The sequence below is a fragment of the Chionomys nivalis genome, chromosome 4 (genome assembly GCF_950005125.1).
Source record: "Chionomys nivalis chromosome 4, mChiNiv1.1, whole genome shotgun sequence".
Taxonomy (NCBI): domain Eukaryota; kingdom Metazoa; phylum Chordata; class Mammalia; order Rodentia; family Cricetidae; genus Chionomys; species Chionomys nivalis.
In genome coordinates, this window is record NC_080089.1 from 95,758,819 (window position 1) to 95,902,702 (window position 143,884).

Consider the following 143,884-nt stretch of genomic DNA (forward strand, 5'->3'; position numbering starts at 1 on the left):
GCACTGTGGCATGCAAGCATGTACTCAGATATAAGAGAAATAAAAAGTTTAAAACTTTTTTATTTTTAAATTCCACATAATTTAGATTCCACATCATTTCCTTTCTGACCATTGGAATATTACAGTTTCGAGTAACAAAAGATAAAAATAAAAACATTGCAGATTAAATCTACCAATACGTACAGCGTGAACACATTTAATTACCGCAGTAAGTCCTGACGTCACCTCTTCAGCCTAGAACTCATTAAGAAGCAGTCACTGAGAGACCTCTGGGATCTCCCTGTTATCCACAATGAGTGTGTGGATGATCCCTTCTCTTCTCTTCCCGCTGCTCACGGCTTTTATGTAACAATCGTGCTTCCCAATACTGAAGTGGGTTTCAGTGCCATCGTCCACAAACTCGCCCTAGGACAGCAAGGGAGGAAGCATCAGTATCCAGAAATTGCTCTGTTGGAGCAGCAACAACATCTAAAATCACCAGTGGTAGAATGAAATAATAATGTGTTGGTAAAACTTAAGCATCGCAGATTTAGAGTTTAAAGCTTGTGTTTACAAAACTTTATGATTCTGTTATAAATCAAGAGTATTTCTTTCTTCTTATTCACTAATTGTTTTGGGTTTTGAAACAAGTCCTTACTCTGTAGCCACGTTTAGGTTAAGCCAGAACTCAGTGGCCTTAATCTCCTGATGCTCTTGCCTCCACTTAATTCTACCGTGACGGTGACCGTGATAGAAGTGCTCTTGTGCCCACTTGACAGATGAGAAAACAGAGGTAGATGGCTTGAAAGTGCACTCTGTAAGGAGACTACTCTCAACCAGTTCAAAATCCTGCTTCCTTTGGGGTATTAGGTTGTTTTTTTTAAAAAAAAATACACACTTAGTAATGAAAACCGAACACCACTATCAAGCACCTGAAATATGTCTACTTAGCAATGAGATCCACACCATAAGTTTAAAATATATACCTGATCTGAAACCCAGTGGGAACCTATACATGTACATAGCTCACTAATAATTTCTTTTGTTGATTACATGTTAGATTATAATTCCTTCCTTTTGTTTTATTGAACTAGAATCTTATTCTGTAGCCCAGGCTGACTTCTAATTTAAGTATACAATCCATGCCGCCCTGGAACTCATGGTAACTGTCCTGTCTCAGTGCTCCGGTGCTCCCACAGGCAAATGCTGGGTTTGCAGATAGGAGTCTCCATCCTCGGCTTAATAGTCTTGTTACTTTGATTTAAATTAAACATTAAATTAGCTTTAATTTTTTTAGCATGCCTGCTGAAATGTTAAAATCACGCATGAGACTTAATAATACTCATGGTTCACATTCTATCTCTGCTCAACAGCACCAATCTCCAGAAAGGAGATAGAAACAGTAGAGAGAGGGGAAGAAGAGCCTTAGAGTCGTCGTTCTCAACCTGTGGGTCACGACCCCGTGAGGGGAGGGAGGGTGTTGCCTAAGACCATTGGAAAACACAGAGATTTACATTATGATTATGATAGCAGTAGCAAAATTACGGTTAGGGAGTAGCAACAAAAAAACAATTTTATAGTTAGGGGTCAGCACAACTTGAGGAACTGCATTAAAGGGCTGAAGCATCAGGAAGGTTGAGAGGCCTTAGAGGACAGATCAAGGAAATCATGATCAAAGCCTTCACACTAGGGAGCTCACCTAACATGCTTAACACACTGGGTCTAGTCCCAGCACCGGAAACTCAGACAAACAAAATACACACGCACCCTCCTCCACCCCTGTCCGCACCCCTTGACTGTGAGCATCCCGGAGACCAAGTAGACAGAGAGCTAGAAGGGAAGGGAGATGCACTGAATACTGACCCAGGCACACCTTTGGGTGCAGAGATCCTCACCCCATTAACACTGATGCTTGGACAAGGGTTAACCCCACAATCCCAGTAAGCTGCTTCTTGACAAGCATCATGTGGGTGATACTATTTAGGGGTAGAAATGCGAGGGAGAAAGAAACCTTCAGGGAGGGAGCCCGAGCTCTTGCTTGCAGGTATGTACAGCCAGGGGCGGGGTGGGGGTGGGAGCTGCTGGGCTAGCTCACTGTCCACTCGGCTCTGCAGCTGAGTTATAGTTATAAGAAGGGGACAACCGGATTACAAAGGACTGTTTTTCACACTGGTTTCCTGTCTGTTACTAAGGAACGGAGACATAGCGGGTGAAGGTGATTTTTTACCTTATTTCAAACCACTTTTCCCTCAGGGGTAGGCGTGGAACCCTGAAGCTTACACAGGTTAGGTGAGTGTTCTACAACACTCAATGTCAAATACTCGACAACATTTCCAGTCCTTAAAAACATGTCACTAATGCCATAGAACAGCCTTTTCAGTTGTACTCGAGAACTCCTTGAGAGTGGAGGAAATGTGATTGCAATGTGCTGAGTATCTAGAGACTTCCGGGGGTGGCATGAAGAAGAAGGACCATTAGGTCAGTGTGGTTAGCCCACAGCAGGTACCTGACCACACGCATGGTAATGACCGCTCTTCTACAGGGGTCATATGGGCCTGGAGAACCCCCTGGACCTCTGCATGAACAAGACTTCTCTCAGCAGGTTTATTCCGAGGACGGCCTTACATTCTGGAGATAAAGCCCGAGAGACCCGGTTACGTCTGCCAGGCTTAACAAGTGAAAACACGCCTTTAATCCCAGGAGAGGCAGGTGAATCTCTGTGAGTTCAAGGCCAGCCTAGTTTATAGAGCAAGTTCCAGGACAGGCTCCAAAGCTACACAGAGAAACTCTGTCTTAAACTGCCCCCACCCCTGACTAAAACAAACAAAGAATGAAAACACCTTTGCTACTGCTGATTTCAACCTCCTCAGACCGACAGTTACGAGATCGAGTAGATTTGAGGCGGTCAACTGAGTAGTTCCCTCCTAAACAACCTTTTCTCTCAGCACCTTCACCCCCTTCCCTACTCCTGGAGTGGGAGCAACTAGACCCTGTAACGGGAGAAGGTGAGCAGAACAGAGAGCTAGTCCTTTGCAGCACTGCTCTACAGATTCTGCTCATCTTCTGGCATTTGTGACAAGGCCCTTTATTGTTTACCTCCATATTGTCTGACACTGTGCACACCACTACGTTTTAAAAAACAAACAAACAAATAAAACCCCTCACTTTTGGAAGAGTGCAGCGGCTTTGAGGATATAGGCGAAGCCTTCCTACCCAAGTGTGATCTTCGGTCAGCAGCACTGGCAGGGCAAAGGGCGGGAAGCTAGAATTCTCGTATCATCAGTGCCCAGGGGACTGCTGCACGTGATTTCTAGGGGAACAAACCCCCGAGGACAGCAGCTCGTGGGGGAGGAACTTTTTAATGTGAACACTTCTCGGGATAAAAGCCTAACCAGGAGAGACGAGGTGACGTGTGTGGCTGTGCCAGCTCAGCCTGCAGGCTGTCTCCAGGTTCTCACTGCCCCAGGAACTGCCTGGCAAAGATTTTCAGAACTTAGAGTGAAAGACAATTCCTACACTTTTTGGTTTTACTAAGATTACCTTGGTTAATTATAGAATCACCAGAACTAGAACTTGGTGGTGGCGGTTCACACTTGCAACACCAATGTTGAGTAGGCTGAGGCGAGGGGATTGAGTTTGAGGCTAGCCTAGGCTACATAGGAAAAAAGAGTCCTAAAATAAGGAAATGCAGTAAGATTTGGTCATTTATCCACACGCACTAGGAATAATTAAAAACTGACTTACCGCTGATTCTATTATTTTACCATTGCACCACACATCCATAGTGTTTTTCTCTGTAAAAGGAACAACATTGAAATATTATAATTCTATATTCAAAGTTAACCTTTTGTATTTATTTTAATTTGTATGTGTAAGGGTGTTTTGCTTGCATATATGTCCTGAATTCTAGGCAAGCACTCTATCAAATGAACTATATTTCCAGGGCACCCTCTCCTCTCCTCCCCTTCCCTGTCCTCTCCTCTCCCCTCCCCTCTCCCCTCCCCTCTCCTTTCCTCTCCCATCTCCTCTCCTCCCCTCCCCTCTCCTCTCCTCTCCCCTCTTTTTTTCTTCTCTCCCCTCCTCTTATTCTTATTCTGAAGTATAGGGTGTCCTGGAGCTCACTATGTAGATCAAACTGACCTCTAACTTGCAACCAATACTTCTGTTTCAACTTCTTGAGTAGTATGATTATAGGCATGAACTACCTTTCTTGGTTTGATAGACTTTTTTCATTAAATAATATTTTTTTTAAAAAAAGCTGCTTTGTTGAGCCGGGCGGTGGTGGCGCACGCCTTTAATCCCAGTACTCGGGAGGCAGAGGCAGGCGGATCTCTGTGAGTTCGAGGCCAGCCTGGTCTACAAGAGCTAGTTCCAGGACAGGAATCAAAAAAGCTACAGAGAAACCCTGTCTCGAAAATCCAAAAAAAAAAAAAAAAAAAAAAAAAAAGCTGCTTTGTTAATCCCAGCACTTGGGAGGTAGACCGGTTTGAATCTCTTAAATCTCTATGACTTTGAAGCCAGTCTGGACTACACAGTGGGACTCTGCCTCAAAGGGGTAGAGGTGGGGTGGTGGGGTACTGAAGAGAAGTTAGGAACACTTGCTGCTATTGTAGAGGATCCAGGTTTCTTTCCCAGCACCCACATGGTGGCTATAACTCTAGTCTCAGTTATGGTGTCCTCTTCTGGTCTCAACAGGCACTAGGCATGCAAGTAGCGCACATACATAAATGTAGACACTCACACATACACATAAAATAAAAACAAATAAACTTTTTAAAAAGTCACTTTGTTCAGCCAGGTAGTGGGGGTGCACACCTTTGATCCCAACATTTAGGAGGCTGAGGCAGGCGGATCTTTGTGAGTTTGAGGCCAGCCTGGTCTACAAAGTGAGTTCCAGGACAGTTAGAGCTACACAGAGAAACCTTGTCTCAAAAAAACAAAACAAAACAAACAATGAACAAAGAGCTACTTTGTTCAAAACTGCAACAACGATATCTAATACTTTGTATGCTAATCTAGAAGTTTTTAAGAATGAGTAAATGAAAGCTATTTGCTAGCCTTCAGTTTAACAATGGAATGGAAAGGCATGGATATCTGTATCCTCAGTGCCTAGTACTGGTAGACTAACTGCTATTTTCGAGATAGTTAACAGATATGATCTAAATAGATGAACTAACATGATCATAGTAAATTTGATTTAGTGATGGGAACAGAAGTAGGAAGACTAGAAGTGAGGAGGCTAGTTTTAAAAATCCTACTGGGTAGGAGAGATGGATCAGCGGGTAAAACAGTCACCATGCAAGCATGGGAACTTGAGTTGGAATCCCTGGAACCCACATAAAGCTCCAATGGGTGTTTTGGGTCTTTATTCTCCATCCTCCTATGGGGAGATGGGATTCAGAGCCAGGAGAATCCCCTAACTTGTGTGCTAGCTAGCCTGCTGTATCAGTAGTAACCAATAAAGAGACCTTGTCTCAAGCAAGATGGAAGGCCAGGACCAACACCCAAGGCTGTCCTCTGGCCTCTACGTGGTACCCTAGAGCACTCACACCCAATGTGCGCATGTACATATATTACATATGCATCATGTACACCATATAGATGACACATATACATTTGTCCTAGTTAATGTCAGCTGCCAACTTGACATGCCTATAGTCATCTGAGGGAGCCTCAATTTCCTAGATCGGACTGGTCTGTGGCCATGTCTGTGACGGACTGTCTTGAGTTAGGATGGATGTGGAAGAAGAAGCTGAGGAAAGCAAGCCTGCAGGCAGTGCTTCTCCATGGTTCATGCCTCCGGGTTCCTGACTTGAGTTCCTGGCATGACTTTTGTCAAGATGGACTATAAAATGCAAGCTAAAAGAAACCACCCTTTCTTCCTCATGTGGCTTTGGGTCACAGTTTTGATCACAACAGAAGAGGAAATAGGACAACATTTTTAAAAAAATCTTTATCTGGAATTGATAGCTTTCTTCTCTCTCTCTCTCTCTCTCTCTCTCTCTCTCTCTTTCTGTTTTTTTGAGACAAGGTTTCTCTCTGTAACAGCTCTAACAGTCCTGGAACTCACTCTCTAGACCAGGTTGGCCTCGAACTCACAGAGATCCACCTGCCTCTGCCTCCCAAGTGCTGGGATTAAAGGCATGTGCCACCACCGCCTGCCTAAAATCTTATCTTACTAATAAACCTTACATTTCTAACTTTTAAAACCTTTTTGCCTTTTGATTTTGTTTCTCAAAACGGACCCTGGGGGTGTCCTGGAACTCTCTATGTAGACCAAGCTGGTTTTGAGCTCAGAGATCCTCTTGCCTCTGCCTCCCAAGTGCTGGGATTAAAGGTGTGCGCCACCAGGCTTGGCTGTAACCCTTTTTTTTAATTTAATTTTTTCATTAAATGTATGCATTTGTTTTTGAGTATCTGCACAGGAGTGTAAGTGCCCTAGGAAGCCAGATGAGGATGGCCAGTTCCTACCTCTAGAGGTACAGGTGGTTTTGAGCCACTAGACGTGGGTGCTGGGATCTGAGCTCTGAGAGAAAAGTGTGTGCTCTTAACTGCTGGCCCATCTCTCCCAGTTCCTCCTGTTCTGTGTCAGTGTCCACTTTACTGCTGCCTCCACCTTTTAGCCTTGAGATGGTTCACAATTTTATAATATGATAGTACTGAAACTAACTCTTGTCCACAGAAATACAAATAAATCTCACCCTCTCTGTTGACACCAAATAGTTTCCCATCTATCTGCAAACCCATTTCAGCATTCCTGAGCACCCAAGTATGTATGAACACATGTAACTGCATGTGAACATATATATGTATTACTGCCTATGTGTATATGTTTGATTTTGTTCATTTTTTCTGTTCCCCCCCCCCCCCAGTTTTCTTGTCTTGGGGGGAATGATTTTGCTTTTGCTTTCATCTTAAAACTGAGGCTCAGACCTAGGGCCTGGCACATGCTTGGCAGGTGCTGTACCACCGCCCCACATCTCCAGCTCTGTGTTTTGTTTAGAAATTCGTCTCCGACCTGTCCCTTGACATCTTTCCTTGTTAAATAACGAGAGAAATAAAAATCTTCACATTTATGTAAAAATAAATTATTCTCCTGTCAAACAAAACAAAACCTTGAGTGTTGATTAAATATTGGATGATGACTTGCTGCCATAGAAGCATGAGAAAAAGGCGGCGCCTGTAATGTTTCTCCTATTCAAATCTCTCACTTAACTCTGCGGAAGGAAGGATTGGATAGTCACTATAAAAATCTAATATTGTCTGTGCGGGTCTAAGCTAAACGGGGTGACAGAGCTGAGAGGGAGAAGGGGGACACAATCTCCTATCCCTAAGCAGGAAGTAATTTCCAACTGACAACTGCTGGCAAAGAAAGAAAATCAGTTTTCTCCCAATGACGTTTCACTGGCTCTGTAAACCACACTTATCAGTAGGCCCCATACCCAGCAGTGACCAACACAAAACACACTCAGTGATGTTCTTATAGATTTGTTTTCTTATATCGCTTTGTCTGGGTTTTTGAAAAAATCTTATAGGTCTTTTGCTTGTATATTAGGGCTTCCAATTTTGTGTTTTTATTGATTTTTATTTATTTTATTTTATTTTTTTGTTTGTGTGTCTCTGTGTGCATGTGTTTCTTGTGATTTTTTTTCCAGTTTTTAAATTCTGCTTTGTTTGCTTTTTTAAAATTTACTTGCTTTTTTCTAAAGAGATTTAAAAAGCATGGCATTGGATGAGTGGGGAGGTGGGGAGGATCTGAGAGAAGATTGAGGAGGAGAAACCATTTATCAGAATATATTGCAGAATGTATTTTATGAACTTTCAATTAAAAAAAATTCAGGGGCTGGAGAGATGGCTCAGAGGTTAAGAGCAGTGGCTATTTTTCTAGAGGTCCTGTGTTCAATTTCCAGCCACACATGGTGACTTGCAACCATCTGTAATGAGATCTGGTGCCCTCTTCTGGCCTGCAGTGATACATGCAGGCAGAATGCTGTACACATAATGAAAAAAATAAATCTAAAAAAAAAAATTCTGTAAAAACAGGCCTGACTCACCCAAAACAATTCTAAAGTTCTCGCCATCCAAGTGCAGTGCCCAGGTGTTCGTGGTCTTTGCTCTGTTTTCCACATACTTCTTGAAGCTTTTCCCCTCAATTTCCAGAATATATTTCAAAACATAAGTTTTGACAGGAAGTATACATATGGTGGCTTTGATTTTTCTAGCTCCAATGCAGAAGGTTTCTTTGCCCACTAAACTGAACATCCACTCTTTTCTTATCTCTTCCTAGATGACAAAATAAAATAGGTTAAAATGTACACACAGAGGGAAGTTTAACTTTTTCTTCACACATTTTATTGTCTATATTTTTCATTCATCACTTTCAAACATGAAACTCAAAGCATGAGAAAGAATGGGGATAAAAAGAATCTGACTCTCTTCACAGCGTAAAGGAATATGACAGAATATGACAGAATTTCTGAAAGGCTGAGTAATCTTTGAAATGTTAGCTAAAAGAGTGCACGATCCAATAATTCATGAGGTATAAAGGACTCATTGAGGTGTGATTAAGGATAATATTCAGGATAAAACTCATAAAGTTGAATAAACCTCAGATCCAAAAGTAAAAGAGCTATGCTACATCAAAATGATGACATATTAAAAGGGACACGTAGGTCACCCAAGGGCCACCTACAGGTTAATTTTATGTGTCTGTTTGGCTAAACTAAGGATGTTAGTGTTTGTCTGAGTGCATGCTGTAGTCTGGGTAAAACTGAAGGGAAGTTCTGTTCCTAACATAGCATGTCCTGGAAACTTGGTTCCCAGTGTAGCACCATAAAGAGGTGGTGACACTTATGTAGGATTCCAGGGAAACTTTAATATATAACATGTAAGAAATAATAAAAACTTCAAGGTGCTTGAGGTGGGTGGAAAATATAAGAATTAGGAAGTATAGCCTTGCCAGTTGGTGGTGGCGCCTGCCTTTAATCCCAGCACTCAGGAGGCAGAGGCACGCAGATCTCTGTGAGTTCGAGGCCAGCCTGGTCTACAGAGTGAGTTCCAGGACAGGCTCCAAAGCTACACAGAGAAACCCTGTCTCAAAATACAGAATAGCACAAAACAAAGCAAAAAAAGGACATGTGGCCTGGTTTGAGGAAGTGTGGTGTGGGATTCCCCCTTTGTATGCTGTGATTACCATTAATGAATAAAGAAGCTGCTTTGTACCTATAGCAGGAAAGAATTTAGCTAGGCAGGGAAAACTAAACTGAATGCTAGGAGGAAGAAGGCAGAGTCAGAGAGAAGTCAGGGAGCTGCCACCAGAGACAGATACCCTGAAACTTTGCTGGTAGGCTGCGACCTCGTGGTGATGCACAGATGAATGGAGAAGGGTTAAATTAAGATCTAAGTGTTAGCCAATAAGAAGCTAGAGTTAATGGGTCAAGCAGTAGTTTAAACAATATAGTTTCTGTGTGATTATTTCTGGTCTGAGCAGCCAGGCGGCTCGGAAACAAACAAGTGGTCTCTTTACTACAGAAGTGTGTCACTGGGGGTGGGCTTTGAGGTTTCAAAAGCTCATGGCAGGCCCAGAGGCTCACTCTTTCATCCTGCTGCCTGTGGATCAGCTGAGAACTCTCCGCTGCTTCTCCAGCACCATTCCTGCCATGTCTACCGCCATGCTTTCTGCCATGTTGATAATGGACTAAACCTCTGAAATTGTAAGCAAGCCCTAGCAAAACACTTTCTTTTATAAGAGTTGCCTCGGTCATGATGACTCTTCAAAGCAATAAAACACTAGGAAATGATCAAAACGCAATGTTGTTTGTACTTTATGAATTCATAATATCAAAGTTTTTTAAAAAAAATAACTTTTCTGTGTGTGGTGGCACATAACTTTAATTCCAGCACTTGGGAGGCAGATGAAGGTAGAATCTCTGTGAGTTCAAGGCCAGCCTGTGTACACAGTGGGTTCTAGGACAGCCGGTGCTACTTAGACCCTGTCTGAAAAGAAAAGATCATTTTAAGTTTAAATACCAGATTTCATATTCTTGTATCCTTCTGTAACTACCACTGGATTGCTTTATATAGAAAAATAAATAGAAAAACATAACCATTGTCAGAAAAAAGCCCTGATTTCATATATGAAGAAGCTACACCAATAAAACCAAGCTTCAGGGCTGAAGAGATGACTCCATGTTAAGAGTACTTACTGCTCTTCCAGAGGACCCAGGTTCAATACCCAGCACCCAGATGGCAGCTCACAACTGTCTGTAACTGCAGGCTCAAGGGATCTGATACTCTATTCTGTCCTCAGAGGATTCCAGACACATATGTGGTGTGCCTGCATTCAGACAGGCAAAACATCCTTACCCAGTAAAACAAACAAGCAAGCAAACAAACAAACAAATAAATAAACAGAAGCTTAAGAAAACAAGGTGATGCTGGGCGGTGGTGGTGCACGCCTTTAATCCCAGCACTTGGGAGGCAGAGGCAGGTGAATCTCTGTGAGTTCGAGACCAGCCTGGTCTACAAGAGCTAGTTTCAGGACAGGCTCCAAAGCCACAGAGAAACCCTGTCTCAAAAAACCAAAAAAAAAAAAAAAAAAAAAAAAAAAAAAAAAAAAAAAAAAGAAAGAAAGAAAGAAAGAAAGAAAGAAAGAAAACAAGGTGATGTAATCTTGCATGCTTTTAATCCCAGCACTGGGGAGTGAGAGACAAGAGGTTCTCTATGAGGTCTCAATCAGTCCTGTCTATACAGCAAGTTATTAGGAGATCCACAGGAAGACCGCATCTTAAAGAAAGAGGGAGAGAGGGAGGAGTATGAGCTGCTCTGTAGCATATCTTACAGTCTCATGTTTTCCTACCTTTCCATCCACATATACGACTCGTTTTCCTGATGTGGTCCCATGTTCAAACTCAATCTTGTGGATTCCATCACTTAAAATAACGTCCCAAATAGCTACAACATCTGACATTTTCCCTGGGCTATAAAGAGGGCAAAGGAAATAAAAATGAAGTCATTAAAATGGGCTAAAACAGGAACCAATTAATTCCCTCGAGATGAAAATTACAGATTTCTTTTTTCTTTTCCTTCATTTCCTCTTTCTTCCTTTCTTCCTTCCTTTTTTCTTTCTTTCTCCCTCTCTTCCTTTCTTTCCTTATCCCCCCTTCTTTCCTCCCCCCCTTTCTGCCAGACTGCTGTGTATTCCAGGCTGGCTTCAACTTACTATGCAAGTCTGAGGATCAAAGTTTGACCCCTAGGGCCAACGCAAGTGTGGAAGGAGAGAGACGACGCCACAAAGTTGACCTCTGACCTCCACACATACTTCATAGTACACACCCCAACACACATGTTTACACATTACTAAAAAACAAACAAAAAAAAAAACCCAAGAAAACTCAACAAAAAAACCAAGTCTGTGGTTTTATGGGCTGTGCAGTGGCTGTGCTCTTTAGTTGTTCAAAGTCTTGTACTTTCCCTACAAATGTCAGCCTTCAGCTTTTCAGGTTATTGTTTATTTGAACCTATTTTCAAACAATACTGTCCTAGGCAGGCATGGTGGCACATACCTGCAATCCAAGCATTTGGCAGGTAGAGGCAGGAGGATGTCAGGAGTTCAAGGTCATCTTCTGAGGCCACTGGAGACCCTGTCTAAATCAAACCAAACCAAACCACAATATAACACCAAGATGCTGCTCCAACCAGTAGATTCACTGAAAAGTGACAGTGTGTTTTGATGATGACAGAGGTACTGGCTCGTGGCAAGGAAGACCTAAAATCCTGCGCAGAGTGATACCCCTGAGGCTGTCGCTTGGCACCTGGCATGGCCTACCTACCATGCATGAGAGTGATGAATGATCCCAGCCCAGCGCCAGGGTTCTGGCTCCGGTTGAGTGGGATCTGCAAACCCCGAGACGGGAAGAGTGCTAGGTTGTCTCATTGTCCCCTGTCTAGTGCATATCTCGGTGTTCTGTTTGTTATTTCTGTAGTCAGATACACAGCTACTCTGGAATGAACAGCTAAGGGGCCTGTGGGAACCTACCTGACTCACAGGCCACAGAGTTCACGGGGACCACAAGTGGCTTCTGGTACAGGAAGGAAAGACCTGTGTTATCCCCAGTACACCAGTTTTAATGGTAGGAACAACAACGAGTCCAACTGTAAACTACCCTTACAGCTGGCAGGTGCCAACAGTGTAGGACCAGAAGGAAGCTGTCAATTGTCTTTTTCAATTATCCAGTAGGAAGCCTACAAACCCCAGGGATCCTTCTGTCTCTGCTGGACTCAGAGCTAGGGTTAAAAGCACATGCTGGATGCCTGGTCTCTTCCCTGGGGGTGGGGATCTGAACTTTGGTCCTCATGATTGTGCAGCAAGTGTTCTTAGTGGATGGGACATCTCTCCACCCTTACTATTACAAAGGAGGACATATAGGTACAGATAAGAATAGTGAGTGACTTTAATCCCTGACTCTCATCAGTAGAGATATCTTCCAGACTAAAGAGCAGGAAGCTTCAGAGTTAAAATGCACCATAGATATAAAGAGGATTTTTAGAAACATCTATAGATTATTTAACATCTGTGGAATACATTTTCTTCTCAGTAGTGCATAGAATTTCTTTAAAATACCATTTTTAGGCCACAAATCTTAACAAATACAATAAAATTGAAGTGATTTCTTTTTTATCGTACCAGATCCCAATGGAATAAAACTAGGAATAAGTGGCAAGGCACCTGCAGAAGCTGTAGCCATGCGCAGAGAAGGAGCAATATACACTCTTTTGGGAGACAAGGTCTTACTCTGTAGCCTAGGCTGCCCTAGAATTTACCATGTAGAGGCCAGGCGATGGTGGCGCATGCCTTTAATCCCAGCACTCGGGAGGCAGAGGCAGGCGGATCTCTGTGAGTTCGAGACCAGCCTGGTCTACAGAGCTAGTTCCGGAACAGGCTCCAAAGCCACAGAGAAACCCTGTCTCAAAAAACCAAAAAAAAAAAAAAAAAAAAAAAAGAATTTACCATGTAACAATCCTTCTGACTCAGTCTCTACATGCTCAGATTACTGGCATGAGCTAACACTTCTGACTGCCACAAGTACAGTCTTGAATATATAGGGCGTCATTGATGAACTCAAGAAAGAAGACATATGTCTTAACCAACAATAAATGCTGGTTACGGAACTGTTATTGGGGATGTTAGGAAATGCAGCCACCATGGAAATCAGCATGCAGGTGTCTCAAAAACAAAACCAAACAACCTGTAGTGGCATTTCATTTGTATTTTAATAAATAAAGCTTGCCTGAAGATCAGAGAGTAAAACAGCTCCACTGGTCAGCTTTACAGACCAGGCAGTAGTGACACACCTTTAATACCAATAGCCACACTAGTTGCCATAGATACTGGGTGGTGCATGCCTTTAATCCCAGTGGTGCACACCTTTAATCCCAGCCCTAGAGAGAATTATAAAATGAGAGGAGACAGCTCTCAGACACAGCCTCATTCTGAGATTCCTGGAGGCAAGATCACCATTTTTAGACTAAGGTAGAGGTAAGAGCCAGTGGCTGGCTGTTTTGCTTTTCTGACCTTCAGGTTGAACCCCAATTTCTATCTCTGAGTTTTTATTAATCATGCTTCAACAACCCACAAAGACTATGTAGCTATAGGACTAACTAAATACCAGAAAGAATCTAACTCAGCATGCGCTTGACATATCTGTACACTTATGTTTATTTGGGCACTCTGTACAATAGTTAATACATAGAATAAAGCTTAGTGCCCATCAACATGTAAATGGATAAAGAAAATGAAGTCTGTATTAATAGTGGAGTATTATTTATCCACAAAAAATGCAAAAAGAGGTTGTTACTGGACAACTGACAGAACTGAAAATCAACATGCTGAGGCAGAGAAACCACACCCAGAAAGACAGATGTTACATGTTCAGTCTAAAACAAACAAACAAAAACCCAAAGCAAAATACACCAAAAACCAAGACATGAGAGCAGAAACTATTTGGGAAAAGGAAGGCGACCAGCAAATGTGTTAATGGGTGGGGACCTAGGGGCTGTTGGGAGAGATGGTCAAAGCATTAATGTCCACTGCTAGAGCCTTTTGAATAGGGTCACTCATAAAACTGCAGGGAGGCAAGTTGCCTGGCCCCAGGGTCAGATACTTCTGAGGTGTGGACATGGCCACCATATGGATGGCTTCAAGCTGTCCTCTGCCCTGCTGTCTGGGCTGTGGCCTCACCTGTGCAATTGTGGCCTTCGCAAAGCAGCATGTCCGGTCTGACTTATTAGACCACACAGTCTTGTTCCTGCAGCAAGCTTGGGGACCGGAAGATCTGGAAGCATGTGTGTGGAACAGTACAGGCGGGTCCCTGCCGCCCTGCTTCTTAACCCTACCGGTGAGGTTGTCTGCTCTGATGCTTTGTTCCCTTCACAAGCTTTCCTCAGTCTGTATCCCAGACATCACCAAGTCCCGCCCCGTGAGCAAAGCCCAACAACAAACGTTGCTAAGAGCCATCTTCACAGGGTGCCTGGCTCTGTTGCCGGGGTGAAACTGATGGGCAAAACCCCAGGACCGGTGCTGCACCGAAGCCCGAGGAAGGTAAATATACTAGTGACATTGGCTTTCAAAAACCAATTTCTGGCATCCCTTTCCTTTTCTCCCTACGTGATACTGGAGATGGGGCTGATGTTCGATGTCTCATAAATCGCCTGAATTGGTCTTGAACTCATTCTGTAACCCAGACAGACCTCAAGCCTGCAACTCCCCAGAGTTCAACCTTTATTTTTTTTAAAAACCCAGACTCCTTAAGGTGGATATTGTGCCCCCATCTCTGTGTGAACTAGCCCTTGCCTTCTCTTTATTCCCATCCTTAAGGATGCAGGCAGGTTGCTTGGTGCTAGACATGTTCCCTCCTCCCCACGGCATCTTTTCATTCCTTCCCGAAACTCTCACTGTGTCAGTTGTTTTTCTCATGTCTTTTGTTTATTTTATTTTTTTAATTTTTAAAATTGAGTCTTGCTATATAATCCATTCTGATTTGGAACTCACTTTAACCCAGGCTGGCTCAGATTCTCCCCAGTGCTAGGATTACATCTGAATGAAGAATAGGCTTGGATAGTATTAGAACTCAAGACATACCACCCCCAAAATATTACTATAGGAGAACAGGACATTCTGAAGATGCTTTTGTATATTTTGAGCTAATGTTTGAATGTCTGTTAATTTTTTTAAAAATCCTAACTAGCATGATAGGCACCTTCCAAAAGTAACGAGTGGTCCCCACACAAGGAGGCCCAACAACGCAACAGAGACGTTTGAAGGGATGGAGGGCTTCCAAGGGCCTAGCATATTTGAGGGCTGTGATCATCTTAATGCTGGTGTCCTTTCAAAATTTGTATGTTGAAACTTGACTTCCAACAGAAGTCTTAAGAAGTGTGGCCTTGCCGGGCGGTGGTGGCGCACGCCTTTAATCCCAGCACTCGGGAGGCAGAGGCAGGCGGATCTCTGTGAGTTCGAGACCAGCCTGGTCTACAAGAGCTAGTTCCAGGACAGGCTCCAAAACCACAGAGAAACCTTGTCTCGAAAAACCAAAAAAAAAAAAAAAAAAAAAAAAAAAAAAAAAAAAAAGAAGTGTGGCCTTTAGGAGGTGGTTATGTCCTGTGGGCGCTGCCTTCCTGAATGGGATCAATATCTTATATTATAAAAGTGATGTGACAGGTTCCGTTTGCCTCTTCCACTGGTCCTGTTCTGCCCGGCTCAAAATATGCCCATTGCTGAGATGAGCTTTGTCAAAGAGAGATGATTCTAGAGGTGTATGAGGATGAGAGGGCAAGTTTTGCGCCTGCCTCCTCAAGTGTATTAGTGACAAAGGGACACAAACAGCTCACAGGAGGGACAGTTGATTTTGGCTCAGGGTTCCAGGGGTGCCAGGGTACCATGGCGGGGTCGGTGTAGTGGATGGAGCACCTTACACCTTGGTTCCCATGAAGTAGAGCAGGCAGCTCACATAATGACGGACTGGAGGCAGAGAAAAGAGGGTATAGGAAGAGGCCAGAGCAAGGCAGCATCCAAGGACATGCTCCTAGTGACTTAAATCCTCCAGCGAGGCTCCATTTCTTACTTTTCATCCCCTACTGATAAAACCATGTTAGAGTGTGATTCGTCAAAGGATTATTCCATTTATTAGGTCAGAGTCCTCAATATCTACTCTGGAAATATCATTACACTGAGAATTGCTTCACTAATTCCCGAGGCATTTCTCAGTTCAGTCAAGCTGACAGTGAAGATTATAACCAACACAGAGACGACAGGGTGTAGAATATTTAGAATTTTTTACGGACTGGGGCATGGAGAAAAGAGATTAAAAACTAGGAAGTAATAGGTGGTTTAGGCTTTCATGATCAAACTTCAACAACTACTATGACACAAATGTCAGCTCTGAAATTGGTGGCTTTTAAAACCAGTTAAAAGCAAGCATCTAGGAATACATGAAGCAGGTTAAGTTGAGAGGATTTAGGCTGGAATTAAGAGCAGGGAGAATGGGTTAAGTGTGAAGAATGTGTTCAGGTTTTCTTTGGATTCATATGGATGAAGGAAGAAGGCATTGTGTTTGAAATAGGCAAAATAAACCCTCCCTAGGCTCTCAATCTTCTGGCACCTTGATCTTGGACTTCTCAGCCAGAAAAGAAAGCAACAAATGTCTGTGATTTAGAGATGATCTAGTCAAAGATACTTTGTTATAGGAGCCAGAATGGGTCCCATCTTACAGTTTATTTCTGCAGCAGATGATAACATTCCAGCATTGGGACTGATATGGTAGATAAAGTTTCGAGGGGCTGAGCAAGTTCAGTCTGGGAGAGAAGACAGTGGACGGGAGGAAGCAACCTATTGATTAGGTTAATAGATCTCGAAAGTGATATGCCTGAAATCCTCAGCAAATTGTGCTACCGAGATTCTGCCGGGAGAGCAACTGCTTTGCTCCTGACCTTGCATCAAAAGTTCCCTAAACAGGGAGACTTCACTGTAGCCCTTTCTTGGTCATTTGTTTTTATTTGTACATCAAAGTTTATAATAAAAGATTCACGAAAAAATGAAGAAGGTGGTGTAGAGTTGAAGTTTTCAGAGTTTGGACAAAGTTGGTTGATTTCCCCCATCCCAATACTTAATGGTCCCCTTCTGAATTCCTTTTCTTCTTCTTCTTCTTCTTCTTCTTCTTCTTCTTCTTCTTCTTCTTCTTCTTCTTCTTCTTCTTCTTCTTCTTCTTCTTCTTCTTCTTCTTCTCCTTCTCCTTCTCCTTCTCCTTCTCCTTCTCCTTCTCCTTCTCCTTCTCCTTCTCCTCCTCTTCTACTTCTTCTTTGTTTTTTTGGGTTTTTTTTGTTTTTTGTTTTTCGAGACAGGGTTTTTCTGTAGCTTTGGAGCCTTTCCTGGAACTAGCTCTTGTAGACCAGGCTGGCCTCGAACTCACAGAGATCCGCCTGCCTCTGTCTCCCCAGTGCTGGGATTAAAGGCGTGCGCCACCACCGCCTGGCCTGAATTCCTTTTTATCAAGTCCTTAATTCTGAGAAACAACTCTGAGCTGGGAGGACCAGGAAACCCCAGTGGGCTCACACCTCACAGCGTGTGAAGAATAACATTTTTTTCATAAAATCCAAGGATTCTTGCCATCTTTTGTAAGACTAATAAAATAACCCATGAAGTTCTTGCTGTGTGCCTCGAATTCTCACAGCTGCGCAGCGATCATGTTTATTCTGTTTTTCATGGGGACCCAAAAGCTCTTCAGAAGGTATGGGCTTTACATTTGGAGTTAGGCACATAGGGTTTGGAATGTCTGTGCTAAGAGAACATATTTTCAGAAAAATATTGTGTTTGAACAAAAACTTGGGCTTAATGTTTGGGGTTCATCCTCTGAGGTACACTGAAATCTGTCTGGAATTGGACAAGGTGACCTGTGATTCCTCAGCTGGCTGTTTCCTCTCCCCATAGTTTCTGGTATACTGGACTCGAAGAGTCGTTTGGGCGAGGTTTTATATCTGTTCCACCGAGGCAGGACACCCACAGGAAGAACAGCCATGTATCACCTGCCAGGACTATGTGGTAGGAAATCATGTCTGAACAAAGCACCTTGAAAGGTCTTGAATTTAAACACAAAACATTCTTGTTGGGGATGAGTGAGCTTTTGGCTTTGTTCTGGGTCTCAGATTGCCTCCTTGCTTCTCGGGAGGTACCCAAGGGCTACTCAGCTTCAGAAGCTGCCTCTTACCAACATGTGCACGGAACTACTGCCTTAAGAGAGCGGCTGGAAATACTTCCATCACAATATGACATATTTGTGTGCAGCCTCCTTTTGAAATGGGTGGGCTGATTTTTCCAAATACAGTTTTTAAAAGGGATGGAGACTGAAATTAAAGGAAAATAACTGTACCGCATGCCCAGATATTTTAATTTTTTTTTCTGTCACCCTCCCAATATTGGCTCTGGACTCAAGGAATATTGGCTACCACCACTTTGGAAACCGCTTACAATTATGGTGCCCCCCCCCTTTCCTTTCTGGAACTCAGGCTTATGCCACCTGGCATCTCCCAAGCAATTACAGTCCAAGCAAAATACTGTTCAGAAGGCATGGTGTGTCTGCAGATCTGTCTCAATAAAACAAAAAACGAAACCAGATACGTTTCTGAGGGGAAAGGAAGTATGTGGCTCTGGTTGCTCCTCATAGGTAGCTGGAAACTCATTTTAGTGTGAATTTATCATGTTTACAACAGCACAGACTAAAAGCAATTGGACCCTTTGAAACGTATTGAATTGCAGAATTAACCAACCTTAAAGTCTACGTCCTCTGGGATTTCTTGTTTGTGAACCAATCAATTGCTGTATTGCTTAAAACAGTTTGAATTAGGTTTTCTCTCACTGGCATCAGAACTAATGATAACCCAGGGATGCTCTACCTATGGGTGCAATTAGAGCAGATGTACTCAGAAGGATGGCAAAGTCACCCTATTGCTCTGGAAAAGGCAAACAGTGTGCCCGTGTTAGGGAGTGGAAAATGAAAATCTGCCAGCTCCTGTTAGTGTGAATACCCAGATATAGAAACTGATGGGGAAGGAGTAGGCGGGGATAGAGGGAGGTGTTTTTGCAGGGAATACAGTTCAGATTCACAGTGGTTCCACCTGGCTTGAGAGCAGTATTCTCTAAGCGCCCTTGAATCTCCTGGTGAGAGTCACCTTAGTTGGTGCATCAGATCCACGGAAACCCTGATGGGGCTTCTATTTTCACAGACCTTTTGGAAAGGCCTGTTGTCAACAGCGACACCATGTGGTAACAAGATGCAAGAACAATGACGGTATATTGCCTGAAACTTGAAGTCTTCAGGTTTGTGGAAGGTGGATTTTCTCTTAAATATTTTGGATTTCTTAACCCTTATTAGTTTTTGAAAAAAGTGGAGAGGGAGTCTAGTTTTATTTTTTCTTTGGAACAAGGCCTCTTCGAGCTCCCGGTGACCTTGGCTTTTGCTATTTGTGTACTTTTGATATCTGGCCTCTTCCTCCTAAATTCTTGGATTACAAGCACGTGCCACCACGCCTGTCTTAGGCGGTGTTGAGGATGAACAACGGCTTCGTGCCTGCCAGCCTTCCACCAACTAAGCTACGTCCGCAGTTCCTGTTCCCTACCAGCTTTAGAATTATATCTCAGTGGGCACGTCTCCCTCCTGGCTATACATTACACTCACCTGGGGGAACCTTACAAACTCTGGACACGTGGGCCTCCTCGCTCCAGAGATTTTTATTTAATTAACCTGGAGGCCTGCAGATCAAGTTTTCAAAGCTTTTCAGCCTTTCAAATGTGGAGCATGGGGTTGCGCCTCCCCTGGCCCTCTGGTTCCTCTCTGTAACTGCAAACCCTTTCCTAAACAGGCTGGCTTATCAGTGTCTAACAGGAGTCCACCTCCCTAACTAGACTGAGCATCTTCAGTCGGGCAGCTCAGTACTTCATAGACATTTTAAAATGTTCAAGAAGATGAAATGTTATCAAGAAACGCTGATTGGGGTCCCCCAAATGCCAGTCTATATATAGTGCTCTTCGACAGGTGTAGAGAGTCGAGAGCGCACAGATAATCCCCGGTAAAGGCTCGCAGATCTGGCAGTGAGCGCAAGCATCCAGTGATGGCGAGGCAGCCCGGGCCTCACTTTCATTTGCGACCGCAAAGTGTATTTCTAGCTTCTCACGAATCAAAGAGACTCCTTCACACTGGTGACAAAGCGTCTACCCGACCGAGCGTCCGGGGAGTGTCAGAAAGCCCACTAAGGACCCCGCCGCCGCAAGCCTGTGTGGGTGGGAAGCCCCGCCTCCATGCGCGGAGCCAATCACAGAGCGCGGCGCGGACCCCGCCTCCCCGGCGCGCCAGGTGGCTCTCCCGCCCCGCGGGGAGGCCATCGACGACTTGGGCTCGATTGGTCAGCCTGGCTGCGCTAACGGACGCGGAGGCGGGGCCCAGGCCGCCGGGTGGGCGCGCTGCAAGCTGCGGGCGACTGCGGAGGTGAGTGGCTGTCGCGGGGTCCCCTCTCAAGAACACGCCCCAAGGTGTCCTCTCCGGAGTCCCGACCGTCTCCCTGACCAGCCAGGGCCCCCAGGGCTGCTAGGTGCGGGCTGGGAGTCGCGCGTGCAGCGGTGAACGTGGACCACCCTACGGGAGCCCGCCTGACACTCCGCGCGGCTCGCTTCCCATTCCGCTCTCCACCCCCCGAGCCCCGGCTCCTCTCCGAGTGAACAAGGTGAGCCACCCGGTAGAGGAGGCAGGACCTGGAGCTTAGAATTGTACAGGCGCCGGCTGTGTTTGGGGTTAGTTGTGGGTCCTCAGGACTGAGTTCGCTCCAGCTCGCTTTGCCGCGCTGTCTAGTGACTACGATTTGGAGTAAAGTGCGAGATCGCGGAGTCAGGGTAGATGTGGACCCCTCCCTCCTGTCAGACTCATTACAAATTCAGGGGGAACTTCGCTTTTATGTAGAGTCCACATTGATTAATGTGAAAAAATACCACAAAGCCTAATCAAGGTTCCCATTGCCTTCAACCAATTAATAAAGTTTGTGTGTTCACGCAACAGCTGGGGCGTAGAGAACGGAGGATAACCTCAGGTGTGGGTCCTTGCCTTCCACCTTGTTTGGAACAAAGTCTTTTGTTTTTCTGCATCCTATCCGGGGGCTAGCGAGGAGAGCGACAGCATCCTCCTTCCATCTGCCCACGGGAGTGCTGGGATTTCAGAATTCTCGATTTCTGTGGATTCTGGAGATTGTGTCTCCAGTTTTCTAGCGGCAAGTGTCTATACCCACTGAGCCATCTTTATTTATAATCATACCTTTCAGCGCTGCAGGCGTTGCTTTCAACCTTCTGCATCGCATGGACTTTTGTTTTTAGTCTGTTGTCAAATACACATGCTCCCCCATCTTCCCTTGGGAAAGATATTTGATGAGACTCCGTGCGCTGTGTTGATGAGGCAGGGTAGGAAGGAGTTTTCCTGAGTTTTTTTTCTCAGCCCAGGACAGGCCAATTTTGGCCTTTCTCGTCATCCGGGATGGAATGATCTGAGATGATCTCCAGTCCTAACTCCCTTTTTAATTTCAGAACAGTAAACAGCAAGTTGCAATATTATTGGGAGTTGTTTTATCTTTAATTTTTATTTTTTTATGCACAATCGCGTGAAGCTCAGGCTGAGGATGACCTTGAGTTCCTGACCCTCCTACCTTCAAAATGCTGGGATCGCTGCCAAACCCTGTCTCCGAAAAACAAAAAACAAACAAACAAAAAAAATTAAATAAATAACAAAAAAACTAGCTTTCTAGACCAGACTGGCCTTGAACTCACAATGATCTGCCTGCCTGCCTCTGCCTCCCGAATGCTGGGATTAAAAATGTCTGATACCGTGCCTGACTTCTGGCTTCTTTTTTCCCCTTGAGAGAAGGTCTTACTTTGTAACGTAGGCTCTCTGGAACTCATGATTCTCCTTTCTGAGACCCCAAAGTTGGGGATTATGGCATGTATTTTTTTTCCCTTTTTAACACTTGGCTTTATTTGCTACATACTAAACAATTTCTATTCTTTACCCCTACTCCAGCAGTCTGAAGTGTTAGTGACACTCCTTAATGCTGTAGCTTCTACCTTAGTCCTAGGATGAATTTGTTTTCTTCCTGAGATTTCAGGGTTCCAAACCTATGATCTGTTAATAGCCTGAGCTGGGGAAAAGACTGCTGCAAACTATTGGCACATTTGAGCCGGGTGGTGGTGGCGCACGCCTTCAATCCCAGCACTCGGGAGGCAGAGGAGAGGCACCAAAGCTACAGAGAAACCCTGTCTCAAAAAACAAAAACAAACAAACAAAAAAAAAATATTGGCATATTTGCATTAATAGGTAATACTTTCAAGACTTTGGTTAATTTGTTTTATTAATTTGAAATGTGCTCTTGAGAAAGCTTACAGATTTCACTATGACTCTTGGAAGAACAGGTTCAGAACTCAGAATGTTGGGGGATGCTTGATCACAGGTGTAGACAAGTGCTGAACTTCCTGCTATTACCTGAGAGTTCATAATACACTTGCAAGTAAGAATGACTACCCTTGAAGCCACCAATCAGAATGATAGATTTGGATATCCAGCACATGTTTCAACAAAGCAACAGGAGAAAGGATAAGAGAAAAGGAAAGGGGAGGTCTTTTGATGAAGAGCTTTGGAGCGTTCTTGTTACTGCAGTTTTTTAGGCTTTGGTTCCATGGTTATCTGTTCCATGAATACCTGCCTTGTTAATAACGCAAGACCATTTTTAGTGACAGGCTGAACATTTAAAGTCTTTGGCTTGTATCTTTTTGAAACCTAGATCAAGATCCAGTTTCAGGCATGAGACTCATTGGGTAATCATTTGAGATCAACTTGGCTGACCAGGTGTAAAGTGCAAGAGGACTCACAATGGCTGAGGTATGTCCAACGTAATGGATGACTCTAGACTGTTCCCAATTTAGGGAGATAGCAAACAAGATTTATTGTGCTAGATGATAAGTTATGTTTTTCTTCCTTTTGAGTACCTGATAATTCTGTCAAGTAATATTGATAGTTTAACCTCAGTAAGAAAACTGAAGTTCCACAAAGTTAGCCAACTCTGCCCTGCTGTGATGAGCTGGCACCACTTAGTGCTCTTTGCGTATTTAGTTTTCTGATCCTTGCAATACTTCCATGAGCTAAGTCCTCCTCCTCCTCCTCCTCTACAAAGAAATCAAAGCACAGAGGGATTGTTTTCCCCTGTTGTGTGTTGGACTCCCCAGGCCGTCTGGTTGTGTGCTTTTGGTTGGTCTTGCCTTAACTTTTTTTTTCTGTAATGATTTGGCAAACCTGTCTCAAGTGGCTGACTGGGAGCTCTTTTGCTTATACAGAAATCTTGGATCCCTTAGTGTTGACATCCCTGAATTTGAGCCCTGGATTCTAAACCTTGAGGACTAGAAGCTTAGGGCCCCAAGCTTTCAAAGCCTTGTAAAGCCAGCAGCGAGCAGCTCCAGTCACAGCTCTGGAGCTGTGGCTCTTTAACCTGTGCTCTTGAACACTCCTCGTACCTGGGACTTGCAGTTCTCATAGCCGCGGCTCCTGCCTTCAGTTAGTCAGTGTCTCTCAACTTTTAGTACACACCACTGTCTTTTGTGGCTTAACATCTTGCTCTTTCTGCCTTTGGGTGCTCTCTGGAGCTCTTCAGCTGCTTTCTTGTGTGATGTTCTGGTCACGTCCTTGGCTTGCAGTGGCTCAGTGGAATTTTTCACTGACTCTTTTGTCTTACTTAGCTCTTGGTGGCTTTCAGAAACTTTTCAACTGTTTCTGCCAGAGCTAGAAGCTTGGGAATTTTGTCTCATCTTTGTGTAACCAGTTTAATCAGGTCTTCCTGTGATTAAAGTCTACAAGTAGGCAAGAGATCGTTTGAGAGAAGACTTTATTGAGCTTAATATTGCAACATGGGGCAATGTTAGTTCATAGGAGGGAAGCCTCCTGACTGACTAAAATGGTTTGTTTATGTAGCTGGAAGACAGGCCTGCCTTGTTTGGATCTGGACTGTAATTTTACCAATTTTGGTGATTAGTGCTATTAACTTGGCAGAATCTAGACTCACCTGGGAAACTGGCTCTGGGCATGCCTGTGGGGAATTATCTTAATTACATTAATTGTGGCGACAAGCCCACCTGAGCAGGGTGGTGTCACTCCCTGAATAGAATACCGCATCCTACAAGCGGAGAAAGGGAGCGGAGTAGCATGCTTATACTCAGTCCTGTTTTCTGACTGTGGGTTTGGTGGATCAGCTGCTTTAAGCTTCTGCTGCCTTTGCCTTGCTGCCATAATGGATTATACCTTGAACTGTGGGTTAAAATAACCCTCATCTCTCTTAGTGATTTTTTTGAGAAAGGGTCTCACTGTGTGTCCTTAGCTGACCTGGAACTTGCTAAGCAGACCAGGCTGGCCTCAGACTCAGAGAACTCTGCCTGCCTGTGTCTCCTAAGTGCTGAGATGAAAGGTGCACACTATCATGCCCATCAACAAGTCGCTTTTAAAAGTATATCACAGGTGTTACACATCCCAGGACTTGGGGCAGGCCATGGCTACATAGTAAGACTGTCTCAAAAGACACAAAACAAAAACTGTTTACAAATCAGATGAAGGTATTTACTTGTTTATTGTATTGCGTGCCCACATGTTTATGCTACTGCACTTGTGGACATCAGAGGACAACCTGATTGGACAAGTTGGTTCTTTCCTTCTGCCTTATGTGTCCTGGGTTCATGGAGTCAGGTGTTAGGCTTGGCCTCAAGTGCCTTAACTCACTGAGCCATCTTGCTGGCCCCTAAGTTGCCTTTGTCAGAGTTTTTATCAAAGCACCAGGAAAAGAAACTAAGAGACCAATCATACCCCACAGCTGCTGCCTAATTCTAGGTCCGTTGATCACAAACCTAGCTGCACCGACCGTAATCCTCTACTAGGAACCATTCATAAACCATCTGTCGTACCAACCACAGCTTCTTTGCAGACTCTGGGGAGGTGCTCCCTCCTCCATCCTGAGTGAGAAGAGCAGCAGAGTGGTGAGAGTCATCAAGAGTTAGACTAGCTTTTCTTGCCTGGAATGCAGTCTTGAATAGCCTTCTGAAGCTGGGTGATTTTTAGGAAGACCTCCAGAAACAGGGGTTGACACTTTAACAGCATACTGCCATGGTCTTTGCACTGAAATAGTTTCCTCAGAGTGATAATAACTTGACTGCCCTGATGATAGTTCAGGTTGACTTCAAAGAAGTTGATTTATTAGGAGTAATTCCCTACTCAAGGTAGCTAGGCACAAAGAGTGACAACGGTCAGTTAAGAGGTGGAGTGGTGCCAGGCGGTGGTGGTGCACGCCTTTAATCCCAGCACTCGGGAGGCAGAGGCAGGCGGATCTCTGTGAGTTCGAGACCAGCCTGGTCTACAAGAGCTAGTTCCAGGACAGGTTCCACAACCACAGAGAAACCCTGTCTCGAAAAACCAAAAAAAAAAAAAAAAAAAAAAAGAGGTGGAGTGGTTCCTTGCTAACTAAAGGAAAAATTAAAGGATGTTTATAATAAAGACCTATCATTAGATTAACTTTTTTTCCTTTTTTTTTTTTCCAAGATGGTTTCTATGTATATCCTTGGCTGTACTAGAACTAGCTCTGTAGGCCAGGCTCCACTGTGGGATATTTGATCACACTGTGAAACCCGAGATTGTTTTAATAAAATCAACCTTGAATTAGAGGGTGGAGCAAGCAAATAGTTGACAGACATCAGCCATGGTGAATATGCAGGAGGCAGAAAGATGGATAGAGAGATGCATAGGAAGTATGCGTAGGGAAGGTCAACTGGTTGCTTCTCAGCCTCTCTGAGCTAGCAGGTTTTCACGCCAACATCTGACTCCCAAGTCTTTATTGGTAAATAAAACAGAGACTTAGTTAAAAACTACATTTCATGGCAGACTGGTGCAGGGCCTCGGCCACAGATGGAAGTTAAAATATCAGTGGATTCAGATGCAGACACCAAATTGACAGAAAAACACCACTCTACCTCCAGAGTGCTGGGATAAAGGTATGTACCACCACTGCCTGGCAAACTTTATTTTTTGTTTTTCAAGACAGGGTCCCACGTAGTCCCTGGTGGCCTTGAACTCACGATGTAGTGAGGATGAACTCTGAGCTCAAAGAGGGTGTTGGATTCCTTGGAGCTGCAATTACAGGCAGCTGTGAGAAGTCTAACATGGGTGCTGTGAACCAATCTCAGGTCCTCTGGAAGAACAAGTGCTCTTGACTACTGAACCATCTTTTTAGCCCCAGCAATGTAGTTCTTAACTGAACACACTGAGTAATGGGCCAACCCCTATGTGAATATCTATAGGTCCCTCTGTCTAAAATACCCAAGGTCCTTTTGTATGAGGAAGGTGTTGCTTTGACAGTGATTCCCATAATCCTTTTGCCTGTTGTAGGTAATAACTTTTTTTCCTTTTATGTCTTGGCTATATTTATTTTGGCTTTGCTCTAAAAAAGATGTGAACTCATTGTATTTGGTTACAGAAAGATTTTTATTAATTAGAATAAAATGGTTCTTGTCCTCATGTCAAGGATGCTGTCTTAGGGCTTCTATTGCTATGAAGAGACACCATATCCTTGGTAACTCTTTTAAAGGAAAACATTTAATTGGGGTGGCTGACTTACAGTTCAGAGGTTCAGTTTATTCTCATCATGTGGGACATGGCAGAGTGCAGGAGATATAAATAATGGAACATAATGAGGAAATCCTGGACCAAAGCACGACCAAAAACCTCCTGGGCAAACTCCAAACTCTGCATCTCCATATCTGATGTCAAAATGCTCTTCAGATCTTTAACTCCTTTCAGCACACTTTTTTCTCTTGGACTGGTTCTCCTCCCTGTTAGCAACTATCTTCAGCAGATACTCCATAGCCCTCTTCTTCTATCCTTGACTCTAGAGCCACCTGGTCAAATCTGCCAAGTTCTGCTGTTTAGTGGTGCTGAAACATGGCTTCCTCATTCAATTACATCTTCACCGGCTTTGTCTTTTACTACCAAGCTTGGCTCCTGAAACTCGCTCTGTAGACCAGACTGGCCTCAAACACAGAGATCTGACAGCCTTTGCATTCTGAGTGCTTGGATTAAAGGTGTGCCCCACCACACCCAGCTCTAAGCTTTTCTTTTATTCCTTTTCACACATTGGAAACTTGGCTAGGTGGGATCTTGCCCTGTGGTCACCACTCCCATTATTCCATTTCTTTCTCTTATTTTTAAAGGAATTTTTAAAATTTATTTATTTTGTGTTCATTGGTGTTTTGCCTGCATGTATGTGTGAGGGTGTCAGATCTTGGAGTTACAGACTGTTATTAGCTGCCATGTGGGTGCTAGGAATTGAACCTGGATCTTCTGGATATGCAGCCATTTCCCTTAACTGCTGAGCCATCTCTTCAGCCCCTTTTCTATTTCTTAGTCTGTTTATCTCCTTGAACATAGAATTTAGCTCGATTCTACTTCCTGGTGCCCCCTTTCTCAATTTGTACATTTTGTATTTTTATTTGCTCCTTTTCATCATAAATCTTTATCAGAGTTAACACTAATAACCACATGATAAAGTCTATATAGGCTGTTTGGAGATGTCCTCTGCTAACAGAATTAATCCCAAACTCTTCATTTTAGCCTCAGGCAGGCTCTTCAGACAAGGGCAAAAAGCAGCCACATTCTTCACCAAAATATTATAAAAGTGATTTCTAGGCCACATATTAATTTTTTAATATAACCTCTTTAGCCAGGCCCCCACAGTTCATGCCTTCCATGCTCCTAGTAATATGGCCCATTAAGCAATGCTTAAAGGATTCCACTACTTCCCTAACCCAAAGTACCAAAGTCTAAATTCCTCCAAACAAAATTATAGCAATACCCCAGTCTGTTGTACCAACTTCTGTCTTTGTTAGGGTTTCTGTTGCTGTGAAGAGACATCACGACCACAGCAACTCTTGTAAAGGAAAGCATTTAATTGCTTACAGTTCAGATGTTCAGCTTATTATTGTCATGGTGGGACTTGGCAGAGTACAAACAGACATGGTGCTGAGATGGAGCTGAGAGTCTTAAATCTTGTAGGCAACAGGAAGTGGTCTGAGGGATTGGGCATTGCTTTGGGGCCTATATGAGACTTCAAAGCCACAGTGACACACTTTCTCCAACAAGGCCACACCCACTCCAACAAAGCCACACCTTCTAATAGTGCCAGTCCCTGTGAGTTTATGGAGGCCATTACTTTTGGGCTACCACAGATGCTTATTAACTGAATGATTTAAAACTGAAAGTAGTCTACATTTTTAAGAGGTAGAAAACTAGTATCCACTCGACTCTCTGGTCATCCTCTTTATTTTTTTTTTAAATATTTATTTATTATGTATACAATGGTCTATCTGTGTGTATGCCGAAGGCCAGAAGAGGGCACTAGACCCCATTACAGATGGTTGTGAGCCACCATGTGGTTGCTGGGAATTGAACTCAGGACCTTTGGAAGAGCAGGCAATGCTCTTAACCACTGAGCCATCTCTCCAGCCCCTGGTCATCCTCTTTAATTTATCTTCATTTACTTCTGTCGAGCGCCTGGATGTTCTCTTCAGGATATCTTGAGAGACTGAACAATCTAGAAGAGGGAAGTCAGGGTCTAGATTAATAGAGAGCCTGTTTCTTGGTTCACACTTTCCCTGAGAGTTAAGCTCTTATAAATCACAACTTTAAGCTGGAATGGCTTTTGTATTTAGTATTCATTTAGTATTCCTCACCTCTTGAGTTTTATTAAATGTCTATAGAAGAAAAGTAGCTTCTGGTTTTCTCTTTTAAAGATAGGATCTTTTGTTGCCCAAAACTGGCTTCGACTTTACTATGAGGTTGACCCTGAATTCTGTTTCTTTGGCCTGTCCCTCATGAGTGCTGGGACTATAGGCTTTTACCATGCTACAGCCCAGCCCACTTAGGCAGTGCTGGGGTCACAACCCAGGACTTGGTCTGTGCTGGGTTCTCCGGTGGAGGAAGCCCTGAGTGAGTGTGTGTTTTGACATGAGCAAAGCCTGTTGACTGAATGGCCATGGGACATGGGTGCCTCTGTTAGCCATGTGGGCCAGGCTAAAGGGGATGGCAAAGCTTTCCTCAGATGTTAGGAGTTTAATGCCTGGTTATGAAAGACTGTGTAGTGAGTAGTAACTGGAGTGTCCTCCACATATCCTTAGGTTGAAACCACTTACCTACAGCTACCCTTCCCCTGTGCTGTACCTAATAAATGCTCCGAGGTTCCAGGTTGTGGCGGTAGTACTAGGGAACCCCACCAGATCCTAGCTTCACTGAATTCATATCTATGTGTCTGTCCTTTATTTCCTCATTGCCCCAGCCAGGTTTCCAAGACTCAAGTCTTGAGTTGAGGTCAAGGCAAAGCTAGCTACATTTCTAGCCCACTTCTTTTTTTTTTTTTTTTTTTTTTTTGGTTTTTCGAGACAGGGTTTCTCTGTAGCTTTGGTGCCCGCCCTGGAACTAGCTCTTGTAGACCAGGCTGGCCTCGAACTCACAGAGATCCGCCTGCCTCTGCCTCCCAAGTGCTGGGATTAAAGGTGTGCACCACCACCGCCCGGTCTCAGAAGTTTTAAGGTAAGCAAATTCCAGATTCTATGATGCTAATGAATATGATTTTTTTGCCACTAGAAAATTTTATCTCTGTATCAAAGAAATCGAGGAATCCCCCGCTCCGGCCGAAATGGCAGTCTTATATTGCAAGAGTGATGATAAAGTAGACTATGAACTTGTTGTTTGTTTTTATTTTTTTGTGGGCCAAACAGAAACTCTTCTTCCCAGTTTCTGATCTACTAAGAAATGAAGGCTGCCTAACAAAGGGATCCTGGTCCCTCCTTGTAACCCAGTGAATGTTAGCAGTTCAGGAGCCTCACAGCCCTTTCAAAATATCTTGGACTGGGCATGGTGGCACAGGGCTGTAATCCCACACTCAGAGGCAGATTCTTTCGGAGTTTAAGGCCAGCCTGGTCAAATTCCACGTAGTGAGGACAACATACAGAAACCTTGTCATGGCCGGGCGGTGGTGGCGCACGCCTTTAATCCCAGCACTCGGGAGGCAGAGGCAGGCGGATCTCTGTGAGTTCGAGACCAGCCTGGTCTACAAGAGCTAGTTCCGGGACAGGCTCCAAAACCACAGAGAAACTCTGTCTCGAAAAACCAAAAAAAAAAAAAAAAAAAAAGAAACCTTGTCATTCTTGTATGTATGTATGTTATTTCTCTCATTCGGTATATCAAAAACTAAAATGCTATATTTCAGAGAACAATATAAGATAGGATTTATTAAGCCGGGCGGTGGTGGCGCACGCCTTTAATCCCAGCACTCGGGAGGCAGAGGCAGGCGGATCTCTGTGAGTTCGAGACCAGCCTGGTCTACAAAAGCTAGTTCCAGGACAGGCTCCAAAGCCACAGAGAAACCCTGTCTCGAAAAACCAAAAAAAAAAAAAAAAAAAAAAAAAAGATAGGATTTATTCAACTAAATCTACTATGAGCATGTTATCTATGAAGTAAAAATTTTGATATTTGCTCTGTAAAAATAGTGGATTTTTCTTCTTTTTTTTCTTTTTGTTTTTTTTTTTGTTTGTTTGTTTGTTTTTTTGTTTTGAGACAGGGCTTTTCTGAATAGCCCTAGCTGTCCTGGAACTCACTTTGTAGACCAGGCTGGCCTCAAACTCAAAGGTCCACCTGCCTCTGCTTCCCAAGTTCTGGGATTAAAGTTTTACACCACAACCACCTGGCTGTGGATTCTTTTAAATAGGATTTTGGGGGCAAAAGTATTAAAAGACATTTTAAATATATATTGTTTGCTTTGTGGCAGGTCTCTATGTAGCCCTAGTTGTTCTGGAACTCACTGTGTGGATCAGGAAGGCCTTAAACTCATAGATCCCCTTGCCTCTGCCTCCTAAGTGTTGGGATTAAAAGTATGGCACCACACCTAGTAAATATAGAGTGTAAGCCTGAGCATTAATTAAGAAGAAGAGAGGCACTCAGGAGAAAGTAAGACACACCTGAGCACATGGTTGTGAGTTTGTCTAAGAGAGTGTGGCCCTACATATAATTCCTTTAACTTTGTGTTTAAGAATGACTTTGAAGTTCTGCTCCTCCGGCCTCCCCCTCCTGAGTCCTTGGATTATAGGAGGGCACCACCACACTAATTTTATACAGATTTGGAGACTGAGACCAGCATTGCATGATAGAGAGGCACTCTACCGGTTGAACTACATCCCCAGACTTCTTTAACGTCTAGTGCACTTTTTCTTTTTTCACTTAGGGAACTCAAATTTTTTTATCACCGATCTTTACTTTGGATTCTACAAAAGAAACGATGCCTCCAGCAGCCCCTGAAGCCCAGGACTCCAATCAGTTATTAAACAGACTCCTGATTGAAAAACAAGTAAGCTTAAAATAGTTTAGGTCACTGTTGCTCAAAGTATATGCCAAAAGAATGCTAGGTGTACACATAGAAAATTCTGACATGTTTTTTTGCATTCATTTATTTTTTGTATATGGTATGTATAGATCAGAGGAAACCTTGCAGGAGTTAAGATTTTCTTTTTCTACCTTGTGAGCCTCAGGACCTAACTTGGTCTGTCAGGCTTGGTAAACTCACTGAACTTCTTGTTGGCCTGAAATTCTGACTTTAAAGATTGGTTGGTGGGACTGTGAGATGGCTCAGTGGTTAAGAGGGTGTGCTGTTCTTCTATAGGGCCTGAGTTCAAGTCCTGACACCCACACCATGCAGCTGCCAACTACTTGTAAGCTCGGCTCCAGGGAGTTCAACCCTCTTCTGGCCTCTTCCGGCCTCTTCCGGCCTCTGCACTCAGTTGAACATACAGCCCTCACTCTACCCCATCCCCAAACAATACAAAAGTACATATAGTTAAAAATGAATCTTTTAAAAAATTGAATAAATTACTGAAGAATTCTAGATTAAAGACTGTCAAGTATCTTTATTTCTTTAGTGTCCTCAATTTTATCAGTCTCCAGAAAGATTTGACATGTGGTCCCTGTGGAGGCCAGAGGCATCAGATCCCATCTAGAGCTGGAGTTACAGGCAGGTGACACACCTTGACATGGGTGCTGGATACAGAACTCAGGTCTTCTTTAAGAGCAGAACAATATGTGCTCTTCACCACTGAACTGTCTCTCCAGGTCCCTATTTTCAGTAGGTATAAACTGTTACTTTATTCTTAGACACAGACTAGAGCTTGGAAGATGGCTTAGTAGTAAGGTTGTTGGTTGTATAAGCATGAGGACCTGCATTTAAAACCCCAGAAACCTGCTCAGTCTGGTCATGGTATGGCATAGTCATATTTTTCTTTGGGCTGCCAGCTCACAAATAGTGACATGGAGACTTATTATTAATTATGAAAGCTTGACCTTAGCTTAGGCTTGTCATACTAGTTCTTCTAGCTTAAATCAACCCATTTCTTTTAATCTGTGTTCTGTCATGCGGCTTGTTATCTCTTCGTACTGCCCATGCTGCCTCCTCCTTGTCTGGCTGGTAACAACCTCTTCTTCCCAGAGTTCTCTCTCTGCCTGAAAGTCCTTCCTATACCTCCTGCCTAGGTCTTGGCTGTTCAGTTTTTTAAAAATATTTTAATATTAGACAAAAAGGGGAAATGTACTGATATTTCATTTGAATTTTAATAAATAAAGGTTACCTGAAGGTCAGAGAATAAAACAGCCGCACTGGTCAGCCTTACAGACCAGGCAGTGGTAGCACACACCTTTAATCCCAGTAGCCACGCTAGTTTGCCATAGAAACTGGGTGGTAGTGGTGCATGCCTTTAATCCCAGCCCTAGAGAGGAATATAAGACAGGAGGAGACAGCTCTTAGTCTCAGTCTCATTCTGAGATTCCTGGAGGCAGAATCACGATTTCAAACTGAGGTAGAGGTAAGAGCCAGTGTCTGGCTGTTTTACTTTTCTGACCTTCACGTTGAACCCCAATTTCTGTCTCTGGGTTTTTATTAATCATATTACAGAGACCCACCTGCCTCTGCCTCCTGAGTGCTGGGATTAAAGGTAGGTGCCACCAAGCCTGGCTAAAAAAGATGAAATTCTTAAAAAATTGAACTTGAATAGAAATGAAACAACCTAAAAACCTTAAAGGTGGAACTGGAGAAATGGTGCAGTGGTTATGAGTGCTTACTGCTCTTGGAGAGGGCCCTGATGGAATGCCCAGCATCTATATCAGGTTGCTCACAACTGCCTGGCACTCCAGTTTCAGGGATCCAGTGCTGTCTTGGCTCTTCACCCATGTGGTTTACATAAAACTTATTCAGGCACACACATACATAAAGTAAAAATAATAATCAAGTCTTTAAGAAAAACCTTTAGCCAGGCAGTGGTGTCGCAGAGGCAGGTGGATCTCTGTGAGTTCAAGGGCAGCCTGGTCTACAAAGTGAGTTCCAGGACAGTGAGTGCAGTTACACAGAGATGCCCTGTCTTGAAAAATCTAATCAAAACAAAGCAAAACAAACAAACCCCAAACTTTAAAGATGTATAAGTAAAACCAGGCTTTAAAAAAAAAGTTGTTACCCATATGGTGCTCAAGAGCTGTCTGTAACTCCAGATCCAGGGGAATCAACACCCTCTTCTGGCCTCTTCTGACTTCAGGTATCAGGCACAGATATACATGGAGGCAAAACACCCATACACATACCAAAAAAAGAAGATATCTTTGTTAAAATAATAAAACTCCATATTGTATTGGCACTGAGTAGATTTTGGGTACCTGGCCAGTGGGCAAAAAGCAAACAATTAAGATCTTCAGTTCCAGGCTCTTTTGTTGTTCCTGGAATTTCCTATTCATCTTGTTGGGCATCTAAGTCAGATGATGATAGAGATGATAAACCAGTATTTGCTCTGCTCTGCCTTGCTCAGCCTCAGGAGCGGACAGTCTCTGCTGTCCTGACAGCTCCTTTTGTCTCCGTGCTATTGTGCTGTTGTGGTTCAGAGTCGTTTGGGCCTCTTGCCAATTGAAGTTGCTGTGTGTGATACCCATGTTGAGGTGACTGTTGACAGTAGGTCTTGTCTCTTGGATTTTCCTTGTCTTTGTTGTCTTCTTCTCCATGCTATCTATGGTGAAGAGAGCCCCCATAGAATCATGGTCTATGACCCCAGACATAGTCTTACTGGTTTGTCTTGCTCTCCTTAACCCGAAGTGTTAACAACCTCCCTCACTTTTCCTTGCACAGGAGGGTTTGGAATACTGTAGTTGACACCCATAGGATCTTGTGTAATGATGTGGGACCCTTTACCTGGGGTAGGGCCTGAGTTGTTGGGCTTTCGAATACCTTCTTTTTTCCCCTCAAATCTCACTGTTCTGGTAATTGCATGGAGGATCCCCATGAGATGGATATTATCTATAATGGTTACTTCCTGTCTTGAACTGGAACTCCACAGGGCCTGTGACACCTTCTGCATCCACCACCCTTTTCTTTAACAATATCAAACCTGAGTTTCTACTTCCAACATTTCTTGAAAGGTTCTTTTTGGGATGATTCTTCTTACTGGCAGTCTGTTGATGAAACTATATCCATGTCTTACAGTGAGCTGATTTACCATCTCTTACTGCTGCATGCACAGCTGCTTATGGTGCCCAGCTTGGTGTCTGAGGGTGTAGAGGTAGAGGCAGCTGCAGGGTTTCTCTGTCTTGCTATTCAGGGTTGAGGTATGGTGATTGGGGCAGGCTCTGGCAGCTGTGATTTCTTTGAGGGAATGATGGTCAGGAGACTAGAGGCCTACGTGTGGCTACTCAGGGGTCTCCCTGGACTGCTATTACTGATTGTAATGGTTGGTCAGTCAGAAGAGGATGTATATGAAATACCCAGGGCTTGAGGGCGTTGAATGACTGTATGCTGTATTCACAAATGCCTTCTTTGCCTGCTCTGGGATTTGGGGATGGAACTTTCAGAAGCAAGCAAAGTGACTTCCTGAGGTGGCTCAGGCTTGTCTGAACTCATGGTAAGCAAGATGATTTCTAGGAACTATCCATGAAGTTTCTAACTATTACAGTCCAGCGAAGTACAGAACATTAAGGGCAGGCTATGGGAGAAGAGAAGGCAGCACCAGCAGTGGCTCCTTGCTTGTTCAGTGGGCAAGGACTGCGGGGGTGGGGGAGCAGGCTTAACTGAGCCCCTTCTGTCAAGTCACGAAAGGATTACTTAGATATTAAATTGTAGTGGAAACAAGATGGACTAAAAAGCCAATGTTATTCTATGTTGGTGGAGATGGGAAGAGAGAAGGGGTCCCCTGAAGCAGAAAGGGCACAGCTAGGAACAGTTCTGTGACTGAGACCCAGCTGGTGACCCATGTTCCATTTTTACTTTCTGAGTCTTTGTTTTCTTCCCTTTGGTATTTGATAACAGATTTCACCAGCTGTCTACCTTTTGTCCCTACTTTTCTCGTTTGTCTTTTTCTTGAGCTTCAGCCTCTGCTTGTATGTGTCTTTGGCATCTTTGTCTTTCTTTTAATGTCCAGCTTAGCAAGCGGTTTCATGTTTGTATGCTGTGCATTTGAACAGGTCCAGATCATCCTCTACATCTGTAGGCTTTCCTCCATAACTGCTGCCTCTTGACAATGCCTTCTCTTCTGTCTGAATGACATCCAGGGCTCCCCTAGCCACTTGTCATCTTTGTCCACAGCTTCAAAAGCCTTCTGTGCACCAGCAGCAGCATCTCGACTTTAGTCAGGGTGTACCAGTACTATACAGCTGCTGAAACCTCTCTTTTATCTCTTAGTCTGCTACTTCAGGAATAGCTGGAAAATCTCAAATGGGTCCACATTAAAGAGAAACCTGCTCAACAGGGCAATCTTTCAGTTTGTTTTGGTCGTAGAACTTCTTTCTATTTGTTTAGCCTTACTGTAGAAGATCATACAAGCCTCCTCTGCTACCTGCCCAGAACCCCACCCCTTTGCAAGCTACCATATCTCTGAAGCTGCCATTTCCCAAGTTCAGCCTCTACATGACCCTTGGTTTTCTTTTCTCATCGTTGTTAAAAGGATACTTGTTTCAGAGTGATTAGTTTTATTTAGTTTTCAGTTGTGTCCTTTGAGTATGACCTGACCTTATTCAGTTAGACTTATGTTTCACTAAAATCACAAACTTTCTGTTGTTTTTGTTTTAATTTGCCCATTAAAACTTACATGTGAATATTTTGTATAATGCAATAATTAAGTCATTTGCATACTTCTGTTGCTGATTTTAATAATAACAATAAATCTTTTAAAATTATAATTTGATCTAATCACAGCTTTATGCCTATCGTACTTGAAATGGTCCCATAAAATTTTATATTAAACCTAAGCATGATGTACATCTTTCATTTTAACACTTGGGAAGCAGAGGCAGTCATAGCTCTTTAAGTTCAAGACTGGCCTGCTCTATATTGCTGGTTCTAGTCCACCTAAGGTTACATAGTGAGACCCTGTCTGAAAAAATTATGAGACCATTTGAGCTCTTGCTGGTCTTCCACAGGACCCTAGTTTAGTTCACAGCATCCATGTCATGTGGCTCACAATCACCTCAGACTCCAGGGGCTGACACTTTCTTCTGGTTTCTGCTGTACCTGAACTTAACATGCTGACATATACATACAGTCAAGCAAGTGCATACATCTAAAAATCAAGTCTTTTGGAAGAAAGGTTCTTTTCTGAAAACATAGGAAGGTATATAAAAAGTTTTTCTTCATATCTTAAGTTGTCCTTTTTTCTGTACTGTGATTGTAGCAGGAGGAAACAGAATGGGAAAGCATAAATGGGCTGTTGATGACACACGGCTTCAAACCTTTGTGTCTAGTCAAGAGAACCGACCTCAAAGGTAACTAGATCCTGCTCTTGCTCTGTTAGGTACAAAACTTTATTTTTCTTGGAAAAATGTTTATCTTAAAGTGGTTTTACCTTCTCTCTGCTTTTACCGTTTCTATATTAATATATATATGTATATATTAAAATGTAGATCTCATCGTTTTTGACAAACAATCATCACAAAGAATGAGGCAGAATTTGAAAATGTTGATGGAAGAAACAACACGTCAGCAGAACATGATCCGGGAGCTCATAGAGACGAACCAGCAGCTTAAGTAAGATGGTGGGAGTGTCCCTGGGCTTGTCTGCGTACACTCCAAACATAACTCCCCTGAAGAGGATCCTGAAATTTCATTGCTCTTATTTTTTTTTAGATTAATTTTACTTCTTACGTGTATGAGTGTTTTTGTCAACAGTGTATATAACTGTACCATGTGGGTGCCTGAACCCACAAGTTCAGAAGGTGGGGTGGGGGGAGAATCAGATCCCTGGAACTGTAGTTATAAACAACTATGAACCACCATGTGGGTGTTGGGAACTGAACCTGGGTCCTCTGAAAGAGCAGATAATGCTCTTAGCTGCTGAATCATCTCTCCAGCCCCCTGAAATTTCATTTTTATTAAATGTAAAACATAAAAATATTTTTACAAGTAAGTGAGCAAAAATTAAGTAGATGACTTTCAGTAGCACTTAGCATTGATATGTAATGTTACCCTCTTCTATTACTTTCTCTTATGAGGAAGACGAGATTGGGTGTGTCGGGCATGGCTACAGACTGTTATAAGATAGAAGTGTTGAGGCTGGAGTACAGTTTAGTGCTAATTATGCTATTTTTTGATTCTCAGCACCAAAGCAAAGTAAAAAAATGTTAAGAATGTGGAGACATTTTGGAAAGTAATCTGTTATATAGCATGTACGATCTGATTTAACACTGAGGGAAGGAATTGTGTCTCTTAATTAGAAGTGAACTTCATCTAGAACAGAACCGAGCGGCACACCAGGAACAGCGAGCCAATGACCTGGAGCAGATTATGGACAGTGTGAAATCCAAAATTGGTGAATTAGAAGATGAGTCCCTAAACAGGGTTTGCCAGCAACAAAATAGAATAAAAGATCTTCAAAAGGAGCACAAACTGTTACAGGTATTGTATTGACTTAGATATTTTCTTATTTGACAGTTAATACTGAAAGTTCTTTATAGTCCCAGGTCATTTCCATGTTTCTTCATGTCTGTGGCAAAGGTCAAGGAATCCAAATGCTTGAGGTTAGATTGTTAGAGGAAACAATTTACATTAGCATAGGGTGGTAATGTTGATAGGTGATCTTTTCTACTCAGCACATCAATTTGAGATTCATCTATGAGGCTGCATGTTATAGTTTGATGAGTATTTCTAAAAGATGCATTGTGTGTGTGTGTGTCTGTGAATATATGCCACATATGTATGGTGCCTTTGGAGACCAGAGAGAGTGTTAGGGCCCCTGGAATTGGAGTTAGAGAAGCTTGTGAGCTGCTGGATGTGGATCCTGGGAACTAATTCACATCCTCTGGATGAACAGGAAGTGCTCTTAACTACCGAGCCCTTCAGCATCTCATACTGCACTATTCATAGCTCATTGTGCCTGCACAGGGATTTTCCTACATTTGCAATGTCTAGCAATCTACTTTATAGCAACCATAGCTCCATGTTTAGAGACATAGTGTCCTGTATATAGGTAACAATGCCAGAATAGATATCTCATATTGCCCTGTAATGAACTCAGATTTTGTTGTAAATGCCTCATAATCTCTATGTACATCCCATAATGAATATTGTATAAGACCTAGTTATCTACAAAGAAATCCTAGTACAATGAATATTTTATAATGTCATAATACCCAGCATACAACTCTGTTGCCCTGTACACAGTTCACAGTGCCTTCATATAGCTCATAATGCTCTGTCTGGAGTTTATGGTATTCTTTTTTTTTTTTTAAGAGTTTATTATTTATTTATTTATTATGAATACAACATTCCTTCCATGTATGCTTGAATGCCAGAAGAGGGCACCAGATCTCATTATAGATGGCTGTGAGCCACCATGTGGTTGCTGGGAATTGAACTCGGGACCTCTGGAAGAGCAGTCAGTGCTCTTAACCTCTGAGCCATCTCTCCAGCCTGAGTTTATGGTATTCTATATAGATTTCATAGTGTACCTGTATGTGGGGCATTTTCTTAATTATGATTATGTAGGAGGCCTAATCTCGTTGTTTGTGAGGCCACCCTTGGGCTCATTATCCTGGGTAAGAAAACCAAATTGAGCCAGCCATGGGGAGCAAACTAGTAAGCAGAAACTCTCCATGGCCTCAGCATCAATTCCTGCCTCCAGGTTGCTGCCCTGTTTGATTTCCTGTCCTGACTCCCTTCAGTGATAGATTATGATGTAGGAATAAGTCAAATAAACCCTTACCTCTCCAAGTTGTTTTTGGTCATGGTGTTTCATCACACCAGTAGTTACCCTAACAAAGACAATAGAGCTTACTGGAAGCCTGTATAGATCTCGTAATTCAGCTGATGGAGTTTGGAGTACTCTATATAAAGTGCATAGTGCCATGTAGAACTTATAGTGCACTTCTGTTGATTGTATCATGTGCCCCAGGTTGAGCTCATACTACAACTGCAGGAAGTTTGGAGTACACCTTTCTTAGTGTCCATGCTGCATATTTAGAGGTCGTAGGACTTGTGGAGAGCTCCTGGAGTTCTCTGTGGAATTCATAGTTGACTTGAGTAGAACATCCAGTTCAGACTTCATCTTGTACATAAAGAATTTTTAGTTTTTTTGTTTGTTTTGCTTTGGTTTCAGTTTTTTGAGACAGGGTTTCTGTGTAACTTTTGAGCCTGTCCTGAAACTTGCTCTGTAGACCATGCTGGCCTTGAATTCTTAGAGATCCACCTGACTCTGCCTCTCAGATGCTGGATTAAAGGCATGCACCACCACTGTCTGGCAGTATTCTTTTTATAGTCCTTATTAAAGATTATTATAGACCTCATAGGACTCTGCATAGAGCTAGGACAGATTGTTCAGATCTCATAGTGCCTTGTGTTTTTCTCATAGTGAACTTGTCTAGAGCGCCGTGCCATGATAGTGACTTGTGTAGAATTCAGTGTATCTCCACTGAGTTCCTAACACACATGAATAGAGCTCATAAAGCATCTATTTAGACTTCATAATCCCAAGTACATATCTTACAGTGCACATACACCCATTCCTCCCTCTGTGTGAGTTGTATTGAATTCATAGTGTATCTGTATAGCTTATAATTTCCTTTATAAAGCTCATAGTGTACCTCTGTATAGCTCAAGGTGCTCTTGATTAAAGGATATGTAGTTGGAGGCTGCTTGTTTGTTTCCCAGCTGCCTAGATTCCTGAAATAACCACATAGAAACTGTATTAATTAAATCACTGCTTGGCCCATTAGCTCAAGCTTTTTATTGACTAGCTCTTACATATTAATTTAACCCATCTCTATTAATCTGTGTATCACCATGAGGCTGTGGCTTGCTGGGTAAAGCTCCAGCATCTGTCTCTAGTGGGGCTACATGGCTTCTCCCTGCCCCTGCCTTCTTTCTCCCAGCATTCAGTTTAGTTTTCCCTGCCTAATTCTTCTCTATCATATAACAGGCCCAAAACAGCTTCTTTATTAACTAGTGGTATTCACAGCATACAGAGGGGAATCCCACATCACACATTTAAATCTGTTTAAATAAAAAGGTTTTAATTTTAACATAGTAAAATTACATATACAAAATAGATATCAAGCAAAAATTACAGTTCCTACATTTATATCTACTTTATCTCTTATCATAACTAAGGAAAACTATAATTATAACTATTCTTCAGCTCCATCAAAGACTCCAGAAGGATATAATATTACCTAAGTAAACAGGAAGTACATTGTAAGCAACTTCCAAAACTCTAGAATTGACAGAGACATCTTGCTGATAGGACAGTCGCCCAAAGTTCTACTGTACATCTTCAGCCTACAGCCTACAGGCCCATAGCATCCAGCTGACTTTTCCATGAAGCATAAAATTTCAAAGACATTTTCGCCTATATTGGCAGTTTGCCAGTCACTTTCTTCTGTGTCCTGCAGAATGTCTGGCAGTCTCTTTCATGAAGCAGGAACCCCAAAGGACCATCTCACCTTTAGGCAAGTTCAGCAGTCATTTCTCTGTGGGTCCTGCATGTCCAGTTCATACAGCATAGCATCATGCAGTCCAGGCAAGAGCAGTTTCTTGCCCAAATAGCTAGCAAACTCCTTAAGGAGCCTCTTCGATGCCCATCTTCCTCTTGAAGTAATTGGTGCTGCCAGGAGCAGATGTTTCTCATTGTCATGAAAAGTCCTAACTTCTTAAGCCATTTTAAATGCCATATTCTGAGGGTCTCTGTAAGATCTGAAGACTATCTATCTAACTAAAATATGCCTCTATCTAGAAAACCTAACTAAAATGACTACAAACTTGACTATTATAGATGATTATCTATTAACCTGTATTTCTTAATTATGCATTATATTATAAATGAGCTGCACAAACACAATACCTTAATCAAGAACAGAAATACATATACACAGTATAACAAAATTGACCTTACATTTGTATCAATAGACCAAAATCCATACCAATGTAAAGTATCCATCTTTATAGCATATTCCCCTTTAAATGTAAACAAACATTTATAAACAATCATTTAGGGAATTTGGGTTTAGTTCTTGCCAAACTGCTTCCTGCTTTTTGTTGGGCAAAATATTTTTGGGGATGTTCACGGCAACCTTTCAGGGGATCTTGGTCCATAAAATCATTTTAGTCTGGAAGGATTCCACAGGTTCTCATCCTCTGTAGAAACAAAAGCAGAACCTTTTTCCAAAGCAAAAGTCCTTAGACCCAAATTTTGAAATCAAGGTACTTTTGAAGTATGTATGTTACTTAGCTCCTTTACAGTCAAAAAATTTAAAGAAAACACAATAATATACATTATCTATTTTTTCCATCTTTATGTGGCTTATTTGTTTTTACTCTATTACTTTTTAATATTTATTTTATTATCTTTACTCCTTAGTCTATGACTGTCTGTACTCTATCTCTTTAAAAACTTTGTTTTGTTTTTTTTTAAACCATGTATTTCTTTTTATAACTGTTTATATTCTTTTTCTTCTCTCTCCCCAGCCTATGTACATTTATCCAACACTGTGACTCGTTTAGAGTTTTTTTTTTTTTTTATGTCTGAATCTGTCCTATGGTGTATCTGTAATTCTTTTCTTTCCAGGAGCATTTCTTAAAATGCCAAGTGCTTCTAAGACTGCTTTGCCTTTTGGCTCTGCCTAGTCCATCATGGCAGTACAGAGGTCTGTTAAGCAGAAGCCATGCTCACAACCCCATTTTCAGGCACACAGCAGGTCAATGTTTCCATTAAGCAAGTTGTAGCACTCTGCTCACAAACCCCTTTAAATACTTGGCCTCCTGAAAGAGCCGGAGTTCGTGCTGGCAGCACAGCCCAGGAAGCCACTGTTTTGAAACTGTGCAGTTTTTACTGCTGCCACTGAGTCAGGAAACCTTCCCTTGAAAGAATTATCCCCACTGGAGAAAATGCTTGTGTGTGTGTGTGTGTGTGTGTGTGTGTGTGTGTGTGTGTGTGTCTGTCTGTCTGTCTAGAATTCCTTTCCAAGCCTCCCTCAGGTTTTACGTGGATTTAGTCAGTCCCATGCTGGTACACCAATTTGTAGCAGGAGGCCACTCATTTGTTTCCCAGCTGCCCAGACTCCCGAAATAACCACACAGAAACTGTATTAATTAAATCACTGCTTGGCCCATTAGCTCAAGCGTCTTATTGGCTAGTGCTTACATATTAACTTAACCCATCTCTATTAATCTGTGTATCGCCACAAGGCTATGGCTTACCAGGCAAAGTTCATCTGTCTCCAGCAGGGCTACATGGCTTCTCCTTGCCTCCCATAAGGACATATGGAGTATCCTTTATGGACTCCAGCTGCTTTAACAGGGCTCTCATGGTCTATTTTTATAGAGCTCATAGTGCTCATGATTTTAGAGCTCATATGGAAGGAAGTAGTGTAGATCATAATGCACCTTCATGTAAACTTACATTGGTCTGTATAGACTTCACAGTCTGCTCTATAGAACTCATAGTGCACTTATATGCAGCACACAGTGCTGACAGAAATCTCATATTGCATGTATTTTCATCCCATGGGGCACTTTATAGAGGTAATAATACCTTTCATAAAATTCATGATGTTTTACACATAAATTACAGTGCCCTGGGCACATTTAGGGCACATGCTGCTAGGCTTAGAGCTCACAGTGTCCTATACAAAGCTCATGTCTCATATGGAGTTATAATGCTCATGAATAGAGATCCTTTTCCACCTGTTGAAAGCTCATGTTGGAAATTTATTGAATCCATGATGTCCTGTATAGAAATTATAGTGCTTATTATTGATCTCAGTGCCCCATATAGAGGTTTAAGTGGCCTGTCTAGATACCATTTTTTTTCTTTATGTGGTTATATTGCCTTGTACTATATGTAATAAAGCTATGTGAGCAGTTAATACTGAATTCTATGCAGAGCATAGGTTACCCGGCCTGTGAGCCTCCGGGAATTCTTCTGTCTGTTTCCCATTTTGCCATACGAATGGCGGAAGTGTTGGTGAGTGCTGCTGCACCTGGCTCCGTGCAGGCTTGGGGACCCAAAATGCAGGCAGATGCATTGTTTACCCACTGAGCTTCTCCTCAGCCATATAATGAAAACTAAAACCCTGAGAAGAGAAACTGAAGAACACACTAGATGATGGAAGGAACACAGTTTATGGGTTGTCAGGACTAGAATGTGGCTCTATTACCAGAAGCAATTTCTTTATCACCATCAAATTCTAATGACAGTCTTCACAGATTTGAATAAACAGTCCTAATATGCATATAGTAGCACAAAAGACCCTTGATAGTAAAAGCAATTCTGATTAGAAAATAATAATGCTGACGAGATAGTAAAAGCAATTCTGACTGCAAAATAATAATGCTGACAATTTGTTTTCAAGTTATAGTTACAAAACTATAGTAACAAAAACAGTTCGATACTGTCACAAAAGTATGTGTACCAATGGAATAGAATAGACAACCCAGAAATACAAACTTATCATATATCCAATTGAATTTTGAGCAAAGATCGCAGTTACATACATTGGAGAAAGAGATAGCATCTTTAACATAGTACAGGACAACATGATATCCATATGTAGAAGAATGAAACTAGATCCTCATCTCTTACCCCATACAAGTCAATTCAAAAATGAATCAAAGATTTTAATAATCTAAATTGAAACTGTTAGAAAAAAGAACCCTCTTAAAAGTATAGACACAGGCAGAAGCTTTCTGAAAAGGACTCCAAAAGTTCAGGAAATAGAAGCAAGACTCAGCAGATAGGATTGTGCGGATTTTAAAAGCTTCTGCATGGGAAGGGAACCAACAGGGTGAAGAGATAACCAATAGAAGGGAAGAAAACTTGCTAGCTGTGAATTACTATTTGGAATATATAGGGACTCAGGAAGGAATGATGTCACATGTCTTTAATCCCAGCATTCAGGAGGCAGAGGCAGGAGGATCTCTGTGAGTTCCAGGCTAGCCAAGGCTGCATAGTGAGATCCTGTCTCAAAAAAGCAACACAAAACACAAGCCCAAACAGTCTAAATCAGTTGATAAATAGGCTAATTAATGAGCAGACTATTCTATAAATATTGAAATACCAGTGACCCATAAATACACAAATAATGATCAACACCCTTAGCAAACAGGGAAATGCAAATTAAAACTACATTGCGATTCTGTCTCACCCTAGTCACAATGCCTATCATTAGGACAAAAAGTAACAACAAATGATGATGATGATTTTAGAAAAAAGAGAACCCTTACTGAAGGGAGTATGTTCGTTCAGCCACTATAGAAATCAGTGTGGAGGTTTTCTCAAAAAACTGAAACTAGCACTATCTTATGACAAAGTTATACTCTTCCTGGGTATAGACTCCAAAGATGTGTGCGCATGCATGCACGTGTATGCACACACGAATGCATCTTGAAAGTTGTAGCCAGACTGGGAGAATAAAGAACAGTGGGGAAGAGGAAAAATAAAGATAGAGAGGTGCACATGGTCAAAATACATGGGATCCAAAAATATTCTTGTGAATCTTCTCACTGTGTGTAATAAAAAAAAATCAACCTTAATGTTTGCTTCTAGATTTTAACTGGCACCCTCATCACTTAGCTGTAGAGGTCTGGTTTCATGGAGACCAAGGCAAAGGATGGATTACTGCATATTTCATGTTCACTAGGAGATGGGATGTTATCAGCAACTAAGACTATTTTCCCTTGAGCATTAAGTTTCAATAAATTTGACATTTTATACAGATGACCATGTTCTTAGCTGTGAATGTTATGTTCTGTCTTTTTTTATAAATCTAAGACGCATACTGGTTATGGACCTATTTTGAATTTATAGTCTCCCCTATTGCCTGGATGTTCAAACTGACTACCTTATTTGTAATCCGTAAATCATTTAAAAAATAATAATTTTCCATTGTAGTTCTTTCTTTCTCTCTCTGGTTTTTGAGACAGGATTTCTCTGTAATATTTCTGGCTGTCTTAGAACTCACTCTGTAGACCAGGCTGGTCTTGAGTTCATAGAGATCCACCTGCCTCTGCCTCCCAAGTGCTGGGATTAAAGTTGTGCCCTACCACCATCCAGCTGTTCTGTGGTTCTTTTAAAATATTTTAATATATAATTCTTTTTCTGATTATTATTTTTATCTCAGTTTAAATATAAGGTAGGCGGCATGGTAATACATACCTGTTGACTCCAGAAATTAGGTGGCTAATAAAATAGGATTGCAAGCTGGAAGCCAGCTTGGACTATGAAGAAACCTGGTCTCATAAAATCATTGAAATAAAAATTTATATTGGCTTTATAGAGATTTTTAAATCCTTATTATGAAATCTTGAATGCATGTAGTTGTCATAGTTTCCTCATTTTATAGGTTTTCACATTTGTGAGTTATTAATATTCCTTTCATCAGTTTTTTAACAGCCTTGATGAGATTATTGAATGAAGTAGCTCAGTGGAGATGGTGACACAGTATTGATAGAATGTATGTCCTACGTGAATAAATATAATTATAGATTTACAATCTTCTTACAGATGAGATGCCAGCATTATAAGAAAAAAAGAATGGAACAAGAAGAGACCATTGCTTCTTTGCAAAAGAATATCTACAGATTAACTAAAGAGGAAGAAGAGCGTGTTGTTACTCAAAACAGAGTGTTTGCCCATCTCTGCAAGAGAGTTCCTCATACAGTCTTGGATAAACAGTAATGCCTAGTACATAGGATGATAATGGAACTAGGTTGATTATTTTTCAGCTGATTTTATTTTGACAGTGGTTATCTTTTGATGGAGAAGTCCTTTTTTGTTTTGTTTTGTTTTGTTTCATTTTTTGTATTTTTTTCGAGACAGGGTTTCTCTGTAGTTTGGGGGCCTGTCCTGGAACTAGCTCTTGTAGACCAGGCTGGCCTCGAGTGCTGAGATTAAAGGCATGCACCACCACTACCAGAAACCCTGTCTTGAAAAACTATACACATATATGTGTATGTATATATATATGACTTAGTGTTATACTTGTTTCTGGCAAGAATGATTGAAAAATTTTAAGTTTGCTAGACAGTCTGTACTTACTTTTTAAAAGATTTTATTTTCAATAATGTGTTTATGGGCTTGTGAGTGCAGATACTGCCAGAGGCATTAAAAGCCTCTGGAGCTGGAGTTATAGAGGGTGCTGGGAACTGAACTTGGGTCCTCTGCAACAGCAGTATACACCTTATTTATTTATTTATTTATTTATTTATTTATTTAGTTAGTTAGTTAGTTAGTTAGTTAGTTAGTTTTTTAGGATTGGAGAGATGGCTCAGAGGTTGGGAGTACTTACTGTTCTTGCAGAGATCCTGGTTTCTATTTCTAGCACCCAAATGGTAGATCACAACCATCTAGCTCCAGGGGACCAGGTGCCCTCTTCTGGCCTCCTTCGGCACTTGAACACAAATTGTGTACACACACAAACACGTACATCTTTTGTTTTGTTTTTGAGACAGGGTTTCTCTGTTGTAACCTTTACTGTCCTGGAACTCACTCTGGAGACCAGACTGGCCTCAAATTCACATAGATTCATCTGCCTCTGCCTCCCAAGTGTTGGGATTATAGTCATGTGCCACCACTACCCGGCTAATCTTAAAATTTTTTCCATGTATGAGTATTTTGCCTATATGCATGTGTATGTAGTGATGTGAGTCTGGTGCTTGTGGAGGCCATCAGAAAGTGATGTCCTGGGATGGAGTTGTAAAAGAGCAGCCATTGCTCTTCACCACTGAGCAATCTCTCCAGCCCTGCAGTGCGTTCTCTTAACTGCTAAACAATCTCTCTATCTCTAGTCAGGGCTTCCTTTTGTCATAATAACTTGAAATTATGTGAAAGAATAGCAGATATTACATTTTGAAAATAATTGAATATATTTTTTGTTTTCCAGATTGCTTTGTCTAATTGATTACTATGAATCTAAACTTCGAAAACTCCGTACACAAAGGTATAAATAATATAATTTTAAAGTAATTCATGATGAATATTATCCAGGAACAAGTTAAGTTTCTATAGCTTTTGAGACTTTATATTCTGGAAGTCTATATATCATTATGAAATTCTTTTTCAAATATAATATTTTATCCTTCAAGAATTTCATGTATGCATACTGTCTTACGGTTTCTGTTGCTGTGAAGAGACACCATGACCATGGTAACTCTTTTTGGTTTTTCGAGACAGGGTTTCTCTGTGGTTTTGGAGCCTGTCCTGGAACTAGCTCTTGTAGACCAGGCTGGTCTCGAACTCACAGAGATCCGCCTGCCTCTGCCTCCCAAGTGCTGGGATTAAAGGCGTGCACCACCACCGCCCGGCTCGGATAGCCACAAGTTTGAAGCCAGCCTGGGCTACATAGTGAATCCTCAACTGGCTTGAGTAAAAGTGAGACCCTGTCCTGGGAAGAATGTGTGTTAATGCCTATGTAAGTAAGTGTCAGGCATGGTGGTGTGTACTATAATTGTGAGGCAGGTGGGACAATGCCTGAGGCAAAAGGAGAGAGCAGTAAAAAGGAGAAGAACGGTTTTGCAGATAGACTGCAGAGTTTTCAAAGACAGATGAGAAAGGATTTTTAAGTTAGATGAATACACTAGCAGGAAGAGTGGATGTAGTCAGGAATGTTACGTGACTGAAGACGTCCGAAGCACAGGGTAGGTGGAGTATGCTCCGTACTCTGTATTGTTACCCATTTACATGCTACACTTTTTCTTGATGATTTCTATGGATTGAAAGTACTAGAAGGAATAAACAGTATGCACATAGTATATGTTTTTAAAGACCAGGAATGTTCTGTTTATGTTTTGTTTGTTCATTCAACAAGTATTTTTCATCCCCTTTGTGTCCCATGACAAAGTTTTCTGGTCTTCATGCATTCTAGGTAAAAGAGTTAGTAAAAAGAATGCCCTAAGGTTAGGTGGTCCTGTGCTATGATACTATTCACTATAGAGCAAGTAGGAAATTGGGATATTTAATTCATATCCCAATATGAATTAAATAATTTAAATTATTAAGCCCTAATTAGATTGACTTAATCTTTGCTAGCTGAATGTTTTCTCTAGGGATGTATTTCCGTAAGATGCAGTGTGTTGTCTTCTCACAGGCAGTGTAAAGAGGACGACAGTCAGGCAGAAGAGGAAAAAGATTACAGAAGCCTGGACGCCTCACCAAGTTACAAAGGCCTTCTGATGGTATGGGGATCAGAGAACTAATCAATGCCTTTCTATAAAGCAAAGCAACCCCCTAGCAGAGTTACTTATTTTACTGTGAAATGCATTGCAGTCGTTACAGAATCAACTCAAGGAATCAAAATCCAAGATTGATGTACTGTTAGGTGAAAAGCTGAGTCTCCAAAAAGATCTGGAAAACAGGTGAGAGAAACTTAATTTTTCTTTAGCTTTTAGGCTGTTAAACGAATCATTCTTGCCCTCTTACTCTAGAACTTAATCCAAGTGCTTGACATGCTGTACTCCTTCTGGTTGGTTGTGTTTCATTTTGAATGATGAAAAGAATAAGACTCCTTAGGCAAGCAATGGAAATGAGAAAATAACAATCCATGCTGAGGATAAACTGGGTAAGAACTTTGAGGAGATTCAGAGCTTTCTTGTGTTTGTGTGTTTATATGTGTGGGCACAAATGTGTGTGCAGTGGAGTGTGCACATCTGTGCTCATACATGTGGAAACTAGAGGTCAGCCTCAGATGTCATTCCTTGGGATCTGTCCACCTTGTTTATGAGACAGGATCTCTCCTTGAGACCTGCCTGAAGCATGCCAATTAGGGTGCCTGGCCAGTGAGCCCAAGGGATCGGCCTGCCTTCAGCACCCCTTTCCCAGTGCTAGGATAGGAAGTATGCACCCCCCATGTCTTTTTAGGTTCCTGGATTTGAACTCTGGTCTTCATATTTGCATGCCAAGCACTTTACCAGACTTAGATGTCTCCCCAAGCCCAGGTTCAGTCTTTGTTTTGTTTTTCTTTTAAAATTTACTTTAGTGAGAGTTGGAGAGTTTGCCCCTTTGGAAAACTGCCTGCTGTGCAAGCATGTGAGGACTCGAGTTCAGATCTCCAGCACTCATGTGAAAAGCCAAGCCAGTTGTAGCAGTGTGTATCGTTACTTGCAGCGTTGGAAGAAGGTGTGAAGACAGGCAGATTCCTGGAGCTCTGTGGCTGGCCAGCCAGCCTAGACAGTGATGAGCTCTAAGTCCAGTGAGAGAACCTATGACAAAAATAAGATAGCTGCGTGTTTGGGAAGAATGATCTATACATTTAGGATAGTAGTTATCTGTGATACGAGAGAGTCTTAGCTAGTGTTTCTATTACTTTATTAAAATACGTGACCAAAAGCAACTTTGGGAGGAAAGGGTTAGTTTAATTTTACAATTTATAGTCCATCATCCAGTAAAGTCAGGGCAAAAACTTTGATAGTACTGAACTGAAGTAGAGGCCATGGAGCTTTGTACTTACTCATTTGTTCCTCGTGGCTTGCTTAGACTTTTCTTATACCATCCAAGACGTTAGGCCCAGATATGGGCTGGGCCCTCCCACATCAATCATTAATCAAGACAGTACTCCAAAGTGTTGCCTACAGGCCAGTCTTATTGAGGCATTTTCTGATTTAAGGTTCCATCTTCTCAGATATATCTAGGTTTGTGTCAAATTTGACAAAAACCGTCCATTACGGAGGATGATGTATTTACTGTAAACAAGTTACATAATAGCACAGAAGCAAATAAAGATGTTAAATAAGAAATTATACAAGATAGATCAAAATGCCTAGTAAACTCCTAAGAATCAAGGATTTTAAATAGGGGTTGGGGAGATGGCTCAGCAGATAAGGCCGCTGGCTGCTTTCCAGAGACCAGTGTTTGATTCTTAGGCCCACACGGGCGCACAGCCATCTGTCCTCTAGTTCCGGGGTCCAGTGCTGCCTTCTGACATCTGCAGACAACACACACACGCAGGCAGAATGCCCATACACATAGAACTTAATTTAAAAATAATTTTAATGTTTATTAATAATATAACAAGATATATTTTTGTTTGCTAAGTAATTTTGTTCTTTACAATAAATTTAATGTATTCATCTTGATTTTTTTTACAGACCCACAGAACATGAATTAAGACTTTATAAACAACAAGTGAAGAAACTGGAAAAAGCCCTTAAGAAAAGCATCAAGTAATTACATTTTGTCAAAGTTATAGCTTATAGCTGCGTCCTGTATTTTATTATTTGTTTTTTATATCTATCAGCTGTTGTGTATTATAATACAGCCTTGGCATGGAGTTGCCAAGTTGCTGAGAGATGTGACATTACAACTATTTTTGGGCCAGACATGGTAACAGAAACCTATAAATCCTGGCACTGTGGAGGCTGGGCAGAAGGATCACTACTAAGAAGCTAGCCTGGGCTATATAGCAAAGCTCTGTCTCAAAAAACAATAGTATAGAATAAAGATGGATGTTTCTGATTCTAACAGCTTAAAAGCAATTTGGATTTGGCTTTATTTTTATTTTATATATTCTTGAGAATTTCATGCATTCAGATAATTATATGCATCATTCCTCCTCTATAACTCCCTTCTCCTTAACGTACCCCCCCCCAATTAACTTTATGCTTTAAAAAGAATAACCCTCTATGCTACCCATATGTGCATGGGTTTGGTTTGTCCACTGAAGCCTGGGGATCTTGTTGGTGTCTACATCCTCAAAAGGAATTATTCTCTCTCCCAGAAACTTAACCACCAGTAACAGTAAGAGTGGGGCCTGGATGTCCTCCAGCCTGTCTATGCTGGACTCTTGTCTGGCTTTATTTTATCACTACAGTGCTGTGAGTCCATGACTATGATTGCCTCATCCCGAGTACAGTATTTCAGAACACCCTCCATCATTGGCTGGCTTTCTCGTTCTTTCTGCCTTGACCCTGGCATGGGGGTGTGTAATAGGACTGAGAACTAGTCTCTTATTCTCAGCACTTTGACCAGTTACTTTTCTCTTCGCTGACTACTGTCCACTGCCAAAAGCAACTTTGATCAAAGCTGAGAGCATCTCAGGTTTATAGATATAAACATAGATGTTTAGATAGCATTTTGAAAGCAATATCATTTATCAAAATAACAATGACAGGTTCTATCCTAAGGCCTGTGACTCCTGACTCATGGACATTTTTGTTTTGTTTGTTTTCCAAGACAGGGTTTCTTTGTGTAACAACTCTAGCTGTCCTGGAACTAGCTCTGTAGATCAGGCTGACTTTGAACTCACAGAGATCTACCTGCCTCTGCCTCCTGAGTGGTGGGATTAAAGGTATGCTCTACCACCACCCAGCTGAGTCATGGACTTTCGACAAGGATTAAAGTACCAGACATGAAGTTCCCTCTTGTGGAACAGGCCTCAGATCCAACCAGAAGGCTGTTGGACTAACAGGCTTATCTTGCCTGGTAGGTCAGTGCTGCAGCATTCAGGGTCCAGCACTGCTTAGACTGTTGATGTCTTTTCTCTTTCAGAAGCCTACATAGCCCCTCTGGCACTATGAAAGCTAGCCAGCATTAGGAGGTTTCTTGGTTGGTTTGAGATCTATTTCTGTATGTCCTGCAGCCAAAGTGTATTGTGTCTTTAACAGTAGCATTTATAGGGTTGTATCAAATAGTTTGTGGGTGGCCAGGGGCTATGAGAATAGCCTGTGTTGTTTTGGAGGCCTCTGGGGCCTCCCTGACTTTTCATTCCTAGAAAGTATCCTATGTCTTACACCCATGTATTCCAGGAGTGGCATTGTCCACCCATGCAGGGTATTTTCAATAAAAATATTTTTAACTTGTAACTTCAAACCAGCTAGTGGGCTTCCATAAGACGTTTACATACAGATTTAGTTAACTTGTTCTCTCTTTAACCCCACCCCATCCTCACATGACCCCTTAACACTCAGTAATTCCTCTTCTTTTATTTCACATATAATTCATCTCTCCCTCCAATTCTAAAAGCTGGGTTGTAAGATAGTAGGCTTCCATGTGGGTTTTCATGTAATCTTTCCTTTCTACCTCCTTCCTTCTCCCATAATGTGTGCCCCTCCCTGATTAAGCCTGTATGTTCCCATTATTCCACCTCTCGACTTTTGTTTTACCTGTGATCTGCTGTCCCCTTTCCTTTAGTGTGTTACCTTCATAAAGCACCTTTCTGTTCTGATTTCTACTTATGTTCCAAGCTGAATACACAAAAGATTTGAAGATAGAAACTGCATATGAGACAGTGCATATAACGTTGGTCTTTCTGGGCCTGGAGTTGGCTTTATATTCATCTCAAATAAATTCATCTCTCAAATAAAGAGTAGGAAGAAAAAACATTTTAATGTAAAATTATCTCTAGAAATCGAAGAAGTGCAAAAGAAACAATGAAACTGCAGATAGCAGATCCTATATTTTATTTTAGCTAGTCACAATCTGAAAATTTTTATGTTAATTTTTGTGCTAAAGATTGAATTTAGGTCTTGACCATTCTAGGGTAAGAGCTGTTCCACTGAGTGTGTCCCCAGGGTTGAGCATGCTAGGGTTAGTGCTATTCCACTGAGTGTCTCACCAGCACGATCTAAAAGTTTTAGTGAGTTTTGTTACTTAAAAACTAAAAGTGTCAAAAAACACGCAGTGAGTCAGTCCTATCTACCACCTTTAACTCCTTCCCCTGTTTTGAGATGTGAGGTCTCGGGGGTATTTTTAAAATGATGATTTCAAGTATTGATGCTACTTCCTTAAGATTATCTATGTGTATTCTTTGATTCAAAAGACTAGAACTTGAGAAAATAATTTGTGGAGCTTTGGAATGGATTATTTTGAAAACTGTTAGTGTATGCATTATGTGTGTGTGTTCACTTGTGTTATTAGTGTATATTGTTTCAGTTTTCAGTGGTAGTGGCTCTTTTCTCCTCCCCATGGTATCACTATCATAATGGAAAGACAAACAAGGACAAGGGGGGGATTCATTGGGTATCTACTTACATTAAGGTTGGGAAGAAAAATTGAACTAAGAAGTCTAGGGAAAAGTTTGGAAAAGTTGCATTTATTCAGTGAATAACCTCCTGTTGGTGGGCAATCTGATTCCCAGTAGTACTTCCTAGTATCTATGTGGCATTCTGACACTGGGGTTGCAATGATAAGCCAAATAGAAAAGGTCCCTGACCTCATCAAGATGGCATGAAGGGAGGAGGATCATGAAAGAATGATAAGACAATTTCAATATAGCATAAATATAATCATAAGGGATAAGGACTAGTGGGATGGTTCAGTGGGTAAAAGCACCACAAACCTTGTTATGGTGTGTAGTGGTCGAGTTCTCTTCTCACCAATTAAATAAAAGGCAGTAAAGGATTCACAGTATAGCAGAGCTAATGTTTTAATCAAAGCAAAAGTAGCAGGTGAGAACAGACTCTTGGAAAGGAGGGGCCCTGGAGTCTGGAGTCTACAGGTTATCTTTGGACAGTGTTTTCTTTATATTGAGTCAATTAGCACCTCCATTACTAGCTTTACCGGAGGTCTCTGACAACATAACAGCTCAGGGATTGGGTGATAGGCTTCCATTAGTTGGGGGTCTGGATCCATGAAGTATCGAGACATTGTCCACGAGCCTTATACTCTCTGCACAGAAGTGCCTTTTCTCTGATGTGAGGTGTGCTGCAATAGAAAAGTTGATTTTTGCTTGTGGCCCTTCCTCTACTATATCCAACACCTATTTTAGAATATGCCAATTTGACATTATCTAGGGCTCCTCCCCCCTCAGTATCTGCCTAACAACTCTTACTTTCTTTCATTACTCCCTCTCAGGAGATAACTCCAACTGTCATCAGGGGATTGGGTCCATGATTGGTCAGTGGCTCTTTGCTGCTTCCTGCTGACTGGACGGGTGGAGTTATAAAACAGCAGTCAGGGTCCCTCCAGAGGGGGTCTGTCTAGGAGCCCATAGCAGGAAGTTCAATGCGGTGGATTGATTGGCCTGTGGTTGTAGTTCCTGGTGGTGATAGCTTTCTTTCGTTGTCCTGTGTTCCTGGTACTCGTGGTGGCATCTAAAACAGATATTAAATAAAATTAAGAGCATGATAATGAAGGTGGTGAAGAACAGTGTCCATTGCATCTCAGGTAATGGCATTGAAGAGGAAAACATACATACTAGCCAGCCACAGTCCTTGGAGTGGTTGGTTATTAGGTGTTCACTAACTCCAGGATGTCATTTCCACCCTTGTCCACTGTTAAGCGGATCTTGTAGAGTGTTCTATTGTCTTCTCTGAGAAATTTGATTACTTTATTATTTGTCAAATCTAATTGAATCTTAGGCCATTGTTGCGCTCGTGATTTTAATGTCATGGGTGTATTTTGTTTTAGCTCTAGGGATGATGCTTCTTGCATATCAAGGTTATCATAGGTCTTGTTAGTAGATCTGCTTTATTTCTTTAGTATTGCGCCAAATTCCAGTGTGTGCTTTGTTTTCTTATAGGAGAAGTCTGATAGTGTGACAGTTTCATTATGTATTCCCTCCCGCAAAATGTTCCCTTTCCCATATACCAAACACTATTCCTCCTTGGAATTGAGACTAAGGGCCAGACATGGGAATAATCAGAATTCTATTTCCTTTGGGGACATAGCCAGATACCACCTTTTTGTTCACACTCAAGAGAGAGAAGTAAAGTTCCACAGAGACTCATTTTAGAGGATTGCCCACCTTTGTCCAGTGGGCATTATGCGACTATCCTCTTCAATTTCCCCTAGCCCAGTTAATTGTAAATAGGATACTTTGTTGAGTTATTTAATCTAGGAACCTGGGCAGTTAGAGTACAGTGACTCATGTTGCATTTATTAGTTATTATTTTCCAGAGCCTCAGTTCCCCATTGTTTTTCCATAAGTTTTTGGTGTATGCTTCTGCATTAAGGATGGTTTGCTATTGTCCACAGTTAATTTGATTTCATCTGCATCAGCATAGTTAATAGTCCCTGCTGAGTTAGAGTGTAGGCCCTTTCCCAGTTTTGGTTTGGGAGTGTAATTTTGTAAGGCCTGCTTAGTATAAGTTAGCCAATCTTTTGGGCTAAAGTTTTCATTTGGGCGTGTCTCCCATTCTCCAGTTTCCTCCTGAAATAAGAACTCTACCTGTGTCCTATTCTGGAGAGTCTTTTTCTAGAGAATCTCTTTCGTCTGTTGTGGCCCATTCAACTTGTTTCATGAGTCCAGTGTCTAGTTTACCAAAAAGATCTCTCTTGGGTTGTGAGCCACTGGGAGTATTGGCTCCATTGAAGTGCAGTAGCTTGAGTACAGTTAGGGTAATGGGTATGGACCCAAAAATCTCAAAATGTCCCAGGAAGGGGTAACCTATTAGAAGTGACTCCCGGGTAGACTGAAATCTGAGTTTTCCATGAACGTTCCCAGAACCTTCCAGGCCTAAAGATGGTATTAATACTCATTGGGATGTTACTCCCACAAGTTGAGACTTTTGTGTCACTGAGGATTCAATAATCTACCCACAGCTACAGGGTAGGAAATTTGGTGGGCAATGAGTGGCAGAACAATGGACCTTACATATTTTTGCCCAGTCCTTGGTGGGCTTCTTAGATGCCTCTGGAGGAATGTTAATGGCAACACAATAGTGAGACTGCTGTATAATAAGGATTGCCCCCATTTCTCCCATAGCAGAAGAGAAAGATCCAGATATTTTATTTTGGTCTGTGTTAAAGGGATTCCCAAAAGGTACTGCTTTATCAATTGGAGTTCCAGATATGCAGTAAAGGATCCCTGAAAAATGCTCCCCTTTATAAAGATCTACAGTAGTTCCCTTCTATTCCAAAAGTTGGGGCAGTCCTGTATTTGATTCCAATCAGATAATGTAGGAACTTCCAGTTCTGGAGGGTGATGAAAGCCCTGTGTTCTTCCAGGTCTGTGAACTTGGTTCAAAAATTTTGCGTTCCTGGGTAGGACATTGGAGTGTGAGGAGGCTGGGTGCTAGAGTAGTTAAAGAAAAGTCATCTGGAAGCACAACAGTGATTTTAGGGTCACACTGACTATGGGAAAGTGACTCCACAGCCTGCAGTAGGCACAACACGACAAGCCACAGCAACATCGGTACCTACACATGCCGCTGCTGCTGCTTTACACTCAGATGAACTTACCTTTTGTTGAAAGGTGGTTGTTTGAAGAGCAGCTTAAGGTTCCCCAGTGGCTCACAAGAGTAACTGGAATGAGCTGGTCTTGGTCTTAGGATCCACTGATAGCTTAGGTGTATCAGGAGAAGTAGTCTCAGGCTTGAGACTACTGTGATGGATCCATCCTGTTGACGCCACTGTAGGCGAGGATAGAATAACAGGATATGGGCGCTCTCATAGTGGGTGACCAAGACATCCCTTCTCATCAGGAGTTTTAACTAAGTCCCCAGGGTAGAAGAAGGGGAATCTATTGTTTCCCTTGACAGAACCCAGCTTGAAGTTCTTGACAGTATTTTCTGGAATTTTGCTCATTGGATAACATGAAAAATTAGCTTGGCTGTTTCTGGGAATGGCCTGCCATGTAGTGCCTCAAAAAGGGCTAGACCCTGATAGTCTAGTTAGGGATGTTTTTAAATCCGTTAAAGCTAGGGGCAATTTTGTCTAAGGAGATCTGGTTTCCAGAATGAGCTTCTTTAAATAAATGCCTCTTTTTGTTGTTGTTGTTGTCGTTGTTGTTTTGAGACAGGGTTTCTCTGTGCAGCCTTTTGGAGCCTGTCCTGGAACTAACTCTTGTAGCCCAGGCTGGCCTCGAACTCACAGAGATCCGCCTGCCTCTGCCTCCTGAGTGCTAGGATTAAAGGTGTGCGCTACCTCTTTTAGTTCTTTATCCTCTCCAGCTTGCCTGACAATTGAAGACACTAAGTACAATGTAGGTGAAGCTGAATTCTTCAAGTTTTAAGTTAGGCTTTCAGTGACTTCTGCCCTAAAGACGGATTTGTTGTCACATGGAGGAATTCAGAAGGCTCAAATCAAGGATTATTTCTGTAAGTAAAATCTTAACCATGTCCGGTGCCCTTTGTATTTGGCATGGAAAAGTTTATCCAGCCTATGAAGGCATTCACTAAAACTAAAGGGACTTAGAATTAGCTCCTCCCCACATTTCACTGAAGTAAAATTGCCAGTCCTCTCCTAGATAGAGTCCTTGGCTTTGGGTCCCTGGGGACTGAAGGTGCCTGTTTGAAGGATTCATCTTTTGGCATATTTCACATCCTTGTGCCACCTATTGGATTACCTCCTAGAGACTTGGCCTAAATGCCTTCCGGCTAGTAGACTGTTTTCCTTCCTAAGTGATAACATCCGCTGAAGGGATTTTCAAACTCTCTGTCTAAGAGATTTTGGTTATAGCAACTGGTCAGCAGGAGTGCCATCATCTTTAGTCAAAATGGCAGCAAAGGCTATTTCCTCATTGGAATATTTTCATCTTCTAGGAGCTAGTAGGGCTTCCCCCAAAGAACAGGGCATTCCCCATGACTCAGTGTAGCTCTCGGCTTCTGAATCTGCCCCCCCCCATTCCCTTTAGCTATACCGTTCTCTCTTATTTGATGCCTAGAAGAGTAGTTTAAAGATAGGTACCAGGAAGGGCAAAAGAATTGCACCAGGAAGCAAACATAAGGCTCTCTCTTGAGAATGTCTGATGGGGCTTTCTTCTGTCTTCGGTAGTCCCCCTTTCCATATTGCTGTGTGGACCTGAAGAATAGAAAAGTACTTGGAGTCTGTATACATACTGACTCTTTTCCTTGTGTTAATTTAATGCTTTGGTAAGAGCTATCAATTCAGCAAGCTTAGCATCAAAGTTCTGGGACAGTCACTCCGAGTAAGGGTATCAAAACCAGTAGCTATTGTATGCCCTGTGTTACTGCCCCCTAATGCGGTCTGTTTTTATTGCATAGAGTTGCAAGTCTGGTCAGGTGAGCGGTCTGGGAGCTGGTGCTCCAGTTAAGGCCTCTTTTCTTTGGAAAAGCCCACTGGATTCAGAGGTCTGGTTAGTCTGAGTGTAGCCATGGCTTTGAGTTTTCTTGAAACTCTTTGAAAGAGGGACATGGCCAATTCACCATATCTTGGGATCTAAATCATATAATATCCTGTGACTCCTAGGAAGGCCCTCAATTATTTTAGAGTCTTGGGGAATGGGAAGGCCAGGATAGGTCAGATTTGTTCTAGCCCCAGGACTCAGGTTGCTTCTGCTAGGATATGACCAGGATAAGCTACTCTTTCTAATATACTTGTGCCTTTACCATGCCACCTTTCAGCAAGAAGGTTAAAGAGAGGTTCTGAAGCCCAAGAGATAATCTCCTTGGAGAACCTGTAAAGATCATCTATATATTGGAATAGTGTGCTCCAGTATGGGCCTATTCCATTAAGTCTTAGAAGAGGGCTGACCCAAAAAGTGTGGGACATCCTGAAACCTTTGCAGGAGTGTAGTCCATGCGGCCTGTCCAGCCCTCAGAGGAGGGTCCTCAAAGGCAGAGGGAGGTCGGCTACTGGTATGCATGGGAATGCAAATAAAGCATCTTCACTAATACGGAATTGTGAGTGGTACCAGGAGGAATCTGAATCAGCCTAATACAAGGATCAGGAATTACTGAGTAAAGAGGAGCAACTGCCCCATTGGTGAGTCTAAGACCTTGAGCTAATCTCCACTTGTTGGATTACCTTTCTTACTTTCAAGATAGGGGTATTATATGGATTTGATCATCGAATTAATGATCCGTGTTTATTTGATATTTTAATTATAGCGATGAGACCATCCCTAACTTCTAGTGTTAAAGGATGTTGTGTCTGATGTGTAAGATGGAAAGGATCCTTAAAATGAATGACCATAGGGATGATGGTCCTCGCCTTCCCTATTAATCCTCATTTGTCCATGTTGTTGAACAATTTGGATTCTATTAGCACCAGACAGTACTGTTGTCTTGGGGAAAGAAGTTTTACTTTGAGTTTGGTAAGGAGATCTCTTTTCGAAAGAGTAGCAGGAGTTTGGGGGATTGCCAAAAAGAAGTGACAGAAATAGAGATCTCACCATTAACAAGCAAGAAGCTGGGTAAAGGGGCTGGAGAGATGGCTCAGTGCTTAAGAGTACTGACTGCTCTTCCAGAGGACCCAGGTTCAATTCCCAGTACCCACATGGCAGCTCACAACTGTCTGAAGATCCAGTTGCAGGGGATCTGACACCTTCACATAAAATAAAGTTAAATAAACCATAAAAAATATTTTTTAAAAAAAGAAGCTAGGTAAATAATGCTTAAGGCGCTGGCTTGATAAGCCCCAAATGATAGCCTTTTGTGGGGGGTTCAGAGACAGGGGAGAATGGGCGGACTAAGAATTGGGTTTCTGTGTTGGTGAGGAAATTGATTTGACTTTCCTCCATTGTAAAAACTTCTCAGGACTGTCAAGCTGGATTGATCCTCATTGATGGGAGGGCATCTACTAGTGATCATCCTTACAAAGAGGGCAGGGTCCTGGGGAAGGTATTTGTCTCTGAGAGCATTCTCACCTGAAATCGCCTTCCTGCCTGCATAAGAAATACATTCCTAACAATCCTAATTGTGTTTCTTGAGGATTCAGCTGCCTAGCTAACTAACAGCAGTTTCCCATGGTGTCTATCCTTTTCTCTCCTCTTGGTCCTAGTTATAAAAAAAAAAAAAAAATCAGTGTAGTAGTTTGTATCAAATTATCCAATGACTTGCCTGGTTCAATCACCAATTTTTGGAGTTATATATATATATGGCTAATCAAGTCAGGCACTTATCATTTGGATCATCTCTGCCCATGACCCTGGTTCTATATTAATATAGAGCCTCTTGAAATCTTTGGAGGAGCATCATGTGAGTCTCCTATCCTGACTTAATGTAGTCAGTTGGGCATAGTTTAAGGGCTTAGTTGCTGACTTTCTGAGAGCTAGTAGTACCCTTAAATCCATTCATTCCTCTGATCCTCTGGATTGAATTTAGGATTGGATTAGAGCTGCATCATTACCAGTGGGAAAGTTGAGGGGTGTTATTCCTTCACTGGAGGTGTGAAAGTCATTTCCAGTGGGGCTGTCCCACTCAGCTCTAGAAGTGGTGGAGCTTGTTCTAGCAACAGCATGCAGAATCATTCATAAAGTTGGCTTACTCTTCAAAGGTGTGGACAGGCTGAACTGGGCCATCAATAAAGCTCCTAGGTCTCTGTTAGTTCTGCCAGAGAAAGGGAGCCATGCACATAGGTTGTCCCAGAGTCCCTTCTGGAGATCCGCCTAATTGAAAACATCTCTTGTGGAAGAAAGATGTACTGTGTGCTGTGGCTGGCCACCGGGGGGGGGGGGGCAGCATTTCCCCACTGGGGAGGAGTCTGGGGAGGGGTCTGCCCCTTCTGACAGGCTGCAGATTGGGATGAGCAACCAGAAGATTTGAAGGGATGGAAACAATTGTGTTGTGCAGTTAATGAATTTGGGGATTTGGATACTTTGTGGGAGGTTCCTTGCCTTTTTTTTTTTTTTTTTTTTTTTTTTTTGGTTTTTCAAGACAGGGTTTCTCTGTAGCTTTGGTGCCTGTCCTGGAACTAGCTCTTGTAGACCAGGCTGGCCTCGAACTCCTAGAGATCTGCCTGTCTCTGCCTCACAAGTGCTGGGATTAAAGGCGTGCGCCACCACCGCCTGGCTCCTCTAGCTCCTTTTTGAACTAGAACACATCTCAGCCAAAGTCTAAGAGTACAGTTTACACAGTTGGACCAATTCAGGGTGATCCTTCAAATAAAAATGTACAATTGAACATATGGGATCTCAGTCTATTTTCCCTTTTGCTTGCAAAGCAGATTGAGTGGGGTAATGATATTGCAGTTTAAACTGCTTCTGGAGGTCAGGATTCCCAGTATCTTAGTGAGTATTCTAGCTAGGCCTGGACAGGAGAAAAAGAACCTTTTGCTTAAGACTCTGAGGGTCAATCATACCCAGTTTTTTTAGGAAACCCAGCAGGGGAGAATTTGATGTGATCTTGGATAGCGTCAAATCTGTCTGAAAGCAATAACAAAATGGGAGCATTCCTCTGAGAGTCATCTCTCTTCTTACTCTGTCTTGTGCCCAGAGGGATGCCTCTGGTCCGGAGAGCCCTCATGTTTTTAGACATTACTTCTAACTTGTGATGTATTGGAAGGAACTTTTCCAGGGACAGAATGGCTTATATTTTACATACATGCATATTTAATATTTGCATATGTGTGTAAACATACATGTAAGCAAAAGACGTAAAGTTTAGAAAGGCTAGCTGGTTCATTGCTTAATTATTTTAATCTGCTATCTAAGAAAGATTTTTTTTTTACTATTATCTTGACTTTTTTTTCCTCCTTTAGATTACGAGAGCTTATTGTTCAAAAAAAGACTGATGACCTGGGGAGAAAAGACGAGCCCAGCAAAGACAGCCATCATCAGGCTCTAATTGACCAGAGATACTTTCAGGTACTGAATAGCTGATGAAAAGACTGGTGTTTGTTATGATCCTTGATTTTATTTTTTCATTTATTTTTATTTTTTTAATTTATTTATTTATTAAAGATTTCTGCCTTCTCCCCGCCACCGCCTCCCATTTCCCTCCCCGTCCCCCGATCAAGTCTCCCTCCCTCGTCAGCCCTAAGAGCAATCAGGGTTCCCTGCCCTGTGGGAAGTCCAAGGACCACCCACCTCCATCCAGGTCTAGTAAGGTGAGCATCCAAACTGCCTAGGCTCCCACAAAGCCAGTACGTGCAGTAGGATCAAAAACCCATTGCCATTGTTCTTGAGTTCTCAGTAGTCCTCATTGTCCGCTATGTTCAGCGAGTCCGGTTTTATCCCATGCTTTTTCAGACCCAGGCCAGCTGGCCTTGGTGAGTTCCTGATAGAACATCCCCATTGTTTCAGTGTGTGGGTGCACCCCTCGCGGTCCTGAGTTCCTTGCTTATGCTCTCTCTCCTTCTGCTCCTGATTTGGACCTTGAGATTTCAGTCCGGTGGATCCTTGATTTTAATTGCAGTGCAGTACAGTTTGCTATCACTTGGTAAGGAATGTTTGTACAGACAGCTCTTGGTATCTTTGAGGATGTGGTTCCTTGATACTCATGGATGCCTGTAGCACCTGCCTGTACACCATGGGATGGTTCGCGAGTCAGGCAAGGGACTGGAGATTGAAACACACACACACATACACACACAGAGAGATAGAGACAGAGACAGAGAGAAAAAGAGACATGGGTCATCCTTGAACCAAAATGCCCCCTTTATTGTGTTTCAGGGCAGCTTATATAGGGCTCTCCTTGACAGAGAGAGAGAGAGAGAGAGAGAGAGAGAGAGAGAGAGAGAGAGAGAGAGAGAGAGAGAGAGCGCGCCATATATGGCCACGCCCTAGCTCTCAGGATTTTTCAGCTGCCAGCCCACCAGAAACCACTCCCCTGCCATCAGGAACTCATGAGGGTCTCATGCCAGAGCAGCTGCAAGCATAGGAAAGCAAGTTGTTTACTCCAGAAGGCAAGGGGTCATAGAAAATTCAGGGTCTGAGGGTCTGCAGTCTCCAACAGATGCCTAAATCTGCAAAATCCCTTATAGAATGGAATTGTGTTGTGGTGAATGTGTGTTTGAATATGTGGCCTTCAGCCATTTAGAAAAGTTTTGTAACCTATAGGAGGTGGAGCCTGTCGGTGTCACTGGGATCAGGCCTTGAGGCTGGATAGCTTGGCCCCATTTCTTGTTCACTCTTTACTTCCTGAGTGTGAATGCAGTGTCGCCTGCCAGTCTCCAGCTCTTGCCACCATGCCTTCCCTGCCTGCTGCCATGTCTTTCCATGGACTGTGCGCCTCTGAAGCTGTGAGCCGAAATGAAACCCTTTCTCCCATAAGTTGCTCTTCTCAAGGTATTTCATCACAACAGCAGAAGACTAAGACACAGAGTATTTTCCTATAGCCCACCCACATCCTCTCTGTAATAACTACTATTATAATAATTATAACAGTACAGTATAAACACTATAACAATATTAAGATTTTTTATTCTTTACCAATGTAAACCATTTGCCCTTCTTTTTGTTGTTGTTTTATGATTTTTTGTTGTTATTTTGTTTTGTCTGTTTTTTGAGTCAGGGTTTTTCTGTGTTGCTTTGGAGCCAGTCCTGGAACCAGTTCTTATAGACCAGGCTGGCCTTGAATTGACAGAGGTCTTCCTGCCTCTGCCTCCCAGTGCTGGGATTAAAGGTGTGCTCCACCACCATCCGCTTGTGCCGCCCAGCTGCTGTTTGCCCTTTTATTATTCCATTTGTTGATGCTGGTATTATTATATAACTAAATCTTCAAATCTTTGCATAGCTTTGATTTGGTTTAAATTATCTATGTGATGTAAAAAGAAACCTTACTGGTTTTATAGACTGTTTATTGAATATATAAGCAATTGAGTCTAATAGTTTTTTGAATGAAGTGGACTTGCACTTAAACATTTTTTGGTTCCCCGTAAGTTTTTATCTGACAGTTTGAGACAAACTCTCTCTCTCTGAAGTTCTGGGCTGTCCTGAAACTTGCTAATGTAGACCAGGCAGGCCTCAAATTCACAGAGATCCATCTGCCTCAGTCTTCCAAATGCTGGGATTAAAGGTGTGCACCACTATACTTGGCCATAGGCTTTAAAATTTGAATTTAATTGCTAACATTTTAAACACTAAGAGGCTCTATTTTAAAAGTCATTTTAATTTCTCATGTCAGTTATCAGAGCAGCATTACCTGTTTCCCTCGTCAGGTCTGAGCACGTGCCCTTTGATCAGCTACAGCTCTCACCTGTCCTTGTTTTCTGCAGTCATGTGCAGTCCCAGACAACTTTTCTTTCTAATTTGTTGATTTTTGTCATCTACCATTTTATGTTTATGCATACATTCTTTTCTAGATTCTGCAGTCTGTCCCATTCCGTTACTATTCCAAGCTCTTCTGGAGATTTCCAGTAGGTTTTTATACCATTTAAATGAATTTAAAATTCTTTGCTTAATACTCTGGTTTCTCTTAAGATCGTATAAATCTTTCGCCTTTTACTAAAATTCTTTGCTTAGATATATTTGAGCACATTTGCTCTTCTGGATGAACATTTATTAAAATAAAATCCCATTAGGATGAATTGAAATATGATCGATTTTATTAATATTTGGAGAAATGATAATTTACAATTTTAAATCATCCTATTCAGAAACATATCTCTAATTTTGGGGGGGGTCTTTTATAGTTTCCCATAAAGTTCTGTATATTTTAAATTTAGTTCAGATGTCTTTCTTGTCAGGTTTATTTTCCTGACATGCTACCCTCCCCTTTTTTTGTCCTTTAAAAAAATTTCCTAGATGAATTAATTAACTTAATTTTCCTTTTCTCTGATTACTTTTGTAATGCTTTAAACAGCAGCAACACAGGGAGTTTATCAGTGTCTATGAACTCTCTGAATGAATGACAGAGAATCACTGCTTCTCTTTTAAAAATTCTTACTCTGCAGGAGTTAAGTCACTTTATGTTTCCCCATTGTTGCTATATTTTTTTACTGCCAATCATCAAAAAGTCAGTTAATTCATACAGGATAATATATATTGCCATCAGTAAAAATTCTGATAGGGGAATTAATTCTTTCATTAAAATAATTAGTTTATATATAGCTGAAATAAAATATTGACCATATGTTTATATGAAAACTAAAAGTCTTCTAAATAACTTCTGAAGTCATATTACCAGGAGACCCATTAGTTGCAGCTTGAAGTATGCACAGGACAGAAATTCAAGATCAAAATGCTGATCTCATCTTCATACTCTGTGTGTGTGTGTGTGTTGCACACATGTGCATTCATGCATGCATGGGAGCCAGGTGTACATGTGGAGGTTAGTGAACAGCTTGTGGGTGGGCCATGTGGGTCCTGGGATGGAACTCAGCTTGCTGGTAAGCATGTCATTTCATTAGCCCTCATCCTCATACTTAATGACTATTTCTTAAATACGGTAGACTTGATGTTAATAAGTGGGAAATGACTTTTATTATGTATGTTTTGTTTCTTAAATACCATAAAGGGCACATTTGCTTATGAAAGGGTGGAGACAGGAGGGCAGGAGTACCTAAACACAGGGCATCTTACAGAACCTGGAGCCTCATTAAAACTCTTTCTAAAAGGCTCTGAAATTACTTGAAGAGGTAAAAGAAGGGAGAAAACAACCAAGGCTGAGAGAATGATCTATCTTACCTGTCTTTGGGTGATGACTAATGGAGTACTCATCACATCTAGAGAGAGTCAAATAGTATATATATATTAAGCTTTAGTTCAAATATCAGTGATATTGTCAGTTTTCTTCAGTGTGATAGTGGCACTAGATTGTGTAGACTACCAGCTTTAAGGGATGCGTGCTTTACTATTTGAGGGTAAATAAGGTTGATAGCTGCATTTCCTTCCATTGGTTCTGAACCTGCTGACAGAGTGAGCCCCGCTAGTGAAGTGTTCAGTTTCTGGATCTAGGTAGTGATTATGTCAGCTTGACTGGGCTATCCACTGCCCAGATACTGGTTAAACAGGATGCCTGTGAGTGAATTGGTAGACAAATAGATTGTCCTCCTATGGTAGGTAGATCTCATCTAATCACTTACAGAACAAAAAGGTCAGGGGGAAATTCTATGCATGCTTTCAACATGGTTTTTTGTTTGGTTTTGGTTAGTTCTCCTATCTTTAGATTTGAGCCAAAATATCAGATTTCTAGGGCTTTGGGACTACTATTCTGGGTCTCCTCTCAAATTGGTAACTGATAGTCATGGGGTTCCATTAATTGCATTATCCAGTTCATTATATTAATTTTTTTTAATATGGTGATCTCTTTCTCGTATGTGTGTGCTGCATTTGAGTCTTCGAGTGATTACACAAGGCCCACTATATATACACACAAATACATTTACTGTTGGTGGTATTTCTTTGGCAAAGCCTAAACACTGTTTAACACACACACTGAAGGTTTTGTCTGTTTAAGATGTTGGTGATTGTTTTATTTTATTTTGAGGTAAGGTCTCATTGTATAGTCCTGACTGGTTTGGAACTTGCTAGCCAAGCTAGACTTGGACCCCCAAAGAACCTCTTGCCTCTATCTCTGGAGTACTATGATTAAAGGGATGTGCCACCGTACCTGGCTTATTTTAAATGTTTTATAATGAAAAGAAGGGCAATTTAAAACAATCTATTCAAACCTCAGCCAAAAAGTATTCTAGCTCAGACCTGACCTGTTCTACAGCATGGCCAAGGGGTATGTTGTCTTTGCTCCATTGTTTCTTCTGGTCCCCTGCTAAGTTTGACTTTTCTGGAGTGGCAGTGAAGGGTAGACAGTGGATGAGGAGAGAGTGAGGATGGTTTCTCTCTTTCTGGTATAGCTATATTTCAGTGCTGGTGCCCTTGGTGGGGCTGACGTCCAAATATAGCCTCTGCTTTTCTTTCATGGAGTGTGTGTGCGTGCGTGCGTGCACACACACGTGCTCTCGTGTGTGCATGTGCATGTTTTCTCCTTTCTCAAGCTGGGACGTTTAACAACACAGCATTTATTTTGTGGGCAGTGCATTTTACTACTGACGTCTTATGAGGAAGTACCCTTAGGAGCTGTACTGATATGGTCCTCCTGCCATAGATGGTTGTTTTTTTAATTTTCATGAGAGTAAAGCTTATCTCCCTCTCAATGTTCCTAGTTGGCCTGAGCCTATTCTTACCCTTTCACAAGATAGAAGGGCAGGTTTCTCTTGCTGCCCCTTTCTTCTCCATTGTGATGTTCACATATGGCTCAGTTCATCTTTGCTATGTGGCAGACATCTTCTAAAACTTAGTGATACCCTTTAATAGTATCATGCTTGGACAGTAGATAGGTCTGCTAATATTGGCCATACGGTGATGGTGAGTCATTAGAGCTCTTCTTGTGGCAGTTGAGTGAATTTCTGTCTCTGTGATGGGGATGAATGGGCCTGAGTAGCTCTGCCTGGACTTGGCCATGTGGCGGCAGCAGAGTGTAAACAGTGATGTAGACTACTTAAGAACCTTTTCCCCCTTTGGCTGGGCATAATAGTGCACGCTCAAGAGAAATAGGCAGGTGGCGAATCTCTTTGAGTTCGAGGTCACCCAGAGCTGTTATAGAAAAAGACCCTGTCTTGTGGGGGGGGGGGAGGAAATAATTTTAAAAGACCCAAACTGGCAAGACATTCATTTTAGTAAATTCTGTGGATATAAGCAAGACCCAAGATTAGCCCAGATTTAAAGGGTAAAAAGTCTCTACATTTTGATGGGAGAAACTGCAAGTCATGATGCAAGCCTGCAATAAAGCAAGGACAAGAAATGGCTGCACTCATTTTTAAATACAGCCTGAAAGTGTGTGTGCATATATCTAAACATGGTGTGAAGGGCATGAACGTGCCCTGTGATCTTCTGAGCATCAACTGCCTGTATCTTTCAGGTCACACACTACCTTCCTGACCTTTGGTGTCAGGGAAGAGGACTATCTCCCTGCTTTGATTCATAACTTGGAGAAGAATGTGATTTTTTTCTTTTGGTTTTGTTTGGTTTTTTGGTTTTTTGAGACAGGGTTTCTCTGTAACCTTTTAGAGCCTGTCCTGGAACTTGCTCTGAAGACAAGGCTGGCCTCAAACTCAGACCTGTCTGTCTCTGCCTCCCAAGTGCTGGGATTAAAGGTATGCGCCACCACCGCCCAGCAATTTTTTTCAATTATTTGATAGTAGTACATGAGTTTATAATAGAAGCGAAATGTCAAAACACAGAGCCTCAGAAGTTGGGTTCTGAGAGCACCTGTTTGCTCTAGCTACCTCATGGGCAGACGAGAACAGCAGTGTTTCTGCTTCGCTCTAGAAACCCTGTGCAGACACTCTCAGAATCCGATCTCAGGTATTTATAGTGTTTGTTAAGAATTATTGGTGGCTGGAGTGATGGCTCACAACCAAAAATATAAGAATTATTGGATTGGCTGGCCAGGACTTCTCTATAGAATGTGTGGGGCTTAATGAGTAAACTATTTAAAATTCCAACTGAAATTGTGAAACAAGTAGAGAGCCCCCCTTAATACCATCCTTAGCTCAACTATGAGGAGACAGAAATAGGAGTCATTGCGACTTAGATAAGGATGTCTAGATGGTTATTATTCGGTGTGGATTATAGTAGATGGTAACTGCTTTCAAACCTAAATTATTAAAAATTTATTCAGTTTTCCTTAGAATTTGTACATCTATGCTAATGAGACCACATTACCCCAATATTTTAGAAACATCTGGAAATGGTGTCGTGTTGGCACCTGATGAATCCTTTCCCTACCTCATGGCGTCTGATTCAGACATTTTAACCACAGATACTGTCCATGGTTGCAGGTGCTGTGCAGCATCAATTCCATTATTCATAATCCTCGAGCTCCAGTGATTATTTATAAACAGAGCAAGGGAGGAGCCCAAAACTTCAATAAAGATATTGTTCAAGATTGTGGATTTGAACATCTCGTTCCTGTAATAGAAATGTGGGCAGATGAACTGACATCCTTAAAGGTACGCAGTTGAATATTCTTCACACGTTTTGAAAATCTGTTGGACTTGGCTTTTCTTGTTCTTTAATTATAAAGCTAATGATACTTTTCTAAAATTGGAGTATTACTGCTTACATATTTTGTTCCATTTTGTCTTTGAGACCAAGTCTAACTGTGTAGTCCTGGGTGGATCGGAACTCTCTCGAGATAGAGGCTGGATTTGAACACATAGATATCCACCTGGTTCTGCCTCCTGAGTCCTGCAATTAAAGGCATGTGTTACCATGCCCAGCCTTCATGTTTCCAATTCAGTAAATTTGTTGCTATTGTTAAGCTTGCCTCCTCTAAAGTTCTACCACAGCAAATGTGTAGACTTCACCTCACTGAGAATCAGCAGTGAACCCACCTTTGTAGTCTAAGCTCTTGCCTGTTCTGCCCTGTCCCTCCTGCTGATGTCTTGCTGAGCATGTCCTGACCTTTGCACATGCTCAGATGCCGTGTGATAGCCTTAGTTTCTTCTTAGCTGGGATTGCTTGTTCTGTCTTCACATTTTATTTTTCTTTCTCAGAACTGACTTTATTTCTGTGTTTGTCTAATTGCTAGAGAAGGTGATAGTCAGCAAGCAACTGGGAAATGAACTGTACTTTCATTTGATTTATAGATCATTGTATATTCTTTATTGTGTAACTTGAGTTCATTACATTTTTCTTGATTGGTTTATTGAGAAGTGATTTGCTCTAAAGTTAACAGTATTGCATTTCTGTGCCTTTTGAACTTTAGATTTTTTTCAGTAATTAATATCATCCAGAATTCTGCTATAGTTAGTGAAAGATATGATTCAGTGACAGTATTTGTCAGCATTTTGTCCTAATACCCGAAGAACCTTGTAAAGAGCGAGTGACTTCTTAGGAACAAAAAGTTTTCTTTGTTCTTATATGCTTCAAAGATCTTCATGTACATGGGTGCTCAATTAATATCCAAATTGTTCAGAATAACTATAGTCCCAGACAACTAGAGGTGCTTTTTATTTGCTTTGTTTTGGTCTTATTTAAAAAAATAAATAAATTCTTTATTATACACACACATATATATTTTAGTTTCTTAAGACAGGGTTTCTTTGTATAACCACCATGACTGTCCTGGAACTCACTTTGTAGATCAGGCTGGCCTCGAACTCACAGAGATCCTCCTGCCTCTGCCTCCCAAGAGCTGGAATTAAAGGTGTGTGCCATCACTGCCTGGTATTTTTGTTTTTGTTTGAGACAAGGTCTCTATTATGCAGTCCTGGGTATCCTGAAACTCCTATATAGACCAGGCTGTCCTAAAACTCACAGAGATTCACTTACCTCTGCCTTCCGAGTGCTGGGATTAAAGGTGTGCACCACCATCACCCAGCTTGATGGTTTTGTTGTTGTTTTTTAATTTATAAAATCTTATCTGTCTAAAACTCATGAAATAATCTTGTCAGTCAGCCTACATTTTATTTCCTTTTTTTTTTTTTAGAACTTGAACAAAGCTACATAATATATAAAGATTTTTGTTTGAACGACAGTGCTGGGTTAATAATTTTATATGTCTGAGTTTCTCTAGTTTGTTTCTCAGAAAAGGCTGAAATAGAGATTGACTTGTGGAATCTGTCATTCCCCGCTCACTGCTTGGCAGAGAGCTCTCTGTAGGAGGTAGCAGTGCTAACTACTGTTCTCCTTTTCAGGAAAGTTAGATTAGAAATAGCCCTCGTCTTTCCAGCTGAAGGGAAGGACTAGATGAGAAAGGTGACAAAGGCAAGAACCACATTAATAGGCACAGTTGTTTTTCTACGTGTCAGATAACAGGGACCGTGTTGCAAAAATGTGAACATAAAATTCAGACTAATTGGAGAGGTGAAATAATGCTAAAACACGACATTTTAAATAATGATGGCATATGTTGCTAGGAAAAACTGAGTGCCATAAAGATGGACAGCTGCGGTGAGGGGAATGAGATGTGTGACTTGTCCTCCGGGGTCTGGTAGGAGAGGTCACTCTCGTCACAGCGTCCAGGAAAGGCTTACAAGAGTGCTGACTTCTTGTCACTGTGTAGTTTTCTGACTAGGAGGAGGCAAGAAATTAGCTTTATACTTAAGGACGTTGTAAGGACAGCCAGGCCATGGTGGCACACACCTTTAATCCCAGCTCTCGGGAGGCAGAGGCAGGTGGATCTCTGTGAATTTGAGGCCAGCCTGGTCTACAAGACCTAGTTCCAGGACAGGCTCCAAAGCTACAGAGAAACCCTGTCTTGAAAAAAAATTATTGTAAGGACACCTGAGGCCATTGACTAGAATTAGCATCTTCTGCCATTGAAGTAGCTCATGGTCTTTAGGAATGCTTCTATTATTTATAATACAGGTTCAGAATCCAGCTTGGAGAGCACATGAATTCCTTTGGTGTCTCACATGGGGAGTTTTTTATAATGTAGAACTTTCTAGTTTTGGGCAGACATCTTCCCAGTTAATATTTTTTCCTTAGGTCTGATTCCTGACTTAAAAGAGAATGATGGGTTTGAGAGATGAATGGAAAAGAGAAATGTAGCAATACATACTATTACTACATGTTTGCCTATTTATTTTTGAGACAGGCCTCATTATACAAGTCTGGCTGACCTGGAATGTACCTTGTAGATCAGGCTGACCTTAAATTCACAGAGGTCCACTTGCTTCTGCCTCCTAATGCTGAGATTAAAGGCATGTGCCACTAAGCCTGGTTTTATTATATGTTTTATTTTCAATGAACATACAATTATACACGTGTGAGGGATAGTGATATATGAGTAGGATCCCTGTTAAGAACATCAGTAATTCTCAGCCATGCACGCTTTACTTAACCTGCTGTGGTATAGAACATCCTAGATTATTTCTCTTATCCAGCTCACCCTGACTGCTAACCATCCTGTCTCCATTCCTTCTTACTCAAACTCTTCTCAGGCTTTGGGAACCACTATGTCTAACCTTTGAAACTTTTACCTATAAGTCAGAATATGTGGTATTTGTGTCTGTTTTGTTTCACCTAATGTAATGTCTTCCAGTTCTGTTCATGTTGCAGGAAACGACAGATGTCATACTTTTTATGGCTGATAGCATCATATACATGTGCATGTTTGTATCACACATACACACACTATTTCTTTTTAGCCAATCATCTATCATTAGATGCCTAAATTGATCTCATACATTGGCAATTCTGAGTAGTGCTTCAGTAAACACATGAGCGCTGGCATCTTTTAAACATACTTCAGTTTCATTTTATTTGGATACATATCCAGATGTAAGATTGTTAGGTTATGTGGCAGTTTTCTTTAGTTTTTTTAGGACAATCAAATTTTTTGAGAACCATCAAATTTTGCTAGTAAAGGTGAGTATTTTGATATGTACATTTTATCTCAAAGGTGCTGCAGAAATATTTAAATCCTAGGCTAGGGATGTGGCTCAGGGGTGATGTATTTGCCTTGTGTTTATGAGGGAAGCCTAGGCTATCTCCAGCACTGATAAAAAACAATCTAAAAAACAATAGAACTATTTAAAGAACATTATTGCTTAAAGCATCTAGACTTCTTTTAAATTGGCAATGATATTAAAATATACTGATAATGATTATATAGCTATGTATTTTTAGACCACCTTATTACTATTGTTAGTGTTAAAGTACAAACTATTTTATAACCAATAATGTATGTAGTTTCTTTTGTTGTAAAGGATTTGTATAAGTCCTTAAAAATACTGTCTGCAGCACTGGTACCTTGGCATAATTTAAAGAAACCGGATGAAAATGAAGGTGTCAAAGTAGAAGATCTGTTGTTTATGGTAGATGCCATGTTGGAAGAGGTTGAAAACAAGAAGGAGGTAAAACTTGATACTTACATAACTTTCCATTTTAAAGTTTTTTTTAATTAAATTTTTAATATTATTTCAAATTGTAAACTATCTTTTCACCTTCTTCTTATAGAGCCCCAACATGCCAAACTTTCAAACTTTGCAAGCTATTGTTTCTCACTTCCAAAAGCTATTTGATGTGCAGTCTTTAAATGGAGTCTATCCCCGGATGAATGAAGTGTATACCAGGCTTGGAGAAATGAACAACGCGGTGAGAAACCTCCAGGAGCTCTTAGAACTAGGTGATGACCCTTGTCATTTTTGTCACTGATTTAAGAACTATTCTTAATACATTAACAAAAAATACGTGTGGGGTTTTTGTTTTGTTTTGCTTTAACAGTGTTACCTTGCTCTCACTGTAGCCAAAGCTGACCTCCAACTCCTGATCTTTGTCCTTCACCTCTTCAGAGCTCCGGTTGCTGATTCTATATTTGCACCACCACACCCCACAAAAGTCCTTTTAATTAAAAAGCAAAACAACAACAAAACCACAAAAAGGAAAAATAGGGATAGAAATATAGCCTAGTTGGTAGAATGCTTGCCTAGCATGCATGAACTCTGGGTTTGATTCTCAATACTGCATAATCAGGGCATGGTGGTGCACATAGAGAATCCTTGTACTCAGTAGATGGAGGCAGGAGGATTAGAAGTTCAAGGTCAGGGGCTGGAGAAATGGCCCTTCAGTTAAGAACACTTGCTGTGAAATTATAAGGACTGGAGTTTGCATCCCATCACCCCTATAACAAGCCAGACATCTCCAAATTTCTGTAACTCCAGCTACAAGGAATCCAACACCCTTTTCTTGTTTCCAAGTGTGTAAAAGGACTTGCATACACATACATACATGCATACACACATTCAGATCTTTTTGTTTGTTTTTCAACAACCACCATGTGAAACCACCCTAGAACAGGCTGGCCTCGAACTCAGATCCACCTGCCTTCTGCCACCACCACCTGGCAAATCTTTTTTAAAAATTCAAGACCCTGGCTTAAAACAACCACCCCAGACAGGGTTGGAAAATGGCTCAGTAGTCAAGAACACATTCTCTGCAATCATGAGTCCCAAGGTGGACATGCTCTGAGGAGAATGGGGACAGAATTGTTGAGGCCCACTGGCTTCTAGCCTAGCTAAGAAAGTGTGAACTCCAGGCTCAAAGAGGTAGTATGTCTTAAAGAAATAGGCAAAGGGTGATAGAGGAAGACACCCAATGCTTTCTTCTGGCCTCTGTGTTTTCCGAGGTACACACCCCCATATACTTTCACAGACACACAAACATGTAAGCTAATATAAATAAATATTAATCCTTTTCCCCACCAAAATAAAATTAGTAACTGAAGCAGGAAATGTTAGACGAGTGTAATGATTTTGGAAATTCTTTTTTTTTAATATTTTATGTTTTCCTTTCTCTTTTGCAGACAGTTCATCCTCATTGTGTGTGCTAGTCAGCACAGTTGGAAAATTGTGTAAGATAATTAATGAGGATGTGAATGAGCAGATTAAGCAAGTCTTAGGACCTGAAGACCTACAAAGGTATTTGTTAGAAATGTATCCAAAATGCTTCAAGTGCTGAGAAGTAAAGACTTCCAAAGCTTTATAAGTTACTTATCAGGAGTGACAGTGTCGGTGTCCTGAAATTCTGTGTAGACCAGGGTGGCCTTGAATGCCAAGAGCTCTGCCTGTCTCTGCCTCCAGAGTGCTGGGATCAAAAGTGTGTGTCACCATGCCTTTCAAAAATAACTTCATAGGGCTGGAGAGATGGCTCAGAGGTTAAGAGCACTGACTGCTCTTCCAGAGGTCCTGAGTTCAATTCCCAGCAACCACATGGTGGCTTCACAACCATCTGTAATAAGATCTGGTGCCCTCTTCTGGTGTGTGGGAAGCAGAATGTTGTACACATAATTAATAAATAAATTTAAAAAAAAAATAACTTCATAGCCCTAAAGAATCATATACCCTTGGATATGGAAAAAAATGTCACATGTACTCAAGATAAAAATTGTCAGGGCTTATAAACTCACATAGGGCAGCTGGAGACTCTAGCAGAAACTCACTCCCAAGGGAAGTTACAGAGAGAAATTAAAGTCTTTATAATAAGCTCCTGAATTGGACTATAACCTATACTCTTTCTAGGACACTACCAAACTACTGAGTCATTACTAATCACGTACTTTTTTGTTTAGAAGATAAATATTAAGGATTTTTAAAAGATTAGGCACCACTAATATAAAACCTAATATATATATTATGGGGCTAAGGCAGATGTGTAGCTCAGTGGTAGAGCTTGTGTTTACGAGGCATGTAACTCTGGTTCTCTCTCCAGCAACCCCCACTCCAATAAATAATCCCCCCCTGACAATGAGGCCTTCAACAACTTTCAGCAAACTATGGAACACACACACACACCAACCCCTCACATCATCCATATATTCTGCAAGTTTTCCTGGAAGAACCTGGCAGTGGAGTCTTCTCATATTTAATGTTTTTCCCTTTTGGTTTCTCCCCTCTTTTCCACTGTTTTTCTGATGACTGGTACTTAACGTTTAATAGCATACTGGGTAGAGAAGCCTGTTTTTAGCAAATATTCTAAATAAGATGCTTTAAAAAAATAAAAGGAAAATGTTATAAGGGTGAATTGAGATCTTAAAAGGAAAGGATTGCTGTAGTTGATCATCACATTTATATTCAATTTAGCAAGTTAGTTTCTTCTCACTCTGAAAGTGTTTTGTCTGCAACTACCTGTTAACAATCAAATGCAAAAACCTGAAGTTGGAAGCTTTTTTAAACTGTGTATTTTTTAAATAGCATTATCAACAAATTGGAAGAACATGAGGAATTTTTTCCAGCATTTCAAGCTTTTACTAACGATCTTCTTGAAATCTTAGGTAAGATCTGTTGATGGTGGATGAATCTCTTAAGATGTCAGTGGGTTTGAGAGAAGGGTGTTCCTTAGACACTGGGCTCCTGGTTACTTTAGGTGTTTGGTGGGAAGTGTAAAAAGTCGTAACTACTTTTCAGAATTAATCCTTACTAATTAGGATTAATTCTCAGAACAGAAAAAGAGCTATAAAGAGATAGCAACTATTTCTTTTCTCTTTAAATATTTATGTGTATGACCGTTTGCCTGTATGTATGTATGGGCAGATGCCTGTGGAGGCCAGAGGAGGTGGTCAGATCCCCTGGAACTAGAGTTACAGACAGTTATGTCTTATTAGTTCAGGGAACTGAACTCAGGTCCTCTTACAAGAGCAGCAGGTACTTTTAACTGCTAAGCTTTCTCTCCAGCCCTGTGAGACTATCTTGTTTTGGGGCCTTCTCGATAGAAATGGCTTATTCTGTGAGACTCTTGGCTCTGTCATTGTGACCCTACTATTAGAGATGTGTCGGGGTAAGGAAAGTACTTGCTTTGTCAGTGAGCAGGAGCTGTAGAATGTGAATTCTGGCTAAGGCTCACTGAAATTTGATGCCTTAGAAGAAAAATCAGACTCAGAAGGAAGCCTCTGAAGAACCTGAACTGCTTTGTCTGAAAATGCAGACCAGAACCAGCCATGTCCCTGAGGGGTTTTGTTGTTGTTGTTCTGGGGGTACCACACACCTCTTACTGAACAGATCTCCCAAAAGAAGGGCTGAGAGCACTCCACTCTGAGACTAAAAGGATCAAGAAGGAACACTGTGTTCCTTAAGAGGAAATCAATTCCCAAATCCTTAAGTGGAGACCCAGAAAAGAGATGCATTGTCTGGCTAGGACGCATATTGGGACCCATGTTGGTTGTACAGATTTAAGAGGTACCAAGGTATCATAAGTGCAGCCAGCTGGATGTGTTACCAAGGTTTTGCTGATGATAAAATCAATGCCATAGTCAAAGGGAAAATTGCAGATGCTCTATGAAACACCTGTGCGAGGCAGTGGTCACCTACAGCTAGCTAATCTTGGAGAAGACGCCATGTGTGTGAGAGCACTGACTGCTATTGCTGCCCTAGGGTTTGAAGACTTTCTTATTTTTATGAGCTTTTCACTAGAAAAATTACTCTCTTTATAATTTGTATTTTTTCTATTACAGAAATTGATGACTTGGATGCCATTGTACCTGCAGTAAAGAAATTAAAAGTACTTTCATACTGAAAACAAATTAAATCATTTTTACTGTGTAAATTGTATTCTTAACATTTTAACTATTTTAAAGAACTGATCCTGAGACAAGATTCTAAAATGTTATCAGCTCTCAGAATTCATCCTCTTGCCATTGGGTCATTCTCAATCCATATAAGTTTTAGTTTTTGATTATTTAATAGAAAGTAGCTGCTAAGTTATTAAAATAGTACAATAACTTTAGATCCCTTATCACTTCCTAAGTAATGCTTGAGTGTTTTAAAGTGTAATGGTTATTTTAAGGTAGAGATTGTGCATAGCAAAAGAGACTCAGGGATATTTGTAAATTATAGATACTTGTATTTAAGTTCAAGGCTTTAATGACTTTTTGGTCAGAGAAAAAAGAATGTCAATTGCTTTCTAAGCCCAAGCAAAGGGAAGCCACTGCCTTCCAGGCAAGGGCTAATGCGCATATTCTATTAAGATACCTTTCAAAGCAGAAAGGTAGTGTCTTTGTATTAAGGTAGGAAGTTAATCATGAGTGAAATAGATGATTAGGTAGAATACTTTTCAGAAAAAAAAATGTGTATTTATTTGCAATATTGATGTAATGTACTTTTATAAAGAAATCACAAATAAAATTTTTGTAAAGACTTTCCAGATGTAAGTGTTCCTAGTGGCAATATGTATTGCTCATAAATAATGAGTCATGTTATTTCTTTGGCCATCGATTCCTCCTTACTGCATTTTAGGTAAGAGTCCTGTTCTCACTGATTTCTGCTTATTCTCTATACTCTATATTCAGTATGATGGGGGGGGGGGGCAGTGTTTGACATCCATGAACACAAGCTACTCTAGGCTACCCCATATCCTTCTTTAAAGATGCCATTCCTACAGTATGAATTATTGTCATAAAGTGTTTCTAGGAAACAGCATGGTAGTATGGAGAGTGCCAAAAAACAGGCATGTTCTTTCTTACTTTAAAATTCTTTGCTTTCTTAACCTGTAGTTAAATTTTTAAATGCTAACCCAGTGGTTCACAACCTTCCAAATACTGTGACCCTTTCAAACTGTTCTTCATGTTGTGGTAATCCCAACCATAAAATTATTTTCATTGCTACTTTGCAACTGTAATTTTGCTCATAATATAACTATCTGTGTTTTCTGATGGTCTTAAGCAAACCCTGTGAAAAAGGTTGTTAAACCCCCAAAGGAGTCGTTGAGAAACCACTGTAACTAGCCTATAGAATGTTTAGGTGTGTTCGTTAGAAAAAGCATTTGGTTATTCATTTTGAATTGGTAAAATTACTCTTAAGAAATTTTTGTGAGGAAGTTTGGAAGTCTTTTTAATGATTTTAAAGGATTTGCTTTCATTATTTTTTAAAAGCGTGTGTGTGTTTGTGTGTGTATGCGTGCACTTGCACATATCATGTGCTGAGTGCAGGTGCTCTCGGAGTCCAGAAAAAAAATGCTGGATCCCCTGGAGCTGGAGTTACAACCGGGTGCGAACAGCCCCATGTAGGTACTAGGAACTGAACTCTGGTTCTCTGCAAGGGCACTATATGCTCTTAACCACCGAGCCATTTCTCTAACCCAAAGGTTGGAAGTCTTGATAATGTGTGTAATGTGTATATGTGCGTATGCCCATGTTTGAGGTGGGTTGTCCTGTATTCCAGGCTGGCTTTGAACCTGCTATAGCCAAGGCTAACTTTGAACTCCTGAACCTATTTCCACCCCCCCCCCCCAAGTGCTAATATTATAAGCATGTATCACCACACCTGGCCTTAACAATATTTGGGAATAAAAGAAGAAATAAAATTAAAAGATCATAATAGGCAGCTAGAGAGATGGCTCAGCAGTAAGAGTGCTTATTCTTGGGTGGTGGTGGTGGCACACGCCTTTAATCCCAGCACTCGAAAAAGAGGCAGGTGGATCTCTGTGAGTTTGAGGCCAGCCTGGTCTACATAGTGAGTTCCAGGACAGCCAGAACTGTTTACACAGAGAAACCATCTCAGAAAAACAGAAAACAAACAAATAAAAAGTACTTATTCTTGCAGAGGATCCCAGGTGCCCAGCATCCATGTTAGGTGACTCATAACTGCCTCTGCCACCAGCCCTAAGGAGATCTGGTGCCTCCTGCCTCAGGCCTCCATGGGCATCTGTATTTATATAATAAAAGAAAATTAATTATATTAATCTAAATTTTGATGACTAGTTTTAATCTCATGTTAGTTCTTAGTTTAAAACAGAAGTTTTTAAATCCTTTTCCAGAGGTCAGAAGGATTTTGGAGGTGTCTCAGGGCCATTAAGGACAGTCACACTAATGCAAATAGTTTAGGCCCTTGTTATTATGTCTACCTTTATTCAATTTTAATTATTTAAACCTATAAAGTACTACAGTTGTTCCTGGTTTATATATGAAATTTGAAATTTATGCCCTGAAAAGCATGCATGGGCAGCCCATACATGGTGGTTCTGTTGAACTTGTCCATATTGGGTTTCATGGTCTAAGTTGATGAGGACAACTGACCAGGTCTCTTCCTCTGGTTTATATATAGAACTATCTAAATATAAGCATTCAAAACACACATTTTTAAAAAACAATTTTGATGTATAATTAACATAAAAATTATACAAGTATGTAAAATTTGGTAAGTTCTGGTGTATATCTGTCTGTAATGCCACGGTGGTTTGAACGAGAGCATCTGCCATAGGCTTAGCTATTTGAACACTGGGTCCCCAGTTGGTGTCACTGTTTGGGGAGGTTGTGAGGTGGCGTCTTACTGGAGGAAGTACATCACTAGCAGGCTATGGTATTTATGATCTTGTTCTGCTTCCCGTTCATTCTCTTGTTTGTATTTACATTTTATGTTGTGAACTTGACATTGCTTCTTGTCACCGTGACTGGTGCTGGCTGCTGTGCCTCCCCACCATGATCGACTCCTATTCTGCTAGAACCGTAAGCCCAAATAAACTTTCTTCTGTAAGTCACTGTGGTCATGTGTTTTTTTTTTTTAATTTAATGATATATTTATTATCAGAAATGTATTTTTCTTAATACAAATGATAATGCATAAAATGATTGTGAGTTTGGGTTTTTTGAAACAGGGTCTCATCTCCTGTAGTACACACAGCCTTTCTTTACACTATACTATGTGCCTGATAATAACATTGAACTTCTAGTACTTCTGCCTTCACCACCCATGTCTTGGGACTATAGGTGTGAGAACCTAAAAATCTTGCCTGTTCATTTTTTATTTTTATAAAAACTAGGGATTATTTTGGCTCACTTCTTTTTTTTTTTGATTTTTTTTTATTCTTTTTTACTTAAAATTTCCAACTGCTCCCCGTTTCCCATTTCCCTCCCCCTCCTCCCACATATTGCCCCCTCCCCCCGCTCCCCTCCCCCTATCCCCACTCCACTTCTCCTCCCCCTAGTCCACTCCCCCTCCCTCTCGATACTGAAGAGCAGTCCAAATTCCCTGCTCTACATGAAGGTGGTCATGTGTTTTATCACAGCAACAGAGTATGGTCTTTTGCTATTGAGCCTTTAGAATTTGCTCAGACTTTGTGATTTGAGATGATTTAAATATATTCCATATACTATTTTAAAAATTGAATTGCAAAAAAGAATCACTATTATGGGTACATTTTGCTATTGTGTTATTGAGAACTATTGTCCTACCATTTTTGTCTGCTTGATTTGTCAGTTTCTAGGAGATACTAAAATCTCTATAAATTTGCCAAATTTTATTCTATGTATCTTGAACCCATTTTCTAAGTGCATATAAATATAATTGATATATTTCTTAATATCCCTCTTTATTGCTATTCATGTTCACTGCCTTGAATGTTATTTTGTTCTTTTTGTTTTCATCTATTATATTATTATTATTACAGTTTTGTTTTGGAACTCACTATGCAGCCCTCACTGACTTGGAACAGATGGAGGTGCATCTGCAAGGTGTGTACAACCCTGTCTGGCTTTGTTGATTTTTAGTTTGTATTATGTAACTGTGTATGCACACACATATGCCACAACATGTATGTGGAGGTCAGAGGATAATTTTCTGTCAGTTTTGGGTTCTGGGGACTGAACTCAGCCTTGAAACTGAGCCATCTCACAGTCTGGTTTTATCTTTATGACAACTAATTATTTTATTGTACTAACTTTTAAAATATGTATACGTTATAAATATCAAGTATAATTTAAATGATTATAAAGTTAACACCCATGTAACAACCAAGAAATAGAGCACATAGATGGCTACCCCACACCTCCTAAGTTGCTGGAGGTCACTGTCATCCTGACTTTTATGCCAGTCACTTCCTTAGTATTTTAAAGAATTGGGGATTTTTCATGAGCATGCCTGAACCAATATATGTACCTCTTTTTATAAACATGGAATTATAGTATCCGTGCTATTTTAATGTTCCTTTTGTTCACTGTTATGATTGTGCTGTGCACCCATGTATGCTAGGCCTAAGCCATCCGCTTTCATTGCTGTAGAGTATTTGCCTTTCTGTTGTGCTGAGGATTGGTGTCTGAGTGATTTCTAGGTCTCGGCTATAATGAACAACGTGCTGTCAGCACATGTCCTTATGCACATATGCAATATATATCTAGCATATATAGCTCAAACCGAAAATGCTGGATCTCAGCAGCAATTGTTTCTATGTACATAGAAAAAAATTCAGTATCTACTCTGAACTCTATACAGTTCCACAATTAGGGTACATGTGTTCTTGTTCTTGTGGGTGTGAAGAGGTAAACTCCCTGAACTGGGTTAATCAGTGAGATACACTCAGTTTAAAAGGAGGGGGAATATATATCATCTACTTTAGAAGCTAATGGTAAGACAAAGACACACAGACTCAGAGAAATGCCTGCTCCCTTTACCATATAGGAATGTACTATTCATCCCAGGCCCAGGCCCTAGCCAGCCTCTGCTTCCTTCATGTCGTCAGTTTCTAAGTGTTGAAGAGGAGGAAGAGTGGTTCAGGAATTTCCTGTGAGTACCAACTGAATGGTTTAAATTTTAAAATTCTTTTAAAAAATACTTGAGACGACACTATTTGGGCAGTGGTGGCACATGCCTTTAATCCTAGCACTGGGGGGGAGGGGGCAGAGGCAGGCGGATCTCTGTGAGTTGGAAGCCAGCCTAGTCTATAAGAGCTAGTTCCAGGACAAGTTTCAAAACTACAGCGAAACCCTGTCTTGAAAAAAAACAAACAAACAAATACTTGAGACAAACAAAGAACTGTACTGTGTGGCACCCAACCCTGAGATTATCCTGAGGAAGGAAGAGAAAGGACGCTGGCAGTGGAGCGCCTCCTTTACTTTCCTCCACAGCTCTTGTGAACTGTGTTGGACTTGGAGGCTATGATGACCCCATGACCAGGCCGAAGAACAGCACAGAAGTTCCCAGTAGACATCTGGCCTGGGGTTAACTGAAAAATGGGGCTCAGGAAATCCTGAAGATCAGCAGGAGAGACATCTGGGATGGCTCTCTTCTGACCACTGGTACCTGGTAACCCAGAACCAAATGTCATGTGATATGGAACTCTGGGGAGATTCTCCTGCTGGCATCTGTCCCTCTCTAATGTCACAGACATTTCCACTCATCAGTACAAAGTAAGTGAACTTGAGGTCCAACATGCTTTACTACTCCAAAGTCTCCTTCTTCAGCAGGGTGCAGCACTCCTGGGTGCCTGGTGCATCTCAAACCTCTGAAGCGTCCCTGGACATTAGCCATGCATCACAGTAGCCACTGCCTTCTTGGGGTCCTCTTACATCTTGCATAGCAACTCACTCACTGAGCATTCTAGCACATTCTATAACATTTATTTCTTCTCATATACCTCTGCCTTTCAAGTAGCTGACAGTCCTCCTCAGTCCAGGATGATGTTTATCAGAGTGAACCATCATTGGCAGCTGCCTTTAGGCTTTCTTTGGTTGAATATTTGATGTCATGGCTTCAGCCTCCTGCAAATGGAAGAGTTTAGTTCATCTTCAGGAACCCCAGCCATGGTCAAGAAGGAAACCATTTATTCTGCAAGAGGGCTGGCAGTAGCACCCACTAGCTCATGTGTGCATTACCCTGCTGCCAAGTCTTCTACTTACCTGGAGCAGCTCCAGCCGACCCCACTCAACCGATCTTACAGCCTGCTGTCACTCGGCAGTGTACGCAATGCTGCAAGGTTGAAGAATCCAGCCTGACTAGTCATGCATCCCTCCAGAAACTTCCAACAAGATTATAGACAACCCCCAAAGAGAGTCAGAGCCAGGAGCAGAAAAGTACTCAGCTCCTAAGAAAACCGGTGAGTAGCCTTGCCTCGCAGTAAAGTCCTCGCTTAGAAACTGGAATATCAATAATAATAATAATAATAATAATAATAATAATAATAATAATAATAATAAAAAGAAACTGGAATATCATCTAGGCCCAGCTGCCCATCTTCCATGCCTCGACCCCTGCAGAAATCAGGAAAAGCTTCCAGCTTCATATATGTATAAATGATGGTCACAAGTCTCACATACTCAGCCACCAGGAGCCTGCCTGCCCAAGCTGACAGTTTCCTCTGCTCTCCAGTTCTGGGCCTCTGCACTTCGCTCCCTGATTTGGTTTCCAGCCCAGCTGATGTAAAATGAGAACCTGAGATGTCTGTCTCCTCCTGTGGATCCTCCTTGGTTGGAAAGTGAACTGTTCTAGGAAGCAGTTTCTTTTCTACCAGACCCATGAAAATTCACTGGGGATTTTGGAAGTGCCCTCCAACTCTTCGTCTTCCCACAAGCTTGAGCAATATGAGGGCAAACATTGCTAGAAGAGCCGCCTCTCAGAGGCCCTCCAGGGGTTCCATGGCATCTATAAGCAGATGGAATGGAAAGGAGAGAAAGTGTTCCTATCTGCCTGGTACCCAGCTGCATTCTCTTGAGAGATTTCGCTCTACTGACCCTTGTACTGAGCGTGCCTCACTCTGATCAGCCCCTCACCTCTGGGAGGTCTTGGACTGCCTGGAGGCCATGGCTCGGCCCTGTGGGGTCTGTATGTGCTTATGACCAGAGTGCGCTGTGAGGGTCCCATCAGAAGCAGTCTCTGCTGAGTCCACATCCGGAATGAAAGGCCCTGATGTACTGCTTTCTAGGCTACTTCCTGTGGGCTGTGCGCCCCAGACCTAAGTTTGGATATTGAACAGAGGTAGAACTCCTCCATGTACAGCAAGTAAGTACAGTAAGTACCCCTGCCTCTGCCTTCCCTCACTTAGAAATTACCTTATCAACTTTGGTTTCAGTTTTTAATTGCTGAGAGCTACAAGTAATTTAAAAATACATGTATTCAGCAATCTTGCTGAAAACAATTCTAGATCTTTATTTTAGATTTTACAGGCATGATAGCCTCTGCACTTGTGTGTAGATTTTCTAGACTATATATGTATATATCCATCCAGAATATCTGAGTAGTAGGGGAAGCTGCTGTGTGTAACCACTTGGGCTACATTCTGTGCAACTGGAGGCAGTACCATTTTTGTGGGTTAACAATGGAGACTTCTTAGTGGTTTCTGAGTTAGCATCCTTAAACATAAAACTGGTTTGTGTTACACAGTTGCTTCTTCCTTGCCTCACAACAGCTGCAATGTGGGGTTGAATAGCAGCATCCTTTTCTTAACGTGGTGTTTGCTACTGTTCATATAAACAGAATAGAAAGTTTTCTTGGACATACCCTTTTCGTTTTGTCTTTAAGTGGTTCCCTTTGAAGCAACATGCATAGCTGTACTTTTATTGGTTACTATTCTAGATTCTAACAGTGTGCTTCACTGTGTTACACACGAGCTCTTCTGACCATCCTGTGCTTTTTGTTGTTGTTGTTGTTTTTTTTTTTTTTTTTTTTTTTTTGGATTTTCAAGACAGGGTTTCTCCGTAGCTTTTGGTTCCTGTCCTGGAACTAGCTCTTGTAGACCAGGCTGGCCTCGAACTCACAGAGATCCGCCTGCCTCTGCCTCCCAAGTGCTGGGATTAAAGGCGTGCGCCACCACCACCCGGCCATCCTGTGTTTTCTATAATGTTTTCTTGTGTGTTCCTCTCTCCTCCCTTGGAGGTGGTTACTTTTTCTTTTTTTTAATATTTATTTATGTATTTATTATGTATACAATATTCTGTCTGTGTGTATGCCAGCAGGCCAGAAGAGGGCACCAGACCCCATTACAGATGGTTGTGAGCCACCATGTGGTTGCTGGGAATTGAACTCAGGACCTTTGGAAGAGCAGGCAATGCTCCTAACCTCTGAGCCATCTCTCCAGCCCTGGTTAATTTTTCTTTACAATATCTCCTTCACTACTGATTTGGAAGTTTCATATTCCAGTTGTGCTTTTGTTGCTTTGTTGGTTATCATAAAATTTTGAATATATACTTTGTTATCCAGTAGACAGAGCCACGTTGTACATGAAAACTTAATATAAGAATTGTTAACTAATAAAAGGTGTTTGACTACTGAGGGGAGGTGGTGAAGGACGAGACTCTTGAGAGTACTGAGTGGCAATTTAAGAAAACACTGCCTCCCAGAGCTAAAGGAGAGCAGACAGGGAGTGAGACACAGCTAAGCACCTCTGCTGAGCTGGTTCAGACCTCAGAGGCAGCTGCCGTGGGGCTACTCAGTCCACTTAGCTAAGATGGCAGACTGTTGCTAACACAGAACCTGGGAGCATGAGCTACCAGTAAATTATGCCCCCAGACCATTCAGCTAAAGAAAACTGTTCATCAGAGAACAGCTTGCTGTCTTCCTTTTCTCTCCTTGCAGTAGCCCTCCATTGCCCTCTGTTGTTCAAGTCCAGTGTCAATGCTACTTTAGAGATGACCTGAAGCTGAAAGTGTAAGTAACTGACCACCTCACGTTGAGAACTCACGCTCCCAGGCACTGCTTCTACAGCCATGGCCCTCTGTCTGCAACAGTCTGCCATACATCCATGTATGTCTATTGTAGGATGTTTTGTATACATATGGAGGTTGGGAGGTGTATGTGTGGGTACAGGTGAGTCCAGTAGAGGGCATCAGATCCTCTAGAGCAGCGGTCCTCAGCCTTCCTAATGCTGTGACCCTTTAATACAGTTCCTCATGTTGTGTTATTTTCATTGCTACTTCATAACTGTAATTTTGCTACTGTTATGAATCATAATATAAATATCTGTGTTTTCTGATGGTCTTAGGTAACCCCTGAGAAAGGGTCATTTGCCCTTCAAAGGGGTTGCCACCCACATGTTGAGAACCAGTTCTAGAGGCACCCAACTTGGGCTCTGGGGGCTGAACTCTGGTCTCTGTAAGAGCACTATGTACTCTTACTCCCGAGCCATCTCTCCAACCCTAGTTTTATATTTTTGTTTTGTTTTTTTGAGACAGGATTTTTCTGTGTAGCCCTGGCCATCTTGGAACTTGCTTGTAGACCAGACTGTCCTTGAACTCAGAGACCTGCTTGCTTCTGTCTTCCAGGTTCTTGGGTTAAAGGTATGCAATATCATGCCTCCTGGATTTTTAAGTTTAACTCAACTGTAGTTTTTCCCATGAGGACTTGAATACATTATCAGCCTAACCGGTATGTTTTCCTTGCTGATACTTTGCGACCATCATTCAATTTGATATTCCCTAAGCTTCATGTCATATAGTAGCAACCTTAAGTGTGAGTTTTGTACTTGGCTATCAAAGCTCCACAGAGTCCAGGTTCTAAACCAATTTTCTAGTTTTGGGGGAGTTTTCACACCAGCTTGGCTCTCCAATAGCAGAGATCAGCTGTTGTACATACTGCCGCCACCTGGTCTGTGTGCTTACATGGCCTCTCCTCGGTGTATGCGAACATTGTTTCCACCTGGTCTGTGTGCTCACATGGCCTCTCCTCGGTGTGTGCTAACATTGTTTCCACCTGGTCTGTGTGCTCACATGGCCTCTCCTCGGTGTATGCGAACATTGTTTCCCATGCTGTAACCTCTAACTCCTGCACACTGCTTCAGTTCTTCTCTGTAAATCATCACGAGAAATGTCACCGTGTTCATTATTTAACTAGGTCTACTTGTTTGAATGAGAATGTCCCCATAGAGGTTTTAACTCATGGTCACCAGTTGGTGGCTCAGCTTGAGAGATTTAGGAGGTGCAGCCTTGGAAAGTACTTCACTGGGATCCAGCTTTGAGAGCTTGAGGCCTCAACCTACTTGTCACCCACTGTATCTGGTTTTTGCTTTCAGTCCAAGGAGTGAACTCTTGGCTTCCTATTCCTGCCACCATGCTGCAGCCTGTCATTATAGAACCCCTAGAACTGCTAGCTAAAATGAACTCTTCTGTAAGGTGCTTTGGTCATGGCAGCTTATCACAGCAACAGAAAAGTGAGTAATATACCAGGTAGTCATGGGTTTGGGGGACTGGTAGGCGTTCTCCTTTCTGCCACCATCAGTTTTAGGGTGGGTAATATTTATGATACATTCTTTTTGCTGCTTTCCCTTGTCTATTTAGGAAGAAATAATGTCATCATGAGGTAAGGTGGGTATCAATTGACATTTTATTGTGAGAATTTGTTATTTAAAATAGAAATATCAGGCTGAGAAGTTGGCTCAGTCATAAAAGTGTCTTGCAAATACAAGAATCTGAGTTTGAGTCTCAGAACTCAACGTTAATAAACATAATAATACTGATAACCAAGAACAGGTGAGGCAGTACATCTTGTGTTCCCAGCACTGGGGAGGGTGGGGATTTGGGTCCCTAGAGTTCACTAGTCAGCCAAACTAGCCTACTTGATGAGTTCTGGGCCAGTGAGAGATCTTGCCTCAAAGAAAAAAGGGGGAGGGGCATCCTCTCGTCTCTTTTTACACACACACGAGAGAGAGAGAGAGAGAGAGAGAGAGAAATAGCTGCAAACTTTATTATGCATCAAGTAGTCTACAGTTCAGTTGAGATACAAACTAAAACATGTAGTTGCTTAGCATGTTACCTAGTAGAGCTTGTAAACAACACCAAGAATTGTTCAAGTGGAAAGTGCTACACAGGAAGAGGCTATTGCAGTGTGGACTGGCCGCTGGAAAAGATGACACAGTATCTGGACTACTCTGTTCTCAGGATGCTGCTGAACACACATCTGCACAGGACTATAGCAGCAGAAACCAAAATCCAGGCTGTCTCACATTTGGCAGGTGAGTCAGAGCTATAAATATTACACACTATAATAAATACTGTTGTTTTCTTTTGTTGAGACAGAATCTTGCTGTTTAACCTAGGCAGGCCAGCCTTAGCCTCCCAAGTGCTAGGATTACAGGTGTGAGCCACTATGTCTAGTTGGAATGTTGCTGGTTTTTTTTTTTTTTTTTTTTTTTTTGAGATACAGTCTCACTTTGTAGCCTTGGCTAGCCTGGAACTCACTATGTAGACCAGGCTTGCCTTAAACTCAGAGGTCCATTTGCCTCTGCCTCCCAGTGCTGGGTTGAAAGCCATGTGCCACCATACCCAACTGTCACCATTCTTTAGAAGAGCATCAGAGAAGGGCCTGCGAGATGGCTCAGTGGCTAAGGTGCTTTGTTGTGCAAGCTTGCCCGGAAACTACATAAAGGGTTAGAACCAACTCTGTCACATATACACCTCCTGCTCGTATCATACACAGAATAATAATAAAGAAAAGCATCATTGAAGACAACAGGAACATGGCAGTATTGCCTGAGTGGGTGAAATAAGGGTGTGGCCTTGACAATCACCCGAGAACAAAAAGCCCGGTCTTACAAACTGAAATGTATAAAAGGCACTTGTTTAAATACACAATTTACATATTTTCCTTTTAATATGTATATCAGGGTGACTCAGCCATCTCAGAATAGTAGAACTAAGTCTCAAAAACTTATCTGTGAGAAATACAGAAAGTCCCTACTCCTGAGAAGTGACTGTTCTGCAGCCTCCAGCACCCAGAGTTCAGATGTAGACCTGGGGTTAGGATTAAAGCTTCCTATGGAAATAATGCCACATGCCAGAGGTTTGTCCCTAGGCCTTCCCGGAGCAGTAAACTTGGATACTTAAGGGTATCACTCCAACACTGTCAGCTCCAGTGGACCAGGGGCAAATGTCTAGGCTTATGAGCATCACAGGCATCAGCCAGAAGGGCTTTGGCAGTGTTAGCTCTGGGCAGTTTTGGGTTTGGTCACTTTTTATTTCCACAAAAGAGTGCCCTCCTTTGGTCAGAACTGCCCGAGATGCTGGTAGCTGCTCCAACCCAACCTTGTGTTAGAGAGGGGGCACTTTTCTTGCACACTCCTTAGGCAATCCTAAATGAGATGTGAACAATTACCAAAGCGAGAAATCACTACTGGGGTTTTGGTGCCTCATTAGACACAAATACCACAGTTTCTTTCTGAATTTGAACTAATCAAATTAACAGATAGTTTTACTTCTACATGATCCCCGTTACTATCCAGTCATGCAGTCAGAGTTGATACAGCATACACTTCCATCAAATATATGTTCTTATTTAAATAAGAAAATACACTCATACACTTTCTGACATACTGGTGATAGCACCCATCGTCAGCTCCTGGGCTGTCCATCTGGAGTCAGCTCGTACCTGTAAGACAGTCGAGTTTGGACTTGTGTCAGTAATGAGAATGTGGGGCTGCAGCAAGACAAGCAGCATGCACGGTTTCCATGGAGACGGCAGAACCCAACTGTCTGGGAGATGCTGGCCAGGATTAATTCTACAGTTTCAGAGGACTGCAGGCAGACTACAGTCCATAATACCCGAGTAAAGGTACTCTGTCTGCTTTTGTTAGAAACCAAAGCACTGAAATAATACGGAAAGGAAAAGAACTCTAGAGACCAGGGCAGCTGCCGGAGTTAGTGTCCTCCATAGTTAATAGGGATAAGGAGAAGGCACACTTACCACTGTGAAAAACCCTTAATCAGATCTTCTTTTGATAAGTCAATCAATACCTACAATCACAAATATTAGCACCATGTTAAATGGGAACACTTTGGAGTAAACTGGGCTGAGCATGAAGGGTCTCAGTTTTCAGCAGGGTATTTTTTTTTTAATGTATCCTTTGAGAATTTTGTACATGTATGCAATTAAATACAATCATACCCACACATGCCTCATTTCCCTTCTCCAGCTCCCACTAGAGCATTGCCATATGCCCACATCCCAGCATCATGTTTTTTTTTTTTAATAACACACTAAATCCAGTTAGTACTGTTCATATGTGCATAGTATGGACCACAGGCAACCTACCAGCAGCCATGCCCGAAAAGAAGAATGAGTCCCCCTCCTCCAGCAGCTATTGACTACCAATAGCTCCTCAGCTACACGTGGGACTCTCTGAACCCCTCCCCCATCCACCCATCAGGGTATTTCCCTTCATCATGGAGCCTTCCAGAAAGAATGCAAACACTAGTATTGGTGTTCTAGAGATAACTATTTCTACCCTCACTCAGGAGGCAGAGGCAGAATGAGGCCAGCCAGGGCTACATAGTGAGACTCTGCCTCAAAAACAACAAAAGCTGTTCCTGTTTGGAACAGGAATTTGAGATATTTAAAGAATATCTTCAAGAATTACAGATATTTTAACTTTCAAGTTTATGGCTGTTATAAAGAAGAAAACTTCCCCCATAAAAATGAGCATAATACCATCTGCTTCAAAGGCAGAAGAAAATACCACCATTTCATAGAAGTGGGTGTTACAGAGATTGAGTGCAGAAGGTAGTTATTAAAATTTAACTATAGTACTGGACAAACAGAGGAGTATTCTTGACACTCCTGAGATTATATTTCCTCTTATTTTAAGTAAAATTCTTTTAACACAGAAACCTTGATCTAATGCAATCCATAAAAATAGATAATACCAGAGTAGATGCCACATACTTACAAAAAACTGAATTTGGATATTCTCAAGGTTGCTAAATAATGTTTATACACTAGTTTATATTTCTATGTTAGGTCTGAAACATATATGGTGTAGGAGGTCCTTCTGTATTTGTGTTGCTTTCATTGGTTATTAAAGAAACTGCCTTGGCCTAGTTGATAGGGCGGAACTCAGGTAGGCAGGGAAGACAGAATAGAATTATGGGAAGAAGGACAGAGTGGCAGATGCCATGTTTCTCCTGCCCAAGATGGATGCTGGTTAGACTCATGCAGGTAAGCCACAGTCAAGTGGTGATACACATTAATGAAAATGGGTTAGATCAGGATGTGAGAGTTGGCCAAGAAGAGGCTAGCTATAATGGGCCAGGCAGTAATTTAATTAATACAATTTCTGTGTGGTTATTTTTGGGGTTAAGCAAGCCAGGTGGCGGGACACAGCCCACATCCTCCTACTACATATATGAAAACAAAAAGTCCTTTTAAGGAGGCTGTCCCTCCTTACGTTCAGCTCTCATAAAATTGGAATGATTCCATCAGGTGCTAGGATACAAGGAAGGAAATGACAGCTACTTACTCTTCCCAGCTCCTTTCTTCTGTGTGAGCCAAGAGGCCTACTGTTTTTCACTGCAACATCCAGTGACCTCTTCTGTACTTCTTCCATAGGAACAAAAAATTCAAATCTTTAAAAGCCAAAACATTCAAAGTGAGATTTACATGAAGTCACTTTTGCGGAAAACAGTTTCTTTCACTTCCCACTAAAACAACTTTCAACAGTTCACAGACTCAGCACTGGCTCCTAGGCTCCCAGGTGACATGTCATCTAAATCCATGAAGTGTCAAGAGACTGCTTGTGATGGGCCTCAGAGAGCTGCTGTCTGGAATGTGCTGTGTCCTGACTCTACACTGACTGCTGTTTCACAGCTCTCATCTGCACCCACCCAGAGGACACCTCACCCCTCTCTGTTCTGACAGCACGGGGCAGGGTGCTCATGAGGTAGGCTCACTGGAGCTGCATGGAAAATGACTGTATCCTTCAGGACTGTGTACCAGCCTTGTCATCATCAGCCTCATCAGAGAGGCACCTGGAACCTGATTCTGGGTTTCTATTTAGGGTGGGGTTTGTTCAGTCTGCCTTCAGATAATCCTGGCTTTCATCCTGTTGTAATTTTTAGAGAGAATGACTAGCAGATTGTCTTGATAGTCAGATGCTCCCTCCTGTGTTCTTCTGTAGCCATTTTAACATCTTTGTATAATTGTGTCAGAGCTCCCCTTCAAGGCAGTGCCCACTTGTGTGGCTATGGATGGTGTGGCTGAGCCTTCTTGCTGAGGACAGATATAGACTAAAGAGGACTTGGTTTCAGCCTTTTAGAGTAGTCATGATTGATTAAAATAAGAGGAAAAGAAAAGTCATGTACCCAACCTGGCTAGAAATGTCTTGTCTGAGGACTGCAAAGCAGAAGATATCAAGAATACAGTGGCTCAGTGGTTAAGAGCACTTGCTTGTTTGGTTTGAAAGAAAATAGCCCCCAAAGGGAGTGGCACTATTAAGAGGTGTGACTTAGTTGGAGGAAGTGTGTCACTGTGGGGGTGGGCACACCCAGTGAGAGAGACCACTTCCTGGAGCCTGTGAATCAAAATGTAGGACCCTGAGCTCATTCTCCAGCACCACGTCGCACCATGATGATAATGAACTAAAAACCTCTGAAAACGTAAGCCACCCCTTAAATGTTTTCCTTTATAAGAGTTCTGTAGTCATGGTGTCTCTCCGCAGCAACAGAAGCCTGAGACACTACTGCTCTCACATAGGACTGCAGCTCAGTTCCCAGTGCCCACATCAGGTACCTCAAAGACCATCTGTAACTGCCAAGGATCAGACCCTCTTCTGGACTCTGCAGGTACTATTACAGACATGGAATACACATAAATAAAAAAAAGTAAGGACTTGCTATCACTGGACTATATCATCAAAAGCAAGAAATGTGCTAAAAGCCTGCCTCAGTTTTGTCTTCACAGATGTAGATGAAGAGAAAGAAATCTTTTACCTGCCAACCTTGTTATGTTGCAGGAGGGAAGACAGACCAGAGAGCTGAGAGTATGTGCTATTCCGCCACCAGAACATTTTATCCTCTTAAAAACAGCACATGTAAGCAGCTTTGATCATATTTTTGGGTAAACTGCCATAGCAGCCCCTTTTCCCACTAAAAAGTATATAGGGGCCTCATGAGGTCAGACCACATTGTCCTGTCTAACTCAGTCCCAGGCTCCCCCACCCCCGTATCTGGCAAGCTCCAGCACACTGCTAGTGTTTGGTACTCAGTACTATGAAAATATGTGAGGTTTGCTAAGCCCTGCCCTACTCACGTCTCATCAAATAGGGGCTCCAGGGTCTTGCGCTTTACTGAGGTCTTCTTGCGACTTGTCCATCGCCTTTCAGGCAATAGGTAGATGCGAACATAGGGATCAGCTCCACTGCTGGTACATGGTGTCAGGTTTCTGATGGACAGAGAAAAGGGGTTCCTAAGTACTCATTTGGGAGAAGGCTATACCAGCCACTGGGGATTAGATGGACTGGAGGATTAAAATTCTCCGTATTCAAAAGACAAAACCCCACAGAATTAAAGGACGAGCTATCAGCTGTGGTTTTGTTTTGAACACACATTTTTGTGCAGTTTGGGTAGAGTCAAGTATTTTGTACTCAAGAAATTTGGGGGTTCCTGCTTAGGAAGACCTACTTGCCATTGGCCACCCCAAGACAGCAGTTTGAGTAGAGTCCTTGACTCTTGAGCCCATGCACACCAACAAAGAATGGTCACTCAACATGCCCCTTTGAGGATTTTTGCCACGGATGGCTTATAGGTTCTCAAATACCATTTAGGAGTGCATGACTTCTGCCGTCACCCTAAGCAGCCCTGTCATATGGTCGCCTGATACTTCCAAAGACCTCCCTGTCCCAGGATCTCTTTACCTGCACCCGTTGACTAGCACCCTGAGACAGTGTCGAAGACACACATAGCGTACTGTGAGCTGAATCTCACCCAGCCGTCGCTGCCTAGGATCCCCATCTCTGTGGGAAAAAAAGGGGAGACTGTCACAGAATTATTCCTCTCCCTTCACCTGAAGATAGAGAAGGATGCCCGATGTGAGGAACACAGACTCATCTGGGTCAATAATTCTCTTCCAGGTTCCATCCAGCAATCAGTGTAATTATCCTACTTCTTAGCAGAAAGCATAAATAAACCCTGGAATGGATTGGCCCTTATATCCTGATTGCTTGTGGGGCTTGAGGGAATTGGGATTTTATAATGGTCTCTTCTGTCATATAGAGTTATAATGAATGAATTAAATCAGATAATACGCTAAGCCCATAGGAAGCACTTAATACATGGAGTCCCTTATCTAAGTCCACATTCTAAACTTTTCATGTATTCCCACGATACTTAGAATTCAGAAAATGTTTCTATGGAAGGCACCTGAACAACTGAAGTCATTATATAGCCAGAGTTGTATACCAACAACAGGGTTCAAGCTGCTCTTGTAAAGACATGTTGTGAGAAACCTGGGCCGGCCTGTAATTTCCTATTTACTCTTCCATCTAAGGACCAACTTTTCACTCAAGTTATATTAGAAAAGATCAAGCAGAGAGATGCATACTCAATGTTGAGGCTGACATCTGTCATGTCAAAGCAGGAAGAGGCCAGGGAGTTGAGTGAGGACATGCTGGGAGCCAGCCTTGTGGGTGGCCATGCGAATGGGAAGGCAGGGCGGCTCATGGGTCTGGGTGACTTGATGGGCCCTGGAGAGTGGGGGCCTGGGACAGTCAGGAAGATGGTAGCTGGGTTCCTCTTCTTCCCCATGGACTCACAGAGCCCTTTGGCACTGTCCTTGCCTTTCGACTCCAGGCCTGTCTCTGGGGGCTCAGGCTCTGTGGCCTTGGTGACAGCTGTGGTGGTTTCAGTGCTCTCAGATGCTCCCTTGATGTCAGAGGCAAGGTCCGAGGCACATGTCACATCTGCAGGGCCTTCTCCCTGGGATGGGGCTTTGTGAGCCTGGTTGGTGGCCACCTTCTTGATGAACAGAGGGCCTTTCTTTACAGCATCGGGCCCAGTATATGGGCTTCCCAGTTCTCGTTCCTCCACACGTAAGAACTAGAAGCAGATGACAGGGTTGTTTGTAGGCGGGGCTTCCACTTTCCCCCTTCCCCTTTCTCCTCAGATGTCAATCAACAAGCCCTTTCCTAGGGAATTGTTTCCAGAAATAAATGTGGGACTAAAATATATTCATTAAAAAAAGTAATCTAGAATAAAAATTCTACCAAGCAGCAAAGATTGATTAACAAGAGGTATCTGTCTCAGCTTGTTAGGGGGAAAGTCTTCCCCAAGCATACCATCTTATAGAACTATCAAGAGTTTCTAGTTCATATTCAGATTTCCTATGGGTTTTTAAACTCATTAAATTAACATAACAATGGATCTAGGTTTGCAATGCCCTGTGGTATTCTGCCAGATACAAAGCTAACCCTCCCTGGCAGAGAGCAGCCTTTGATCCAGGCCATCAAGGACCACTGAGCACACTCATGACAGCCACAGAACAGTCACACTGAAAACACAGATGAGATAAACAGCAAAATTCATTGCCAAGACCCTCTTGTGGATCATACTATTAGACTGGGTATTGTGGTTGCAGACAATGTGTCTCCCTCAAACCTTTTTATGAAGCCACCGTTACCCATCTAACATGGAAAAAAAATTTTACTCCCAAAATCTTCAGACAACAGAATTAACAGATTACAATCTAAACATTTTAAATGACTAAGGATGGATTGGGAATGTAGACGATAAAAAAGACCATGTGATTTGGAAGAGATGAAATTAAAGATGAAAAAAATTACTATCGAAATACAAACTATACTGAAAAAGTAGTAAGCCAGACATAATAAAATGCAGTGGTAAGGAGGATGGTTCTGAGGAAATTAGCTGAGAATAGAAGATAAGATTGAGGCATGGATCAAGGATAGAAAAAAATCTAGCATGGAAGTTCTAGAAGGAAGGGTTAAATGAATGGAGGAGGTAGTGTTTGAAGCAACAAAGAGATGGTATTATGAAAATATCTCTCGGTCCCAAAGAGACTGAACTTTTGGCAGACCTCACAGCAAAGTTAATACCCTTAAGAGCATTTCAGACTGTATTTAAGCCGCTACCCTACTGTGTGCTCAGCCTGTTGAAGTTTTCATCCCATAATGCAACATCAAGGAAGGAACTCTGAGGTTATCTCTAATGCGTTAACCCAGTGAGTAGATGAAGACACAAACATCTCTCCTGACTTCTGCATTAAACAGATAACTCACTCAGTGCTGAGACCTGTTCCAGCTCAGCCACACCCGCTGAGAAAGGAGGTATTTACCCGAAGCACCAGCCTCATGGAGATGAGGCTGTCCAGGCCCGAGTGATCCAGCTGGAAGCGCTGTTCAAGGGTAAGGTTGGCACAGGGGAGGATCTGGCACAGCGGAAACTCCAACACTCCCAGGGCGCACTCCAGGTCATCATCCAGTACCTGGGCAGTGGACCAGTCACAAAACCAGGGGAGAGCTAAGCCCACTATGCTACCATTGCATCTGGTGCTGGGGAGTCTGCGCTTACTTCAGGAAGTATGCACTATGGAGCAATTAACATCTGGTGCTCTTCAGCAGGCGGGATTGGCAACAGGCCAGACCTTGTACCTGCCTGGAGTCTAGGGAAGGGAGTGACTAGAGGTGATTATAGTCTGCATGAGGCCAGTCTGGCATGCACCCAGGGCCAGCAGGGCTTTTGTACGGCTGTATGGTAGGGCATTTAGGCTCAGTTCAGGGCTCCAAAAAGATCCCACCCAGCTCCAGCACTTATAGGCCATGCGCTCTTGGGCAGATGGTTGCTTTAGTCTCTATTGCTCCTGTGAAAAGGAGGTCACTCTTCTGCAGATCTTTTGTAAAGTCTAGACTCTAGTATGGGACCCTCAGACTGCGTAACTGTGATGATCATCACAAGGAGAACTAAGGAAATTAACCGGTTGCCTTCCCACAGTCTCCTCCGTGGTGACCTTGGGCACCGACCTCAAGGGGCTGAGGGCATGTGGGGCCTTATACCCTCCCAACACACTTGGGGGCTGACTACTGGTAGAACTGCCCAAGGGACACAGAAAACCCTTGCCTGCCCTTGGCCTAAAACGCTCTCAACTGTCCCCAGAGCCCAACTTCAGGCAAACCTCCAGGCAGAGCTGCTCGGCTGCCACACTGTGCACGAAGAAGGAGAACACCTGACTCCACACAGGATCCTTGCTGTGGGGACAGGTCTGCGGGCAGAAACGAGAGATCATCTGAGGGCCAGGCTGGACATACTCTGCTCAGTGTGACGACCCACTGCCATGTGGAGCCAGGGGACAGTCAGTGTGGCAGAAAAGGCATGACTTCAGACCATGCCCCAGGGTAAACCCTGATCCTGCTGCACCATTTTTGGTGGCATCATCACTTAGCTTGGCAGTTTTTAGATTGTGAACGCTAAAGCCACATAGGGAGGGGATTCCGAAGGCTTTCTAGGCATTCAGTGTGAGTTTCCTTCACTCTGCCTCTCCTTAAAAGGGGGCGGGAGCATCATTTCCTTATCTCGGTCTACAAATGAACTGTCTTACCTTACTTGTAAAGGTCTTCTTGCCTACGGATAGCTTGACATATGAAGAAGGGTCTCTGCTGGCCTTATTCTGAAAGGGGAAACCCACAGTGTTGAAAGCAATGTTTTCATGGCGGGGCCCAAGACATCTCACCTTTCCTGATGCTCACCCCTCCCCCCAGGCATGCCAGTGGGTATAGGGCAGCCGTGGCTCCTGTTGGGGAAAATCTGCACTATGGAATGAGCACTGTGCAGAACTACCTCTGGGGAGAAGCCCCGAGTGCAGACCAGAACTAGGACAGACATGCCCAGACCCCCCACCGTCTGTGTCCTTTTTATAAAATGGCAGTCACTCTTGCCCCAAACAAGAACACCTGGAATACATCACTATGGGACCAAGTCTAGTGCCTTGCACAGGAGACCCAGTGAGCCCATGCTATGTGACAGACAGGTCCTGGCTGCAGTCACTTCAGGGGAAAGGAGTCAGGTTCTCAGTGATATTCACTTACTTTGGCAAACCTGGAGAGTTTTTTGGCTCGGTATTCACCATTCAGGTAGTCAAAAGGGTTTCTCTGCAGCACAAGAATTTGAGTTAAAACAATACATGGGCATCTGGCTGTGAGCTGCATAGGGCAGTTGGGTCCTGTGACTCACCGGCAGGTTGCAGGCATTTTCTAAGTAGACCACGAGGATGGCGGAGGAGTGGTCACCATGGTCCTGCAAAAAGACACAGCCCTCACTGAATATTCCCAGAATCCGGGCAGAAGGAAGCCAGCCAGCCCTTCAGCTAACAACCTAGCCTTATGTGGCTGAGAACACATTACGGCAGGATAGGTTCAAGTCAGACACAGAGGTAGATGTCCCTGTGAAATTGGGTGGCAGGCCCTGACACAGATCTAAGGACCCCATCTTCCCTGAAAACGAGGTTCAGAGGCTGTTGACTGCCTGGTGGAGAGAAGACCATGAGTGACATGTTCTCTAGGAGACAACAAATGGGGGCTCTCTCGTCTCTCGCCTCTACCTGCACACAGTAGGTAGAAATGGGGTACCTCCTTAGGTCCTATCTATTTGAACCATTAGGCAGAAGTGAACTCTCTCCTCCTCTACTTGCACACAGTAGGTAGAAGCAAGTCTCCTCCCCTGCCACCCACTCACCTCCAGCAGCACTTCCTGGTCCGTGAGCAGGGAGAGCCACTCCAGCCGCAGGTGCAGCGTCCCACTGGTTGTGTCATTGAGAACAAACCACTGTGGGGCAGAGGAAGGAAAGGAGAGCTCAGGGATGGAGATGGGCTACCGACAACCTGGGGACTGCATAGTTTTGAGATTAGGGGAAACGGTTCCCCAACCCCAAGAGGGCACAGCAGATGCAGTGGGACTGGCAGATGCGGGGCAGGAGTCTTACAGTTGGGGACAGTAAAACCCAGGTCTAGCCTACGTTCCTCTATAATGTAACTACCTTTGCTGAGTTTCCTTAGTCTGTGGACATTTCCCAAAGAAACTTCTAACCCCAGCCCTAGGGGCTACCCTGTAGCCATCTGGGCCTCACCCAATTCTTATCCCTGAGAATGGGTATGGGTACAGCCCTGCACAGAGGGGACCCATCACATAGGGCCAGATGGCCAAAGTGACCTGCTAGAGCCATGCACTGAAAGGGGGTGTTCCCGGGGAAGGGGTGCTGGGTGAGCCACCCCCCTACCTCATCAACCACTCTGTTCATCATGACATCTCCAAGGCAGATCTGCAGGCTGGAAGGAAAGGAGATGGTGAGCACAACAGTGGCCAGAGCAGGCCCTGGGGACCCACATAGAACTCTGTTCTCAAATGACTGGATGTGGCCATTGGGACAGTGGCCTCATTCCTCCAGGTAAACAGTGGGAGACCATTTGCAGCTCATGAGGAGGGAAAGGCTAGCTAACCTTCTGCTCCATTGCACTTGGGCTGTGGGGAGGGAGTGGCTCCCAGCCCAGAGGGGACAAGCAGAAGTCTGGATTCATCACCTCTGGGTCTTTTGACAATACGGCTGTTAGCATGTTGAGTGCGGTGATTCTTCATTGTGCAAACCTGTCCATGAGTCACAGGAATTTGGCTTCTTGTGCCATCTAAATGCCAATGGCACTTTAACAGTCAGATGCCCCTCTGACTTGAAAACTGGTACCAGTGCCCTGGAAGTAGCACTAACTGATGATCTATGTGTAAGGAAGCCAGGAATTCCTCCTGTATCACAGTGTTCCTCTAGCCTACCATGACCCAAATCCAACCACGGGTCCTGCCAGCCCGAGGGCAGAAACAGTTTCCGTGTGACTCAGAAGTGTGCACACATTCAACACGGACCTGAACTCAGCCCTGGAAGGCAAGTGCCGTGAGCCCCACTTCCCACCCGCAACACTACACCATGAAGACACCGGAAATGACCAGCACCCGGCGGGGAGCTGCGGCTTCCATTTAGTTGTTCATATTTCAACTCGTTACAACTCCATACTCAGGAAAACAAGCTGCATACTACAGGGGCATAAGATCTGAGTCTCTTCATCTGCCGCCACGTCACCCCTCATGCTCCTCTGCTCACAGACACAGACATTTTGTGCCCTCTTGTGGGAGGCAGAATCCAGCTGCACTGTGCCCTTCTCTACTCGCTAGCACACCACGATGGCCCCACACTGAATTCTTAGGTAGATGTATTCAAACATTCAGCTAGTGTCTTCCACAGGAGGGCATTGGGTGGCCACAAAGACTTGGGCAGTAAGCATTTTAAGGGCTGGTACCTATACAGGTTCCTCAAGGCGGGGCCTCTCTAGACTAAGTGAGATTCTGTCAAGCAATCCCACAGGGCTCACGTGAGCCCTCCCATAGCCTTGAGATCTGGATGTCATCACATGGGGAGTGATGAAGGCTCCTTAAAGTTGAGCACCTAGTCATGCCACCTTGCTCCCTGTTCCAATTGGGATTCTGGGTAGATTCTGAGTGGGGACATGAGCCCTGGGGTCCTCTCTGTACCGCTACTCTCCTCCAGGGCCTAGGTCAGTGCTGGAGACGCCTGGGGAGGTTTGTAACCAGACTGTACAATGTTAGAGCAGATTGCCTGGCACACTGTTGCCACGGCAGCCATAGAAAGTCGCAGGTCACTAAGCACTGAGGTCTGTGCCCACTAAGTGCTCCAAGGTCCAGCCTTGTACCCCAGGCAGTAGAGAAGCCCCAAAGCCCAGATCCCCACTCCTCACCTGCCCAGGAAGTCATCCCTGTCAGTATCTTCGTCATACAGGTCCACCTCCAGGTCCTGCCCAGGCACTTCATACACCATGAACTGCAAGGAGAGAGAAGCATCTTGCCCTGCAGGTCTTGACTGCTGAATCAGATCTAAAACCCACAGCCAGCCAAAGCCCAGCTTAGGGCCCTGCCTGTAAAAAGCAATGCCCCTTTCTCTGTAGGCAGGCAGAGAGGACCAGATATACAGCACAGGCATGCCAACAGCGCGGTGCCCAGAGGACACTGGCTGCCATCTGCTCTGCCTTTGTGCTGTCAGTCTCCTCACCCGGGGCTGTGAGACAGCAGGAAACTAAGCTTCCCTTTGTCATCCTGCTTCCACTGCCGGGGACCAGACCTAACAGAGCATGCAGATAGTGTGGTAAGGAAAGGGGCAGCTGGGAGGTGGCTCTGGAACGTGTGATTGATGGGCTGTGAGTTGCACCCACCCAGCAGCAGGGAAGACTGGGAGCTGTGGGCAGAACTGCCTGTGCACTGTTCTTTTCCTTCCATTTGCAAACATCCCACAGCCGATTCTGGTGGGGAAAGAGCGCTGACTATGGGGTGAGAAGAGCCTACCTCTGAGTCTGCTGGACAGGGAAGCAAGAATTACAAAGACCTATCTGCCCATAACAAGTCTCTCCCACTAACCATGGTTTCTCTGTTGGACCATGAGAGCCGCTTGCTCATCACAGCCCAGGGAGAAGCCTGGAGACATGAGGACTTCCAAGACAGATGGAAGAGAACTCACCTCAAACACTTCATTCCAGGTGGGATTCAGGTTCTTGTAGACGGTCCGGCTCCGACAGTGCTGCAGGCCAATGCTCACCTTTGCGTATGGGTCTGACTTGCCTCCAAGCCCTAGGAAGTTGTCCTTCTGGGCCAGCTTCTCGGCCTCCAGCAAATGGACTCTGATCACCCCCTGAGAAACACCCAAGCTCCAGGTCACAACTGTCTCAAGTCCAGGATCCCAGGACCAAAGCCACCAGAGGTCACTGTTGGACAGAGACAGCAGCCAGAGATAACAGTGACGGAGCCAAGGCCAACTGGTGGCAGGGTCCATTACTCTGCCCAAGGCTTTGCCTTCCACACTCTTCTCTAGACTCGATATGAACAGCTGACTCAGCTGAGGCTGTTTCTCCTCCTCCTTCAGCACTGCTGGAAAACTGTACATATGTAAACTGAAAGCTAGGTATACTTCAGGCAGCTTGTTATGAGCCTGCCTGCACTGGTGGTAGGTTGCTGTATGCATAAATGCCTCAAGTATCATCCACCACAGGGCAGACCCTTTCCCCACACTCCCACTGTTTAAAAGAAAAGTAAAAAAAAAAAAAAAAAAAAAAAGGAAATTCGCAGTTCCTGAATCTTAAGGTATGCCTCTTTCCTGGCACAATATATCAGTTAACACATTTTTTTTTTTTTTTATCTCCAAAACAACCTTGAGAAATCTACCCTTAGGCACACTGGCAAAAACCATAAAGTTCCGTGCACAGGCTGCTCATTGCACTGTCGTCTGCAGCAGCGAAGGCCAGACACAGCCTGGCTGTCCATCAACAAGGCTGGTGGTGCAGTGACAGCACCTCCCACAGTGAAGGGCTACGCAGCCACAGCGCAGATGTGGCAGGCTTTATCTGTACCGTGGCAGTGGGGTTCTGTGTTACAGTTATCAATAAAAGCAGAGAAGAAAAATAATACACTTAACATCTTTCAAAGAAATGGGGACCATGATAACTACCACTTAAGGCCTATGCTACTGTAGAAGCTTCCTAACACATGTACACACACACACACAAATGGAGTTGCCCTATAACAGTAGGGTGGCAATGTCTCTACTGTACTTCACAGATGGGTTACCTCTATTGGAACTGTACTCACAGATTCCCAAACATTACAGGCTACTGCCAATGCTCTTGTACCCTCCAAGATTTGAAAGACCCTTGTGGTGATGTGAACGAAAATGCCCCCCCCCCCCAACGGAGAGGCACCATTAGGAGGTGTGAATTCGTTAGAGGAAGTGTGTCACTGTGGGAATTGGCTTTGAGGTTTCTTGTGCTCAAACTCCCCACAGTGTGACTTTCAACTTCCTATACGCTGCATATCAAGACATACCCAGTACCATGTCTACGTGCACGCTGCCATGCTCCCCATCATGATAATGGACTAAACTCTGAAACCGTAAGCTGCCACCCCAGTTAAATGTTTTCTAAGAGATGCCATGGTCATGGTGTCTCCACAGCAATAAAAGCCCTAACTAAGACAGCCCTGTTGCTGAAGATTATCATGCACAGGGAGAAACTAGGCTGGTACTGACCTGGAAACTTCCTTTTCCACCGGCTAACTTCCATAGTGCTATACGTGCTACTGGGGGAGAAAGGCAGCAATCTCCCCAGCTGTGACCCTGAAAGCTACAATGACTGGCCTGGCAATACACGACCACTAGGACAATAGAGAAGCGGATGTCATGGGAGTGAACAGCACTTCCCGACTGAACTTAGGGCCCACTCCGCAAGATGAAATCCATACCTGGGGCTACTACTGGTTTTATGAATCTATAGCTAGACAGGCCATGGCTCCAGGGGAGACTCTACCACTATTCTGCTAAATGAATGTGATATTAAACTAACTCCCAACGAGTTATGGTTTGACCCATATATTAGAGCCCCTCCCAGCCCTTTTCACAGTGGATGGTGATTAACACAGAGACCCACGACTCACCGAGGTACAGAAAATAAGAGACTAGAATGCTCAGCCCTAAATGGGACATCTAGATCACACCCCAGCTCAGGGATCATTCCAGAAGAGGAAGTGGAAAGATTGTAATAGGCCATGGATGACTATAAGAAATAGTGTTTTCCAGACATAGAAGGGGGGCTGCATATGTGAACTCACGGGAATTGTGACTGCATGCCCAAGACCTGCGCAAGCTCGAACCAGACAAAATTCCAGGGAGACAGGAAGTCAGGTGATAGCCCTGCTAGCTTAATTCTTCCCCTAGCAACTCTCAATTGCCAGGAGCGCCCCGGCTAGCTGGAGTGGACCCTCTTGGCCTTGGTGTCATCGCACCTCTCCAAAATACACTATATGAAATTCTCAAAGAACTAATCAAAATCTAAAAATAAAAGGAAACGGGGACTATGAATATAAACAAAGATGTACACATATGACTGTATGTGTCTGCATTAACACTCAAATACAATAGAATGAAAACCATTACTTTAGTGGTGGGGGGGGGCAAGGACTGGGGGATAGGAACGAGAGGCAGTAAGGCTCCCTCCCTAAGATGCAGTTTTGGTATTGGCCTTTAGAAACACACAACTATGTTACATAATTGTAGAAAATTCAAAACTAAAACTTGAAGATAGAAAACAGAATGAAATAAATGTAAATATCCATGACCAGTTACCAAAAACACATAGAAGCTGTCCCCCAAAGAATTCTAATGTTACAAACTGTCAGGACATTCCTAGGGGAATATACATGTTTTTAGGAACTCTTACATTGGTGAGACGGTGTTTACGTTGTTATGGGACTGCATGTAGTGTGGGTGAAAGCCAGTGAGCCATCACGGGAAGACTGGGGACATCCATGCTGCCTCCCTGGCCAGCCCACATCCCTGAACTTCATGTGTGTAATACAGTATATGTCAGGCTGGGCATGAGCAGAAGGCCTGCGGCTCTTCACCTGGCAGACAGTAAAATGGATGTTTTCTTCTTCCAGGGCCCCTAACTGCGGCCCCTTAGTCAGTGTTACTATTTGGAGGGCAGCTACAGGGCAATCTCCGGGGGGGTCTCATGAATGGATCCCAGACGTTAGGGAAAATGGGCTCAGGAGCCAAAGAATTCCCATCCTGGTTCAACCAAGAACCTTCCTTTTCTGTAGATCCCAAGGTCCTGTCCACCACTACACAGAACCAAGGGAGCCTTCCTGAGGGAGGAAGGGGGTCCTCAGGTGTTGTGGAGTGCCTACCTACAGTTTCAACTGCAGTCTACAGGGGGGACAGGAACATGGTAAAACTACATGGGTGCTACCCCTTCCCAGATGGTGACTTTGGGCAAGTCACACACCCTTCCCAGCCTCTGCGCCACCCTGCGAAATGGGTTACCATGAGGATGGCCACTAGTGAGCACCGTTCAGAACCCAGCCATGGCCTGCATCCCTCCTCATTGGCCCAACACTCGAGCCAGCTCCCAGTACTCACGCTGGGCAGAGGGAAGCGCAGGTTGGTTATATCCAGCCCCTTCTTCACAGGTACAGTCACACGGTTGGGCAGCACCAGGTGGGCAGCAATGAGGTCTTCCAGCAGGCTGTCTGATACGTCACTGAAACATCAGGCGTGACCAGCTATGGAGGGGTGACATTGCTTCCGCATGCCACCTGCCCCTGTACCCATCCTCAGAGCTGGCACTAAGAGACTAGCTTGGCAGAAGGCTCCACCAGAGGCAACAATGGTCTCTTCCTGACCAGCTGCTGGGCACGAAACAGATATACATCCTGTGTCCTAGACATATTGACCCAAGGAGGAGCATCCTGCTTGCACTCTTCACCCCCAATTTAAAAAAAAAAAAAAAGGTCCTGCTTATTCCTAGGCAACACAGAGCGCTTTAAGAACAGATCCTAGGTCAAGATTCCCATCATACTCCCTAGCTGCCCTGCCTTAGATGGGTGTCCCTGTCCCGGAACAGATGTGAAGGGAGCTGTGGGTACAGCGCTGAGGACAGTGCGAGGACACAGGACAAAAGCTGGCCACTGACACCTTTCTCTTCCTTAATGCTGGTGACGTTCTCCATTCCTTGGCTCACCTGCCCCCACAGCTGGACAGTATCAGCAGGCCCAGCGCACAATAGCTATTCAAAAAGTCTTCTTTGAGCTGGGTGATGGTGGCGCACACCTTTAATCCCAGCACTCAGGAGGCAGAGGCAGGTGGATCTCTGTGAGTTCGAGACCAGACTGGTCTACAAGAGCTAGTTCCAGGACAGGCTCCAAAGCCACAGAGAAACCCTGTCTCGAAAAACCAAAAAAAAAAAAAAAAAAGTCTTCTTTGAGTAACAGTGAAACAGTGAGTAACAGTGTGTGGCTGCTTAAATGGGACATCATTATCAATCCCCTTGCCAAAGTTCAGGGACCACCACAGAGGAGGTGGTGGAAAGAAAGTAAGAGCATTCAATAGGTTAAATGCCAGCTCCTGGACATGCCATGGCTATCAGGCTCATGAACTTGGAGCAGCTGTAGTTACCTGCGCAGAATACATGCAAGATCAAAGCAGATACAAAATTTAGGCCTAAGTGGGGAGGGACTCTCCAGGCCTCACCAATAACTGGGAATCTATTGGCAATGGGTAGCTGCTGGTAGAGGGAGAACCATTTTTCAGAGTGTGGCCACTGGCAGATTTTTCCATGCTTCAGGGGATGAACCCACAGTTATGCACACATAGTCAGCATTAACTGGACTTCATGGGTTATTTAAAATAAAAATAAAAAGAGGACATGAAGTTAGGAGGAGGATGTGTTGGGAGCTCAGGGAGAGTCAGAGGAGAAAGTGGATGGTGGAGAGATTCCATTATATGCTCTTTTTGGAATTTCCAGAGAACAGGAGAAAAGGTGCAAGACCAGATTCTCTCCATTTGGAACAATGAATCAGAGGGGGACATCCCCAGTGAGCATATAGGTGGCCGTCCTTGGGGCCCGCAGAGACATTCAGTAACCTTCCTGACCAATCCAGGTGACCCTGCCTCCCGGAGAGATCTAATGATGCTAGCTGAGGAACGCCTGGTGTCTGAAGGCTGCCTGCACCTCACCTGGGGAGCTGAGATTCCCCTAGTCCTGTCCTTTCGCTGGCCTCTGCTGGGAAAATGTCCCTTCCCATCTCTGTGCACATCAACCATGTCACAGGGGCCAACTGGGCGTCTCACTACAGTGAGGGTGGGGAAGGGTGAAGCATGAGGATGCACACCTGTGTTCCACACACAGAAGGGTTCTACCACACGTGTGCATGTGCTTGGGCAACTTTAAGACAAAGAAGCCTGGCCTCTCAGTCTACACTGGGCAAAGCTGTCAGCAGGAGGGTGTGCACCTGTCCACGGGCTGGCTTTCTGCGGGTGCGCACGCACACACACATGCGAGCACACACACATGTGCACACACCGGTACTTGCCCCCCCCCGTTTCCCACTCATTATACAGGGTGGGAGGATGCAGCCTCTGTGCAGCTCACAGCTGTCAGGACTCCAGGGAGCCCCACTCCTGGCACTTACTTGATACCCGGCATGTCCAGTAGGTTGGTCAAGCCCGTCCAGTTGATCTGCAGGTGCTGTGGGCAGAGGGAGGCTGCTAGGCTCAAGGAGCAGGCAACCCAGGCTGATACCTTTCCCAAACTCCTCATATCCCCCCAAAAGGGAGAACCCTATTTGCCGGGGTTCACCTATTGACCTATTGCCAGATGAGGTAGGGAGGATGTTTCTCAGCCTGCCAAACCTGCCCTAGGGCATGGGAAGAGGGTCCTAGCTAGCTCTGCCAACCTGGCACAGCTTAGAACCACCTGAGACCTCAATTGAGGGATTCCCCCAGTCCTGGCTGTAGGGGGTGTCTTGGGTGTTAATTGATATAGGAGGGCCCAGTCCACTGTGGGTGACATATCCCCCAGGCAGGAGGTGGTTTGGGTTGCATAAGAAAGCTAGGTAAGCCTGAGACTGAGCTAGCAAGCAGCTTTCCTCCATGGCTTCTGCTTGAGGTCTCTGCTTGGATTCCTGCCTCAACTTCCCTCAGTGACAGACTGTTACCTGTATGCTAAAATAAGCTCTCTCCTAAGCTGCTTCTGGTCAGTGTTTGAACACAACAATAGAATAAAACTAGAGCAAGGCTCCAGGCCTTAGCTTAGGCTGGTCAGGCCTGCTGCTTCAGGCCAGGACCTCCACAGAAGGGGGCTTTGCCACACAGCCAGGTCGGCCTGTTCTCATGAGCCCAGGTTTGTCTCAGAGAGATTTCTAGACCTTGTGGCCCTCTTTCAGTTTGGTAACTCCTTGAGGTTGCCTTAAGAACCAATTAGGATCGGACCATAGGTGTCCGTCTGTGCTGGGTTGAAACAATGTCCACACTCAGGCTAAATCCCAACACGGGAGGTTCAATGCCTGCTCACGGAAGGCATCAGGCCTAGCCCTAGGTTTTGAGCTCACCGGCTTTTGAAGGAAGAATATGGTCACAGCTCCCACAAAGGGCTTGTCCTCCAGCAGGGGCTCCAGGATGACACGCAGGGTGCCCTGCAACTGGTAGGCAGAGAGAGTTGTAAGGGACCAAACCTGTTCCCATACCTGCCACTCGGTCCCCTGTGGCTTCATTATCACACACCACCTTCCCTCTGTCAGGTACTCCTGCCTAGGTCACCTGCTATCACTGGAAGGACCACAGCTCATGTTCGGGGACCTGGACACAGCTATGACCCCACTGCTGCCCCCACAAGGCCATGAACTAACTATACTGTGGTGTGTGAGCAGCTGGGGTGGCTGGGACACAGACGTGACTTCCAGATCGGCACACGGCCTCTGGAGAGAGGTATTTCCACCTCCAGGTCCACCTGGGTCCCAGCTATGGCTCTCCCTCACTTTCCTAGGCAGACAAAACCTCTGGAGACTTGACACACAGCTGGCTCTAGAGCCCAAGGCCCAGCAGGTTAGTGAAGCCCAGCACCACTTGCTGACTGTGTGACCTCACAGCTGCTCCTGTGTCACCAGTCCATGTCTGGTGCCACTGTGTCCTTCACAGCATGGTCCAGTGTTGTGGAAAATTATTCTAAGGTGTGTTGCTTTCCTTTATGCTGTGGAACATTTGTTCAATGATATAAAGATGTGTTGATTTTGTTTATGTTGTATTTGTTTAACTCTGAAGTTGTGATTCGTTTCCTGTCTAAAACTGATGGTCTAATAAAGAGCTGAACGGCCAGTAGCGAGGCAGGAGAAAGGACAGGTGGGGCTGGCAGGCAGAGAGAATAAAGAGGAGAAATCTGGAAGAGGGGAAGGAGCAAGGAGAGGAGAATGCTAGGGGACAGCCAGCCATGGAGTAAGAGTGAAAGTAAGAGACACAGAAGAAAAGGAAAAGGCCTGGGGGCCTTTTAGATAGATGGGGTAATTTAAAATAAGAAAAGCTGGCTAGAAACAAGCCAAACAAAGGTTGGGTGATTATAATGAAGAATAAGGCTCTGTGTGTGATTTGGTTGGGAGTTGGGTGGAGGGCCCCCCAAAAGAGCAAAGAGCCAAGACAACAAACATCAACATTCCAATGTGAGCTGATCCCACTTTCCGGAGCCCAGTGCAGGGGCTGGGGCAGCAGTCACAACATCCTCCCTCACCTGGATGCCATTCACACCTGCTCGGATCTTCTGAAGCTCCACGCTGATTTCACAGTCCCCGATGTAGCTGAAAGGGGGGGGGGGGGGAGTGCTACTGCTCAGAGCAGGCAGGCAACTTGCCCAGTGATACACAGCCTCAACCCTTGTTGCTGGCCATCAGGTCTCAGTTAACATCAGCATGTCACTTTTTCCATAGCCTCAGCCTTTCTTCCCCTCCCAGACTCCTGCACCTGGCGTCTTCGGCACATCCCCACCTCTGTCTAGGAAAGCCGGGCTTTGTGCTACCACCTAGCCCCAGGGCACCCATGAATGAAAAGGATGTTTCTAGTAAACATGCTGTTCCTCTACCCTTCTGAATTCCTGATCAAGGGGACATGTGCGCCACACCCCCTGGTTCATCCTGCCATTATCTCTAGTTGTTGCTGGAGGTGGGTGATAGAAACTTAGAGACAGGACCAGCTGGTGGCCCCTGCCAGGTAATGTGCCCTGAGGAGCCCAGAGTGGGTGCCTTTGAGGGTAAATGTCAAGAGACTGTCAAAGATCTGGTGGAAGCTAAGAGGAGGTGACCGTCACACCCCTGCACACATGGGCATATAAGCCTGTCAGACCACAGAAATGCTTGGTCAGCAGGGACAGGCAGAACAGGTGGCAGGGGTGGTAAGTGCCACCTGAGAGGCTGAACTATTCACAGGAGGGTCTTGTGACAGAGTGTCTGGGCACTTTGTGATCTGCTACCCTTCTAACACACACAATGGAGACCAGCTCCTAAGAGGGTGGCCTCAGAGCCATCTTCTGTTTCTGCCAATGACAAGAAATGTGAGACTCTGGGAAAGAATGACAACCACTCTCATCCTGTCCTCAAACACACTGTCAATGCCTCTGCACCTCTGGAGAGATGGATTGCTTGAATCGCCTTTCCTGGCTCAAGCCCGTCATGAGCATCACTGGAAAGACGTGCCCACGCCCAGTGCAGTGTGCAGCCCAGAGCAGTGTGCAGCCCAGTGCAGTGTGCAGCCCAGAGCAGTGTGCAGCCCAGTGCAGTGTGCAGCCCACTCAAAAGCCTCTCACAGCTGACTCTAGTTTTCCTGGCGTGTCAGAGGCCAGCTCTCCACACAGCCTCTCATCTCTGCTCGAAGCTCCCTGGTCTCAACACAAGCACCTGCCTCCTCTCGTTACACCTGCCCCCTCTCTACCCACCTCTGCAGAGGCTGCTCTGACCCTCCAAGTGGCCCAGCTGTGGCTTGCAAGAAAGTCCTGCAGAGCTGCTGGGGGTGCAAGATGCCAGGCTCAGGCTGAGGAGTGAGCCAGGGCTGGCTATTCGGGGCCAGTCATGTCCCATCCACTTTTCTGTACCCCGCCTTTTACAAAGACCTGGGGCTCAGCCCAGAGGTGCTGTGCTCCTAGAAAGGCTTTCACACCCCAAACCAGCGTACACACAAAACCACTCTATCTTCAAGCTGCTGTCTAGAGTTACCCTGCCTGTACCCGAGACACCAGGACTCACCAGAGCTGCAGGTCCAGGGTCACTTTCCTCCGGTTACACTTGTCAGTATGTGCCTTAACACCGTTCACCTTGGGGCACTGAAAAAATGACAGAAAGACTATGGATCTCCTTGCTTCCCCTTCCTGTCACAGCTATTTAACAGGATCGACTCTAGGAGGCCTTAGCCTGGAGAAGACAGTACAATGGGGACCTAGCTTGGCCTCATATGCCCACAGCCTAGCCCCGAGATAGTGGAAAGGGGGGAAGTCAAATAAAGAACAGCCACTCTGCCCCACCCAGTGGGGAGGGTTGGTGGGTGAGTAGCAAGGTCTCCTAAAGAGAGTTTAATGGGAGTGTGACAGATGGGAAGGAGCTGGCCCCACATGGGTAGGGTGAAGGCAGGGTCACTGGCTCAGGGATCCAATCCCTTCTGTTTTCATCCCCCTCTATGCTTACTACGCCCTCAGGTACCTGGTTAAGACTGATTAGGAGTAAAACTAAATTTCATTTGCACCTAAGTTAGTAATATGCATGCCAAATGCTGAGGTAAAAAGTTCACGAACGTCTGCTGTTGTTTGGAGTGCATTTTAGAGACAGATGACTATATAGACAGAGGCAGGGATATATAACAAATCAAGTACAGCAAGATATTAGCATCTGCACAGTTTAGAGAACAGACCTGGGACATTCACTGAATAATTCACTAAACAGCTTATATGTTTAAGATTTTTTCATAGTAAATGATTGGAAATGATTCGACCAGTTCCACAAGGAGAAAGGATTCCATTAAATTTCTGCTCACCCCACAGAAAGTAGCATTTGAAAATGTATTATTGGGGCTGGAGAGACGGCTCTATGGCTCAGAGCAGTCGCTGTTCTTGCAGAAGACCAGGATTTGGTTCCCAGAACCTACACAGTGGCTCACAACCACCTGCCACTCCAGTTTCAGGGGTCTGCTGCTCCTTGTTCCCCGGGAGACCTTGGGCACATGTGTGGTGCACATCAAGTCATTCAGACATACACAACGTAAAATCTAAACATGTATTAACCTTTGAATAGATTCTCAGAGTGTGGAGTTCATTAAAAACACAATGGTGTTTTTTTATTTTTTACACCTCTGATTTGTTTTCTCATATTTGTTTATTTGGTATTTTAGACTTCTTCTGGTACCTGGAATTGAACCTAAGATCTTCCATGTGTTAGGAAACTTTTAATTTTATATTCTATTTTTCTTTAGGAGTCTCCAGAACTGTAAAAGCTGCAAAGGGCACACGCAGCCTGGCTCTGCCCCGGCTCATTGGAAGTGTGGCCTGGGGGAGGGGTACCGTGTTCAGTCACCATTTCTCGGGGCCTGTTGGGAGTAGAGGATCACCTGGAACCTCTGAATGTTGAGCTACCCCAATACCTCACCTTCAGGGACAGGTATTAGGGTGCCCACTATATGCCAGGCAGGATAGTCCTGGTTCAGGCTCACAGTTGGACAAGGGCACTAGACCAGAATATGGCTTCCACATTTGGGACATGGTTCACACAGCTGCAGAGGCCACCTGAGGCCTGGCCTGGTGTTCATGCCTCAGAGGAGCCCGTAGAAACTGGTCCTGTCCTTTCATGTGCTAGGAAACTGGAGCTTAGAGAGGGCAGGCCACGGGCCCGAGCTTACCACAGCACAGAGAATGCTAAAGACACTGGCGTATGTGAAAGAAGAGGGCGGGGCAGATGCACAGGGCATGCACGGGGCATGCCTGGGCCTGTGAAGGTCCTGGGAGAGCCCCCCAGTCAGTCAGTGAAAGGAGGGGAAACAGGAGGACGAGGAACAGAGAGGAGATGGGCATGGCTAAGAAAAGAAGGCCTCGAAAGGGCAGGAGGAGGAGTGAGGCCAGTCACCTGCAGGCCTAGAACATCTGGTCAGCCTCCTCGGGTTCAGTGCTCAAAGAGTGGCCTGATGTCGCAGGCTCTGCTCTAAACTCAGCAGTGTGAAGTTCCCTTGCTCTGCCTGCCGAGTTCTCCAAAGGCAACTCAGACATCACTTCTTTCGGGATGCCTGTGGTCTCCACAGAACTCGTGTGAGCTCCTAATACCCTGAACTGCCTTGTGGCGGAGATCACAGCTGACCCTTGGAGTTAGCAGATACCACTTGTTCGTCTTTCAAGCTATCTGGCTCCCTCTGTGCATGTTTCTGAAGTTTCTAGAAGAAAAGAGGAACTATTTCCTTCAGCTTCTTTCTGCTCTCTGACCGTGGTTTCCTTGGAGCCCGGAAAGTTGGGTAGGAGGACAGGAGGCGAGAGCTGTGCCCTGGGGCTGACGAGCAGGGTAACACAGGCAGGGGCTGTGGCTCTCTGAGGCCCAGTGGCATCCTTATAACCAAGTACTGTCCTGGGTGGGGGGACCAGGAAGAGAGGACAAGAAAAGACTACCCAGGAAGTCCAGGCTGACCTCACTGAGGCATCACCAACCTTCTGCCCAAAGTAGAGCTTGGTGAAGGTGAAGGTCCTGAGGTGGACACTCTTCTCCCGGATCTTGGGCTCCAGTTTCTCCCGGATCTTGTTCTCCATGATCATACTTAGGTAGGGCCAGATCTGTGTGATGATCTGCAAGTTGGGACGGGGGCCCTTGGAGGTCAGCTCTGTGTCCCAGACTGCAGGTCCACAGCAGCCTGGTCCATGGGTGGTGTCCACAGACTGCAGGTCCACAGCAGCCTGGTCCACAGGTGGCGTCCACAGGTATGTGGCTTGCCCACTAGCCCCCCACCTGCCCATCAACCCATTCTGTAAACACCTGATGACAGCAGCCAATCCCACTGCCAGGCAGAGGGTTAGCAGTATTTTGCGAGTACTATGGGAACACTTCAGTCTAATTCAGCAATTTAAAGCCATTGGATCTGCCCTAAACACATCCTCGCTCTGCATCACACCTTATACACAGTAACAGATGCTAATGGTTTAAGAAAAAAAATGATGACAGAAGAGATTGATAAATTGTTTCCTATGAGTATAATTTCTACAAGCCAAAAAATGCAGACTTTGGTCCATTTCTGCGCCAGGGCTGGTCTGAAAGCCTTGAGTGGGACCAAGTTCCTCCTGATACCAGGGCCTCATGTACCCATGCCCTAGTCCTTGTGCAAATACCAAGTGTACTTACACAAACCCAGACGGTCTAGCCTGCTACACACCCAGTGGACTGATACAGCCTATGGCTCCAAGGCTCCAAACCTGCCCAACAAGTTACTGTGGTGAGTACTGCAGGCAACTAGGACGCACAGTAGGCAGTGTCTAGACAGACATGACTGAGACACTCGACAGGAAATGTTCAGCTCCAGTCATAATCCACGGGACCACTTTAGTATTTTAGTTCACTGTTGACAGAAATGATATCATGCGGACATACTATACAATGTTCAAAATTTGCCAAAATGATATTGGTAGAATACTTTTATTGTTTACGTTGTGTGTGATGTGTGTGTGAGTGTGCGCACGCCTGTGCATACACACACATGCTTGCACTATAGCACTCACGTGGCGGTCAGAGGACAATGTAGAAGTCTGTTCTCCCCGGCCATGTCATGGGGATGGACACACTATCTCACTGGCAAGGCACCATGTTTTTAGCTGACCTAAAGACTGTTTCAGTTTTTTTTTTTTTTTTTTTTTTTTTTTTTTTTTTTTTTTTTTTTTACCAGTAATGGCCACTTTCTATTGTAACCGCATGAAGTGAAGATGTCAGGTGGCAGGGGCAAGTGACAGCAGCTTCGGGCTTCAGTATAAAGGTGCCCCCCCCCCCCCGACTCCGGTCCTTCCCATAATCATGGTAGAGCCTGAAGCTATATGGGACCCAGGGGCTCATCCTCCCACTCTATTGGAGACCTCTTCTACACCATCTTCCGGTGTTCTCCAGAGCTCGTGGAATTACCCTCAACGTGCGGTTCACCTCCATGGCTGCCTCCGTCCTTATTCTAACGAATGCCTCCACTCCCGTGCCTGACACTCCATCCTAACAAGTGCATCCATGGCCACGTGGCACTCCATCCTAACAACTCCATCCATGGCCACGTGGCACTCCATCCTAACAACTCCATCCATGGCCACGTGGCACTCCACCCTAATGGCTGCCTCCACAGTCATGTGGCCTTCAGTCAAGATTCAAGCTCGACAGTGATCAGGGCCTGGCTGGCACACACAGGAAGGGCTCTGCAGAGTGTGTCCCCAAGGCCTGATACCCAGGCTCTTTATCCTAGAACCCTGGTCATTCCTAAAGCCGTGAGCTGTTTCCTCTATATTCTATATGGAGGCTGGGGCAGTTTTTGATACGCTTGGAATGACATGTCCAGCAATGTGAAAATATCAGCCTTAGATTAACAACGGTTATGAGTGCTAACCCCTGACCTCAGTGATCAAATCTCCTTCCAGGGTTAAGCAGGAGAGGCAGGAGCCTAGAGGTGCGGGCTGCAGGGACCCCTCACAGATCAGGCTGGGGGGTAGGGACCACCTAAAGAGTCAGGGTTCCTGATGCAGATGGACAGACAGGACACGGAACAGCTAGCCAGCACTAGGGGAATTCCCTTAGATGACCTTCCACCAGTCACGACAGTGATATATCAGTGAACCCGTACTCACGCGGGCTTGGACAGAAGTCATAATCAGTCCCATTTTACATATAAGAAGACTGGCTCAGAGAGGCTGGGAAAAATGCCCAGGGTTACACAGCAGTGGTTTTGTAGCTGGGCTGGGAACACAGCAGTGGTTTTGTAGCTGGGCTGGGAGCTGCAGGGAGCCCCGATGCTGTGTCTAATTGGTATCTTCCTTTCCTTATACAGTCATCTCGAGAGGAAGATTAGGGTTGCTCTTTCCTCTATAAATCTTCTCTGTACTTTCAAAAACAACAAACTTTTCTCCCCAGTCCAGATACTAATTTAAAACTTATTTAAAGGAAAAAACCTTTAAGAGAAGAAAACGTCTCTGTGAATGACTTGATGGAGGAACTGATGGAAGCTCGGCAGTGGAGGGGCCTCTCTCCCGTCCCTAGCAAGGCAAGCACAGCCTGAGGCTTGGGTTGCACAGCACTCCCGTCAGGTTGCTCAGGGACGCTATGTTGAGTCGCAAAGGACTGCATGTGAGGACGCCAGGCCTGCAGTGAACCCTGCCCTTCCTGCCCACCAATGGCCTTACCTTATTGGCCCACTCCACACGCTCCACGTCTGGGAAGTGTATCTAGAGAAGAGAAACCCCAAAGGGAATTTAGGCCTGCATCACATGCCCCCAGCAAGAGGCCTGGCAAGCCTAGTCCTGCTCCCCGGAATAGTGGCTCAGCCCTCTGTGTAGGCCACAAGGGTGCCCTCAGCATCCACGGCACACTTGGCCCTGCCTAGTGCCTTCTAGGCCTGTGGTGGCCCGAGGAAGACCGCCCGCAGTTGCTCTCTTCCCTCGGCCACCAGTGCAGCTGTGTTGAGCTGTGGAGGGAAGAGCCTGGAGGCTGCGTCTTTGCATGTACTGGACATCCCCAGCTCCCCTGGGATAACAAGTAAGCTTGCACCTTACAAATTTCATTTATTCATTTTAAGGACGCAAGTAATACACTCTATGTTACAACAACAACAACAACAAAACCCAGCAAGGGTAAAACTCAGCTAAGCAAAGAGAAATTCAGTGATAGCCATCTTTAACAGGGTGCCATTTTCTTTTTCTTTTTCTTTCGGTTTTTCGAGACAGGGTTTTTCTGTAGCTTTTGGAGTCTGTCCTAGAACTAGCTCTTGTATACCAGGCTGGCCTTGAACTCACAAAGATCCACCTGCCTCTTCTTCCCAATTGCTGGGATTAAAGGCCTGTGCTGCCACCACCCAGCTAACAGGGTGTCATTTTCAATGGCCAGTGGGGGAGTGGCTGTGCGGAAGCACCTGCCCTCTCCCCTTCCTTCCTCTCAGGAGTCCCACCCAAGCCTCCCTCTCTCCAGCAAAGAGAACCCTCAGGCCTTGTCACAAAGCGACTTAAATTCCCATAAGTCCCCAGTCTTCCTGCTCCTGGTGAGTCAAAGGGGTCAGCAGAGCTAGTGGGTCCCAGGCTAACCTCCACGTGATTTTCCTCCACCCTCATGATCTCCCCTGGACCTCTTAGTCCAACCCCTCACCCTCCCACCAAGGTCCCTGCAGGTTCCCAGCATGTCACACAGTCCCCCTCACCCATCCCTGGTCTCTTCCACTGCTCCTGTCAATTCTAGGTTTCCAAAGTAGAGGACAGATGTCCCTCTTGGGTGTCTGATGGTTCTCCATGGTAGAACTCCATACACTTTATTACAGCCCGTTGGTCTCTCCTCTCTCCCTAACCAGCTGGAAATGTATGGCTCCCTGCTGCAGACTGGCCCTGGCTCAGCACTGTCCTGGTGAACACCCATGGAATGAAATGACACTGAAGAACACTGAATAAATGCACGCAGGCATGAAGGGCAGCTTCTTGGCCCCAAGGCTCAGGCTGATAAAGGAGACAGTAGAGAACAGACCACCTGGGTACAGGGGCAGGACTAGGACAGGAGGAAGGTAAGCCTCAGTCAGTCCCTCACTGGCACTGCCTCTCTGCTGGAACATTCCCTCGCCATACCAAGCTACCGTACTTCCTGCTGTGGCACACTCTGGGTGTGGAGCCTGCCACATTCCCAGCCCAGGTGGGTCTCCATCCTTGGCAGCTGAGCTGTTCTGCCTCTGGACCCTGGAGGCCGATCCAGTTCGGCAGGTCCAACGCTGGTTACCCATGGGAGCCGGTCAGATGTCAGTTCCTAAGCCTGGCACCTCCTGAATCAGAGTGTGTTGGGGTGGGGCCCTTTGACTTATTTTTAACAAGCTCCTGGGGTGATTCCAGAGCACAGTCAGGGCTGTGGGTTATCAATGAACAGCCCACGCTTGTGTCAAGGTGACCCACACCCGCTCTGAAAGGATGGGAACAACACAGGGATCAGGCCCATGTTTCTGAAGTCGCCATGGTTCACCAAACCTGCCTCTGAGGCTCTTCACAGACAGTTGAACTCCCGCTCAGGACAGCAATTCAGTCTAAGAGAACAAGACCACCAGGGCGTCCAGTGTGGCGCATGCTCCCAGGGGCGCCCCTCAGTCTGAATCTCAGCATCTGTCTTTACCCTGGAGAGCTGGTGCATGGGAGCCAATACTCTGTGCCCAGTGAGCACAGGCAGAAGCCCGACACTAGCAAGCTCTGATGTAGAAAAGCCAATCGACCTATTTCCCCATCATACCCGCCTTTTCTATTTCTGAAGAAATCTCTACCCATGCCAAACTCTCAAGACTATGCTGAGTTTTTATCTGTGACTTACAGATTTAGATCTATACTCTCCCTGGAATTTCTTTAATAGGATAAGGATATCATTTTATGCTTCTTCGTTCTACTTCCCCTAAGGCAATCTTCCACGACCATACAGCAAAACCCCTAACACACCACACACATACACACACACACACACTTTCTATGCTCTCAGGAGTGTGCATAGATGTGTGCTTCTAGTCAAGCTTCAAGCCCATTAGTTTGTTTTCCTGTTCACACTTTCAGTTACGATGTCTTTTCAAAATGACCTGGGTGATTTTCCCAGTGATTGTCCCTTTTTGCTTTTCTTTTCCAAACTTCTGTAGTTCTGTAGTTGATGTGTTAGCTGGCCCTGGGCCCTGGATCACTGTGATGAAAACACCCAAGATGCCCAGCTCTCAGAGTCCCAGTATCCCATCTGAGGATACTAGGAATGCCCCAACTTCCTTCCACTAAACTCCACCCCTTACAGCTTCACCACCTTCCAACTGCACCCCCATGGAGTTGGAAGCCTTTGCCACAGGGCTCTGGGGGTATTCTAGATCAAACCACTGCAGGAGACAGCCCATAGGTACCCTGACAGTGCGCCACTAGAGTTTACACCACTGTTCATCATGTTCTGTTTAGGATCATAAAACTTGTTCTATAAAAATTCTATACATTTTTGTCCGAGAACTTTGTGGGTTTGGCATAAAACTCTGCTGAGAATTTCAAACTGTTCTAATTGTTCCTTGATATTCATAGGTTATTTGTTGGTTTGTCTTCCTTTTCTCCCTCCTCCCTTCTGACCCTCCCTCCCTCTCTCCCCTGCTCCCTCTCTTTCTTTACAGGGCCTCATGAAGCCCCAAACTTTCTACATGACTAAGGCTGGCTTTTAATTGCTGATCCTCCTGTCTCCTCCCGGCATACAGATACACACACACCACATCGGGCTTTCTCCTAGGTTATATATACATATACTATCGGCTCCAGTAACATTCTTTATCTTTCTTGCTTGCTGTTCTTGTCTTTGCATATTTCCTGTGCTCTCCCTAATCAGCCAGGGCTTGTGATTGATAAGCGGCAGTGGAGAAATGGAGCATCTGTGCTTGGGCCTTGGTCTTCAGGGGAAGCTTCTGGGTCTTTCCTATAAACACATTTTACTGTGGGTCTTAGGTCAGCACCTGGCAGGGTGGAAGAAGCTCTCTAATCTATGGACTTTCATTCCACAAGGGCATTTAGGATATCCAACACCTTCTTAAGTCCACTGAGATAATCATGGCCTTCAAGTCTCTTCCGAGAATGGAGTCAGCCTAAGTGACAGTGCTTTTAAAACAGACCCAGCTCTCACCCAACAAGTAGGAAACCACGCCTGATGCCAGAAGCCTAGCCAACTACTGGAGCTCTGAAGCCATGATCTTAGAAAAACCCTGCAACTGCGACTTAACCACTATCACCCTAACTACTCCAAATATCTGTCCGTAGACCCACAGATACATGTAGCCCATCCTTCGTCAAGGAAACTTCTCTTTGCAACAGATGCAGACAATTACAGGAAACCGCAAGTAGTCAAAATGTAGAGTTATGAGGTCGGGCAGTGGTGGCGCACGCCTTTAGTCCCTGCACTTGGGAGGCAAAGGCGAAGGATCTCTGTGAGTTCGAGGTCAGTCTGGTCTAGGAGCAAGTTCAGGACAACCAGGACTCCACAGGGAAACCCTGTCTCCCTGTCTCGAAAAACCAAAAAATAAAATAAAAATGTCAAGTTATGGAGCCCACTCCCAATAGATACATCTGTAAAACAACTCCTCCACCTAAGCCTCGGGGTCACTGCAGAAGAGGGAGGAGGAGAGAGTGTAGGAGCCAGAGGACCAGGGAGTTTGCTATTGGATTGTCTCTCCTAGGAATGTCAAAAGCTACACCCATATGGTAGGTCTTACCAACGTGACTACCTAAACACAAGCTGAACAAGGACAACTCAGACATGCTAAACTAGACAAAGCCCACGATGTCTCAACCTTATACAAAGAACTACAGCAACTAAGGAATGCTGGGAGCTGAGGAAACAGTCTTCCCTAGTGAAGAGCACACCCATTGGTCGTCCAATCAACTGATCATCCCTGAAAACATACACATACAAGGAACATTATACAGGTTGTATTTATGTGTTTATGAGTATGTACATGTGTGTCTATGAGCACATACACACACCACCACCAAGAACAACAACAACAATTAAAGAAAAAGAAGCTATGAATTAGAAAGAAAGCAAGGCAGGAGAGGTGCATGAGAAGGTTTTGAGTGGGAGGATGAAAGAAACAGGACAAATGATGTAATTATAATATCAAAAATTATAATTATTAAGGAGAAATAATTAAGTTTTTAAAATTTTAAAGAAAAAAAGCTATCTAACTCTTGGGATAAACTCCACTTGATACTATGTTTTACTTGGGCCTTATATTCATTTCTCTCTCTCTCTATCTCTCTCTCTGTGTGTGTGTGTGTGTGTGTGTGTGTGTGTGTGTGCATCTGTGTAAGAGAGAAGAAGGGAGCGAGAGAGAGAAAGAAGCACATGTGTGCATATGCATGCAGAAGCCAGAGGTTAACATCTGATGGTCTGGTATCTTCCTCAATTTCTCTCCACCTTCTAGTCCCAGGGGATCTGATGCCCTCTTTTGACTTCTCTGGGTATACACACATACACACACATATATATCACATGTAATATAAAAAAATCTAATGAAAAATAAATGCATAGATTTGAGATCTCTATAGCTTTCTATTACTGTTTTCTATTTCTTTGTATGAACAAAGATGGAACCTTTTGGTAATTCCTCTGTGAGCTGGAACATGATTAATTTCTGTGACCGTTCCATGGGTGACTCCAATGAATGATGTCTTGCTAATATATTTTTGCTTGTGTTTACTTTTTGTTTGGCTGGCTGCTGTCACGGAGGGTGACCAGGATCCCCAGGTCCCACTGCTGGCCCTTCTACTTCCTCATGTCAGCTGCCAACTTCGATTTCAGCTTTGTGTTGTGAAATCGATGTGGGCATGATGACAGCTAATTATCACCCTTTACGAGCATGCGTCATCGTTCCTCGCCGTCAGACTTGCATCAAACTCCTCTGTGTCTAATATGACAATTGCTACTCCAGTCTGCTTTTGTTGCCAAGTTGCTCAGTTGTATGTTTTTTATACACTATTTTCAACGTTTTTTTAAAAAAGCTTTTGAATTGTGTGCATGCATGTCTGCATGCAGAACATGTGTACCCGAATGCAGTGTCTGAGGAGGCCAGCAGAGTTGGGGTTACGGGCAGTCGTGGACCACCCAACATGGATGCAGGGCTTCTGCATAAACAGTAACATCTCGTGATCGTGGGACTCTCTCTCCAGCCCTTAACCTTTCATTCGTTAAGTTTTTCTTTTATTAGCTTATGAAGAATTAAGCTTGGGGCTGGCAGGATGGCTCAGTGGGTAAAGACAGCTGCCACTAAGCCTGATGATCTGAATTCAAACCCTGGAACCCAGGGCAGAAGCTGAGAACCAACTCCCCCAAGCTATCTTCTGACCGCCACACATTCACACGGGGGGGGGGGGAGTGCAAAAATAAGTAAATAAAACAGAAATGTAACTTTAAAAAGTCTTTAAGAACAATCAGGTTTCTGGTGGTATTTTTAAAATTGTCTTTGTTGCTTCTCTGCGTCTCTTCCACGTCCTACCTTCCCTCGTGCGCTCTCACCCCTGGGAGCCGCCTTCCCGCTTTCACGTCACATGTGCCTTCCGTGCCCCCGTGCTCCCCACTCGTGGTCACTCATGGCTTCACAGTCTACGCTCCCTCCCACAACCCTTTATTTGCATGAACACAAACATTGATCGTCAGGATCCACTCATGAGACAGCATGTGATTTTTGTCTTCCTGAGATTAGATCACTTCATTTAATACCTTCCAGTCCCATCCATTTTCCTGAAATTCTAATAATTCCATTTTTTCCCAAGACCTGAGTAAAAACCCATTCCTTGTGCATGAATGCCACTTTTCCTTACATATCTGTCGATAGGCCAGATGTCTAGGCGGGTTCCATTTCTTTGCGACGGCTCTTCGCTACCAGGAAGCCTTCAGACTAAAGATGGGACCTAGCTCCAAAGCTGCCGACCCAGAATGTGCAGAAGGTCTGGGTTCCTGGGAGGGACGAGCTTTGGAACCCAGTCGTTGGAAAGCTGACTTTCTTAGGCAGCTGATGCCATGGTGGCGCCTGCAGAGCTGATGGAGGCAGGCTAGCCAGGAAGTGGAGCACTAGCAGCCTGAATGCTTAGGTCGCCATGGAAACAGAGAGCAGGGAGCCGCAGTGGAAGCTCAAGAGCCTTTGAGTGCTCTCTTGACATGGTTAGGGGCAGCAGAACCGACAGAAAAACATCCCTCACCCCAGGGCCTTTGCACAGCAAGGGTTTCGTTTCCACCTCCTCTGAGCTTGCTGAAGCAACAGGATATGATCTGAAGAGAAGGTCTGTGGTACTTTAGTTTTCATTCTTACCTGACTCTGAGCATGCGTGTGCGTGCATGTGTGCATGTGTGTGTGTGTGTGTGTGTGTACGCGCACGCGCACATAGATCTTTTCCCAACGGAAAAGTCACACAGAGAGGCCTGGCAAAGGCCGCAATCAAAGCCTCTTTTCTTACTGAGGAACAGAGAGAGCAGCAAAGGAAGATAGCTCACCATGGGACTGAGTCCTAAAACCCTAGAAAAATGATAACATTGTCTTTTATAGTCATGTAACATTCCCAGCAATAAAAACTAAAATTCGTCTTCACTATGCCCCTATTTTCTCATCTGCAGAATGGGCTCAATGCTGCCCCTTTTCAGAATTCCTAGATAGATAAAACAGGACAGTGCATACAAGGTGCTCAGGCCCCTTTATGACCCAGAAGAACCTCAGAAGTGGAACTGTTACCAGAACTTATGAAAGCCCTCTGAATCTCTGGATCTCAGGTCCATACAAGGTACCTGAACTGTGTGTCCCCATCTATCCCACCCAGAATCCAGCTGAATCTCCTGGTGCCTCCATTTTGAGAAACAGTACTCACTGACAAGGGCCTAGAGGATGAAGAGAGGCCATAGCACACGGCTCTATCAGAGGAGATTCAGCTGGTGGGTGCTTGCCTGGCTCTGCCCGTTGGCTGAGAGATCTGTGTCCCAGACACACAGAGTCACCAATAGGCCGGCCCACAGCCTAAAGGGCCATAGGAAACCCTGCCCAATGGAAGTGCTACAGAGGAGGCCTGGTAAAGGGAGCCAATAAGAGCCTCCATTTTGTCTTTCCTTAGCGAGGAAGAAAGGGAGCATCAAAGGAAGATGCTTGCTCAACACGAGACAGAGTCTTAAAGCCACCAAGCTTCTGTTCCAATGCCCCTGATTCTCCTGGATCATTCTGGAAGTATTGCCAGACATTTCTATAAAATTGAAACAGGAAATTTCCAGGGAAGCTCCTTAAGCTGAGGGCTCTCTGAATCCGGAAGGCAGACCACTGCAGCACCTGAGCTACCAAGAGTCCCCCGCCCACGTGAAGGTGGGAAAGAATGAGAGGGTGGGCTCTCCTGATCGGGGTTGTGGGAGAGTCTACTCAGACCCCAGGAGGAGGTAGCTCCTCGCTGCCTCTGGCCATGGCGCCAGAGTCACTGCCTGGATCTCAGCTCTCCTGGTGACACTGCTGTCACCAAGTGCTTGTCCTCTGGGCCTTAATTTACAAGGGCTCTTCCAGAAAGAGCTGCAAGGTAAACCCTGGAATATTAATGCTGTGATTCTGCTTGGCTCTGGGACTGCTCCTCCACATGAAAGGTGGGATATTCCACTAGAAAGAACTGCCTCTGCAGTGGACAGTATGGCCAGGAGCTCAGAGGGGCAGGTTCTGACCCTGAGCTCTGCAACGGACAGTGTGGCCAGGAGCTCAGAGGGGCAGGTTCCGACTATGATCTTCAGCCATAGGTTTCTCACAGGGCTGAGGCTCCACTCATACATGACCCAGGGATACGGAAGTGAGTCTACTTCTAAGCGGGCCGGGGCGCCATCCTGCTTCATTTCCAGAGAAACTTGGGTACTCTCTCAGGTGATGCACCACAGGCAAGAATGTGTCCCTAAAACAGGCCTGTCACATGGTCCAACCATCATAGTCATTCCTGGGATGCATGCAGAGGAAAACGGAGGGAGTCAGTTCTCTCCTTCTACCTTATGGTCCTAGGAATTAGGTTCATATTGTTAAGCTTGGCAGCACACGCCTGACCATAGGCTGCTATTTTAACCAATAAATAATCAGGGAATAGAAGTAACGAGAGCTTAAGAAGAGAAACTAAAGCAAGCTGAGGTTCAAGTCAAATCCCCAAGCAGACAGAGCCCACCTAAGACACTGTGTCCATCTTTAGGTGGAGATGTCTGAAATCTACCTACTAAAGCCTTTAGGAACAATGGTTCCAAAGCAGTGAGGAAAACAGAGCCCAGAGGGCTGTACAGTTAAATCCTACCAGACACATTGAAGAGTCTGGGTTTGAGGTGTGTGTTGTTATGGGACTTTGGGCCATTGCACCCTCTCCAGAGGAGACAGGACGCCGGAGGAGGCATCACTTAAAGGGTTTTCCTGTCTACACACACACACACACACACACACAGAGTGGTGGGAGAGAAAGACCCACAGACACACACCCTTACTTTAAAAAAAAAATGCCTCATGGGTCTTCTTTGCTCTAAAATGCACACACACACACACACCTGCACGCACGCACGCACACACACACACACATGCAGACTCAAACTAATCCCCCAGGTGAGACCCACACATTTTGAGTACTGTATAGACATGTCCCACGAAGGCTGGCTGCTGGCCCTCAGGCTGCCCCTTCTGGGCCTGGAGACCACACCACAGGGGCTGACCCAGTGGCCTTCCTAGGAAAGCCATCCTCTATCTCACTAATTTTTGTCATGAGGACGCACAGCATCCCCTCCCCCTTTTTTGCTAGGAGGCAAATATTCAGCCATGGAAACTACTCCCATGTTTACTTTCTGTTTTGAGACGAATTTCACTAAGTAGTCCAGGCTGTCCTGCCTCACCCTCTCGAGTCCTGAGATTACAGGTGTGCGGCACACCTGGCTGACAGCTACTTTTAAATTGCCCCTTTCTGCTTTAAATTACCCTGCTAAACATGCTTTCAGAGAAATAATTGCTCTGCCAACCTGTCTGGTGCTATCCTGTAATCCGCAGGCTCTTAATAACATACCCAGCTAGCAAACTGGTCTAAACCAGCTGGGCCTAAAACAAAAGAGAGATTGATCAGCTGGAATTCCCATAGTGGCCAAAAATGACCAGCTGCCCAGCAGCCTGCTACGGATAAGGGCGCAGAGCAGGTTGTCTCATATGTGATGTGAACATGTTGTATGAGCAGGTGTGGGTACAGGTGTGTGCAGGTGTGTGCAGGCGTGTATGAAGGTGTGTGTGCATATGTGTGGGGGACCAGAGGTTAGCATTGCGTGTCTTCCCCATCTTTTCAAACCACTTTTTAGTATTTATTTAGTATATGTGCACATGTATGGGCCTGAATGCATATATGTACATAGTGTGCATGCAGGCACCCATGAAGGTCAGAGGAGGCATTGAATCCCCTGGAACTAGAGTTGCAGATGGTTATGAGCTGCCAAGTGGGTGCTGGGCATCAAACTGGGGTCCTCTGCAAGAGCCATAAGCACTCTTAACCACTGAGCCATCTTACAAGCCCCCACTTTGTTTTGAGATGAGGCCTCTCACTCAATCTGGGGTTCACTATTTAACAACCCAGTAAGTGCCAGGGGTCTACCTGCTCCAACCCCAGCTCCGGGATGACAGACATGTATGCTGCCACACTCGGTTTTTATGTAGATGCTGAAGCCCTGAATTGAGGCTCTCATGCTTGCAACACAAGCATTTCACCATTGAGCCATCTGCCCAGTCCCAGAGCGGGTTTCCCAGGAGACCTCAGTGACAGGCTAGAAAAGTCAATAATCTAGATAACTCTGATAATACTACAGGTTAAAAAATACTATTTTCTTGCTCATTAGACTAATAAAGGTCCCAAAAATAATAGTCATTGAGACTGATGAGGCAACAGTGAAGTGGACAAGTCTCTTTAAAATGTACGTAAGCTTTAAATGGACACGGTATCAAACTGCCTTCTACATATTTATCTTAACACCACAGGTTAGAAAATTCTCAACCCTCAGCATGGAAACTTCCTGAAGTGGAGAGGAGTTAAGACCCACAACTGGGCTAAGTACGGGGAGTAAGTGTTGGTGGCGCGCTCACCTTGGATGGCACATCCACATCACACCCTCTTATTCCCAGGGCTCAGGGACATCATAGGAGAAGGACAAAAGGCCCTTATGAGTCAGCAATTGGGGAGGGCTGCTGCATAAACAAGTGTCTTTGGACATGACAGGACTCCGGAACTTATGAACACATATCCCCTATGGTGGCCTGAATAACACTCGTACAAGATCAAGCTGGCTACAGCTCCGGCATGGACGGGGAAGGGGCACAAATCCCACCCCTAGCGGAGGCGCTATTGGCAGCTGAAAGCTGACGGAGTAGGCAGAGGGTCTTCAGAAGCATGCGCTGGTGCAGTAGTTCTCAACTTGTGGGTCGTGATCCCTTTGGGAGGCGCTGAAGACCCTTTCACAGGGTCACTATAGACCATCAGAAAACACAGGTATTTACATTAGGATTCATAACAGTAACAAAAATACAGTTATGAAGCAGTGATGAAACTCTTATGATTGGGGCAAGCATACCATAAGGAACTGTACTAAGGGTCTCAGCGTTAGGAGGGTTGAGAACCACCGCTCTAGCGGACAGACTGACAACCATGCACATACATGCAGCACCAACTGGACTTCATGGCTCTCACATCTCATCAAAGCCCCTTCTTTGTGCAGCAGGCAGAGACAAGAGCACTCCATAGCCAGTCAAAATAAGTGACCATGGGATACCCAGTCCCAAATGGCACGTCTATAACACAGCTCCACACCTAAGGCTCGGGGAACATTGTAAAAGGGGAGCCGAAGGATGGTAAGCGCCAAAAGACAAGGACTGTTCACGACAGTTTCTTCTGAACAGGACAGGGATGTTGCTCCCATGCCTGTTAGCAATATGGCTGCCTGTACAAGACCTGCAAAGACCCAACACGGATACAAGAAAAGGCCCCAGCCCTAGGAGAGAGCTAGAGGTAGTCATGGCTGCAAAGGGACAGAGAACCAGTTTTTGCTTTTCCTTTTCTTTCTTTTTTTTCCTCCCTCAAGAATGAAACCCTGATCCTAAGGGGTCAGCCTTAAATACATGCAAATAAGAGCAACACTAATTGGACGCAGAAGGGTGTGTGTACACGTGTCTATGTGCGTGTGTGTGTGCAAGTGTGTGTATGTGTGCATGTAACAAAAATGCAAATAGGCAAAAGGATATGAATTCAAGAGGAGGTGTGGTTTGGGGAAAGGCACGGGAGGAACAGGAGGGGGAAAAGACGGGCATGGCAAAGATGCAAATACAATATGCTGATATATAAAATCCTCAAATTAAAAAGAAACATCAAATTGGGAGGGGTACATGTTGGTGGATCTGGTCTTGGAGGAGTTAAGATAAAGTGGGCATTAGATACGATAAAAATATACTGTACATATGTATAAAATTCTCAAAATAACAAATAAAATATATATTTAAAGTGTTCATAAGTTTTGCTACTAGTCTATACACAACGCCCATACATACATGCAAGCAAACTCTCCTGCACATCAAATAAAAGTAAATATTTTAAAAGAATATTTCAAAGTAAGGAGAAGTACAAGTTTGTTTTGCGTAAATTCCACATACCACCCATGCATGTTAGTGTGCTTGAGCAGAACTATGAATCTCTGGGTGGAGGACCTGGGTGTTTTCTAAGTCTGCCTTTTGTGCTTTCCGCATACATTTGCTTTGATAGCTAAGAAAGCCAGATCTTGAAGTAGCTTAAAGCCAGTATTAAAATATTAAAAAGCAAACACAAAAGAAACGCAGATAAGTGAGTGAAAACTTGACAAAGTGTTCAACGTCCTTAGCCACTGGGAAAGACAAATTAAAACTACTTCTAGATTCCACTGGATGTTACTCAGAGTGACTGTCATGAAGGAGACAAGTGACAAAGGCTGGCAGACGAGGGTGTGGGGAAAGAGGAACTGCCTGTGGGAGGGTCAACTCGTGCGGCTACTATGTAAATCAGTGGGGGAGCTTTCTTAGGAAAAATAAAAACAAAGCTACCACGCGTGGCTGCTGTCCCTCTCTTGGGTCCTCAGCAGAAGGACTCTAAGTTGGCAGACCACAGGAATGCTTACACATCTGTTTACTGCTGCAGTGTTTACAATAGCCAGGAAATGGAATTAGCCAGAAGAATGGATAAAGAAAGTGTGGTACATTCGCAGCCATAAAGAAAGATAAAAATCAAGACATTTACAGGAAAATATGGAAATCACTACGTAAGTGAAAGGAGCCAGACTCGGACAAATGCCACAGTTTCTGTCACATGTGTAGTTCAGGTGTAAGATCACACATGGGGTGTATGTGCATGGACTGGTATATGGAGTCATGAAACCAGAAAGGGGATCATGAGAGGGGAGGAAGAGATCTTAATGGAGCGGAGGAAAGAGGGGGTGACACACGACATGGGAGCAGGGAGGCCAGGGGAAGGAAGGGACCAGTGAGAGGGAGCAAGGACAGCAAGGAGGGCAGGGGGGAGGACAATGGAGAGAATGCAGCACAATGACATACATAATGAAGATGCCACACTGTATTCTAAATGCGCTCTAACCTTAAAATCTGAAAAATAAATTAAAATTTGAAGAAAAGGGGAACTTTCTGAATTAAAAATAAACTTGTGCAAAGGGCGGGTAGGGGACTATGGGATTCTGAGATGGTCCAGAGAAGCTCCTGATTTCAAGGACACGACACGTAGGCTTCTCAGGGAAGGAGTGGGCCTGTCTCAGTACAGAGATAGAGTGGAGACCTGGCCCCTGGGTCCCTGTGAGACTAAAAGATCAAATCTCATATTCTCAGTACAGGGTGTGTCAAAAAATGGTGCTTTGTCCCGATAACAAGTGGCGGGCAAGGGGTGGGGGGGTGGGGGGGATAGGGGGGGTATCTCAGTATTTACTGAGGACGGGAGGAGGAGGAGAAAGGAAGTCTTCTTCTGGTATCTGTGGGCAGCCTGTACTGAAGTTCTAGATTCCCAGAGATTAGATAAAAATCCCTGGGCTCAGCTGGGAGGAACCGTGTGTGCGTGGAGGAGGCTAAAACACTGTGGTTTGGATATAGAGGGTCCCTGACTAGGCCCATGTGCTGAAGGCTTTAGTCTCAGTATAGCAGTGTTCAGGGGCGGGGCTTGGAGGAAGGGACTGGATCATAAGGGTTCTGACTTCACGGATGGATTAATCCCTGGTAGATTCATAGCTCGACGGCATTGCCGGGAGATGATGGAAGCTTAGGAGGCAGGGCCTGGATGGAGGAAGCAGATCACTGGAGGCATGCTCTGGAGGGTGTGTATTGCCCCACCCCTTCCTCTCAGTGTGAGTAGCCTCTGCCACATGGTCCCACTGCTGAGACACACTGCCTAACCTTTAGCCTGAATTTCATGGACTCAGCCAACTTTGGCCAGAAACCATTGAGTTAACAAGCCAAAATAAAACCTTCCTCCAAAAGTTGTTTCTCTAAGGTGTTTGTCACAGTGATAAAACTATCACAGGAAGGCAGGCGAGGGTCCCCAAACCCTGTTCACCAATACAACCGAATTGCCCTCCTCACATTGTGACCCTCACAATTCTTCATGAGGAAGCTCATTCTTCCCTAAGTCCCCAGGGACATCCCCACAGAAATGCCACCTCTACTTGCTTCTGAGATGCTTCTAGGGGAGCCAAAGGAAGCCAGCAATCAGCTTCCATTCCTTGTCCAGTGAGGAGGGGCCTGCAACACAGGAGGGCAGGCACTGTTCCCACCCACGGCGCGAAGCTGCATCTACCACGTGGCCTCCTCTGGTTACTCAGGTCTTTGGGCACCTGCGTGCAGGAGGTTATCCCAGACACTCCTGTTCAACCATGAATCAGGACTTCTAAATGAAGCCACGGGCAGTCTCAGGTGAATTTGAATTTTCTGACTATTGTCTTAGAATCTGCATCTTAAGTGACCAAACCTGTGGGATGCTTTGGGCCCAGCGTCTTCCACCCTTACCACAGGCCTCAAATTCTACACCACAGTGCATCTTCCAGGCAGATTTCCTGGGCCATTCCCCACCTGCTCTAGATCCCTCCCTGAAATTCCTCAGCACCTTGTACTTCTGATATGTCTCACAATAGACTGTTCCCATGGGCCTGTGTCCCCACTCTGCTCCCTGGTTCCTCGAGGGCAGAGACCGTGGGACACCTACATCTGTGGCTCACACATTGCGAGCCCTCTGTGAATGCCTGCTGACTGAGTAGAGGATGAACACCCGGATGCCTAAAATCGCTGGGCTGGGAGGAAAAGGACACCCACACTCTGTCCCGCCTATTGCCCAATCCTGGCCGAGGACATGCTAAGTCCATGAAGCATCACCAAGACATGGAACAGACACACAAAGACACGACTTTGCCCTGCTTCCTCTTCTTTCCTGAGGACAGGTTCAACTTCAAATGACTTGTATGATTTCTTAGGGCTGTGGGCAACCCCTCCCCGCTGCTGAATTCACATGGCCCTCGACTGCTTCTGTGGCACTGGCTGCAGCATCAAGCTTGGCAGGCTCATTTGAGAGTGCCCAGACTCACTGCATTGACCTCCTCTCCTTAACAGAACTATCAGTGAGGACAGACAAGGAGAGGTGGGTCCTGGGGGGAGGGAGGGCACAGGGGGGAGGGCACTACTCCACCCACAGTAAGAATGGTCAGCCCCCCCCCAAAAAAAGAATGGTCAGCCCCAAATAAGGCAGCACTCTGGCCCTAGTTGTCTGTCTGAATGCCCAGCAGGGATGCTGATGAGGGACAATCCAGGGATTCTGCTGGTGCCTCCACACATCCATCACTTTGAGTGGGAGGGTCATCTTCCCTGGCTCTTACCCTGGTATCCCCTGTCACATAGAGGGTAAGGGAGAAAGACTAGGGAATTGGTTCTGGGGGGGGGGGGGGTGAAGGCAGAAACAAGCCGATGTGGGACTGGTTCATGGCTAAAAGGCATCTCCAAATGAGCATCTCCCACAGGTTCATAATTCTCAGAAGCCCTGCTTAATGCTTGGGGACCTCCAAGTCTCCACCCTCTCCCTCTTCAGCACCAACTTGCCAGCAGTTCCCCAAGGGTTAACTAGGGTTAACTATCCCCAGCAAGGCTGCCAGTGGATTGCTATAAGCTGGCAGTAACAAGCTGGGCTAGACCCAGAGCCACAGACAGACAAACTGCCAATGTTTCCCACAGGTCTTTCCACTCTCTACCCCGCCTCAGGCTATTTGCCTAGCAACCAGCTCTCATCCCTCACACACCCCAGCAGACAGGGAGCCAGGGGAGGCATTCACCAGACTTCACTCTCTACCAAGCAGAGCCAAAATAAACACCTGATAAATAAGGCCCATGAATGGCTTGGTGAATGCCCTGGAAATGGTGGGACTGGGGAAGGCTCACTCCTATGCTATAGTGACTGGATGTTAACCCCATGGAGAGTCTTGAAGACCGAGCGAGATAGCCCAGGTCTGGAGGCCAGGGGGCCAGTACTCACTATGGCGCTGAAGCTGGGATCCCCAGAACCACAGAGCAGGCCCAGCTTGGCAGAATGAGGCTTCCCTGAGGTTCTCTGTGCACCCCTCCCCCCTTGCTCTACTCTCTGCAGTCAATCAGTTCCCAAAAGACACATTTTCTCCTGGGACACTTGGTCATTAGTTTAACGTTGGGCAAAGGTCCTCAGAGGTTCAGAAAACTGAGGATCAAAAGCCACTTGTGATTGGTTCTGAACAAGTACTTTATTTGGGTAGTTTTGTTGAGACAGAGCCTCATGTCTCCTAGGCTGGCCTCGAACTTGCTGTGTAGTTAAAGTTCACCTTAAAGTCCTGATCCTCTCGTCCCTATTTCTGGAGTACTCAGACTCTTACACGTGTGCCTGGCTCTAAACATGGGGTTTTCAAATATTTAACTCATTACAACCAACACATGAAGACAGCACTTTGGGGGCTAAGTCAACTGTGTGACGGGCCTTCTGCTGGTTAGCATGCCACCCTCCTCACTGCAGACAGGGCTCCCTCGCTCCTTGGGTTTGTGAGTAGTACGTGTTCCTATTCTGAGGCCGAAAAAGAGGAAGTGAGCAGAACAGTCAACCACACGAACCCCAGTTTTCCCACCTTGTCCTCCATGAGGCTGGTCAAAGAGCGACCTCTGCATCAGGCTGTGTACTCTTCCCAGGTGTTCATGGAAAAGAATGCTCTCTAAACTTGTTTCCCAGGACCCCCGGGGATGGTGATGATCGCCCAGCTCTCTAAGTCAGAAAGCTCCTGGGCCCCTAGGCTCCTCCCTCACTCTAGAGACCACATGCAGCAATCAACCCTCTCCAGCATGTTTATCTCCCCCTGCTGTGCTCACTACTGCCAGGTTCAAATAATTTTCCCAGATGGGTTCTCTACCCCTACCTATTCCTTCTTTCCTCCTGTAGTCTCTCTCAAAGTCTCGCTCCTTCCAGGCCTACAGCCTTCAGAAGCAGACCCTGTCTCCCTCACGCCTGCCTCCTCTGACCACACATGTTAGGCCAAGCACACACACCCCCCTCAGAGCGCCCGGTCCATTCCTCTGGGCTGTGTTCGCAAGCCTCTCTAGGCCTGCAGAGCCCAGCCTAACATCACCGCCCCAATCCTGAAGCTTACCTAGAATCTGGCACCCAAAGTCAGCCAGAGAGAGTCACACCAGCTACGAGACTCTGGAGAACCCAGGCTGAGGTGGGACCTTTCCTAAGACGGTCTAGAAGGCAGGAGGCTGTGGTCTGGGGGCAATATGATGTGAGGCCTCTGATTCCCTCACTGGACTCTATGCAGGCTCCTACTTTTGACATGCCCAGGACCACCATGACAATTTCCTATTATGTGCCAATCTCCGACCTGAGATGGGCATCTATAAGGCACCATCATCTTCCTCTGTATGCTCCATGGCCAACTGGATCAGACCTGTTCCCACGGCTTCTACTCTAGGAACATACTCACTGAAGTTTCTGTGTACCCTTACCAGCACGCATTTGGGCCCCTCGCCCCAAAGACACTTACTCATCTGTACAAAGCTTTGGTGCTAAGCCACATATTAGGGCTGGGGGATAAACTGAACCTCCTCTCCCAAAACTCACATGTTCTATCCCCCAGGACCTCAGAATGTGACTGCATTTAGAGAAAGTCTTGACAGATCTAATTAAATTAAAATAAGGTCATTAAGAATGTATCTGAATGCCATGATTGCTGTCCTTGTATGAAAAAAAAAAAAACACTTGGACACAGGTACTTGGAGGGAGGAGCAAGTGAAGGCAGAAGCCACCCATAGGCAGAGAAGAGAGCGGCCACAAAAGAAATGGACCCTGCAGATATGGCTTCAGACTATGAGACACTAAATTGCTGTTGTTTAAGCCACCACATCTGTGGTACTTTGCCTCGCTGACTTTAACTACATACAGCAAGACTTAATTTCCAAACGAGTGGCAGGAGGCCATTCTTCTCAAACCCCGCTGTAGACGTTACTACCATCCCAGGCAGGTGGAGGCGCTTAGATTTAGCACTAAAAGGGGCAGATCTGTCATGTAACAACCCTTGGAAATGGACTCCTTTGGGTTTCCAATCCTAAGGATCCATGGGCCCCACCCGAGGAATGAAGCTGCAGGCACGGAACTTGTTTTTAAGTGAGCCAGGTGGTTCCCAGGACTAGATGCATTTGAGAAACCATAGCCAGGCCAGCCGCCACCAGGAGGCGGGTTTATCCCTGGACTGCGAGTGTGCACAAGGCCTCCGCATCCCCAGAGCATAGGGAGGGAGAGGCCAGTGGTCCGGAGCAGCGTCCGGGCCAGGCACCTCTAGCCCGGCCGGGCACTCCTGCCAGTCCTCGGCTGAAGGCAACCAGAACCTGCTGCTCCCATCGCTGCTGTGTACGTCCATCTATGTGCCACGCCCTGCGCGAGATCTTTAAATCAACAAGCGAGTGGAAGAAGCGCCTTCTGTTTCCCAGGAACTTTGCGGAGTCCTGGACGCCCTGTTTTTCACTCCTGGGTGGGCGCCCCCGACTCTTCTCTGAGACCACCAAGTCCTCACATGAAGCCCCGGCTGTGCGCCCTATCTCCCCCTCCGAAGCCCACAACCCTCCACCCGACCCGGCTCACCCAGGCCGGCAGGTGCTGGCCCCGCAGCTCGCGGCTGATGAACTCGCGCTCGTGCTCTAGGAATTCGAAGGCGGCTTCCAGTCGCCCCAGCTTCCCGCGGCGATTCCGGCGCCACCACATCCAGAGGAAGGCGCCAAGCAGCAGCCAGGTGACGCTGAGCCCCAGGTAGCCTGCCAGGTAGACGGGTGCCAGGTAGAAGAGCACGCGTGCCACGAAGCCGTAAAGCTCCGGAAGCAGCTGACCCGACAGGCGCAGCTCCGGGTTCCGTGGGCGCGGACTTCTCTGCGGGTCGTCGGGGCTGCGGGGTGCGCTCGGGGCGCAGGGCTCCTCCGCCTGCATCTCTCTGTCGCCCTCTTGCCTTCTCCTGAAGCTTCACCCCAGCTCAGGTTGGAGCACCCCTATGCTTGGGCACATTTGTCCTCAAAGCAGGTCTGCGCTGCGCTGCGCTCCTGCTCTACCAGCCTCTCCGCGCCCGGAGTTCAGGTTCTCCCCACCCGTGGACTGCAGGAGTCTGGGATTAAGGCCAACTGGGTGGAGCTGTGGCAACCAGGGAAATCCGGAAGTCTCCGCCACCAGGGGCGGGACCAGGTGAAAGGGGGCGTGGTCAGTCTGATGTGGCCTAAAGGGCACTCTGGGATCTCAAAGTTTGCAACAGATGTTATCAGTAGGGGTGCAGCTGCCATTTGGGATGGGCCAAGCGCTGCCTTACGAATGGGCCTAACTGGCTCACCATGGATAAACATCACTTAAAACCTGTTCCTTAAACACAGTATTACCTGGACTTTTGGCTGAGTATTCCAGGCTCTTCACAAACCAGGTCATCTCCAGCTGGTCTTTAGAGTCTGCTACGCTGAGCTCACTTGCTCGCTCTCTCTCTCTCTCTCTCTCTCTCTCTCTCTCCCTCTCTCTCTTTTTAGGTCTCTATATGCACTTGCTTTTTATATATACATTTTTTATTGCTATTTATTGAGTGCTACATTTTTCTCTGCTCCCCTTCCTGCCTCTCCCCACACCTTCAATTCTCCTCCAAGGTCCCCATGCTCCCAGTTTACTCAGGAGATCTTGTCTTTTTCTACTTTCTACTTCCCATGTAGATTAGATCTATGTAAGTCTCTCTTAGGGTCCTCATTGTTGTCTAAGTTCTCTGGAATTTTGGTTTGTAGGCTGGCTTTCTTTGCTTTATGTTTAAAAACCACCTATGAGTGAGTACACGTTATAATTGTCTTTCTGTGTCTGTTTTCTAGCTCCATCCATTTTCCTGAAAAATTCAAGCTGTCATTATTTTTTTCTGTTGTGTAGTACTCCATTGTGTAAATGTACCACATTTTCCTTATCCATTCTTTGGTCAAGGGGCATTTAGGTTGTTTCCAGGTTCTGGCTATGACAAACAAAGCTGCTATGAACATGATTGAGCACATGTCCTTGTGGCACGACTGAGCATCCTTTGGATGTATACTCAAAAGTGGTATTGCTGGGTCTTGAGGGAGGTTGTTTCCTAATTTTCTGAGAAATTTCCACACTGACATCCAAAGGGGTTGTACCAGCTTGCACTCCCACCAGCAATGCAGGAGTGTTTCTTACTCCACAACCTCTCCAGCATAAGTTGTCATCAGTGATTTTGATTTTGGCCATTCTTACAGGTGTAAGATGGAATCTCAGAGTTGTTTTGATTTGCATTTTTCTGATGACTAAGGATGTTGAACATTTCCTTAAGTGTCTTTCAGCCATTTTAGATTCCTCTGCTGAGAGTTCTCTGTTTAGGTCTGTACTCCATTTTTTTTTATTGGATTATGTGATCTTTTGGTGTCCAATTTCTTGAGTTCTTTGTATATTTTGGAGATCAGACCTCTGTCTGATATGGGGTTAGTGAAGATCTTTTCCCATTCTGTAGGCTGTCGTTTTGTCTTGTTGACTGGCTGCTCTCTCTTAAGCTGTCTGTGAAACCTGTACTCAGCCTCCAGCACAGCCAAGCTGAATTTAGGAACCCTTCTGTACCCATTCTCAGCACCACTTTTAAAACCCTCTCTCAAAGGGAGTCACTCAGTCTGGATCAGAGCTTCCAGGAGCCCAGTCATTTCACTCACAAGTCATTTGCTCTCTCGTGGTGCGCCCAAACAAGGCAGGTGACCCGGGAATGGAAAAAGGAAGGGATACAAGCCCTGAGCGGCTTGGGAACCAGTGCAGCCCCTGGCTTGCATATAGCCATGTCTGAACTATCAGACCAAGAGGAGCAGGATCCCTAAGTTCAGACAGTGACTCACCTCGTGGATGGCATCTATCATAGGTGCCCATTCAAGAGATCATGGCAGTGACCAGATGGCCAACCAGAGCTGACACCAGTACAGGCTTGATTTCATTCTCTTTCGACAGCTGGTGAAAGGCTCAGCCCCTTTTTGAACGATCAAAAGATGACTGCATTCTCTTTCTTGACTCTCCCCACCTCTCTTCTCTTCCTCCTCCATCTGGATAAAATTACTTGCTGCAGGTGGTCAGAGAGATGACTCCTTGCTTAAGAGCACTTACAGCTCATGCAGAAGACCCTAGTTGAGTTCCCAGAGCCCACAACAGGCTCACCAAGTTCAAGTGACTCCAGCTCCAAGGGATGACCTCATAGGCACCTGCATTTATGTGCACACCCCCCCACACAGACACACACACATACACAAAACTTAAAATTTAAACCTCAAGAAAGGTATTTGTTGCAATAATGCTTTACAACAATGGGTACGTCCCTGGAGGTCAGAGTACCTGGATTCTCCTCTCCCCTTCTTGGCCTTCTTGGCTTCCGGCTACCCTGGAAATCAACAAAAATGCCTTTGAACAGCCAACCATATTCAAAGCTTACTAAAGTTTCCGAAAGTCTTACAGATGAAGGCTGTTAGACACAGTTTAACCCAGTGTTTCCCCAACTATTTACTACAGAACCCATCCCTCACAGCATTTCTCTTTTGCTTGGTCCAGGTCAACAGAAGCTGAAGACATGAGGATATGTATTAAGGATACAGAGCTGTCTCCAAGAATATGAGGCAGAAGGAGCACACAGGATTCCTAGGTCCGGAAATTACCTGCTGGCACTCGGCTCCTCATCCTTGCAGACCAATGCGCCTTCCCCCAGTGTCCAGCACTGTGGGCACAGGTCCAGAGACTGCCAAACTCCTTGGGGAAAGGATGCCCTGCGGTTCATCATTGCCTTCAGTTTTCCCGTTCACCAGACCCAGCCCCCTGTTCTGGCTTAGTGTGTTTACAGAGAATGTGGAAGGTGGCACATGGGGGGGGGTTGCTGCTGGGAAGTTGGGAAGTAGGTTGGTTGTGTGTGGAATGGATGCTCACCAAGACAGACGTCCAACATGAGACCTGTGGACATCCTTGGGGACGCACTGCCCCAGCTGCACTGTCCTTTCCATTCCTGGACACAGTTCATTCTACACCACAGCTTTTGGGTTCATCTCCCCAGAATGGCCATCTCCTGAGTCTTTCATACAGTACGTTAGAGCGGTGAGAATGTTAGTGGATTTTTTTCTACTAAACCCTGTTTATAATAAATGGCTTTCATAAGTTAACTGTATGAGACTATTGAGAATATTGCATCTAAAATCTTATCTCCCCTCCCCCAAGATCAAGTTTGTGCTGAGATCATGGCTGCCATTCCTTCCTGGATCCAGTTACAATGTCCCACGGTTCCAGGCTCCCACAATTCCAGGGTCCCACGAAGGACTCTGGGGATTGATCACAGCTCACTCCAGGGAGAACCATGCCTTCCAGAGCTTGTGCCTGCACTCATTTGAGAGAGCATCATGCTGTACACCAGTTCCTCAGAGAACAGCAGCATAGATGGTAATTGGCTACTGACACAGTTGAGATGTAGCCTCCTAAAAGCTAAAGTCCAAACCCTTGTTAGGGAGAATTGCTACTACGTGGGACTAGTCATTGCACATGAAGTCAAGTCAGAATCAGGCCAGAATACAGTGAACTCTAAATCCAATGACCAGTACTCTTTTAATAAAGGGGAGATTTGGGAATGGGAACAAGACTCGGTCAATAAAGTGCCTACTCTGTAGACATGAGTTCAGATTCTCAGCATTTAAGTAAATAACTGGGCACAAGCAGTCCCACTGTCTACAGCCCCACTGTTGGGGTAAGCAGAATCAGGTAGGTCCCAGAAGCACAAATAGCCTAGCTAAAAATCAATAGTTTCTGATTCATTGAGAGAACCTGTCTTTAAAGGAGAAAAAAAGGTGCAAGGGCAAGGAATGGCAGTGCACGCCTTTAATCCTGGCATTCCAGAGGCAGAATCAGGCCGATGTCTGTGAGTTCAGCGCCAGCCTGGTTTATACAGTGAGTTCCAGACCAGCAGGGCTATAGAGAGAGACCCTGTCTCTAAATAAGATGGGAAGTGGGTCAAGGAGAACAACTGAATTTGACCTCTTGCTTCACAGGCACACACACATAAATAATTACACACCACACACTAAACACACACACATGCACACGTACGAGGGAACTTTGTGCACAGAGACACAGAGGAAATATGGAAAGGGAGGCCACGTGAAGACTAAAGTTGGGGCTGGAGAGATGCAGCTGCAAGTCAAGGAATGGATGCTGGCAGCATAAAAGTAAAGGAGGAGACCCTGGTTTCAGGCTACCAGGGTCTTACAACAATATTTGAGGCACCTAAATTGTGTGGCTTTGCAGCAATACCAGCTGCCAGAGACTGGTCCAGGCATGGGAGATTCCGGATGAGCAGGGTAGAGAAGAGGCAGTCTCTGATAGATGACACACAGCAAATGTGGCTAAGGAAAAGACAGTGAAGCCTGCGGTGTGAGACAGAGAAGTGGGGGAGAGGTCTGCTTAGGCCAGAGAGACTTAGAAACGACTCCACTCAGAGCCGGCATTTGAGTCGAGAACTAAATACCAAAAACAGGTAAACACGTACATCACACAATTCCATCCTTTGAAAACCCTCAGTACCCTGTCGAATCGTCTCTCCTCTGGAACACTAAGGTGACAATCCCCTGTCGCATGTGTGTTGTCAGTTTCACATCCCACGTGGCTCTATTCCTTTGTGATGTCCTCACAGGCACACCAACCAGGCTTCCTCAAGGACAACATCTGCTAGTGACACATTTTCGTGTCTCAGTGCCAGGGTGTTAGCTTAGCTCTGGAGCCGGCTGGAGTCGAGGGGTCCCTGTACTTGGAGAGTTAAATCAAAACTCAGGCAGTTCCAGACTCTGGGCCTGTGGAAAAAAATCCATGATTCTTGGCTGTTCCACTTCCTCGTGCTTACATGGGGATGATTCTAAAGCTTGAGTCACTGGGTGGCTGTGCTGCCAAGTAAGCCCTGCCGTACGTAAAGTGCGCTGGGCACGCTGGGCACACGGCGCAGCTGAGGAAGTTGGCAGCGAAACTTACTTTTGTCTAAATTGTTTGATTTTTAAAACAGAGCTGCATTTGTGTACAATTTTTTTTTTACAATTTTTAAATTGGGTTGAAAATACAGAAAATGCAATCTTCACTCATTCAGTCATTTTCACACGTTCTCCTGCAGCTCCGGCTGGCCTTGAACTCCCCTTGTTGCTGAAGATGACCTTGAGTTCCTGACCTCAGCTTCTACCTCTGACAGCTACCTTCTACCGCTGGGTCACAGGAGTGCACTGCCACAACCAGCTTATGCTGTGCTTCTGGGTTGGGTGTGGGGGTGGCAGAGGAGAGGGGGACAGAGAGATCAAAACTAGGCCCGCGTGTGACCGGCATCCTCAGTCTTTACGACTTTACCTGGTGTACGGGGCACTCGTGCTGGGATATAGTAATCAATGCGCCCAATCTCCACAATGTATATCATCTTCTAAACCTAAAAAAATTATACCCATAAAAATAAATATAAAAAAGTTATACCCATTACAGAAATGAATCTTCATCCACCCCATTGCCCAGATCCTGGTGTCAACAGCTTTCTGTGTTTGGGACTCTCACTGGGCTAGGTGCCGTGTGCTAAGAGGAGCTACTGGGTGCTTTCTCTCTCTGTGACTGGCTCGTTTCGCTTAGAGTTCGTTCGTTACAGTACTGTGTGTCAAGAATTCCTTGATACCGTGTTTTTGTTGTGTGATGCCATTTGACCAATATAGTCCAGGCTGGCCTCAAACTCCTAGATTTGAGACACCTTGCCTGCTCAGTTTCCTGAGTAGCTGGGACTCCAGCACGCCCGACCACACTCAACTCAGCTTCCTGTTTGATTATTATGTTCTGGCCTCCCTTTTTAAAAGATCTTCCTTTTAAAATTATTTTTATTTTATGGGCATTTGGTGTTTTGCCTGCATGTATGTCTGTGTAAGGGTGTTGAATCCTGGAGTTACAGACAGGTATAAGCTACCATGTGGGTGCTGGGAATTGAACCCAGGTCCTCTGGAAGAGCAGTCAGTTTTGCTCTTAACCGCTGAGCCATCTCTCCAACCCCTGGCCTTCCTTTTTAAAGCTAATGCCCAGCTAATGTAAATGTGTTCTAGTATCTTCAGTTCTACTCTGTAGAAGCTAACATAACTGTGAGGGTCTTCCTGTGGCTAGGAGCAAGCCTGACCCTCTGCCAGCAGCCCTAGTGACCAGCACCCTAGTGACCAGCACCCTAGTGACCAACAGAGAATCTCCGTCTGGGGTTCTCTCACACACAGGAGTCAGAGACAGGTCTTTCCATTTCACAGTATCTACCTTCTGTGTGTTTGCCAGTTAGCACCTGCTACACAGCTGAAGGGCAGTCCTCGGAGCCCTGGATTACAGTTAGGATACATGATTGTGCCCCATACATCCTCCCAGAGCTGCAGACACCAGCATGGTTAGCTGTGTCCAGTGCGGGAAGGCCTTTGGCACAGACCCTGGAAGAAATGGTAGCCACCTTTCAGTTCTTCACTCTTTTGTTCTAAGAACAGCTTCATTTTACCAATGAAGATAATAGTGACGTCCTACTCAATCTAATATTAAAATTCCTAACGTCCATCCGATTGAAATTTGCCCCGTCTTTTTGTACTACCATCATCTCAGAGACGGTGGCTTCGCCTGATTCCTAAGTGTTGTTTGGGAGGCTACATTCATCATAATTCTCTGGAAAAATAGAGCCAGTCATAAATAGGAATTCACGATCAGAAACTGGCCCATTGATGCTGAGGCCCAGAGATTCCATGATCTGCCATCTGCAAGCCACGCAGGCATGTGGTGCAGTTTGACTCTAACGTCCTGTGGACCAGAGGATGTGATCCTCGGTCTAAGGGCAGAAGACAGATGTTGCAGCTCAGTAGTCAAGGGATATTAAATTCTCCTTTGTCCTCTGCTGGTGCTGGTCAGGACACTGGTAGATCGGATGGTGCCACCCACGTAGCAAAGACCATTTGCTCTAGTCAGTGCACCAACCCCAGCAATCCCCTCACAGAAATCCCCAGAGATAAGACTACAGCAAATGTTTTGGTACCTGGGAACCACTCAAGCTAACCACCACAGGGGCCCTAAGGAGAGAGCGGAGATGAGGAGTGTGGTTTGGTGGGCTAGAGTGCCATTGGGTGCACCGCACTTACAAACTGGGCTTACTCGTTCCCCAACACAGGCTTTTTCCTGTAGAAAACACCTTCTCCAGTTCTCAGTGGAGGCAGAAGAGGCTTTCCCTCTGCCTCCCTGCTGGGTTGGTTTGTGTATGTGTGTGTGTGTGTGTGTGTGTGTGTGTGTGTGCCAAGGTTGGGGAGTCCCTCATAAGACCCCCTACCTTCTATGGCGTCCCCTCCAGTCCACAGGAAATATGCAAATGCTATGACTCCTGCTTAGAAATGCCTTGGCAAAGAGTGCCACTAGACAAGGATGGCTTCAGCACCCTTCCAAGTCTGAACTGCTCTCTGTGGCCTCTGCCTGGGAGGCCCCTTCAGGACCCCCTTCCTTAACTGGACAAGGAAAGAGAAGCCAGTCAGGCTGGGAGCCCTTGCTGGGTGGCAACAGTTTCCAATAACTTATCTTCTTCAAAAAGGGACTTCTTGGTTTCTGGAAGTGGTTACTTAAATGCATATTGGTTGTACAAAATCAAGATCTGCATTGTAACATTTTAATGCATGCACAGAATGTACTTTGATAATATTCTCTGCCCACCTAGTCCCATGTCTCCTTGATCCTCCTCCAAAATCACCCCCCTCGACTTGCGCATTTTTTGTCTTTTTTGTGTGTCACACAGGAAAGAACACACGAAACCTTTGTCCGATTCAGGCTCGGTTCACCTAACATAATGGTCTCCAATTCACTTTCTGCCAAACAATACAGTTTCATTCTTTGGGGCTGAATGATACTCCGTTCTGTAAATGTTCATTCATCTGCTGATGGATACTCAGGTTATCTCTAGCTTGGCTGATGTTATGTTGTCTCTTTTTTTTTTCTTTTGGTGCAGAGGACCCAACCCAGGGCCTTACACTTGCTAGGGAAGTTCTCTACCACTGAACTAAATTCCTAACTCCTACCGGCTGATGTAAACAGTGCTGCCACAAACATGGTTATCTCTATCGTAGGCTGACTCTGATTCCTCGGGGAGCACACCCAGTGGGTGTATAGTTAGGTCACGTGGTAGTTCCACTTTTATTTAAAGGAATCTTCATATTGATTTTCATAACAGAATAATGAAAATCACCATCAACAGTGCCTCCATTTCTGACAGTATTCTTTGTTGTTGTTCTGTTGGATTTTGTTTTGATTTTTGTTTTTTTGTTTTTTTTTAAGACAGTTCCTTGGTGTAGCCATGACTCTATAGACCAGGCTGGCCTTGAACTCAGAGATTCACCTGCTTCTACCTCCTGCATGCTGGGATTACAGGCATACACCACCACTGCCTGACTATAATGTTTTTGTTTTGGTTTGGTTTTGGTTTTTTGAGACAGGGTTTCTCTGTAGCTTTGGAGCCTGCCCTGGAACTAGCTCTTGTAGACCAGGCTGGCCTTGAACTCACAGATATCAGCCTGCCTCTGCCTCTTGGATGCTGGGATTACAGGCATGCACCACCACTGCCTGGCTATAATGCTTTTGTTTTGTTTAGTATTGTTAACGATAACCATATTAACTAGGGTGGGATTGAATCTCAACATGGTTTTGACTTGTTTTACCTCATAAGAAAGGTAAAGATATTGGATGTGGGTTGGCCAAATGTAGTGGGAGCTGCGGGCTGGCGTTCCTGCCACCCAGCTTCCGGCCACCTAGCTAGCTCATGACCCAAAATACACAAGCTGTATTCTTTTAAACACTGCCTGGCCCATTAACTCTAGCCCTTACAGGCTAATTCTCATATCCCGATCAACCCATCTCTAATAATCTGTGTAGCATCAGTCTTACCGGGAAAGATTCAGCATGTCTGACCTGGCAGCTTGCTTCATGGTGTCTGCCCAGGAGAGGGGAGCATGGCCTCTGCTCCAGAGAGCAGAGCTGTCGAGTCTGAGCTCACTTCCTCTTCCTCCCAGCATTCTGTTCTGTTTACTCCACCCACCTATGCTTTAACCTATGAGGGCCAAGCAGTTTCTTTATTACTTAACCAA

At 44.4% G+C, this 143,884-nt stretch overlaps 3 protein-coding genes across 7 annotated transcripts; 1 reads left to right on the forward strand and 2 right to left on the reverse strand.

Moving 5' to 3' along the window:
- Positions 1-220: 220 nt before the first annotated feature.
- Positions 221-10,948, reverse strand: LOC130873654 (fas apoptotic inhibitory molecule 1-like). The gene is made up of 4 exons (XM_057768523.1): positions 10,838-10,948; positions 8,034-8,262; positions 3,724-3,773; positions 221-405 (listed from the first exon to the last, which is right to left on the reverse strand). Exons 1-4 carry the CDS (start codon positions 10,946-10,948, stop codon positions 256-258), a joined length of 540 nt encoding a protein of 179 aa, XP_057624506.1. The 3' UTR covers positions 221-255.
- Positions 10,949-20,465: 9,517 nt separating this feature from the next.
- On the forward strand, positions 20,466-77,842 carry Cep70 (centrosomal protein 70). Of its 5 annotated transcripts, none has more exons than XM_057767132.1 (18): positions 20,466-20,513; positions 22,843-22,940; positions 31,363-31,485; positions 36,827-36,917; positions 37,056-37,179; positions 37,866-38,046; positions 46,145-46,314; positions 47,523-47,579; positions 48,726-48,813; positions 48,905-48,993; positions 50,722-50,796; positions 61,952-62,057; positions 68,972-69,142; positions 72,848-72,994; positions 73,098-73,266; positions 74,443-74,557; positions 75,830-75,909; positions 77,086-77,842. In XM_057767132.1, the coding sequence occupies exons 2-18, from the start codon at positions 22,932-22,934 to the stop codon at positions 77,145-77,147; spliced, it is 1,857 nt and encodes a 618-aa protein (XP_057623115.1). In that variant the 5' UTR covers positions 20,466-20,513; positions 22,843-22,931; the 3' UTR covers positions 77,148-77,842. The 5 variants fall into 5 exon arrangements, 4 of the variants coding, with proteins under 4 accessions (XP_057623115.1, XP_057623114.1, XP_057623117.1 ...); XM_057767131.1 differs by having other exon boundaries at positions 20,489-20,748; XM_057767134.1 differs by having other exon boundaries at positions 20,489-20,748; positions 37,869-38,046.
- A 10,141-nt stretch (positions 77,843-87,983) lies between these two features.
- On the reverse strand, positions 87,984-134,736 carry Esyt3 (extended synaptotagmin 3). Its single transcript, XM_057767269.1, has 23 exons — positions 134,346-134,736; positions 115,845-115,886; positions 113,136-113,270; positions 110,704-110,780; positions 109,200-109,266; positions 108,031-108,120; positions 107,113-107,168; positions 105,062-105,182; positions 101,615-101,785; positions 100,842-100,924; positions 99,320-99,368; positions 98,779-98,868; positions 98,278-98,340; positions 98,133-98,195; positions 97,646-97,714; positions 97,223-97,309; positions 96,386-96,535; positions 94,637-95,130; positions 93,951-94,049; positions 93,347-93,478; positions 91,560-91,665; positions 90,008-90,057; positions 87,984-89,692 (listed from the first exon to the last, which is right to left on the reverse strand). Exons 1-23 carry the CDS (start codon positions 134,682-134,684, stop codon positions 89,656-89,658), a joined length of 2,670 nt encoding a protein of 889 aa, XP_057623252.1. The 5' UTR covers positions 134,685-134,736; the 3' UTR covers positions 87,984-89,655.
- Positions 134,737-143,884: the final 9,148 nt, after the last annotated feature.

What these genes read in the sequence shown, in the direction of transcription:
- LOC130873654 (XM_057768523.1), bottom strand. Translation starts at nt 10,948, where the DNA reads ATGTCAGATGTTGTAGCTATTTGGGACGTTATTTTAAGTGATGGAATC. An exon ending in TCGTATATGTGGATGGAAAG is followed by an intron (nt 8,263 to 10,837) that starts GTAGGAAAACAT and finishes TTTGTCATCTAG; the next exon opens with GAAGAGATAAGAAAAGAGTG. An exon ending in GTAAAATAATAGAATCAGCG is followed by an intron (nt 406 to 3,723) that starts GTAAGTCAGTTT and finishes TTGCTGTCCTAG; the next exon opens with GGCGAGTTTGTGGACGATGG.
- Cep70 (XM_057767132.1), top strand. An exon ending in CAAGAGAACCGACCTCAAAG is followed by an intron (nt 36,918 to 37,055) that starts GTAACTAGATCC and finishes ATTAAAATGTAG; the next exon opens with ATCTCATCGTTTTTGACAAA. An exon ending in AGGTTGAAAACAAGAAGGAG is followed by an intron (nt 72,995 to 73,097) that starts GTAAAACTTGAT and finishes TTCTTCTTATAG; the next exon opens with AGCCCCAACATGCCAAACTT.
- Esyt3 (XM_057767269.1), bottom strand. Translation starts at nt 134,684, where the DNA reads ATGCAGGCGGAGGAGCCCTGCGCCCCGAGCGCACCCCGCAGCCCCGAC. An exon ending in GTGCTAGTCAACGGGTGCAG is followed by an intron (nt 93,479 to 93,950) that starts GTAAAGAGATCC and finishes TCTGTCCATCAG; the next exon opens with AAACCTGACACCATGTACCA. An exon ending in GAGCCCCTATTTGATGAGAC is followed by an intron (nt 91,666 to 93,346) that starts GTGAGTAGGGCA and finishes TGGCTTTTAAAG; the next exon opens with ATTTGAATTTTTTGTTCCTA.